The 144,179-nt window shown below is 37.6% G+C and overlaps 4 protein-coding genes across 14 annotated transcripts; 1 reads left to right on the top strand and 3 right to left on the bottom strand.

Annotated features, from left to right (window-relative positions):
- Positions 1 to 4,787: 4,787 nt before the first annotated feature.
- Positions 4,788 to 9,856, bottom strand: LOC138306195 (beta-1,3-galactosyltransferase 1-like). The gene is made up of 2 exons (XM_069246592.1): positions 9,709 to 9,856; positions 4,788 to 6,674 (listed from the first exon to the last, which is right to left on the bottom strand). Exon 2 carries the CDS (start codon positions 6,451 to 6,453, stop codon positions 5,362 to 5,364), a length of 1,092 nt encoding a protein of 363 aa, XP_069102693.1. The 5' UTR covers positions 6,454 to 6,674; positions 9,709 to 9,856; the 3' UTR covers positions 4,788 to 5,361.
- Positions 9,857 to 26,021: 16,165 nt separating this feature from the next.
- Positions 26,022 to 49,375, bottom strand: LOC138306683 (TBC1 domain family member 15-like). Of its 4 annotated transcripts, XR_011205893.1 has the most exons (13): positions 48,635 to 49,375; positions 47,600 to 47,847; positions 43,930 to 44,005; positions 42,597 to 42,691; positions 41,993 to 42,240; positions 41,169 to 41,272; positions 40,274 to 40,406; positions 39,071 to 39,152; positions 38,519 to 38,609; positions 31,382 to 31,530; positions 30,072 to 30,228; positions 28,756 to 29,806; positions 26,022 to 28,684 (listed from the first exon to the last, which is right to left on the bottom strand). XR_011205893.1 is itself a non-coding variant. In XM_069247125.1 (12 exons), exons 1-12 carry the CDS (start codon positions 48,652 to 48,654, stop codon positions 29,680 to 29,682), a joined length of 1,530 nt encoding a protein of 509 aa, XP_069103226.1. In that variant the 5' UTR covers positions 48,655 to 49,375; the 3' UTR covers positions 26,022 to 29,679. The 4 variants fall into 4 exon arrangements, 3 of the variants coding, with proteins under 3 accessions (XP_069103226.1, XP_069103228.1, XP_069103227.1); XM_069247125.1 differs by having other exon boundaries at positions 26,022 to 29,806; XM_069247127.1 differs by having other exon boundaries at positions 26,022 to 29,806; positions 49,088 to 49,375.
- Positions 49,376 to 49,546: 171 nt separating this feature from the next.
- Positions 49,547 to 76,523, top strand: LOC138306684 (uncharacterized). Of its 2 annotated transcripts, none has more exons than XM_069247128.1 (8): positions 49,547 to 49,662; positions 54,061 to 54,233; positions 57,102 to 57,255; positions 57,561 to 57,649; positions 58,933 to 59,176; positions 60,638 to 60,790; positions 68,811 to 68,900; positions 71,245 to 76,523. In XM_069247128.1, the coding sequence occupies exons 1-8, from the start codon at positions 49,617 to 49,619 to the stop codon at positions 71,394 to 71,396; spliced, it is 1,101 nt and encodes a 366-aa protein (XP_069103229.1). In that variant the 5' UTR covers positions 49,547 to 49,616; the 3' UTR covers positions 71,397 to 76,523. The 2 variants fall into 2 exon arrangements, with proteins under 2 accessions (XP_069103229.1, XP_069103230.1); XM_069247129.1 differs by having other exon boundaries at positions 68,811 to 68,938.
- A 7,880-nt stretch (positions 76,524 to 84,403) lies between these two features.
- On the bottom strand, positions 84,404 to 142,628 carry LOC138305891 (coronin-2B-like). 7 transcript variants are annotated; one of them, XM_069246159.1, is made up of 19 exons: positions 142,505 to 142,628; positions 128,635 to 128,697; positions 122,108 to 122,189; positions 113,346 to 113,443; positions 111,122 to 111,316; positions 109,785 to 109,901; positions 109,368 to 109,517; positions 108,533 to 108,697; positions 106,379 to 106,498; positions 105,044 to 105,148; positions 104,136 to 104,232; positions 102,523 to 102,635; positions 101,381 to 101,494; positions 97,970 to 98,026; positions 95,995 to 96,197; positions 94,372 to 94,540; positions 92,690 to 92,860; positions 87,761 to 87,856; positions 84,404 to 84,686 (listed from the first exon to the last, which is right to left on the bottom strand). In XM_069246159.1, exons 4-19 carry the CDS (start codon positions 113,370 to 113,372, stop codon positions 84,540 to 84,542), a joined length of 2,046 nt encoding a protein of 681 aa, XP_069102260.1. In that variant the 5' UTR covers positions 113,373 to 113,443; positions 122,108 to 122,189; positions 128,635 to 128,697; positions 142,505 to 142,628; the 3' UTR covers positions 84,404 to 84,539. The 7 variants fall into 7 exon arrangements, with proteins under 7 accessions (XP_069102260.1, XP_069102261.1, XP_069102264.1 ...); XM_069246160.1 differs by lacking the exon at positions 142,505 to 142,628 and adding an exon at positions 140,168 to 140,279; XM_069246163.1 differs by lacking the exon at positions 87,761 to 87,856.
- Positions 142,629 to 144,179: the final 1,551 nt, after the last annotated feature.

Below are 144,179 nucleotides of genomic sequence, written 5' to 3'. Positions count from 1 at the left end.
ACTTTTGTAACTAAAGAAAAATACTAATTCGTCTGCTCCTATTTTTGATAAAACAAAAATATCATTCGTCAGCAATGGAGCTTTAATAATAGTTATGCATGTAAAATCTACCAGTGTGAAGTCTATAGTACTTATTAATTAAAGAGTATAGCTTACAATGTCCAATGGGTTTGTCTAAGTGCATCCTAATTCCTAGTTATTCTAACCCCGAACTTTACCATTTTATTGACTATTTTGTTCTTCTTCGAGAGTACGCAATCAAAGAGGGATAACTCCTATGTTTTTAACATTGCTGGAAATTACTCCGAAATATTGCTATTGTCTTCAAAGAATACACGTTACCCTGTTTCACTGTAGCGAATGATGTTACCCTGTTTCACTGCAGTGAATGATGTTACCCTGTTTCACTGTAGTGAATGATGTTACCCTGTTTCACTGTAGTGAATGATGTTACCCTGTTTCACTGTAGTGAATGATGTTACCCTGTTTCACTGTAGTGAATGATGTTACCCTGTTTCACTGTAGTGAATGATGTTACCCTGTTTCACTGTAGTGAATGATGTTACCCTGTTTCACTGTAGCGAATGATGTTTCCCTGTAGCGATGATGTTCCCTGTAGTGAATGATGTTAGCGAATGATGTTACCCTGTTTCACTGTAGTGAATGATGTTACCCTGTTCACTGTAGTTAATGTGTTACCCTGTTTCACTGTAGTGAATGATGTTACCCTGTTTCACTGTAGTGAATGATGTTACCCTGTTTCACTGACCATATTAGCTAATTATGTTACCTGTTTCACTGTAGGAATGATGTACCCTGTTTCACTGTAGTTAATGATGTTACCTGTTTCACTGTAAATGTGTTACCTGTTTCACTGTAGCGAAGATGTTACCCTGTTTCACTGTAGTGAATGATGTTACCCTGTTTCACTGTAGCGAATGATGTTACCCTGTTTCACTGTATTGCAATGATGTTACCCTGTTTCACTGTAGTGAATGATGTTACCTGCCTGGTGAATGATGTTTCCCTGTTTCACTGTAGTGAATGATGTTACCCTGTTTCACTGAGTATGAATGTTGTACCCTGTTTCACTGTAGCGAATGATGTTACCTGTTTCACTGTAGGAATGATGATGTTACCCTGTTTCACTGTAGTGAATGATGTTACCCTGTTTCACTGTAGTGAATGATGTTACCCTGTTTCACTGTAGTGAATGATGTTACCCTGTTTCACTGTAGTGAATGATGTTACCCTGTTTCACTGTAGTGAATGATGTTACCCTGTTTCACTGTAGTGAATGATGTTACCCTGTTTCACTGTAGTGAATGATGTTACCCTGTTTCACTGTAGCGAATGATGTTACCCTGTTTCACTGTAGTGAATGATGTTACCCTGTTTCACTGTAGTGAATGATGTTACCCTGTTTCACTGTAGCGAATGATGTTACCCTGTTTCACTGTAGTGAATGATGTTACCCTGTTTCACTGTAGTGAATGATGTTACCCTGTTTCACTGTAGTGAATGATGTTACCCTGTTTCACTGTAGTGAATGATGTTACCCTGTTTCACTGTAGTGAATGATGTTACCCTGTTTCACTGTAGCGAATGATGTTTCCCTGTTTCACTGTAGTGAATGATGTTACCCTGTTTCACTGTAGTGAATGATGTTACCCTGTTTCACTGTAGTGAATGATGTTACCCTGTTTCACTGTAGTGAATGATGTTACCCTGTTTCACTGTAGTGAATGATGTTACCCTGTTTCACTGTAGCGAATGATGTTACCCTGTTTCACTGTAGTGAATGATGTTACCCTGTTTCACTGTAGTGAATGATGTTACCCTGTTTCACTGTAGTGAATGATGTTACCCTGTTTCACTGTAGTTGATGTTCACTGTAGCGAATGATGTTACCCTGTTTCACTGTAGTAGAATGATGTTACCCTGTTTCACTGTAGTGAATGATGTTACCCTGTTTCACTGTAGTGAATGATGTTTCCCTGTTTCACTGTAGTGAATGATGTTTCCCTGTTTCACTGTAGTGAATGATGTTACCCTGTTTCACTGTAGTGAATGATGTTACCCTGTTTCACTGTAGCGAATGATGTTACCCTGTTTCACTGTAGTGAATGATGTTACCCTGTTTCACTGTAGTGATATTAGCTTTAGTGAATGATGTTACCCTGTTTCACTGTAGTGAATGATGTTACCCTGTTTCACTGTAGTGAATGATGTTACCCTGTTTCACTGTAGTGAATGATGTTACCCTGTTTCACTGTAGTGAATGATGTTACCCTGTTTCACTGTAGCGAATGATGTTACCCTGTTTCACTGTAGTGAATGATGTTACCCTGTTTCACTGTAGCGAATGATGTTACCCTGTTTCACTGTAGTGAATGATGTTACCCTGTTTCACTGTAGTGAATGATGTTACCCTGTTTCACTGTAGTGAATGATGTTACCCTGTTTCACTGTAGTGAATGATGTTTCCCTGTTTCACTGTAGTGAATGATGTTACCCTGTTTCACTGTAGTGAATGATGTTACCCTGTTTCACTGTAGGAATGATGTTACCCTGTTTCACTGTAGGAATGATGTTACCCTGTTTCACTGTAGTGAAGTGACTATTAGCTGAATGATGTTACCCTGTTTCACTGTAGCGAATGATGTTACCCTGTTTCACTGTAGTGAATGATGTTACCCTGTTTCACTGTAGTAGAATGATGTTACCCTGTTTCACTGTAGTGAATGATGTTTCCCTGTTTCACTGTAGGGAATGATGTTACCCTGTTTCACTGACACTGTAGCGAATGATGTTACCCTGTTTCACTGTAGCGAATGATGTTACCCTGTTTCACTGTAGTGAATGATGTTACCCTGTTTCACTGTAGTGAATGATGTTACCCTGTTTCACTGTAGTGAATGATGTTACCCTGTTTCACTGTAGTGAATGATGTTACCCTGTTTCACTGTAGTGAATGATGTTACCCTGTTTTCACTGTAGTGAATGATGTTTACCCTGTTTCACTGTAGCTAATGATGTTATCCTGTTTCACTGTAGTGAATGATGTTACCCTGTTTCACTGACCATATTAGCTAATGATGTTATCCTGTTTCACTGTAGCGAATGATGTTACCCTGTTTCACTGTAGCGAATGATGTTACCCTGTTTCACTGTAGTGAATGATGTTACCCTGTTTCACTGTAGTGAATGATGTTACCCTGTTTCACTGTAGTGAATGATGTTACCCTGTTTCACTGTAGTGAATGATGTTACCCTGTTTCACTGTAGTGAATGATGTTACCCTGTTTCACTGTAGTGAATGATGTTACCCTGTTTCACTGTAGTGAATGATGTTACCCTGTTTCACTGTAGCGAATGATGTTACCCTGTTTCACTGTAGTGAATGATGTTACCCTGTTTCACTGACCATATTAGCTAATGATGTTACCCTGTTTCACTGTAGTGAATGATGTTACCCTGTTTCACTGTAGTGAATGATGTTACCCTGTTTCACTGTAGTGAATGATGTTACCCTGTTTCACTGTAGTGAATGATGTTACCCTGTTTCACTGTAGGAATGATGTTACTCTGTTTAATGATGTTACCTGTTTCACACTGTAGCGAATGATGTTACCCTGTTTCACTGTAGCGAATGATGTTACCCTGTTTCACTGTAGCGAATGATGTTACCCTGTTTCACTGTAGTGAATGATGTTACCCTGTTTCACTGTAGTGAATGATGTTACCCTGTTTCACTGTAGTGAATGATGTTACCCTGTTTCACTGTAGTGAATGATGTTACCCTGTTTCACTGTAGTGAATGATGTTTCCCTGTTTCACTGTAGCGAATGATGTTACCCTGTTTCACTGTAGTGAATGATGTTACCCTGTTTCACTGTAGTGAATGATGTTACCCTGTTTCACTGTAGTGAATGATGTTACCCTGTTTCACTGTAGTGAATGATGTTACCCTGTTTCACTGTAGTGAATGATGTTACCTTACACTGTACCTGTGTTCCTGTTTACTGTATGAATGCCTAATGATGTTACCCTGTTTCACTGTAGTGAATGATGTTACCCTGTTTCACTGTAGTGAATGATGTTACCCTGTTTCACTGTAGGAATGATGTTACCCTGTTTCACTGTAGCTAATGATGTTACCCTGTTTCACTGTAGTGAATGATGTTACCCTGTTTCACTGTAGTATTAGAATGATGTTACCCTGTTTCACTGTAGTGAATGATGTTACCCTGTTTCACTGTAGTGAATGATGTTACCCTGTTTCACTGTAGTGAATGATGTTACCCTGTTTCACTGTAGTGAATGATGTTTCCCTGTTTCACTGTAGTGAATGATGTTACCCTGTTTCACTGTAGTGAATGATGTTACCCTGTTTCACTGTAGTGAATGATGTTACCCTGTTTCACTGTAGTAGAATGATGTTACCCTGTTTCACTGTAGTGAATGATGTTACCCTGTTTCACTGAATTAGCGAATGATGTTTCCCTGTTTCACTGTAGCGAATGATGTTACCCTGTTTCACTGTAGTGAATGATGTTACCCTGTTTCACTGTAGTGAATGATGTTACCCTGTTTCACTGTAGTGAATGATGTTACCCTGTTTCACTGTAGTGAATGATGTTTCCCTGTTTCACTGTAGTGAATGATGTTTACCCTGTTTCACTGTTTCATGTAGTGAATGATGTTACCCTGTTTCACTGTAGTGAATGATGTTACCCTGTTTCACTGTAGTGAATGATGTATGTTTCACTGTAGTTTTACCCTGTTTCACTGTAGTGAATGATGTTACCCTGTTTCACTGTAGCGAATGATGTTACCCTGTTTCACTGTAGCGAATGATGTTACCCTGTTTCACTGTAGTGAATGATGTTACCCTGTTTCACTGACCATATTAGCTAATGATGTTACCCTGTTTCACTGTAGTGAATGATGTTACCCTGTTTCATTGTAGTGAATGATGTTTCCCTGTTTCACTGTAGCTAATGATGTTACCCTGTTTCACTGTAGTGAATGATGTTACCCTGTTTCACTGTAGTGAATGATGTTACCCTGTTTCACTTTAGCGAATGATGTTACCCTGTTTCACTGTAGTGAATGATGTTACCCTGTTTCACTGACCATATTAGCTAATGATGTTACCCTGTTTCACTGTAGTGAATGATGTTACCCTGTTTCACTGTAGTGAATGATGTTACCCTGTTTCACTGTAGTGAATGATGTTACCCTGTTTCACTGTAGCGAATGATGTTACCCTGTTTCACTGTAGTGAATGATGTTACCCTGTTTCACTGTAGCAAATGATGTTACCCTGTTTCCTTTAATACAATGTTATCCACACCGTTAACTAGTTATTGTTTTCCATCCTGCTCTTAAGTCTCTTGGCATCTTATAATCAAAGAAGGCAAAGTAATGTTTCTGAGTGGCGATCTGGCTTCTGTCCATCATGAAGCGTACGTCGTGTTGTGGCAGGATATGAAGTTTAAGTGACACAAGTCCTAAGTAACTATCGTCAACGTGTAGTAACCTGACGTACGGGAACGCTACCGAGAATTTCAGTGCGTTTTTGTTGGAGATGAGATAGGCCCCACCCCTGAGGTAGGGTGGCCAGTACTTGTGGGGATACACTTTCCGGGGGATCGCCCATTTGTCCCTACCACGACATACAACACCTTTGTTGATGCGATATCCGCTATACACATCGTCCAACTGATTAGGACTTAAAGAGTGCAAATAGGACATAATATTGCGCATGTGCGGTAAATGGTCGTCATCTATAAATAGAATCGCGTGAGCTGTCGGACAATCATTTACTGCCCAATAGAATCCCATTATTGACTTGAGAGTATTGTTAGAATATGCATCTATAAAATTCTGCATGATGATGTCATTATACGCTTTCGCTTCCATAGCAACCATGTCTTTGAACAAAGGGGAATAACCCAGCATAAACGCTATTTTGACATTATCGCCGAGATCGCTAGCCCATGTGTCTCTTATGGTGTTTCGCAAAAACACATTTCTGATACTGGATTTAACTAGGATGAGCAGGTTAAAGGGCTCCGTGGAATTAAACACACACACATGAGGTCGGTACAAGTATCGATAATTTACGGAGTTGATCGGGCGATGAGGAATCGATTTACCACTGTCCAACTTCTCCCGGACCGCCTTCTCCAAGTCGATATCCATAGGGAAATGAATATCCGGGATAACTATTGCTTCCTCCGTGGAATTATCAACAAATGGTATCTCCGTGGTCGTAAGCACCGGAAGTGACGTATTGGCGTCCTGGTCTCGTTTGCGCATTATGAACCGGATATCATGTTGCACATGGAAAGCGAGATAGACGAGGTTGGTAAGGACGAGGAGGGCTATGGTGCGATTGCTCCTGTTCAGGAACAGCTTCATGGTGTAATATCTGACTATTCTCATATTATTTTTGTCAGTCTAATTCACATAGAAATGAAATCTTGTGTCTATACCTTACTCCTCGAAATGAGTTACGTCCCCTAGATGTTTTCCATTATCTATATACTAATTCATGTTATACTGCCGTGATCCCTGGCTGATTTTTAGTTGTCCTTAACTGCTGGATGGAGCGGAGAATTATCTATTCAGATTAAGATATTTGTTGTCAAATCCCAGTAACAAATCTGAAATATAAAAAAAATGCGATGTACAAGCAAAACATCGGGCTATCAACTCTCACGCTTTTGGCAGGAGACTCGTACTTCCCACGATTAAACCAAAATCTCACGATCTTCCTCTCTCTCACGCAAACACTTTTAAATAATTAACTGTTGACAGAATTGATAACAAATATCGAAATCTACATTTAGCATTTGTTGTAGTATCTATTTTCTTGATAGAAAATTTGCTGAAATAAGTTGACTGTCTCCACACATTTACTACATACATAAAGCACATACTGTGTTGCCTGTGATAGTTTGTCCACACTCCGCTAGGCGTCGCTTCGAAAATACTTATGGCACAAATGCAACCTACCGAGAAGAGAGAATCAAATAGTACTAAAGAAAATAAACTAGTCTAAAACAAAAGGCCCAGTGGGCTTGTATAGCTCATCGGGTTAATTTCATAAAAATCACAAAAATCATCGGGCTTATATTTAATTCCCCTACCGTCCCTTAGGCACAAACGATATGTACAAAAACCTCATATACATGACAGCTAAATACTTATATTCTCACCAGAAGTCATTAATATAATTCAGACTATAATCTTTATCGACACCTTATGGCCACCAATTAACCCTGCCCCGCCCATAGGGAGTCAGGCCAACCATTTGTACAATTTTGAATCCCCACCCTGTACGGATTCTACCAATGCAATTTGAGTGATACGCATTGCTTAGTTTCAGAGATGAAGTAAATTATAAGGAAATAGTAAAATTGAACCCTTTTGACCTGTTGTTCAGACCCCTGGAGGAGGGGTTTTATAACAAATCAGACCCCCGGAGGAGGGGTTTTATAACAAATTAGTCCCCCGGAGGAGGGGTTTTATAACAAATCAGACCCCCGGAGGAGGGGTTTTATAACAAATCAGACCCCCGGAGGAGGGGTTTTATAACAAATCAGACCCCCGGAGGAGGGGTTTTATAACAAATCAGACCCCCGGAGGAGGGGTTTTATAACAAATCAGACCCCCGGAGGAGGGGTTTTATAACAAATCAGACCCCCGGAGGAGGGGTTTTATAACAAATCAGACCCCTGGAGGAGGGGTTTTATAACAAATCAGACCCCTGGAGGAGGGGTTTTATAACAAATCAGACCCCCGGAGGAGGGGTTTTATAACAAATCAGACCCCTGGAGGAGGGGTTTTATAACAAATCAGACCCCTGGAGGAGGGGTTTTATAACAAATCAGACCCCTGGAGGAGGGGTTTTATAACAAATCAGACCCCTGGAGGAGGGGTTTTATAACAAATCAGAGAATTTCATATAAAGTTCACGTGATCCCCCTATTTATCATTTGAATTGATTATTACTCCATGATGTCTATGTTATTAAGGTCTTCGTCCATTTCATCCGAATAACTAATAAAAATCATTTGAAAGTCTCCGTTTACAACTTGTTTGATTTCTTGAAGAAGAACAGAGAAAAGACGGATTTTAAATTGTCAGTAACAGTATGTATAACAGTTACATAAATAAGGAATAATAGAGGTCCCAAAATCGAGCCTTGGGGCACTCCTGCTTTTATAGTATCCAAATAAGAGTTGCTGATCACGACTTCCTGTTTACGGCTAACAAGATAATTTTCAAGCCATTTAAAAATAAAACACAACATGACATGTGTTACAAGAAAACCTCGACGTCATACACGATCAAAAAGTGTATAAATATCGCAGACAATTAAAGGCCCACTACCTTTCCGAAACGGCTTTTAATTTTTAAAATGGGAATGTAGAACGAGATTGATAATTGCGTAGAGTCTCAAAAGTTATTAACTTACCGTTAATACAACACTCATCATTATCTCCTGAACAAAATAATTAAAATAAATAAAATGTTAATTTTCATAACGCGGGTCGTCTTACGTATGTTTCCCGCCGACGTCCTAATTACCGCGCGGTAGTTGAATACTACTGCGCCAGACGGCAAAACAGCGAAATGAATCTCCACAGTTTTCATATGTTACGCAGGAAATCTTGCATTTGTTTGGTGTTGTAACCTCATCTTAGGCCATCGATATGTATTTTCTTATGTTATTAATGTCTTTAAGAAACCTATAAAATTTGCTCCGGAATGGTAGTGGGCCTTTAAGGAGGTGTAATTTCTTTCTTTAAAGGACATGCAGCTTTTATGGTAAGATGGTTTGAACATAAACAAAATGGCCTTTAAAAAAAGAAATGGCTGTCCCGTATTCCTAGGGTCGCCATTTCTTACCTTGTGATGTAAGTAGATATTCTAATATGTAATCTATTTTTAGTGAGAATAAGATTCTCGCTATGTAGATATTTTAATATGTAACATGACGCTACCCAAGTTGGAACGCTACCCAAAATGGAATACTTTAAAATATGTGATACAGAATTTCCAGTTTTTAATCTTAACCTAACTGTTTTGGACAAATATTAAAGTGCTGTGTAGTAACTGAGACAAATTTAAGATGTCATATTCTTTCCTATTATCTCTATCTAAACATGAAAATAATGAAATTGAGAAAAAAATCCGGGAAACGACGTCGTGCGACAACTCTAAAAACACCATATATTTTAAAACAAGAAAAACAATTGTTTAATGGGATATTTTTGACAGAAGTGTGACTTAAATAAACTTAAAATGTTTGAACTTTCCTTATATTAATTCATTTTTCTTTTCATGATATCTAGACATGTTTTTTTATCAAATCATATTTAGGAGGTTACTCGAACCTGCTGAAACACGGAGCTAGACCGAGCATGCTCCAATGCTCTCTATTTAACTAGTAAACACACTATGAAATTAAAGCTGAAGGCATCTATTTGTGGAAAGTTAAGGGGAAAATCTGGATTCAAGCACACGTTAGAAAATTTTCACAATTATCTTCAAATAGCGTTCCAATTTGGGGAGCGTCACGTTAGTTTATTTTTATTTGCAGTGAGAATAAGAATCTCGTTAGAAAAGACAAATAAAAATGATGTGAAAACTTATCATACTTATTGATTTAATTAACTAGATAACACTCACCTTAATTAGGCTAAAACTCCTTATACACATTGTTATTTCGAGATCTGTCTCAGCCAGGCTTACGTCAGTTAACTTCTAAAACACAGCCCTGCAGAACTAGAAAAACATTCTCTACATACAGGTCTGCAGGTTTACAGGTACACTTCCACTAAATATTGCTTCCGTGTGTAGTCAACCGTTAGCTGTGTGACGTCATCAACCCTCGTGATGTACCGACAGGTGACAGTGTCAAATAACATTAACGAGGATCTAGAGGTGTCGGGGAATTACGGAAAACAACGGAGATCTACAATTGTCGGGAAATAACGGAAAACGAAGAAGATCTAGAGTTGTCGGGAAAATACGGTACACAAAGAAAATCTGGGGATGTCGTGAAATAACGGAAAACGAAAAAGATCTATCTAGAGATTTCATGAAAACGGAAAACGAAGAAGATCTAGAGTTGTTGGGAAAATACGGAAAACAAAGAAAATCTAGGGATGTCGTGAAATTACCGAAAACGAAGATCTATCTAGAGATGCCGGGAAATTACGGAAAATAACGAAAATATAAAATTGTCGGGAAATTACGGAAAAGAAGATCTATATATAGATGTCGGGAAATTACGGAAAAGAAGATCTAGAGATGTCGGGAAATTACGGAAATCAACGAAGATATATGTAGAGATGTCGAGAAATTGCGGAAAATAACGAAGATTTATAGAGATATCTGGAAATTCGGGAAAATATCTTATTGTGAGTTTTTTTAGCATACAATATCATCCTACTGTGCATAGGCAATACATCTTACTTGTAAATTATGCACATTAAAACACAAATAGAAAATGTATCAATAGATTATTTCTGGGTAATTAAACTGGAAATGATTACGTGATGCACAATTTTTGCGAGGTCTATACGCTTGTGTAGAGCTTCCAGTCGCGTACTTACCTTTACAGTTGTCTGAGAAGAATTTTTCTCTAATAACATATTTAATTAGTGGTTCTCTGTATTTTTAACAGGTTTGGAAATACTTTCTCATAGACGTAAGGGAAGTTACAGTTACTATATAAAATTAAATTCGGTTTAAATCCAGAATTTCTTAATACTATTCTACCGCATGCAGGTGAACAAATTACTCAATATCCTCTTAGAAACAGAAATGACTTCGTAATTCCAATTTACAGACTTTCTTCTACAAATTCCTCCCTTTTACCTTCTCCTCTTCGATTATGGAATAATCTAGATACAAGATCTAGAAAAACACCTACTATTGAAGCTTTCAAATCATCTATTTCACCAGATTTAACCAAGTTGAAACCTCTGAAGTATTTTGGATTTGGTGATAGGAAAAGTAATATTATACACACAAAGCTACGCCACCAAAGCAGTTCTCTGAAATGTGATTTATTCCGATTTAATCTTGTAGAAACCCCTGAATGTTTATGTAGCTACCCTTGTGAAAATCCATTCCACTTTTTCTTTGACTGCCCTCGTTTTGATCTTGAGAAGCGTGTACTTATTAACCGCCTCAGTGATTTAGATTTTAACATTGATATTAATTTACTTCTTTTTGGAGATGAAAATCTGATTATAGATTTACATATTGTAATTTTCAGAAATGTGCATTATTTTATTAAGACCAGTAATAGATTTTGATATTCGTACTGAAAAAATTGTAAATATTGGTATTTTGACTCGGAGAACAATGCTGACACAGATAGGATGATATATATTGACCTTTACTTTTCTTTGCCATTAATTGTATATTGTTCTTGTTTTGGGAGAGTGCGTTAATTATGTTGTAATAATTTGTGCCTATTGTTATTGATTATGATAAGTATATTTGTTGTATGTTCATATCAGTAAAAGCCACGTGCGTGGCTATTTGTTGTTTTTATACACAGGCGTCCGGCTCGGGCATACTCAGATGTGCACAACAGGAACGTCAACAATATATCAATTACAATCGATAAAAATATCATGGAACATGTCAATTGTTTAATTTTGTATTAGTTTAACAAACGTCTTATGCAACACTTTGGTTTTTGGTTAAAGATGGATCGCCCTGTAAATGATTCCAGGACATAGAAAATAGAACTTTTATGATAATAAGGCCAGTACCTTACGAGGAAGTTTCTAGAGATATCACTTCAGGCGAAATTTGACAAACTACATGTGGTTGATAAATCTGCCTTGGTCAGCCCTCCCGGCCGACACTCGGACATTTCAACTGACCATAGCACTGCAGGACAGCTAGCTACATATAGTGATCGACTGGATATAGAGAGTGACCCCTGGCTAATTTGACCGACGGAAGTGACCGATCGCGTCTGGGTGGAAATTAAAAGTGACCCGCAGCTAAAAAGACATTGTATACGTGGTATGGCTCGTCCTTAACTGCCCGCCAGACCCGAAGTCGTTTATAAGACTTCCTCAGCAGATTTCTATACTAGATTATCTCCCCCTATGTTCAAACTATTATTATGAAGCCAAATTTGAGTGATGTTTTAATATTCTAGAGACTGGTGACAAGTCGAGGCCTGAATACTGTTATAGATTGTGTTGTTACTGCTGATGATATCATAGACACACACCCATATACATGTACAGATTGGTTTTAGAAAAAAAAAATAAAAAATAAAAAAATATATGAAAACGTACATAATACAGTTACTGTTGATGTTTTTCAATATAACTAGGCATTTTCGAACCCAATAAATAAATAAAAGAAAGATCTATTTCTAGTTGATGTTGACCAAACAGATTTTCATCTTTATGAACCTATAAATGTATGAAGTAATTCAGAAGAAATGAAGAATAGTTTTTGTTGCTGTTTTCCGATCCGATTTGATTGATTTTGTGCCCTAGTGTGATGTCCACTAGTACAATATTTTTAAGAAACCAGGTGGACAATATTCACGAAAAGTCCACTCGGAAACATACCGGTCACATTGAACTCTCGACAACAATGAACTGCATTCAGGATATGTTGGCAATCATGGGAGAACGAATGGCAACTGAACAGCGGCATTAATGCGCTAGCGCTTCAAGTTGAATCTAACACTGTGCAGTTGGCATTCATACTCCCGTGATTACCAACTGAATGCAGTTCAATGCTAACATTTATTTTTGATAACAATTTTAAGATAAATGCCCAAGAGATTTTGCATCTACATTACACACGTTTAATGAATAAACAATTAATTATCTACATTACACATGTATAATGAATAAACAATTAATTATCTACATTACACATGTATAATGAATAAACAATTAATTATCTACATTACACATGTATAATGAATAAACAATTAATTATCTACATTACATATTATAATGAATAAACAATTAATTATCTACATTACACATTATAATGAATAAACAATTAATTATCTACATTACATATTATAATGAAGACATAATTAATTATCTACATTACACATGTTTAATGAATAAACAATTATCTACATTACACATGTTTAATGAATAAACAATTATCTACATTACACATGTATAATGAATAAACAATTAATTATCTTCATTACATATTATAATGGATGAATAATTAATTATCTACATTACACATGTTTAATGAATAAACAATTATCTACATTACACATGTATAATGAATAAACAATTAATTATCTTCATTACATATTATAATGAATAAACAATTAATTATCTACATTACATATTATAATGAAGACATAATTAATTATCTACATTACACATGTTTAATGAATAAAAATTATCTACATTACACATGAATAAACAATTAATTATCTACATTACATATTATAATGAATAAACAATTAATTATCTACATTACACATTATAATGAATAAACAATTAATTATCTACATTACACATTATATAATAAATAAACTACATTACACATTATAATAAGAATCTACATTACACATTATAATGAATAAACAATTAATTATCTACATTACACATGTATAATGAATAAACAATTAATTATCTACATTACACATGTATAATGAATAAACAATTAATTATCTACATTACACATGTATAATGAATAAACAATTAATTATCTACATTACACATGTATAATGAATAAACAATTAATTATCTACATTACATATTATAATGAAGACATAATTAATTATCTACATTACATATTATAATGAATAAATAATTAATTATCTACATTACACATGTTTAATGAATAAACAATTAATTATCTACATTACATATTATAATGAAGACATAATTAATTATCTACATTACATATTATAATGGATGAATAATTAATTATCTACATTACACATGTTTAATGAATAAACAATTATCTACATTACACATGTATAATGAATAAACAATTAATTATCTTCATTACATATTATAATGAATAAACAATTAATTATCTTCATTCCATATTTTAATGAATAAATAATTAATTATCTACATTACACATGTTTAATGAATAAATAATTAATTATCTACAAGGACGGAACAGCCATTTTACTTAATCGCTTGCGCGGCAATTGTGACGTCACAACGATGACGTCGTAGAACTTCCAGAAATACTTACATTTCCGTTTCCTCTTTGCTATATAACCTTACCAACTGCGAAATCGTTTACACTTGCGTAAACGCAGTGGTTGCTACGCAAGAAAACACACACCGGAACACTGACTTCTGCAAGTAGTGTGAATGCGCATCAGGTTAAAGGCCTATTGTATCTGTATTGACTAATCTTCAATATTATGCATGTATGAATGTAATGTAAATCCTAAGTTATATATCAGAAAATAAAATATTCACCAATTATTGTATAAATGGGATGAAAAAAAGATATAGTTAATGTGGAACTATATTTTGTGTACTCTCTTAATTTGACAATATTTCCCGCTGTTCCGGGATTCCATCAAACGACCGGCTGCTGCAACAATTGTATAACATTGAAAAAACAGAGTTTTATTTTATTTGAACACTTAATTTAAATGAAATGGTTGGTCGAAATGTAAATATAAGGAATGCTTTTTATTTTTTGTTGTTTACTGGTGTGTAAACTGCATTTTGTGTATAGATATTTCAACATGACGCGCGTTAGCGCGTTATTTAAAATATCTGTACAAAAAATGCACTTTACACACCAGTAAACAACAAAAAATAAAAAGCATTCCTTAAGTAAACGTCGTCAGATTTCTGTGTCATAAACACTGTACATCTGTACAGGAGGTCCATTAACACTTCTAGACCTCTATTTCCGGTCAGTATGTACTTTTCCTTGTCAGGTGGAGGTCAGTTTGACCATTATGACCATCAGCTATGATCAGTTTGTGCTATTGAACTTTAGTGCACATTTCCTCTTAAAGGTCAATCAGTCGTATTCTTGACCAGTCTTGACCAGTCTCGACCAGTTAGCTATGTATTCGGAAATTGGAATGATGGTTAAAATAATAGTATAATAGTATATTTTTACAAAATTGGGTTGCAAAGAATTATACTATAAAAATAGCCGATAGAACATTTGGTATTCAATACATAGAAATATTGTAAACGTTATTGAGATGTTGATTATATACGAGGTAGAAAATATCAGCTATGACGAAAGGAAATAAAAAAAATATGATTACCGTATTCGCCGTAAATGAATGCCTAGAGCGCTTAAATAATCGCAACAAAGGGGCGCTTATTAGTGAACCGAAATGTGGACGATAAATATCAGTCCTATTTTAACTTCCTGTACTCGCGACACATTATCTATTACAACAGTAAACATGTATAGGCCTTGATACCTTTCAGACGTATTGATATGCTGTGAATATGAAAAGACTCACAAGTTCATGTAATATAGGATACAACGCTGATCGTTAAATCCATCGGATGGGGAGGAGGAGGGCAGTGACGGTCAACTCCAGACGGTATTTAGGATGACATTGGAGATGCCGGGCAGTGACGGTTCACTCCAGGCGGTGTTTAGGATGACATTAGAGATGCCGGGCAGTGACGGTCCATTCGAGGTGGTATTCAGAATGACATTGGAGTTACCGGGCAGTGACGGTTCACTCCAGGCGGTATTTAGGATGACATTGGAGTTGCCGGGCAGTGACGGTTCACTCCAGGCGGTATTAAGGATGACATTCGAGTTGCACGACGTCCACGACGAATTTTTCTATAGGTAACTTCTGGGGATTTTTCAATATCACAACTGGCAGTATGGCGTCCACTTTGAGCATCAAGTAAAGCTAGCAAATCTGGTGTAGAGCCACTTACGTATTAACCTTTAAAGGCCCACTGCCTTTCCGGAGCAAAATTTAAGGGTTTCTTAAAAACATTAATAACAAAAGAAAATATATATCGATGGCTTAAGATGAGGTTACAACACCAAACATATGCAAGATTTCCTGTGTAATGTACGATAACAGTGGATTCCTTTCGCTGTTTTGCCGTTTGGCGCAGTGATAGTCAACTACTGCGCGGCATTTAGGACGACGGCGGGAAACATAAAACGACCCGCGTTATGAAAATTAACATTTTATTTATTCTAATTAAACAGTTCTGAAGGTGATGATAAGTGTGCTAGTAAACGTATAGTTAATAACTTCTGCGACTCTACAAAATTATTGATCTCGTTTTACATTCCTATTTCAAAAATTAAAAGCCGTTTCGGAAAGGTAGTGGCCCTTTAAATCTTTATCTCAAACTCCTTTTTACCACAAACAATTTCTGGATTATGAAGGCTGTATTCAACCATTCACATTCAGTGCACCAATTCTAGGCATATTTATTTTTATTCATGCATTAATAAAAAGATTACTTCCTAAGACTGTACTATTGTGGGTTGTTACCACAGCTTCCTAGCCTAAACTATCACCTATACAATAGATTACATTTACTCTACACAACATTTGCAATTCTTCGTCTGTGTTCAATATCGGACAGGACAGATTCTTTTCAAGCCTGTAAAACAACTATTCTGAAATTTTCACAATATTTACTTCAGGTAATGAGCAAACTTTTTAGAAAATATTTTTGGTGCACTCAAACTGGAAGTGGGTGAATCACATTTGTTAATAATAGACATGGCCGAAAATAACACCCAAAATTGCGATATTTTCTGTCTTTCAAATGTAGCCAAAAGTTTATTTGTCACATTTTGCCTACATATTTGTGATCATAATATGTAATAATTTATATTCTTCAGAAAATAATACAGTTTTATGACACAAAACATCATTTTGATACCATTTTGGATCAAAAAGGGAACCCTGTCATACACCTCTACTGGGCAACATTAATTTGGCCATAGCACAGGCCCCTGGGACCTTTTGAATTTTTTAAACGTATTTCAAGGGTTTGTATTTTATGTTGCTACATATAACATTTAATTTCAATAAAATTGGTTCGTGGGCAAATTTCCATTGTTCGTGAAAGAGGTCCTTTGACATATTTTCAATTATATTTGACTTTGCTAACTCTATGTACTTTAAAAAAATGATATTCTAGCTTTGGATGATGGATTTATTGTATTTGGAAAACATTTTGTCATAGTTTTAAGTAGTGATTTAAAGGGCCGCTACCTTTCCGAAACGGATTTTAATTGTTAGAATGGGAATGTAAAACGAAATTGATAATTTTATAGGGTCACAGAAGTTATTTACTTACTGTTAATAAATAAATAAAATGTTAATTTTCATAACGCGGGTCGTTTTATTTTTCCCTCAGTCGTCCTATTTACCGCACGTCGGTGCGCCATCGATATATATTTTCTTTTGTTATTAATGTTTTTAAGAAACCCTTAAATTTTGCTCCGGAAAGGTAGTGGGCCTTTAAGAATAGTTGATATGCAAAATATACCTGTACGCTGTAAGATAGATAGTGTGGGTCAGAATGTTATCATATAGATGTAACTGTCATTTACCATGTATATTGGTTCTGTTGTTAAAGCAAGGATTTATAAGTGAGTCTCATATACGTCCTTGTATAGCCAATCGCTTGCCCGGACACAAAAGATCGACTTAATGTGAAACATAGCCCGCGCTATTTTAAATATATCATTCACATATTCATCATACAACGGTTTATCCTGGCCAGAACTCAAACACACATACTTTCAAATCTGCCACATATATCTATATCGATATGTGACCAAAAACCATTAAAAATAATCGGTTACACAAGCCGTGAAGAGAAACACGACAACGTTTATTTGTACATGTAATTGTGCGAGTTAATTTTAACTTTGATTTTGATCTTCTGCACTAAACCTGATTATACTCACCCACAACAGTTAATCTTATGTCACACCCATTTCCAACTACTTTGTATACCTTACCAGATACAAAACAAAAGTATACATGATCATGTTAAAACTATTTTGGTTAGAAATATTTGACGCCTGCATGAATGCTACGTGAATCAGTCTATGTAAAATGTGAAAAAGTTTAAGTAGTAACATAGTGTATTAGTTATGTATGTATTTTTGGTTAAAGTTATATTGCCATATTGGGTTGAGCAGGGTTACATAATGGTATGACGACATTCACAATTATCATTTCTAAATGCAGGTAAATTTAAATCGAAAAATTGCTATGTTAAGAATGCTTTAAAATCATCAAAATACATCGTAAAACTCATCTAAGCCATTTTTAATCGTTATATTTTTCCAGGGGAGACCCCCGGACCCCCAAACACCAATATCTTGCGCCTTTGGCGCTCGCAAATTCATCAAAATGCATCGTAAAACTCATCTCAGCCATTCTAAATCGTAATAGTTTTTCCCGGGGAAGACCCCGGGACCCCCTAAACACCAAAATCTCGCGCAATCGGCGCTCGCAAAATCATTAAACTACATTGTAAAACTCATCTCAGCCATTCTAAATCGTAATAGTTTTTTCCCGGAGGAGCGTCCGAAGGCCCGTCAGTCCGAAGGCCCATTAGTCCTAAGGCCCGTTAGTCCGAAGGCCCAATAGTCCGAAGGCCCGATAGTCCGAAAACAGATAATTTAATTGAGATTTATATGCGAACAGTACTTGAAATGAAACAAACGTTTATTACAGTTTTCGATGCAAAAGATTTGTTGTAAACTTGTTAAGGTATACTTACATGTATGTGACTATATGTAGAATTGATACGGAAAATGATATGAAACAACGAAATGTAGCGTATTTTCAAAAAGAGCATAATCTTGAAATACATAAACGTATCTGATATTAAAGAGTATAATTTTTTATATGTACAATGTAATCCTGTTTAATATTTCCCCCAAAAAATATCATTATGCGGACCATTTCCATCATTATGGGTAGAATAAACAATTCAAAGAATGGGGAAGCAAAAATAAGTCGTTAAATACATGTATATATTGTACAATATAACGACGTTTACAGGTATAATAAAAGTCAATTTTCGGTAAGATTTGATTATATACATAATTTATTCATGAAGCAATGTTAATCCTAATGCAATACAGTGTACAAAAGGCTAACAATCGGACATTTTAAAGTTTGCATGTTTGTAAGATAATCCATAGAATGTATGCTTGTGAGATATCCTATAAAATGTAAGATATTATTTTTTATTTTTTTTTTATTTTGATGTAACTTTGACCTGGCATTGCTCCATGAAGAAATGACAACTTGTTGTCCATAGAAATTGTCAGATCAGCTGTGCCGAAAAATGTTTTCGTCAAAATACGTTAATTATAACAACTCTATAACTTGCAATATTTACTAATTTTCGGACTAACAGGCCTTCGGACTATTGGGCCTTCGGATCAATTTTACTAATTTTCGGACTATTGGGCCTTCGGACTATTGGGCCTTCGGATCATTGGGCCTTCGGACTAACGGACCTTCGGGCCGTAGGGATATAAGGGTGTCACCGTTAGCGACGCCACTGTCTATAGATGTGTACAAGGATTATGTGTAAGGCCAAAAACAAAAAAATGTCTGTTTAGGGTTACATTGGCAAAAAAATAGGGTCAGTCGGTCGGAGTCTGAGATCGAAATCCCGACTTTTAATTTTTTGAAAAATTATTTAGAAATAGAGATATTCACTATAAAACAGACTTTTAGGTATATTCATTAGTCCATCCACCAAATACAAACATACAATTTTCATTGAACTGGCCCCCTGTGGTTCAAATGTATAAGATCGATCTTATATGGATGAGACAGAATTTCTGTGCGAGTTATTCCCCTTGTAGTCATGAACGTGATTTGTACGAGGATTGTTCAATGGAAAGTGTGATTGATGAATGGGATTTGTTTACTACACGCATAGCAACGCGTAGTATTTGCGTGACTACAAGGGGAATAACTCGCACAGGAATTTTGTCTCTTCCATGTGGTAATTCAGTCGACCTGTAATACATATGGATCCAATATTAAGGTCGACAAGCTTGGGAACCCAGCTACATGTAAATCACAATCATTTAAAATTCATCAGTTCTTATTTTACGTGAAGTTTATAACTGGAACATTAATATATCTAATAATCACAAGTTATATTTTACTATACTCAAATGACATAGAAACAGAACAGTTTCCTGTCGCCTGACCGATTACAGCAAGTCACTATACTGTAGAAGGTCCGTTATTCCGAAGGCCCAGTAGTCCGAATTCGAAGGTCCGTTAGTCCGAAAACAGAAAATGCAGTTTGAGTTTAAATGCAAAAATCAGGCATGGGTTTATTAGTTTTCGATACAAAAGAATGCTTTGTTTGATTCTTATACAGTCGTAAATGCAAATATTTAAAAAAAAAGTCGGACTGATTACTAAGCTATGGGTCTTACAGAGGATTTGACAACAATTAGGGGTCACGTTCTTATAGAAGAACTGACAACATTCCATTAGGGGTCACATTCTTATAGAGGATCTGACAACACCCCATTAGGGGTCACATTCTTATAGAGGATCTGACAACACCCCATTAGGGGTCACATTCTTATAGAGGATCTGACAACACCCCATTAGGGGTCATTTTCTTATAGAGGATCTGACAACATCCCATAAGGGGTCACGTTCTTATAGAGGGTCTGACAACATCCCATTAGGGGTCAAGTTCTTATAGAGGATCTGACAACATCCCATTAGGGGTCACGTTCTTATAGAGGATCTGACAACATCTCATTAGGGGTCAAGTTCTTATAGAGGATCTGACAACATCCCATTAGGGGCTCACGTTCTTATAGAGGATCTGACAACACCCCATTAGGGGTCAAGTTCTTATAGAGGATCTGACAACATCCCATTAGGGGTCACGTTCTTATAGAGGATCTGACAACATCTCATTAGGGGTCACGTTCTTATAGATGATCTGACAACATCCCATTAGGGGTCAAGTTCTTATAGAGGATCTGACAACATCCCATTAGGGGTCACGTTCTTATAGAGGATCTGACAACATCCCATTAGGGGTCACGTTCTTCTAGAGGATCTGACAACATCCCATTAGTGGTCAAGTTCTTATAGAGGATCTGACAACATCCCATTAGGGGTCACGTTCTTATAGAGGATCTGACAACATCTCATTAGGGGTCACGTTCTTATAGAGGATCTGACAACATCCCATTAGGGGTCACGTTCTTATAGAGGATCTTACAACATCCCATTAGGGGTCACGTTCTTCTAGAGGATCTGACAACATCCCATTAGTGGTCAAGTTCTTATAGAGGATCTGACAACATCCCACTAGAGGTCACGTTCATACAGAGGATCTGACAACATCCCACTAGGGGTCACGTTCTTATAGAGGATCTGACAACATCCCATTAGGGGTCACGTTCTTATAGAGGATCTGACAACATCCCATTAGGGGTCACGTTCTTATAGAGGATCTTACAACATCCCATTAGGGGTCACGTTCTTCTAGAGGATCTGACAACATCCCATTAGTGGTCAAGTTCTTATAGAGGATCTGACAACATCCCACTAGAGGTCACGTTCATACAGAGGATCTGACAACATCCCATAAGGGGTCACGTTCTTATAGAGGATCTGACAACATCCCATTATGGGTCACGTTCTTCTAGAGGATCTGACAATATCCCATTAGAGGTCACATTCTTATAGAGGGTCTGACAACATCCCATTAGTGGTCAAGTTCTTATAGAGGGTCTGACAACATCCCATTAGGTGTCACGTTCTTATAGAGGATCTGACAACATCCCATTAGTGGTACAAGTTCTTATAGAGGGTATGAAAACATCTCATTAGGGGGTCACGTTCTTATAGAGGGTCTGACAACATCCCATTAGGGGCTCACGTTCTTATAGAGGGTCTGACAACATCCCATTAGTGGTCACGTTCTTATAGAGGATCTGACAACATCCCACTAGGGGTCACGTTCTTATAGAGAATCTGACAATATCCCATTAGGGGCCACGTTTCTATCACCTATATACTCGAGTTCCTGGTACATGTACAAGTTTATATGTATTTTCTCTGCCAAGGTACATATCTATTGAAAACAAAATTTTGTCCAAATATGCATATGTACATGTAATGTATTCCTGTGATTCAGAGAATAGCGGGAATCATTTGTCTCATCGTTTTGTTAAAGAATTTACAGTGTGCTCTCGTCCATCCGTTCGGTCAGTTATGGAGTATGTCCAGTAATTCCCCTGTTGGGTCCTGTCCTCTGGTCCCAGGGGCATCAGTCCCCATTGATGCAAAATCGAATCCCCCCTCTGACCAAATTTGTTTAAAATCTACCAAATACTTTATGACTAGTAGCGATTTAAGGAAAGTGTTGAAACACGGACAATGAGCTGATAACAGATACATAAAATGGCTGACTTACCCGTCCTTTGGATCAGGTGAGCTAAAAACACCTAAGGTCTCTTTTCAGGAAAAAAAAAGTAGTTTCCAAAATCTATTATATCTTCTAATACATCCAGCGGCTGTAAATTTCGTATATCATGCAAACATGATATTATGTGGCCACCATTTCTGATGAAATCCTGTATTTTTAGCCCACCATCATCTTAGCCCACCATCTGATGATGGTGGGCTATTCAAATCGCTTTTCGTCTGTGGTATGTGGTCCGTCCGTTAATATTTACATTTCCGTTTTCACTTTCCTATATAACCTTACTAACCGGGCAATCGTTTACACTTGCGTAAACGCAGAGGGGCTGCTGTGCAAGAACACAAACGGAAACAATGACTTCCGCCCTTATATGAATGCGCATCCGGTTAGGCCAAAATATATGCCATGACAAAGGTTCCATATCAACATCAGTTTGAATGCAATGGAAAGCATTGTGTTAATATTAAAAAATAAAAAAATGAAACATATGGAGTAAATGGATTAAAAGCGATAAAGTTATTTTGGAACTATATTTCATTTACTCCCGGAACTTGACACATTTTCCCGCCAAACTGGAGTCAGCTGTATCGCGATTCCATCAATTACTCAGCTGTTCCATCAATCGTTTAACGTTGAAAAAACGAAGGTTTATTTCACCGGAACACTAAATTTAAATGAAATGGTCGGTCGAAATGTAAATATAAGGAATGTTTTTAATTTTTTGTTGTTTACTGGTGTGTAAACTGCATTTTTTGTACAGATATTTCAACATGACGCGCGTCATTTAAAATATCTGTACAAAAAATGCAGTTTACACACCAGTAAACAACAAAAAATAAAAATCATTCCTTAAATAATTGCCATTGCTATTTCTCAGACGGTACAGAAGGCCGATTGGTTTCAAATTTCATATGTAGGTTCCCCTAACTAGGACTCTATATAGTTGTGCATGTTGCATTTTGAGATCGATTGGTCAATAAGATGGCTGACCGGCCTCCATCTTTGATTTTGATAGTTGACGTTTGTTACCGCCATTTCTCAGAAAGTACCTATAGAATCTGGCCTGATGCCTTAGAAGGTTTGTGCAAAATTTCATGGAAATTGCTTCAGCAGTATTGGAGAAAAAGTCGAAGATGTAAATTGTTTACGGACATAGGACGCACGACGACGGAGAAAGGGCGATTAGAATAGGTCTGTCTCTAATTTCATATCATTTATGGAATTCGACTACATGTACACATTGTATACCATTTCCGTCAGTTACTTTAAATAGGCTTATTTTCGAATCAGGTTTATTTTCAAGGTGTTTTTCCCATAGGTAGTTACAGGCTTATTTTAGAGTACGGCTTATTTTCGAAGTCGGCTTATTATCAAGTTTTAGGGTATATAGGTTCCCCTGGGTCCCTTGTTGTACATATTTCCTTTTGGGACTAATCGGTCCACAAGATGGCCGACAGTCATCCATCTTGGATATTGATGGTTGAAATCTCTTTAGGTAATACTGCTATATCTCATAAAGTACTGAATTATGTCTCAAATTTGATATGTATAGGCTGCACATATAAGTCCTTGTTGTGCACATGGCAGCGCAGGCGTTATGGACCGATTCGTCAACAAGATGGCCGTCATCTTGGATTTTGATTGTTGAAGTTTATTACCGCTTTTTTCAAAATTACTGAAGAGATCTGTCGGAAAAAAAGGCTTCACATAGGTCCTAGGGTCGGACAAACAGTCATCTTGGATTTCGATAGATGAAGTTTGAAAAGCAGAGAAAGGTCCCTCTCTCCATTGCTAGACATAGATCATTCTCTGGTGCCGCCAAGATCCCTCTGGGATCTGCTAAAAATAGTTTACCCCACTTTCAGTTTTGGGAGAAGCATTTGTTTTAGAGTTAATACAACAAGAGGCTAAGAGGGCCTGAACCACTCCCCTGGTTTATTGACAAGAGGCCTAGAGAGCCTGTACCACTCCCCTAGTTTATTGACCAAGAGGGCCTGACAAAAACTCCCCTAGAGGCTAAGAGGGCCTGTACCACTCCCCTGGTTTATTGACAAGAGGCCTAGAGGGCCTGTACCACTCCCCTAGTTTATTGACAAGAGGCCTAGAGGGCCTGTACCACTCCCCTGGTTTATTGACAAGAGGCCTAGAGGGCCTGTACCACTCCCCTGGTTTATTGACAAGAGGCCTAGAGGGCCTGTACCACTCCCCTGGTTTATTGACAAAAAGCCTAGAGGGCCTGTACCACTCCCTAGTTTATTGACAAAGGCCTAGTGTACCACTCCCCTAGTTTATTGACAAGGGGCCTAGAGGGCCTGACCACTCCCTGGTTTATTGACAAAAAGCCTAGAGGGCCTGTACCACTCCCCTGGTTTATTGACAAGAGCCTAAAAGCCTAGAGGGCCTGTACCACTCCCCTAGTTTATTGACAAGAGGCCTAGAGGCCTGTACCACTCCCCTAGTTTATTGACAAGGGGCCTAGAGGGCCTGGACCACTCCCCTGGTTTATTGACAAAAAGCCTAGAGGGCCTGTACCACTCCCCTGGTTTATTGACAAGAGGCCTAGAGGGCCTGGACCACTCCCCTGGTTTATTGACAAAAAGCCTAGAGGGCCTGGACCACTCCCCTGGTTTATTGACAAAAAGCCTAGAGGGCCTGTACCACTCCCTCCCTAGAGGCCTGTACCACTCCATGTTTATTGACAAGAGCCTAGAGGGCCTGTACCACTCCCCTGGTTTATTGACAAAGCCTAGAGGGCCTGTACCACTCCCCTGGTTTATTGACAAAAAGCCTAGAGGGCCTGTACCACTCCCCTGGTTTATTGACAAAAAGCCTAGAGGGCCTGTACCACTCCCCTGGTTTATTGACAAGAGGCCTAGAGGGCCTGTACCACTCCCCTGGTTTATTGACAAGAGGCCTAGAGGGCCTGTACCACTCCCCTAGTTTATTGACAAGAGGCCTAGAGGGCCTGTACCACTCCCCTAGTTTATTGACAAGGGGCCTAGAGGGCCTGTACCACTCCCCTGGTTTATTGACAAAATGGCCTAGAGGGCCTGTACCACTCCCCATGGTCCACCCATTGACAAAAGGCCTAGAGGGCCTGTTCCACATCTCTTTTTCATTGACAAGAGGCTAAGAGGGCCTGTATCACATCCCTGGTTCAATGACAAGAGGCCTAAAGGGCCTGTACCACTCCATTTGTTAATTGACAAGAGGCCTAGAGGGCCTGTACCACTCCCCTGGTTTATTGACAAGAGGCCTAGAGGGCCTGTACCACTCCCCTGGTTTCTTGACAAGAGGCCTAGAGGGCCTGTACCACTCCCCTGGTTTATTGACAAGAGGCCTAGAGGGCCTGTACCACTCCCATGGTTCAATGACAAAAGGCCTAGAGGACATGCGCCACTCCCCTGGTTTATTGACAAGAAGCCTAGAGGGCCTGTACCACTCCCATGGTTCAATGACAAAAGGCCTAGAGGGCCTGTACCACTTCCCTGGTTCACTGAACATTAAATTGTATATATAATTAATCATACAAGTCTTACACAATACTTAATACATTTATTGTTAATAAGTGAGCATTTAAAACAAACATATAACAAGGATTGCACTTAATAACCTCACACCATATAAGGTAGTATCAACAGATAATACACCTCACACCATATAAGGTAGTATCAACAGATTGATACATCTCACACCATATAAGGTAGTATCAACAGTGATACACCTCACACCATATAAGGTAGTATCAACAGATTGATACATCTCACACCATATAAGGTAGTATCAACAGATTAATACACCTCACACCATATAAGGTAGTATCAACAGATAATACACCTCACACCATATAAGGTAGTACCAACATACTATACACCTCACACCATATAAGGTAGTACCAACAGATAGATACATCTAACACCATATCAGATAGTATCAACAGATTGATACATCTCACACCATATAAGGTAGTATCAACAGATAATACACCTCACACCATATAAGGTAGTATCAACAGATTGATACATCTCACACTATATAAGGTAGTATCAACAGATTAATGCACCTCACACCATATAAGGTAGTATCAACAGATTGATACATCTCACACCATATAAGGTAGTACCAACAGACTATACACCTCACGCCATATAAGGTAGTATCAACAGATTAATACACCTCACACAATATAAGGTAGTACCAACAGATTAATACACCTCACACCATATAAGGTACTACCAACAGATTGATACATCGCACACCATATATGGTAGTACCAACAGATTGATACACCTCACACCATATTAGGTAGTATCAATAGATAATACACCTCACACCATATAAGGTAGTACCAACAGATTAATACACCTCACACCATATAAGGTAGTATCAACAGATTGATACATCTCACACCATATAAGGTAGTACCAACAGATTGATACATCTCACACCATATAAGGTAGTACCAACAGATAAATACATCTAACACCATATCAGATAGTATCAACAGATTGATACATCTAACACCATATAAGGTAGTATCAACCGATTGATACATCTCACACCATATAAGGTAGTACCAACAGATAGATACATCTAACACCATATAAGGTAGTATCAACCGATTGATACATCTCACACCATATAAGGTAGTACCAACAGATAGATACATCTAACACCATATCAGATAGTATCAACAGATTGATACATCTCACACAATATAAGGTAGTATCAACAGATTAATACACCTCACACCATATAAGGTAGTATCAACAGATTGATACATCTCACACCATATAAGGTAGTACCAACAAACTATACACCTCACACCATATCAGGTAGTATCAACAGATTAATACACCTCACACCATATAAGGTAGTATCAACAGATTAATACACCTCACACCATATAAGGTAGTATCAACAGACTATACACCTCACACCATATAAGGTAGTATCAACAGACTATACACCTCACACCATATAAGGTAGTATCAACAGATTAATACACCTCACACCATATAAGGTAGTATCAACAGATTAATACACCTCACACCATATAAGGTAGTATCAACCGATTGATACATCTCACACCATATAAGGTAGTATCAACAGATTGATACATCTCACACCATATAAGGTAGTATCAACAGATTAATACACCTCACACCATATAAGGTAGTATCAACAGATTGATACATCTCACACCATATAAGGTAGTATCAACAGATTGATACATCTCACACCATATAAGGTAGTACCAACAGATTGATACATCTCACACCATATAGGGTAGTATCAACCGATTGATACATCTCACACCATATAAGGTAGTATCAACAGATTAATACACCTCACACCATATAAGGTAGTATCAACAGATAATACACCTCACACCATATAAGGTAGTATCAACAGACTAAATACATAGTTTTCACAAATATTTTAGAGATATGGAATTTGGAGATTTAGAGAAAAATTAAAAAATCAAGCATGTAATATTCCTTGCTTAATCAACTTTTTTATGCAGAGCTTACTGCCTATTGCTTTAATGTAAAAAAAAATTCCACTTACAAAACATTTCTAGCACACCTTTCGAGTCTATTCTTTGGTAAATCAATAACTGTTTATATTAGACATCTGTTTATTTGTTCATTGAGATTTAAATGTCTGATAATTGATATCTGACATGGGATATATTAGGTGATATCTGACATCGGATATCTTAGGCGATATCTGACATCAGATATCTTCTAAAGGTGATATCTGACAAAGGAAATCTAACCAGATATCTTACATTTTAGCTGATATCTGACATCAGAATATCTTATCTGACATTTGAAATCTTACCTAATATCTGAATTTGATATCTTACTTGATGTCTGACATCGGATATCTTACCTGATATCTGACATTGGATATCTTACCTGATATCTGACATCAGATATCTTACCTGATATATGACATCAGATACCTTACCTGATATTTGACATCGGACATCTTACCTGATATCTGACATTAGATATCTTACCTGATATCTGACATTGGATATCTCACCTGATATCTGACATCGGATATCTTACCTGATATCTGACATTGGATATCTTACCTGATATATGACATCTTACCTGATATCTGACATTTGATATCTTACCTGATATCTGACATTGGATATCTCACCTGGTATCTGACATCGGATATCTTACCTGATATCTGACATTGGATATCTCACCTGATATCTGACATCGGATATCTTAACTGATATTGGATATCTTACCTGATATCTGACATTGGATATCTTACCTGATATCTGACATCAGACATCTTAATTTTATCTATACACATCAGTATATCATTAAGTAAGTAGCAGGTACATATATTACAAGGCAAGTTCTTCCTTGTCCAGTCCCTGAGATCTATTCACGCCAGCGTTTCCAATCCTGATTCCACTGTTACATCAGTAGTTTGTATGGATTTTCTAGTGAATGTTACTGCCACTGGTGTGTCTCTCTGATCTTATGTGAAGTTTTTGGAGATTACAGTCATCATCATGAAGGACCCACACACAGTTTTCCTGCTTAATATTTTCCTTGAGCACACAACCTGTCCCACAGTCACTGGATATACCCTGTCTGGCCTAAATAAGATCTATACAATTTTATTACAATACATGGTGCAAAAATTTTAAATCTCAGCTATTTTTTGGACACAAAGCTGATTGATACATGAAGACAGTATACATGGGATATATTATCTGATGTAGTCATCTCTGTGTCGCATCCGCTCTGTGGGTTTGATTAAAAAACTTCTTGGCTTCAAAGCCAACTTCAACAAATCTCTCTTCTTGTCTTTGATATATCTTCACTCATAACTACTTATACATTGAAGTAATTTCTGTAGTCATTTTCCACACAAAACTTTCAAAAACATTTAAGTTTTTCATTAGACTTTCCCTTCATTTCACCAGCCACAAATTCATGACTATACATTTATGTCACATCCACGTGGCAGTATGGTCTCAACTGGCTACTTTCATTTGGTAAACTAGAAATTCTAGCGTACACGTTCTGAATATAATCTTGAATATAGAATTACTCTCTCAAAATGAATAACCTCCCTTGGCAATTCTCCAGTACAGAATATCATGGCCTCTTGAATGAGGAGTTATTTCCCTTTGCCAACTCTTCCTTATTTTCCTTTGTCACCTTTTGGAAGCAGCAATTTTCGGAGGGTCAATCATCAGAAAGCTCTCCTCAACCGTCTTTTTACAGTACTGGTAAAACAATTTGGCTGCCTTTGTTAACGTTTCCTCCAAATTGATCTTCAAGCTGAAATAAAGCAAAAAATTTATTTATTTTGAGGACAATAGAAAATATTGAAAATAGATAGAATGTATGTTGTATCAACCATAAGTAATAAAAGTAGACTCTTAAGTGTCTAAATCACCAAAATTAAATTGTTGTGAATAATAGACAGAAAAATGCTAAATTGATTATAAGTTGTTGTGAAAATGTGCTGGTTAAGCAGTACATTAACGGCCAATATTCTACCCTTGAGGGGAGATAACTGTGTAATGAGACAAATGTTACATACCCGTTAATGGTACAGAAAACCATGGCCGAATCCACACAGGTAAGGAGGTCTGGTTTACAATCCATCAGCAAGGCAAGACACATAAACAACTCAAACGTGTAGTCCAAACTGACCGTCAACTGTTCTGACCGCGTCCCTCCGCCTGGAAATATGTACGCTAAAACAGTTGTAGGATATTATTAGCAGTAATGCTGAAATATTGTAGATCATTAGCAGTAACTCTAAAACATTATTGATAGCAAAAACGCTAAAACACGCACAGATCATTAGCAGTAACGTTAAAACATTATTGATAGCAAAAACGCTAAAACACGGCAGATCATTAGCAGCAACGTTAAAACATTATTGATAGCAAAAACGCTAAAAAACGGCAGATCATTAGCAGTAACGTTAAAACATTATTGATAGCAAAATCACTAAAACACGGCAGATCATTAGCAGTAACGTTAAAACATTATTGATAGCAAAAACGCTAAAACACGGCAGATCATTTCTTCTTCAACAAATTTTATTGCAACTAATATGCAAATGGATTTGGCAACAGGCAAAGCCTATATTAGCCATCTCCAAACAAATCCGGTATAGTACAATTATCAACAAAATATTGAAATATTTAACATTACATTATAATGAATATTATTATTAGTGTATCTTCCCAACCTATCATAGTAGAAAAATCGAAAAAAATCTTTTAGTTTCAGATATATTTTCTGATATGCATTGCAATAAATATGTATTTTTTTTCTTCATCACAATTGTCACAGCCATTCAGTAAAGTTTTTGTGTTAAAATGTGAGTGGGGAATATTAGAGTATATGTATTTTGGTTCTGAGTGATGATCTTTGTTCATTAAATAAAGGACATATGAAAAGATAGTGTTCGGCAGTTTCATCACCAAGGTCACAAGAACAAATTGGAGAATCTCTCAAATGATCGCGAAATAGGTCAGAATTTAGATTGCTAGAGGAATTTCTGAGCTGGCACAGAGTAATATTTATAATTCGAGAACCTTTGTTTATAAAGGTATTTGTTGTATTAGGTTCCATTTTATTAATGTTAAAAAGGAGTGTTTTAAATTGTGCAACAGTATTAACATTCGATAAGTCAAAGTTTAAAGCGAAAGAATTAGCAGTAACGTTAAAACATTATTGATAGCAAAAACGCTAAAACACGGCAGATCATTAGCAGTAATGCTAGAACATTATAAATCATTAGCAGTAATACTAGAACATTGTAGATAATTGACAATAGATAAATCTATATCAATTGAAACAAGATTCTGGTGCAGTGTCAGTTTTCTTCAAACTTACCAAAATTTTCAAACTCTTTCATGACTTCCTTACGTCGTGCATTTTCAGCCTCCATTGAGGAGAGCTCCAAATGATGACTGCTGAGGATTTCAAAACAGCGTAGAGAGTCTACGAAACTGAACTCCCTCTTAAACCCAAGTAAAAGCCACCTAGAACAAAAAGAGGACAAATTTATAACTATAACTGTAACAACTTACCATAATACCCCTGTTACATGAGCCCCTTATCTGAGACCATGCCAACAAGATGTACTTCCATTTTGTTTCCATGGAAACTGTAATTGAAGCACAACTGAGTTTGAACAAAATTGATCCCAAAACGAACACGTTTTTGGCCATTTTAATATTACCAAATATTTTGGTAAAAAACCTACATAAACATCTACAGATGGTCCTAAACGTAGCTGCCAAGTTTCATTGAAATTGATCCAGTAGTTTAAGAGTGTTGTCAGGCAACCTTTATCTATGGAATACTTGTAGAGACCAGCTGATTAGAGTACACCCTCTCCTAACTTCATTGTGAGAGGGAATGTTTACATTCATAAAATATAATCTAAAATATTGTTCAAATTTAATTAACACACTCTACATGTACATTTATAGAGCAAATTATACTACAACAATGGTATGTGGCCTTTAATTTTGTGGCCCTAAAATTTAAAGCGATCAAAATATATAGTTTCAAATATTTAGACATCCTCATCTGATATCCTAGAGACACCCCACACCTGATATCCTACAGACATTCCACACCTGATATCCTACAGACATCCCACACCTGATATCCTACAGACATCCCACACCTGATATCCTACAGACATCCCACACCTGATATCCTACAGACATCCCACACCTGATATCCTACAGACATCCCACACCTGATATCCTACAGACATCCCACACCTGATATCCTACAGACATCCCACACCTGATATCCTACAGACATCCCACACCTGATATCCTACAGACACCCCACACCTGATATCCTACAGACATCCCACACCTGATATCCTACAGACATCCCACACCTGATATCCTACATACATCCCACACCTGACACCTGATATCCTACAGACATCCCACACCTGATATCCTACAAACACCCCACACCTGATATCCTGACATATCATCCCACACCTGATATCCTACATACATCCCACACCTGATATCCTACAGACACCCACACCTGATATCCTACACATCCAACACCTGATATCCAACAGACACCCCACACCTGATATCCTACTGACTTATCCTACAACATCCCACCTGATATCCTACAGACATCCCACACCTGATATCCTACATACACACCTCCCACACCTGATATCCTACAGACATCCCACACCTGATATCCTACAGACAGACATCCCAGACACCCAACCTGATATCCTACAGACATCCCACACCTGATATCCTACAGACATCCCACACCTGATATCCTACAGACATCCCACACTGATATCCTAGACTCCACACCTGATATCCTACAGACACCCCACACCTGATATCCTACAGACATCCCACACCTGATATCCTACAGACATCCCACACCTGATATCCTACAGACCCACACCTGATATCCTACAGACACCCCACACCTGATATCCTACAGACACCCCACACCTGATATCCTATAGACATCTCCACACCTGATATCCTACAGACACCCCACACCTGATATCCTACAGACATCCCCACACCTGATATCCTAAGAACCCACACCTGATATCCTACAGACACCTGATATCCTACAGACATCCCACACCTGATATCCTACAGACATCCCACACCTGATATCCTAAGACATCCCACACCTGATATCCTACAGACACCACACCTGATATCCTATAGACACCCCACACCTGATATCCTATAGACATCTCAGATATCCTAAGACATCCCCACACCTGATATCCTACAGACATCCCACACCTGATATCCTATAGACATCCCACACCTGATATCCTACAGACACCCCACACCTGATATCCTAGAGACACCCCACACCTGATATCCTACAGACATCCCACACCTGATATCCTACAGACATCCCACACCTGATATCCTACAGACATCCCACACCTGATATCCTACAGACATCCCACACCTGATATCCTATAGACATCCCACACCTGATATCCTAAGACATCCCACACCTGATATCCTACAGACATCCACACCTGATATCTAAGACACCCACACCTGATATCCTAACATCACACCTGATATCCTACAGACACCCACACCTGATATCCTAGAGACATCCCACACCTGATATCCTACAGACATCCCACACCTGATATCCTACAGACATCCCACACCTGATATCCTACAGACACCCCACACCTGATATCCTAGAGACATCCCACACCTGATATCCTACAGACATCCCACACCTGATATCCTACAGACATCCCACACCTGATATCCTAGAGACACCCCACACCTGATATCCTAGAGACATCCCACACTGATATCCTACAGACATCCCACACCTGATATCCTACAGACACCCCACACCTGATATCCTACAGACATCCCACACCTGATATCCTACAGACATCCCACACCTGATATCCTACAGACACCCCACACCTGATATCCTACAGACACCCCACACCTGATATCCTACAGACATCCCACACCTGATATCCTACAGACATCCCACACCTGATATCCTACAGACATCCCACACCTGATATCCTACAGACATCCCACACCTGATATCCTACAGACATCCCACACCCTGATATCCTACAGACACCCACACCTGATATCCTAAGACACCCACACTGATATCATACCTATAGACATCCCACACCTGATATCCTACAGACATCCCACACCTGATATCCTACAGACACCCCACACCTGATATCCTACAGACATCCCACACCTGATATCCTACAGACATCCCACACCTGATATCCTACAGACATCCCACACCTGATATCCTACAGACATCCCACACCTGATATCCTACAGACATCCCACACCTGATATCCTAAGACATCCACACTGATATCCTACACACCAACCTGATATCCTACAGACCACCCCACACCTGATATCCTAGAGACACCCCACACCTGATATCCTACAGACATCCCACACCTGATATCCTACAGACATCACACACCTGATATCCTACAGACATCCCACACCTGATATCCTACAGACATCCCACACCTGATATCCTACAGACACCCCACACCTGATATCCTACAGACATCCCCACACCTGATATCCTACAGACATCCCACACCTGATATCCTACAGACATCCCACACCTGATATCCTACAGACACCCCACACCTGATATCCTACAGACACCCCACACCTGATATCCTACGACATCCCACACCTGATATCCTACACATCCCACACCTGATATCCTACAGACATCCCACACCTGATATCCTACAGACATCCCACACCTGATATCCTACAGACATCCCACACCTGATATCCTACAGACATCCCACACCTGATATCCTACAGACATCCCACACCTGATATCCTAAGACATCCCACACCTGATATCCTACAGACATCCCACACCTGATATCCTACAGACATCCCACACCTGATATCCTACAGACATCCCACACCTGATATCCTACAGACATCCCACACCTGATATCCTACAGACACCCCACACCTGATATCCTACAGACATCCCACACCTGATATCCTACAGACATCCCACACCTGATATCCTACAGACACTCCACACCTGATATCCTAGAGACACCCCACACCTGATATCCTAGAGACATCCCCACACCTGATATCCTACAGACATCCCACACCTGATATCCTACAGACATCCCACACCTGATATCCTACAGACATCCCACACCTGATATCCTACAGACATCCCACACCTGATATCCTACAGACATCCCCACACCTGATATCCTACAGACACCCCACACCTGATATCCTAAGACATCCCACACCTGATATCCTACAGACATCCCACACCTGATATCCTACAGACATCCCACACCTGATATCCTACAGACATCCCACACCTGATATCCTACAGACACCCCACACCTGATATCCTACAGACATCCCACACCTGATATCCTACAGACATCCCACACCTGATATCCTACAGACACCCCACACCTGATATCCTAGAGACATCCCACACCTGATATCCTACAGACATCCCACACCTGATATCCTACAGACATCCCACACCTGATATCCTACAGACACCCCACACCTGATATCCTACAGACACCCCACACCTGATATCCTACAGACATCCCACACCTGATATCCTACAGACATCCCACACCTGATATCCTACAGACACCCCACACCTGATATCCTAGAGACATCCCACACCTGATATCCTACAGACATCCCACACCTGATATCCTACAGACATCCCACACCTGATATCCTACAGACATCCCACACCTGATATCCTACAGACATCCCACACCTGATATCCTAAGACATCCCACACCTGATATCCTAAGACATCCCACACCTGATATCCTACAGACATCCCACACCTGATATCCTAAGACACCCACACCTGATATCCTACAGACATCCCACCTGATATCCTACAGACATCCACACACTGATATCCTACAGACACCACACTGATATCCTACAGACATCCCACACCTGATATCCTACAGACATCCCCACACCTGATATCCTACAGACATCCCACACCTGATATCCTACAGACACCCCACACCTGATATCCTACAGACATCCCACACCTGATATCCTACAGACATCCCACACCTGATATCCTACAGACATCCCACACCTGATATCCTACAGACACCCACACCTGATATCCTAGAGACATCCCACACCCCACAGACATCCCACACCTGATATCCTACAGACACCCCACACCTGATATCCTACAGACATCCCACACCTGATATCCTAGAGACATCCATGATATCCTACATCCCACACCTGATATCCTACAGACATCCCACACCTGATATCCTACAGACATCCCACACCTGATATCCTACAGACATCCCACACCTGATATCCTACAGACATCCCACACACCTGATATCCTACAGACATCCCACACCTGATATCCTATAGACATCCACACCCTGATATCCTACATACACTCCCACACCTGATATCCTAGAGACACCCCACACCTGATATCCTAGAGACATCCCACACCTGATATCCTACAGACATCCCACACCTGATATCCTACAGACATCCCACACCTGATATCCTACAGACACCCCACACCTGATATCCTACAGACATCCCACACCTGATATCCTACAGACATCCCCACACCTGATATCCTACAGATATCCCACACCTGATATCCTATAGACATCCCACACCTGATATCCTACAGACATCCCACACCTGATATCCTACAGACATCCCACACCTGATATCCTACAGACATCCCACACCTGATATCCTACAGACACCCCACACCTGATATCCTACAGACATCTCACACCTGATATCATACAGACACCTCACACCTGATATCCTATAGACATCCCACACACTGATATCCTACAGACATCTCACACCTGATATCCTACAGACATCCCACACCTGATATCCTACAGACACCCACACCTGATATCCTACAGACATCCACACCTGATATCTAGAGACATCCCACACCTGATATCCTACAGACATCCCACACCTGATATCCTACAGACATCCCACACCTGATATCCTACAGACATCCCACACCTGATATCCTAGAGACATCCCACACCTGATATCCTACAGACATCCCACACCTGATATCCTACAGACACCCCACACCTGATATCCTACAGACATCCCACACCTGATATCCTACAGACACCCCACACCTGATATCCTACAGACATCCCACACCTGATATCCTACAGACATCCCACACCTGATATCTACAGACACCCCACACCTGATATCCTACAGACATCCCACACCTGATATCATACAGACATCCCACACCTGATATCCTACAGACATCCACACCTGATATCCTACAGACATCCCACACCTGATATCCTACAGACATCCCACACCTGATATCCTACAGACATCCCACACCTGATATCCTACAGACACCCCACACCTGATATCCTACAGACATCCCACACCTGATATCCTACAGACATCCCACACCTGATATCCTACAGACATCCCACACCTGATATCCTACAGACATCCCACACCTGATATCCTACAGACATCCCCACACCTGATATCCTACAGACATCCCACACCTGATATCCTACAGACATCCCCACACCTGATATCCTACAGACATCCCACACCTGATATCCTACAGACATCCCACACCTGATATCCTACAGACATCCCACACCTGATATCCTACAGACATCCCACACCTGATATCCTACAGACATCCCACACCTGATATCCTACAGACATCCCACAACACCTGATATCCTACAGACATCCCACACCTGATATCCTACAGACATCCCACACCTGATATCCTACAGACATCCCACACCTGATATCCTACAGACATCCCACACCTGATATCATACAGACATCTCCACACCTGATATCCTACAGACATCCCACACCTGATATCCTACAGACATCCCACACCTGATATCTATACCTATAGACATCCCACACCTGATATCCTATAGACATCTCACACCTGATATCCTACAGACATCCCACACCTGATATCCTAGAGACATCCCACACCTGATATCCTACAGACATCCCACACCTGATATCCTATAGACATCCCACACCTGATATCCTACAGACATCCCACACCTGATATCCTAGACATCCCACACATAATATCCTAAACATTTTTTTAACATTTGTCATTTTTCGGCTTTGTTTTTCTTAGAAATCATTGAACAAACTTCACATCTCCTCTAAAGATGTATTTTAATTGATTACATATTACCAGAAAATATTCCATTGGTAAGTCTCCTACTAAAATGTAACCAGAGATCCATTCAGTCATATGGCATTATGATCTACAATAGAGTGAACAAAGGGAAGGAACTCTGGTTGATCAGAATAGTGCTTTGATGATAAAGAAGTCGTCGGAAGTAAATAATCAAAGTACTGAAAGCACTGTAAGACAAATCCTTTATGTTACCTGTGGCAGAACATAAGGTCACCCAGGTCATTACTGTTAAGGTGATCTAAAAGCTCTGGGTCCATCTCTCGAAGTAACATCACCACAAGATCTGTAAGGCACAGATAAATATTTCAAGATAAAGTCAGCAAGTCTACTGGGTACAGATACAGTGTAACTTCCCAAAACCGAACCTTCTCAAAACCGATCACCTCTAGAAACCGAACATGGATGTCATGTACGGAATGAATTCCTCTTTATTAATAGTATATAAAACTTCCCTCCCAATTCCGAATACCGGACCGATTTTGAGATCGGAATAGTCAAATCTAACTAAAATACACTTCTGAAAACCGGTCTTACCTGAGCGACACAATGAGTATCACAATGAACAGGGACTGTAATTGTACAAAAATCTCTACTATTGTACAGAAATCTCTACTATTGTACAGAAATCTCTACTATTGTACAGAAATCTCTACTATTGTACAGAAATCTCTACTATTGTACAGAAATCTCTACTATTGTACAGAAATCTCTACTATTGTACAGAAATCTCTACTAGTCACTTACTGATCTTTTTCATCATGCCTTCCTCTGTGAATTCCTCCTGGATGCGGTCAAGGTAGTTACGGAAACACCAGTACGCTTCCACCTGTAACATAGCTCTGTGGACTGTACATTGTGGTGATCTGACATTGTAAAACTAGTCTCAATCTCTCATGATGGTCTGACTTTGTAAGACTAGTCTCAATCTCTCATGGTGGTCTGACATTGTAAGACTAGTCTCAATCTCTCATGGTGATCTGACATTGTAAAACTAGTCTCAATCTCTCATGGTGGTCTGACATTGTAAAACTAGTCTCAATCTCTCATGGTGGTCTGACATTGTAAAACTAGTCTCAATCTCTCATGGTGATCTGACATTGTAAAACTAGTCTCAATCTCTCATGGTGATCTGACATTGTAAAACTAGTCTCAATCTCTCATGGTGGTCTGACATTGTAAAACTAGTCTCAATCTCTCATGGTGGTCTGACATTGTAAAACTAGTCTCAATCTCACATTGTAAAACTAGTAAAACTAGTCTCAATCTCTCATGGTGATCTGACATTGTAAAACTAGTCTCAATCTCTCATGGTGGTCTGACATTGTAAAACTAGTCTCAATCTCTCATGGTGGTCTGACATTGTAAAACTAGTCTCAATCTCACATTGTAAAACTAGTCTCAATCTCTCATGGTGGTCTGACATTGTAAGACTTGTCTCAATCTCTCATGGTGGTCTGACATTGTAAGACTTGTCTCAATCTCTCATGGTGGTCTGACATTGTAAAACTAGTCTCAATCTCTCATGGTGATCTGACATTGTAAGACTAGTCTCAATCTCTCATGGTGATCTGACATTGTAAAACTAGTCTCAATCTCTCATGGTGATCTGACATTGTAAAACTAGTCTCAATCTCTCATGGTGATCTGACATTGTAAGACTAGTCTCAATCTCTCATGGTGATCTGACATTGTAAAACTAGTCTCAATCTCTCATGGTGGTCTGACATTGTAAAACTAGTCTCAATCTCTCATGGTGGTCTGACATTGTAAAACTAGTCTCAATCTCTCATGGTGGTCTGACATTGTAAAACTAGTCTCAATCTCTCATGGTGGTCTGACATTGTAAGACTTGTCTCAATCTCTCATGGCGATCTGACATTGTAAAACTTGTCTCAATCTTTCAGTCAATGTTGTTAAGTTGGAGGAGAAACATGAAAATTAACCTACCTCTGAGTCAAATACGACGAGAAATCTGGCCAATATATCGTTCATTCCCTGAGCGTAACCGATACCCGGATGAAATGCAGCAAAGGTTACTAGTATATCCCTGAGTACTGTTAGATGGGGGTTACAATTCCCACTGAAAAGAGAAGAGCACTTAAGTCAATGCTGTGATTAAACTGTTGACAGTACAATAATGGTTAAACTTAATTGTTGTAGGAGTAAAATATAAAGAGTTTGTTGAGAACAACTTACAGATGTCTCAACAAGACCTTCAGCAGTATTAGGTAACATAAGTAACCCCAAATATTATCAAACGAATATACGAACCCAGCAAAAAAACATTATCGAACGAATATACGAACCCGGCATACTTCTTTTGTTGGTTTCCAATTATTCTATGTGTATAAATGCATTAACATATTATTTTTGCCCAAAACAAACATAACGACCATTCCTAATATCTACTGTACCACTCACAAGACGTCAAGTTCACAATTTGTAGACTTGCTATTTACGTTCCCTTAAGAAAGATCTTTATAAATTATGTTTATGTCTCACTGAGATTTTGATATTTTGTACGGTCCAGTTTTATTGCCTAGCAAGTCGACAAAATGCATACAAATGTTTTAATAATGGTTTTCATAATCATGCATTAGTTTTCTCGGCAATCGCCATACTGATCTGAATAGATCGGAACAGTTCAGAGATTTCCGAGCTATTTTAAATGTGTACTATGGAAAATCAATATTTAGATTTAATTATTTAATAACTGTGCAAATTAAACACGGTAAATATGGGAAGTATACTTTTGATACTTTTTCTATTACAAAATGAGAGTTATATATAGACCATAGAGCTTTAACAAATTGTATATTTTTATTAAGAACACAAATTTTACCTAAAGTACTCCTGGTCTCTGTCGGTGCGGGGTACATCTTTGTCAATCACTCGTATATGAGTCCAGAGATTTTTCACATCAACCTTTTGTCTGTTTACAAACACCTGCTCAACCAAAATTACATTAAACAATTAGTAAAAATAGGATCTTCTCTCGAAAGATTACCTTTTATGTGCATTTGGAAGCAAAATTAAAACTTTAAAAGGAGTTTCATACAACCTCATTTGAAAGAACACAGATTTGAGACATTTTTGATGCACGAAAACAAATTAAATCAAAATGTGTTCGGCAGAAGTAGCGATTTTATTACACATTTACAAATCTGGGATTCTGATGTCAGTGGGTGGCGGATGAATATACGAAAAAATGGAAATTGAAATATAATAATGCATTTTTGTTACTAGCATTATTTGATTGAGATTTGCTGAAAGATGTTTTCATTGATCACAATAGATACAAGAATATTGAGCTGGAATTGTTTGAAAACCAAGTGACAATGAGCTTAACTTTCTAGTGACTTTTAGTCCCTTGTAACATTAATTTACCCATTTTCTGTTACCCCAAAGTGACATTTATCTCTAGTGACCTTTACCCTCCATTGACCCTTTACCCTCTGGTGACCTTTACCCCATAGTGACCTTTACCCTGTTACCTTTACCCCATAGTGACCATTACCCTCTAAAGACCTTTACCTTCCAGTGACCCTTTACCCCCTAACCCAGAAGGGATGGACATTCATGAAATCCTATAGTTATGAATCATTGAATATGTGAGAGATTGAGTTAAGCACGATTGAATATTTGAGAGTGAACCTATTACAATACCTGGGATTGTATTTTGATAAAATCTATTTTCTGTCGCATTTCTGGTGTTGTGACGTCGATATTGGAAAAGTTTTTTGATAGGATGCTGAAGTCCGGCTGATCCACAGACACACGAGCAGCGCTCTCGTTTTTGACGTGAAGTTCTATCGGAGACATGACCCCGTGAGGAGGTGTGGTTGGACTCTGGAGCTGATGGCTAGGGTCTTCCATCTGGTAACGGCCGATCAGTCCCTGCTCCAGGGGCGTGGCTATAAATAACGAATGTATGACACACGGACATTATATGTAGTAGTTATTTTGGTAGAGTGACCATTTCATATTCCTTTTTTATTTTGTAATACATTTATTTACTGGTGATTAAATGTGGAGAGCGAAATGGAAATATAAATCTCTTCCAAATATTATATTAAAAAAAACTAAAAATTAGAATTTCAATTTTTTTAAATTAAATTGAGTAATTTTATTTTTAAAAGTATTTGAGGCAGCTAATTGATAATTGTTGTAAAATAATTTTGAAACATTTTTTTATTCCAAATAAAAATTAATAACATTACAATTACTCACTGCTGTAGCCATTGTTAGTATTATAGGCCTAATACATTACCTCCAGGCTTCGAGTCCAACACCAACATTGTTTTCCAGCGCGTTTTCTGTTCGTGATACTTCATAATGTAATCCAACAGGATCTCCTCTCTTTCCCTGAAAATATTACAAAATTTAACATCTTTATAATAAAATCTCCTCTCTTTCCCTGAAAATATTACAAAATTTAACATCTTTATAATAAAATCTCTTCCCTTTCCCTGAAAATATTACAAAATTTAACATCTTTATAATAAAATCTCTTCCCTTTCCCTGAAAATATAACAATATTTAACACCTTCATAATAAAATCTCCTCTCTTTCTCTGAAAATATATAGAACACCTTTTAAAATTAAATCTCTTCTCTTTCCTTGAAAATATAACATCTTTATTATATAATAAAATTTCTTTCACTCAAAGTCCCGATCAAACTTGGTAAAGGCCATGAAACATTTAACCATCTTACCAAGTTTCGAAAAATCTGGTAATATTTGCCAGAGTGACTGAATGGAAACAGACGAAAATGGCATTTTTCGTTTATCAAAGGGCCAAAATTCAGCCAAATAGGGTCCAATGAAAGTCCCTATCAAAGTTGGCGAAGGCCCTGAGACATTTAACCATGTTACCAGTTTTGAGAAAATCAAAGGGCCATAACTCTGCCAAACGGACAGACAGGCAGACCCAAATTAAAAATCCCCGTTTTCGGTGAAAGTGGAGGGACATTCTTTTTTATCAACTCAAAAGATATTGGGAATAATACTAAAGTGAATAATTAAATCTCTCTTTCCCTGAAAAATATAACACTGTTATTACTTCAAAGTTACTGAAAAAACTTTGTGCAGGTACTTTTTGAGTCTGAAAATGCTAAAAAAAACAACTTATCGGTATATTTTGTGCATCAAAACTTTTTGGGAAAAACGTTGTCCAGGGAGCCACAAAATTGATGTATAAAGGTGTTAATTTCAATGCAAATAATTCCCAATAAATGCTTGATAACTTCCACAAAGAAGTATGTAATCACAAAACACATATTATTTCTAGACTTGAAAATATTTCGTTAATCCGTTAAAACTGCACTTACGCCTACTGATCCACGATTATCAAACAACCATCGAAGCCTTTAGAGTTCGTTTTTGCTAACCGATAGCGCCACCTTATGTGATTAACTTAATAGAAAAGACTTACGGGGGTTGGAGCTACGAGGGGAACGACTGATGTTTTTAACAATGGAGATGAACATTTCATTTATCAAAAGGTAATTAAGTATATATACCATATGTAGAGAGTAAAAGGGATTTTATAGCATGTCATTTTGGTTGCAAAAATTACATCTACGAACCAGAAAATAACTAACCTGGCTGTAGAGGTACAGGGGTAGAGACCAAACAGGAACTGCCACACCTCTCTCCTGACTGACACATCTACTCCACCTAAGTCAATACAAGGACAATATCGTAATTGATAATAAAAGTGTATGATAACACATTGTACAGGTAAAACATGGTTATAACGAACCTCTGAGGTAACGAACCTCTGAGGTAACCATGAACAGGTGTTGTTAGATCTTCTATATGATAACACATTGTACAGGTAAAACATGGTTATAACGAACGTCTGAGGTAACGAACCTCTGAGGTAACCATGAACAGGTGTTGTTAGATCTTCTATATGATAACACATTGTACAGGTAAAACATGGTTATAACGAACCTCTGAGGTAACGAACCTCTGAGGTAACCATGAACAGGTGTTGTTAGATCTTCTATATGATAACACATTGTACAGGTAAAACATGGTTATAACGAACCTCTGAGGTAACGAACCTCTGAGGTAACCATGAACAGGTGTTTGTTAGATCTTCTATATGATAACACATTGTACAGGTAAAACATGGTTATAAACGAAACGTCTGATAACACATTGTACAGTAAAACGAACCTCTGAGTGAACCTCTGAGGTAACCATGAACAGGTGTTGTTAGATCTTCTATATGATAACACATTGTACAGGTAAAACATGGTTATAACGAACGTCTGAGGTAACGAACCTCTGAGGTAACCATGAACAGGTGTTGTTAGATCTTCTATATGATAACACATTGTACAGGTAAAACATGGTTATAACGAACCTCTGAGGTAACCATGAACAGGTGTTGTTAGATCTTCTATATGATAACACATTGTACAGGTAAAACATGGTTATAACGAACCTCTGAGGTAACGAACCTCTGAGGTAACCATGAACAGGTGTTGTTAGATCTTCTATATGATAACACATTGTACAGGTAAAACATGGTTACAGGTAAAACATGGTTATAACGAACCTCTGAGGTAACGAACCTCTGAGGTAACCATGAACAGGTGTTGTTAGATCTTCTATATGATAACACATTGTACAGGTAAAACATGGTTATAACGGTTATAACGAACCTCTGAGGTAACCATGAACAGGTGTTGTTAGATCTTCTATATGATAACACATTGTACAGGTAAAACATGGTTATAACGAACCTCTGAGGTAACCTGAACAGTGTGAGATTCTTATGATAACACATTGTACAGGTAAACATGAAACGAACCTCTGAGGTAACCATGAACAGGTGTTGTTAGATCTTCTATATGATAACACATTGTACAGGTAAAACATGGTTATAACGAACCTCTGAGGTAACCATGAACAGGTGTTGTTAGATCTTCTATATGATAACACATTGTACAGGTAAAACATGGTTATAACGAACCTCTGAGGTAACGAACCTCTGAGGTAACCATGAACAGGTGTTGTTAGATCTTCTATATGATAACACATTGTACAGGTAAAACATGGTTATAACGAACCTCTGAGGTAACCATGAACAGGTGTTGTTAGATCTTCTATATGATAACACATTGTACAGGTAAAACATGGTTATAACGAACCTCTGAGGTAACGAACCTCTGAGGTAACCATGAACAGGTGTTGTTAGATCTTCTATATGATAACACATTGTACAGGTAAAACATGGTTATAACGAACCTCTGAGGTAACCATGAACAGGTGTTGTTAGATCTTCTATATGATAACACATTGTACAGGTAAAACATGGTGATAACGAACCAATGAGGTAACCATGAACAGGTGTTGTTAGATCTTCTATATGATAACACATTGTACAGGTGAAACATGGTTATAACGAACCTCTGAGGTAACCATGAACAGGTGTTGTTAGATCTTCTATATGATAACACATTGTACAGGTGAAACATGGTTATAACGAACGAACCTCTGAGGTAACCATGAACAGGTGTTGTTAGATCTTCTATATGATAACACATTGTACAGGTAAAACATGGTTATAACGAACCTCTGAGGTAACGAACCTCTGAGGTAACCATGAACAGGTGTTGTTAGATCTTCTATATGATAACACATTGTACAGGTAAAACATGGTTATAACGAACCTCTGAGGTAACCATGAACAGGTGTTGTTAGATCTTCTATATGATAACACATTGTACAGGTAAAACATGGTTATAACGAACCTCTGAGGTAACCATGAACAGGTGTTGTTAGATCTTCTATATGATAACACATTGTACAGGTAAAACATGGTTATAACGAACCTCTGAGGTAACGAACCTCTGGGTAACCTGAACAGGTGTTGTTAGATCTTCTATATGATAACACATTGTACAGGTAAAACATGGTTATAACGAACCTCTGAGGTAACCATGAACAGGTGTTGTTAGATCTTCTATATGATAACACATTGTACAGGTAAAACATGGTTATAACGAACCTCTGAGGTAACGAACCTCTGAGGTAACCATGAACAGGTGTTGTTAGATCTTCTATATGATAACACATTGTACAGGTAAAACATGGTTATAACGAACCTCTGAGGTAACCATGAACAGGTGTTGTTAGATCTTCTATATGATAACACATTGTACAGGTAAAACATGGTTATAACGAACCTCTGAGGTAACGAACCTCTGAGGTAACGAACCTCTGAGGTAACCATGAACAGGTGTTGTTAGATCTTCTATATGATAACACATTGTACAGGTAAAACATGGTTATAACGAACCTCTGAGGTAACGAACCTCTGAGGTAACCATGAACAGGTGTTGTTAGATCTTCTATATGATAACACATTGTACAGGTAAAACATGGTTATAACGAACCTCTGAGGTAACCATGAACAGGTGTTGTTAGATCTTCTATATGATAACACATTGTACAGGTAAAACATGGTTATAACGAACCTCTGAGGTAACCATGAACAGGTGTTGTTAGATCTTCTATATGATAACACATTGTACAGGTAAAACATGGTTATAACGAACGTCTGAGGTAACCATGAACAGGTGTTGTTAGATCTAGATCTTCTATATGAACATATTGTAAAGCTTTGTAGTGGAGTGAATTGAATTTTAATCAGATTGATGTACAATTAAAATATGCCACACTATTCACTTTAACTGATAACATTTTAATCATTATTTTGTAAATATCTAAATCCAATTTGCTTAGAAAATTTTGTTCAGCATGACCTGAGAGTATCAATGATATAGATTGTATGATCATTTTTTCAATCCATGCATCAGTTTATGAACATTTATCAAAATAAGGATATTCCTCAATTTAAAATTGTTCACAGAATAAAATCAGTTTTCCTTAGAAATAGTTTGTGTAGTTAATGCCTTCTTAATGGAAAATTTAAGTTAAGGACATTCCTTGTGTTAAAAAATCTTTGTGAACCTGTATGCCATGCATGCAGGTCCTTTGTCCAATTAATAAGTGCAACATCCGCCCCAAGATCACAAAATGGCCTTCAGTCTAAAACAGTCTTAAGTTTAGACTCAGCCAATCACAAAAGATGTTACAAGACATTACGTCATATTTGATTTGCTAAGTCAAAACTTAAATCATTAAGATTGTTTCATGATCCTGGAGCCACCCAGCAGTACTAAAACATAACAGGACAAAGGAAGGGAGTCAACTCTAAATTCTTACAGAGAAAGGGAGATAATTAACTCTTACCCATAAAGACAGCTTTACGTAGTGAGTGTTCATCTACAATTCGGCCATCCTCATCAAACATTTGCTGGAACATTTCCGCGGTAACCGCCGGTCCACGTGACGACTCTCCATCATTTAACCATCCATATTCAGAATTACGTGACGATGGTTTCGACCTTTGACCTCTTCCCTCTTGATATTTAGGACTGCCTGTCACATCATCATCTGGGTAATTGATAAACTCAAAAGATTCGTCCACACTTTCTGGTCTGCAAATCAATTAAAAAAATGTATAGGTGGGGTGTCAATACATTATTTACTGCAATTAACTAATTAAAACTTTGAATTTTTTTAAATCATGCATGCATTATCACATCACATTTATAAATCATCTGTCATTCAATCTTTTAAAATCACTGACAATTATTTAATTACAGCTTTCAGCATGGTGCTTTAACAGCGGTATGCATGTGTATGCGCTCCCTCTTCTAAAATCTGCACATGCAGACATCTGCAAATTTAACAAAATCTCTTGTACATGCAGTGTACCTTCTATACCTAAAACATATAATTACGACCTACTTCAATGTATTAATAAACATCATGTTGATAATGGAAAGGTGTAGCTTCTACATGTAAAAATTAAGTACAGTAAATATCATAAGAAAAACAAATTAATGGAAATCGATCGCGAGATACAATGCATTTGAGAAGGACATGATTTGAAGAAGACACAAGATTCTGATTATGAAAGATCTGGAGAAGTACATTCCTGTCTTGATCGAGTAGTCACAGAGAAAGAATGAGGGTTTGCTAGAGTCTGTTCTGAAGTGATAATTTGGTATGACTATAGATCTAGAAATGTTCTGAATATCATAAAACTATGGGGTAAAGTATTTTTACTTGTAACAGGAGAGGACAAAATGTAGCAGCAAGACCCGGATTCAAACCCAGGACCTCCGAACACTAATTGAATGCTCTACAACCAATGATCAACCCAATTCAATCCCCGCTATACTCCTCCCTCCTTTTTCAGTATAGCTAAAATGTACAAACCTTCCACCATTGTCTGCCATTTCAGTTTGCTTCAGTAACTAATCCACAACATTAAAGATGTTATATTTCTGACATTCATCTTTGTCCTTAAATCCATTCAAACAAAGGAGGTGTTCCATAGGCATTAGTTTGTTTTTATATTCACATCGCTTTAATAAAACTTATTTATCCACAATGCAGGAAGCCACATACACTGCTCTGGATTACCGGGCATTAATTTGTCGCGATAAGGGAACTCAAGATATATACAATCTAAACCAGCCGATAGCTATCAGACATTGCCCTCTCATTGTAAACCTAGGAAGCGCTTTCGTGAAGTGAAAGCATCATCAAAAACCGATATGCATGGTCGGCGAAACCCCGTAATGTAATAAACAATGATTTCACAGACTATCTACACAAAAGGTATTACAGCAGTCTGTTAGATTAGCCGTGATCGTCGACAAACCTTACACCATAACTGCAGACGAATGTTGGACACATTCGACTTAGTTGTTTCCGGAAGTGACCTAATCGGATGTTATTTGCGTATTTAGAAGGATACTGTACGTACAGTATACAATTTAGTGGATAACGAATAATACCAACATTTATGTCTAATCATATGCGATATGAAAGTGTTGGTCTGATGGCTCAAACTAAAATTGATAACCGTCAATGAGTCAACTGAAAACGAAAATGAAAACTGAGAGGAAAATCAATGTTTACAAATCCGTGTTTACATGGCTGATATATTTTACGACATATTTTTTAAGCGAAACAAACTACTATATCAATATCTACAGCCAATATAAACTTAAAAAACAAGTAAGATTTATTTTAAATTACAAGTATTGTGGTATCAGATGTATAATTGTGACTAAAATTATGTCTAATGTAAGACAATAATAATTTCTTTGTTTACATACCATCCCGCCTTTTTTCATTTTGGAAATTGTATTAACCATATCGCGGAGCCTGTTAAAGAGGAAGCCACTCGAGGATGGTACCGTCACAGCTTTTGTCTTGCCTTTCATTAGCGATTATAGGTAATTATACGTTTGACAGTGGACTATCAATCGTTGGATGATTATATTTTATTTTGTTCTTCAAGTTGTGTCCTTCGCATATTCACCATTTCTGTTAAATATATGACAATCGTCTGCCCCACGGTCACAGGTGAGCGAGCACAAACATCACATGACATAATCGAAAACGTTTTCTACATACGATGTTGTTATAATGAGGTCTAAAATTGGAGTATTTATATCGATCGGTACATGTGTACCTGTAGTCGACTTGCAAGTACAACTTTGACTACATTGTATATAAGACTAGAAATAAAATTTCACCATCAAACATTTACTTGTACAAATATAGATACAGTACTGTAACAGGAGAGGAGAAAATGTAGCGGCCAGACCGGGATTCGAACCCGGGACCCTCCAAACACTAGCCAAGTGCTCTACTGACTGAGCTACATTTGTACCTGGTGACCGATGATCGACCCAGTCCAATCCTGTACACTCCTCCCTCCTTCCTCGAAGTCTTCACCCCCGAAGACCTATGAGACCCTTCCAAACACCACCACTGTGGGTTATTTAGCTGGGCGCCAATTATGTAACAGGAGAGCAGAAAATGTAGCAGCCAGACTGGGATTCGAACCCGGGTCCCTCGGAATACTAGCTGAGTGCTCTACCGACTGAGCTACCTGCATGGTCACCGATGATCGACCCAGTCCAATCCCGCTACAGGAATCATAGACGTCTCGGCACTTGGAGACCTCGGCACTTTGATATTCGGCACTTGGTAATCTCGGCACTTTTATTTTCGGCATTTGGAATGTTCGGCACTTTTTGAAGAGAATTCGGCACTTAGTTTTTTTGAAATATTATAAAGTCTGTCGCTGTACGAGAAATATTTACTTTCCTTCCTATAATTTTCTCCGAATTTATGAAACTGTTTGTGTCAGATGCACAGCAGTGACGACCGATTAAAGTTGTGAAAAAGTTGTTATATTTATATTTCAGTCATGATACAATAATTGTGGAACAAACATATTTCTAATTTATTAGCATTTAAATGTTTTAATATATTATTGATATTTTACTTATATATAATATTTAATGCATTTTGACTATTTTTCGATCGAATTTCACGGTTCGTATACATTCAATTATTACGGAATCTGCTAATATTATTTCTACGATCACAAGTAATTTGGTTAAAAAACGAACTGGTGACAATCAACTAAAATATGTTAAAATGCATGAAATATAGTAAAATGTTGGGAAATTCGATATTACAATTAAAAGCAAATGTAAAGAATTGATTTCAACCGTGTTAAAGGCCCAATTTACGTAACTTTTCAGGTTTTGTTTTTGGTGTTTTTTTGTTATCACAAACATTTACAAGAAAATTACCACGCTCTCTCTGTATAAAATGTTGACTAAAGCCAGGTAAGTTGTTACTGAGACCAACTGTGAAGTTTTGGAAAAAAAACCAATTAAACGTCGATGATTGATTGATTTTACAACATCTTTTGACTAAGTTGTATCAAGACACGGTCTGAACAAGAAAACAGTGCAATGAATAAAGTACGTGTCAGATTTTTTTGTACTGTTTTCATTCTCGGCTATTTTGTGCTGATAGGTTTGTCTTGGAATAATTCAATGTTGCTTGTTACGAGCATTTCCATTGGCTTAAAAATTTACTTTATCAGCCCATAAAGGAAAAAATGGCGTCGCAGTTTGTAACGTCGCTTCTGATTGGCTGAGAAGACGGCGTAATAATTTCATAGACAAAAGAGTCCCAAAATGAATTTTAAATGTTGAAGAGATTGTCTTTAGTAAATTGAATTATAAGGATTAATTTGAATAGATTTTTTATGTTATGGAGATATAACACAAAAATCTGAGTGTACTCTCATCATAAACCGCTTCGCGGTTTATTTAGAGTACACTCAGATTTTTGTGTTATATCTCCATAACATAAAAAATCTATTCAAGTTAATCCTTAATTAAACTTGAATTTTACCTACAACTTTATAATTTATCGTTTGCTTACTCTTCTGATAATCATGCTTATTACTAGAGTCTGAGATTAAAATTTCTGCTAGAGTATAATTTTCCAGTGCCATATGCCGCATTTAATCGCTGTTCCAACGAGTGTTACATGTATTTTTAGTAATTTGGTCAATTCAACATCGTAATATATTACGGGTAATTCACATGTACAGTTACCTAATAATTCATTTATAACTGAAAATACTGGATACAACATATTGAAGATATAGACGGTTGTACAACCTTATTTAAATATGATTTTCTTTCCCTGTAACAAATTTTATTGTGAACTAATAATTGGAAATTTTGTAACGAAAAAATATACATCAAATTTAAGTAGATGGTATTTATTTCTGGTTACCGGTATGCCAAAATACAAGGACAGTCCAACGTAAATGGACATGATTGCAAAACATAACTAAAGATTTATTTATAGCAACATATTGCATATCATATGCTTCCTTTTGGTTACAGAAATAGATCTGAGCGTATTTCGTCTGGAGCACAGATTCAGTAACCAATATAAGGAACACGCCTCGTCAATCAGTTGGTAATAATTGACTGACACGTGAACATCGAGGCTAGTAGCCAATGATATGGTAGGGGCGGGGCCTCTGTAGTCGCGTGCTTGTCAATTATACCCGGTCACGGCGACCGTCTCGCAAAAGCCATACTTCAGTGAAAGATTTATTACATAAAATTGCATGTGTCCGTGTCAAATACACTGCGCTTTAATCTTGTTGTTGGTATAAGCATGATAATCTTATAGCGATACGATTTTCAGTATGCTGCAAATATTCCAGTTATGAATAGTCTACTCTATTTATTTTAAAAACGCTGAAATTAAGAAATTGAAGCATTTTGCATTCTCTTACGGGATCGCGATTTAGACAATATTTTTTTAGTTCCTACACGCTTCAAAAGTCTGTCGACAGCATAATACATTCCATGCATCTTTTACCATTAAACACTGGCAGCTAGTTTATAAAGATTTTATTGCCGTAATTATTGTATGATATGAGAGACAACTGACGATCTTTATATAAACATAAAACGCAGTGAATTATGAACAGAGAACCCTTAACTACATTATTATTGTACCAGTCTACGGTACGTATGTGTTTATGAAACAACGTTGCTTAGGATAAAAAATTAAGAATTATTCAATATTCTTGTACATGTATTTACATATATTTGTGTAACTCAAAATAAACAAGTGCCGCAAATTGTAATCAATCTTATTTTTTGTTCAATTTATGTTCGTATTCTGTCAACATGTATAACTACAGATACATAAGAAGGGATATTTTATATATCAAGGACTTATAAGTGAAACTTTATATACTGTTGACAAAATGTCAAACCGACAAGTGCCGAGATATCTGACAAAAGTGCCGAGGTTACCTCGGAAAAGTGCCGAAGTGACTCCAAGCCCAAGTGCCGAGGTCTCCAAGTGCCGAGATGTCCTGATACCCGCTACAGTATATTCATCTTAAATTTACTGGTATGGTACCGGTGTACACAGTATGACAGGGTGTCTGTTGTCTGGTGTACACGGTATGACAGGGTGTCTGTTGTCTGGTGTACACAGTATGACAGGGTGTCTGTTGTCTGGTGTACACAGTATGACAGGGTGTCTGTAATGTCTGGTGTACACAGTATGACAGGGTGTCTGTTGTCTGGTGTACACAGTATGACAGGGTGTCTGGTGTACACAGTATGACAGGGTGTCTGTTGTCTGGTGTACACGGTATGACAGGGTGTCTGTTGTCTGGTGTACACGGTATGACAGGGTGTCTGTTGTCTAGTGTACACAGTATGACAGGGTGTCTGTTGTCTGGTGTACACAGTATGACAGGGTGTCTGTTGTCTGGTGTACACAGTATGACAGGGTGTCTGGTGTACACAGTATGACAGGGTGTCTGTTGTCTGGTGTACACGGTATGACAGGGTGTCTGTTGTCTGGTGTACACGGTATGACAGGGTGTCTGTTGTCTAGTGTACACGGTCAAACTCCCCTCCAATGCTTCTTGTTATACCCCAATAAAATAGCTTCTATATAAACTCTATATTGACAAAAATATCAATAAATGAACTGTACGTTCTGCGAGCTGTCCAAAGTTAAAATCGACTGTCAAACTGTGCTTTTGGACTGGAGTGACGTCACACCTACAATTTGTGATGTCAATTAATGCAATATATTGCTTATCAGTTTTTAGTCAATGGGTATAACAAAACAGTTATCAACTGGGTTTTCGGGCAACAGATGATTTGTTGGACCCTTACACAAACTGTTGAAGACCTCGGGCCACAGTTTTTCTTCAGGTCCAACAAATCATCTGTTGCCCTCAACCCCAGTCAACAACTGTTATTGTATGACAGGATGTGTGGTGTATGGTGTACACGGTCAGTCCCCCCGAGAGTGTGCCCCTTGGACACGACTAGCTGGTGGGATCAATCAAAACCGACAGGGTAAAGGTGTACACATCGGCTGTAAGGACCACAGCGGTGACAAGTGTGAACAGCTGGACTGTGGAGGACGCTACGTAATGGATGTAAGTATAAACTCAACCTTCAAATCCCCAGTAAAATACTGTATCTCCCCTCCCGCAGGTCCCTGATGACAAGGAGTTTAAAGTGTACACGGAATGGAAAATGATATTTAGATATGTTATTCTGTTTGATCTCCTGACAAGAATGTTGAAAACCGCATCAAAATCGGCCGCTTCAGTACCGAGATACCGCCCTCCGAAGTACTCGATTTTTACCTGTATATCAACTGCTAATCAGGGAATCGGCTGCTCACGCCGATTTGGGGAATAACCGGATGTGACGTCACGAGGACAACGACAGTGAGGTGTTTGGTAGTGGGGTTATAGCGCAAAGGTGGACATATATGTATTCCTAAAATGGGGTTACGACGAGAATTTTACAGATATATATATACAGTATAAAGTTATGGTTACGATTTAATTATATATAAAATAGGAAATATTGCAACTGACATCATGCTAAATACATAAGTAGATTAGCGGAAATTATAAGTTATTCATGTTTCTGGTATAAACCAGTTGTACCTTGTGTAAAAACTTTTAAGTAGAGATTTTATCTCTGTTTTAAATTAACAGCTTACTAAATTATCAAACCTGGGGAATATTCAATTTCATAATGTCATATAAAAAGAGACGAATTCGAAAAATGATGGTCATATAATTATCCATTTGAATATGTTACTGTATAAATAAAAATTCACTTGGCCTATGAATTTCTAGAATCAGCATAACGAAAAGAAAAGGTGTTAAATGTATTTCATAGTTCAATACACGTAAATATCATAGACATAAATTGGGAGGGGGAGTAAATAAAAAAAATAAAATACTTGAGAAATTGAATTTAAAATACATAATTCATTTATAGCTGTAACGAGTCTATCTTCCTTTTATAGCTACATGTACATGTACATGTATGAGAACATGTGTTATTTTAACAATATTCAACAGTACATTTATTGGTCATATAGATTATCATTATTAGTATTATATAATGATCGATATTGACCAAAATTCACAAAGAATTGGATATCCAAAATCTAGCAACTACCAGAAATATCAAAATTCTGACATTGTGCATCATATTTGCATTGTTCTTTCTCGACATGCCATTTGTAAATAATTTTGTAGTTTCTGTTATAAAAATACATATACACATAACTAGAAATATATATACGAGACAAATGTATACCTTGGTCATTCTGAAATATACAATTATGTATACATCTAGTGATTTATACACTTGTTATATGTTATGTTCGAACGGTATATTTTACTGTAAACCAAGGATTTATAAGTGTAAACAAATATGACATTATACAACAATTAAATGATGGTCCATCGCTAACTTACCTGTGATCTTACTTTTGACACCTGACGTGAGCTAATCAACGAAGCGTGACAGGTCACTAAACACCTTTCTTACTTAATCTGATTATTAGCCCCCTCATTAGTCTCGGTTGACCACGCGTTTTAGTTACTGCAGTATACAGGTAAAGAGATAAACGCAGCACGACATTGGCTATTCGGAAGTACAGTTCTGATTTTGTTCTGTACTTGATATCTGCAACTTGGATTAGACATAGACATCTTCAGTCTTTTTTTCGTCTGACTCGCACATGATTTATTTTTTCAATTAAAGACACTAATAAATGAACTTGAGTGAACTATCAACAAGTTGTCGGATGTATTGATATATATGAAAGCTGAATATATTTCGTCAAAAAAAAAATGGATCGATTTCAGATATAACGCAATTAGTCGATGCATTACATATATGCAAAAAATTATGTTTAGAATCATAACTTAATTCGTATGGGTAGGTTATATGAAAAAGTCGGAAATTTGTAAAGCGGGTTTGACCAGTACAACGACCCGAGTCGGGTTTTGGATAACATAGTCAAGAATCCTTTACATAATATTCATATATATGTGGTTCCAAATACCGTAGATGTACAACGTACGTGGATTATTATACACATTATATTGTGTATAATTGTGCAGAAATCGCGCAGAAATGTTCATTTATCTACGACAGGTACATCAATATATGCATGGTATAAATCCCTATTTTCAAGCGTATTCCAAACTCATATCTGTGATTGAGGATAATATTAAATAGGTATCAGACATGTACACAGGTACTTGTGTCTGTAAAAATCGATATTTACAAACAGATAGTTTATATTAGATGGCAGACACAGAAAATCGCCACTCTATCGTATGCGAGTAGAGTAGGTCCCATTGTCCTCGTGACGTCACAGATCAGGAGTCCCGAATCGGGGTCAATGGCTTGGGGCTTCAGGTGTGTTCTAGAGAAAAGTCGCATTATCTCTAATACCGTATTCGCTATGAAACTCGTACTTTCTCCATTCTAAATTTTATACAATGACACATTTATCAAGCCTTATATACCAAACCATTCCGTGTACACTTTAAGTTAAATAAAAACTGTAAATATCCCAATGATTTAAAGATGCTTTACAATTAAATGTATGATACAGCGGCATTGTATCTCATTGACATATTGTATGCTGTCTTTTACATGGGAATCCTATAGTTATAATGTGTCTTAAATTTTTACAGGTTCTTTGTCCACAATTTACATTTGGTTCCCAAATTAGTGCGTCTCGTTAAAAAAATTTATGTGCCCTAGCTGGGCTCTAAATATGATGAATATGGTTTACATAAATTGGTGAATGTCAATCTTAACAGAAATTTTATAGAATCAATGACGTTTTAACCGAAGTTTACCAAGATAATTCAATTTAAAAACTATCTAGAAATAAGGGATAATGGGCTATAAGGTTGGGGTATTAGTTGGCATGCTGGCAATGTGCAGATAATTATGGTATATTGTTGCTTGTTTTTCAGTTTGTGAGCACAGAATTGGATTTTGATGTTTGCCTCGGTCTTATTTTTCACCACTGTAACAGTCCTCCCGCAATGGAAATCAAACTACAACTCCCGACACTTAATAGTACGGTCCACAAATTCGTGACCCACAATGACAGTATACCAGTACCAGGTAACGTTTTTGTTCGAAAAATTGTCTGATCTTAGTTTTTGTCTACAAATAAGTCACACTGGAATCTAGGCTGCACAGTCGATATCTAGGGGGAAAAGTAGTACCGTTTACTCTTGAAAATACGGTATTAAAATTGTAATTTGCTGATTATGATGCCTTTGCCACGCTTGAAATTCTATTATCACTTCCAAAAGTTTAAAAGGAATCATTTCCTTATCAATAAGTAGTCTTAGAGATAGAGGAGTAATTGTTTGAGAAATATTCTTGTTAGTGACATACAATGATAGGAATGTTTTTGTTTAAAGGTCTGCGTCGACAGTTTGGAAGAAATCTGGCTGAGGTCGTCATATTTGTAGAACTACAGAAACGAAATGAAACTAGTTTTTCCCTGCGGGTAAGCTGGTACTTGTAGATGTCTCTTAATTTATCATTTAGATGTGATGTCATCAGTATTAGTGTAATTATGTGTCACATGACTATAGATTTTGGTACCTGTGATGTCATCAGTATTTGTGTAATTATGTCATATGACTGGATTGTTGGTAACTGTGATGTCATCAGTATTTGTGTAATTATGTCACATGACTGGATTGTTGGTAGCTGTGATGTCATCACTATTGTATGCTGAACTATTAATTAACGCTATGTAACTGTCAAATTTCTCTTAAATTATTGATACTGACCTACTTCCAGATATATTCTCAATGATATGTAAGAAGCATAGTCAGGAATATTCAAAAAGCAATCATACAAAATGTTAATTTTAATTATACACTTATATTGGTTCAACATTCATTAGTCCATGCAGTGATATGTGTACATACATACTGTGTACTCATTATTGTGGTATACACAAGACAATCATTTTAATATTATAAAATGAAATACAAAAAATCTACTACCAATCCACCATATTATTTTTATTATGAGAGGAAATTTCATTAATCTTCATGGTGATGTAGTAGTCAAATTTAAAGAAAATCAATATCAGATATAAGAAAAATAATTGAAATACAAAGTGGTTATGCGTGGGTAGAGATGTGTTGTATTGATGATGGGCTGTAGTGCAATATGTCTGGCTGTCAGATCTCTAGAATGAATATACGTACCCGGCCTACGATACCTTTCGGCCGGGTACGAATTGGTCCCTATGTGTTGTAGTGGAGCACTGCCTCCCAAAATCACTCGGGCATAGTTTTCTATACTTTTTTGTAGGTTTCCAATTATTTTATGCATATACATGCATTTACATATTATTTTTGTCCAAAACCAACATAACTACCATTCTAAATATCTACCGTACCGCTCACAAGACGTCAAATTCACAATTTGTGGATTTACAGTATAAATTCCTTTCAGAAAGACTTCATATGTATTATGTAAAAAAATAATGCCTCGATGAGAATTTGATATTTTATTTGGTTCAGTTTTATTGCCTAGTAGGTAAGCGATATCAAACAAGTACGATAAAAATGCAAACAAACGTTTTATAATGGTTTGCATAATCATTACTTTGCTCCATTAGCAATAATAGGCACCAATTGTAGCTCTAAAGACGGCACCATTTTCTGTCAAAAAGTCTTTTGGGCTACAATATTGCAGCTATCAGATCTCAAGGAGAGTTTTGTCAGACTGTAGGATATGATTTTTGTAGCTGATGAAACCTTTTCGTTGTAGATGACAGGCCGAGTTCGTTTCACGACGACTGTGTTTGGCCGTCAGATCACCGAGTGGCCTGAAGATCTACAGCGTGACATCATCACCATCGATAACATCCCTGTGAGTCATTGTAGCGTACAAACCCACGAAACCTTGACCGGCCTGGCGAGTTGTGATATCACCAAGTATATCGGCACTACCTCCTCCTCCCCCACCACAGTCCAGCCTCCGACCACCGTTGTCCCCATCGTCATCAAATCAAGTATGTAAACCGTGTTGAAATAGACATTCTCTTGTCATTCTTTAAAGATGCTCCACCGCTGACAAATGGTATTTTTTTCACCATCACAAAAAGGAGCGGACGATTTAGTATTTTTTACAGTTACAAAAGTTACTTACTTTACACCATTACCACCATTGAAAAGTTTCAGCTTCTTATTTTACTTCAAGATAGAAATATTTAAACTAATTAATTGCCTCCTGAAAGAATTCCGTAGCACTATGTCCTATATGGAATGAAGTACTGATTGCGCTTGCACCAAAAACAAAATAAATTATTTTATATTATTTTTGTGTTACTTATAAACGTAAATATACACAATTAAACATCAATTATTGTTAAAATAATGAGTATCGTTTATTACGCTCTGTCGGCGGTGGAACATTTTTAAGGAGATGTAAAATTTGAAAATACAGATCACTAATCTTACTAAGCCCTATAGAAGCTTCTAGTAATGCATGTAATAAGTGAATGTAAATGCATTGATTGGACAATTCAAGGGTCGTCTCCACATAAGCCCTTATGGGATCAGACCCTTGTGAAATGGTGTGAGAAAAAGAATCAGTGAATTATTATATTACACGTAATAGGATATACCAGGCAGTCATTTTAAATTATGACTCTAAATTCCCATTATATATATGTATATATATATATATATATATATATATATATATATAGTTATTGCTGTGCTGATAGCCATCACTTTTTGATCCCAAATATGAAATACGCAAGATTTATTAGCTTATAAAATGTTTATTATTATCATGAAACAATAAAGTTGTAATGTACAATTGTCATGTGATATTGGCACAGATATTCTGATTCTGAAGAAAAATGCTTCTCAAAATTTACGATATTACATGTGCCGTTTTCAACCCAATAAACGCCCATGTCCCTATAAGCGACCACCCCCCTTTTTGAGGCCTCCATTTCAATTGGGGCCGCGGTGGCCGAGTGGTTAAGATGTCCCGACATATTACCACAAGCCCTCCACCTCTGGGATGCGGGTTCGAATCCCATGTGGGGCAGTTGCTAGGTACTGACCGCTGGTCGGTGGTTTTTCTCCGGGTACTCCGGCTTTCCTCCACCAACAAACCTGGCACGTCCTTACATGACCCTGGCTGTTAATAGGACGTAAAAATAAACAAACCATTTCAATTGCCCATGCATAAATAAAGACCAAAACTGTATATACTATGTATAAGGTTTGCAATTTTCGTCTTATCGAGCACCTTTTCATTTTTTTTCAATTTCATAAATGCCTTGGGCACTTATTGGGTCGTTAATACGATAATTTATTTCCTCTCAGTATTTCTCAAAATATTGCTTTAAAATTTTACTAAAATCATTCCATGAAATATTTTCCATAGACTCTGGGAATCAAAAACATTTGACTGTCAAGTCTGGTATGTTAATATTAAGTTATTTTGATTGGCACAGGAACCTACAACACCAGCTGTGTACAGGGCTCTATGAAGCAATCTCACTGTGGTTTGGGGGAAGCCTGTATCTACGGACGGTGTCTGTGTGCCTACGATTACAAACTATCCTATCGCGGAGTCTGTAATTTTACTGGGACAAAAAGGCCAGGACGTAAGTATATCCAACCCCATCCTTGATACTCCAGGGGTTACTATCACCGACGTTATATCCGACCCTGCACTGTCTCGTTGTAAAACTGAAGGCAACAGAACAGAGCAGGTAATTTAATTCACTGATCTACATAAAAAGAGCCGTATAATGGTACATGTGGTTGACAGTGCAGCTTTGAAGTTGGGCATCGCTATCTCTCTAGCCTTCAAAGGAAATCTTTGCAGGACTGTGATTGGTGCAGGTTTTTTCTCCTGAACTGTCTCCAGTTTTACTATGAGATAGTCCAGGGGGGATATAACATTAGGCCAAAAAAAAGGTGTCTGTTTAGGGTTACTTTGGCAAAAAAAATAGGGTCGGTCGGTTTGGAGGAGTTTTAGCTCACCTGGCCCGAAGGGCCGGTGAGCTTATGTCATGGCACGGCGTCCGTCCGTCCGTCTGTCCATCTGTCCGTCAACATTTCCTTTAAATCGCTACTAGTCATAGAGTTCTGCATGGATTGTAACCAAATTTGGCCACAAACATCCTTGGGGGAGGGGGAACAGAACTTGTATAAATTTTGGCTCTGATCCCCCGGGGGCAGGAGGGGCGGGGCCCAATAGAGGAAATAGAGGTAAATCCTTTAAATCGCTACTAGTCATAGAGTTCTGAATGGAATGTAACCAAATTTGGCCACAAACATTCTTGGGGGAAGGGGAACAGAACTCGTATAAATTTTGGCTCTGGTCCCCCGGGGGCAGGAGGGGCAGGGCCCAATAGGGGAAATAGAGGTAAATCCTTTAAATCGCTACTAGTCATAGAGTTCTGCATGGATTGTAACCAAATATGGCCACAAACATCCTTGGGGGAGGGGGAACAGAACTTGTATAAATTTTGGCTCTGGTCCCCCGGGGGCAGGAGGGGCGGGGCCCAATAGGGGAAATAGAGGTAAATCCTTTAAATCGCTACTAGTCATAGAGTTCTGCATGGAATGTAACCAAATTTGGCCACAAACATCCTTTTTGGAAGGGGAACAGAACTTGTATTTGGCCCAAGTACAAGTGGCTCTGACCCCCGGGGGCAGGACGGGTGGGGCCCAATAGGGGAAATAGAGGTAAATCCTATAAATCGCTACTTGTCCTAGAGTTTTGCTTGGATTGTGACCAAATTTGGCCATAAACACCCTTGAGGGAAGGGGAACAGAACTTGTATAAATTTTGGCTCTGACCCCCTGGGCGCAGGAGGGGTGGGGCCCAATAGGGGATTTAGAGGTTAATATTAAAATTTCTTCAGAAAAGAAACAATGAACCTGTATTCAGAACATTACTTGGCATTACAAACCAGGTGAGCGATACAGGCCCTCTGGGCCTCTTGTTTTTTTTAATGTGTCTTTCACTCTAAAATGATGGCCGAAACCGGAGTCTGAGATCGAAATCCTGACTTTAAAAAAAGAAAAAAATCGTAGAAAAGTGGAAAAAAAATTAGGGTCGGGGGTAAAAAATTAGGGTCTGTCGGGTAACCCTAAACAGACATATTTTTTTTTTGGCCTTAGCTGTAATATACCAAGACAAAATGTCAGGACGTAAGTATCTATAAAATGTCATGATTTTACTGGGACAAAATGGGCTGGTTGTCTAATGTTTTCTGTGTCATCTAATTGCTACGAGTTAGTGGACTATTCTTGGCATACGGAAAAACAGCAAAATGAATTGTCACGGTTAACTGAATATAGTTGCATTTGTTTGGTGTTGTAACTTCATCGTAGGCAATCAAAATATATTTTCTTTTATATGTTATTGTTTTTAAGAAACTTTTAAAATTTTGTTTGGGGATTTTTAATATTTCTATACATTATGTGTACAATATTTCTATATATTATGTGTATGATATTTCTATACATTACATGTACAATATTTCTATACATTACGTGTACAATATTTCTATATCTTATGTGTATGATATTTCTATACATTACATGTACAATATTTCTATACATTACATGTACAATATTTCTATACATTATGTGTACGATATATCTATACATTATGTGTACAATATTTCTATACATTATGTGTACGATATTACTATACATTATGTGTACGATATTACTATACATTATGTGTACGATATTACTATACATTATGTGTACGATATTTCTATACATTATGTGTACGATATATCTATACATTATGTGTACAATATTTCTATACATTATGTGTACAATATTTCTATACATTATGTGTACAATATTACTATACATTATGTGTACAATATATCTATACATTATGTGTAATATATCTATACATTATATACATTATGTGTACAATATATCTATACATTATGTGTACGATATTACTATACATTATGTGTACAATATTACTATACATTATGTGTACGATATTACTATACATTATGTGTACAATATTTCTATACATTATGTGTACAATATTTCTATACATTATGTGTACAATATTTCTATACATTATGTGTACAATATTACTATACATTATGTGTACAATATTTCTATACATTATGTGTACGATATTACTATACATTATGTGTACAATATATCTATACATTATGTGTACAATATTACTATACATTATGTGTACAATATTTCTATACATTATGTGTACAATATATCTATACATTATGTGTACAATATTACTATACATTATGTGTACAATATTACTATACATTATGTGTACAATATTTCTATACATTATGTGTACAATATATCTATACATTATGTGTACAATATTTCTATACATTATGTGTACAATATTACTATACATTATGTGTACAATATTTCTATACATTATGTGTACAATATTTCTATACATTACATGTACGATATTACTATACATTATGTGTACAATATTTCTATACATTATGTGTACAATATTTCTATACATTATGTGTACAATATTACTATACATTATGTGTACGATATTACTATACATTATGTGTACAATATTTCTATACATTATGTGTACAATATTTCTATACATTATGTGTACAATATTACTATACATTACATGTACAATATTTCTATACATTATGTGTACAATATTTCTATACATTATGTGTACAATATTACTATACATTATGTGTACAATATTTCTATACATTATGTGTACAATATTTCTATACATTACGTGTACAATATTTCTATACATTATGTGTACAATATATCTATACATTATGTGTACAATATTTCTATACATTATGTGTACGATATTTCTATACATTATGTGTACGATATTTCTATACATTATGTGTACAATATTTCTATACATTATGTGTACAATATTTCTATACATTATGTGTACGATATTACTATACATTATGTGTACAATATTTCTATACATTATGTGTACAATATTACTATACATTATGTGTACAATATTTCTATACATTATGTGTACGATATTACTATACATTATGTGTACAATATTTCTATACATTATGTGTACAATATTACTATACATTACGTGTACAATATTACTTTACATTATGTGTACAATATTTCTATACATTACATGTACGATTTTTCTATACATTATGTGTACAATATTACTATACATTATGTGTACGATATTACTATACATTACGTGTATAATATTACTATACATTATGTGTACGATATTACTATACATTATGTGTACGATATTACTATACATTATGTGTACAATATTACTATACATTATGTGTACAATATTTCTATACATTATGTGTACGATATTACTATACATTATGTGTACAATATATTTATACATTATGTGTACGATATTACTATACATTATGTGTACAATATATCTATACATTATGTGTACAATATTACTATACATTACGTGTACAATATTACTATACATTATGTGTACAATATTACTATACATATGTGTACAATATTTCTATGTGTACAATATTTCTATACATTATGTGTATATAATATACTATACATTATGTGTACAATATATCTATACATTATGTGTACAATATATCTATACATTATGTGTACAATATTTCTATACATTATGTGTACAATATTACTATACATTATGTGTACGATATTACTATACATTATGTGTACAATATTTCTATACATTATGTGTACAATATTACTATACATTATGTGTACAATATATCTATACATTATGTGTACAATATATCTATACATTATGTGTACAATATTACTATACATTATGTGTACAATATTACTATACATTATGTGTACGATATTACTATACATTATGTGTACAATATTACTATACATTATGTGTACGATATTACTATACATTATGTGTACAATATTTCTATACATTATGTGTACAATATTTCTATACATTATGTGTACAATATTTCTATACATTATGTGTACGATATTACTATACATTATGTGTACAATATTTCTATACATTATGTGTACAATATTTCTATACATTATGTGTACAATATTACTATACATTATGTGTACAATATTTCTATACATTATGTGTACGATATTACTATACATTATGTGTACAATATTTCTATACATTATGTGTACAATATTTCTATACATTATGTGTACAATATTTCTATACATTATGTGTACAATATTACTATACATTATGTGTACAATATTTCTATACATTATGTGTACGATATTACTATACATTATGTGTACAATATTTCTATACATTATGTGTACGATATTACTATACATTACGTGTACAATATTACTATACATTATGTGTACGATATTACTATACATTATGTGTACAATATATCTATACATTATGTGTACGATATTTCTATACATTATGTGTACAATATTTCTATACATTACGTGTACGATATTACTATACATTATGTGTACGATATTACTATACATTACGTGTACAATATTTCTATACATTATGTGTACAATATTTCTATACATTATGTGTACGATATTACTATACATTACGTGTACAATATTTCTATACATTATGTGTACAATATTTCTATACATTATGTGTACGATATTACTATACATTACGTGCACAATATTTCTATACATTACATGTACAATATTTCTATACATTATGTGTACAATATTTCTATACATTATGTGTACAATATTTCTATACATTATGTGTACAATATTTCTATACATTATGTGTACGTTATTACTATATGTACATTATACATAACGTATTACAATACTGTACAATATATCTATACATTACATGTACAATATATCTATACATTATGTGTACAATATTTCTATACATTACATGTACAATATTTCTATACATTATGTGTACAATATTTCTATACATTATGTGTACGATATTTCTATACATTATGTGTACAATATTTCTATACATTATGTGTACAATATTTCTATACATTATGTGTACAATATTTCTATACATTACGTGTACAATATATCTATACATTATGTGTACGATATTACTATACATTATGTGTACAATATTACTATACATTATGTGTACAATATTTCTATACATTACGTGTACAATATATCTATACATTATGTGTACAATATTACTATACATTATGTGTACAATATTACTATACATTATGTGTACAATATTTCTATACATTATGTGTACGATATTACTATACATTACGTGTACAATATTACTATACATTATGTGTACGATATTACTATACATTATGTGTACAATATATCTATACATTATGTGTACAATATTACTATACATTATGTGTACAATATTTCTATACATTATGTGTATGATATATCTATACATTATGTGTACAATATTACTATACATTATGTGTACAATATTTCTATACATTATGTGTACAATATTTCTATACATTATGTGTACAATATATCTATACATTATGTGTACAATATATCTATACATTACGTGTACAATATTACTATACATTATGTGTACAATATTTCTATACATTATGTGTACAATATATCTATACATTACGTGTACAATATTTCTATACATTATGTGTACAATATATCTATACATTACGTGTACAATATTTCTATACATTATGTGTACAATATTTCTATACATTATGTGTACAATATTACTATACATTATGTGTACAATATTTCTATACATTATGTGTACGATATTACTATACATTATGTGTACGATATTACTATACATTATGTGTACAATATTTCTATACATTATGTGTACAATATTTCTATACATTATGTGTACAATATTTCTATACATTACATGTACGATATTACTATACATTATGTGTACAATATTTCTATACATTATGTGTACAATATTTCTATACATTATGTGTACAATATTTCTATACATTACGTGTACAATATTACTATACATTATGTGTACAATATTACTATACATTATGTGTACAATATTACTTTACATTATGTGTACAATATTTCTATACATTATGTGTACAATATATCTATACATTATGTGTACAATATTTTTAAACATTATGTGTACAATATTTCTATACATTATGTGTACAATATATCTATACATTATGTGTACGATATTACTATACATTATGTGTACAATATATCTATACATTATGTGTACAATATTTCTATACATTATGTGTACAATATTACTATACATTATGTGTACGATATTACTATACATTATGTGTACAATATATCTATACATTATGTGTACAATATTTCTATACATTATGTGTACGATATTACTATACATTATGTGTACAATATTTCTATACATTATGTGTACAATATTTCTATACATTATGTGTACGATATTACTATACATTATGTGTACAATATTTCTATACATTATGTGTACGATATTACTATACATTATGTGTACAATATTACTATACATTATGTGTACGATATTACTATACATTATGTGTACAATATTTCTATACATTATGTGTACAATATTTCTATACATTATGTGTACAATATTTCTATACATTACATGTACGATATTACTATACATTATGTGTACAATATTTCTATACATTATGTGTACAATATTTCTATACATTATGTGTACAATATATCTATACATTATGTGTACAATATTACTATACATTATGTGTACAATATTTCTATACATTATGTGTACAATATATCTATACATTATGTGTACGATATTACTATACATTATGTGTACAATATTTCTATACATTATGTGTACAATATTTCTATACATTATGTGTACAATATTACTATACATTATGTGTACAATATTACTATACATTATGTGTACAATATTTCTATACATTATGTGTACAATATTTCTATACATTACATGTACGATATTACTATACATTATGTGTACAATATTTCTATACATTATGTGTACAATATTTCTATACATTATGTGTACAATATTACTATACATTATGTGTACAATATTTCTATACATTATGTGTACAATATTACTATACATTATGTGTACGATATTACTATACATTATGTGTACAATATATCTATACATTACTGTACAATATTTCTATACATTATGTACATATTTCTATACATTATGTGTACAATATATCTATACATTATGTGTACAATATTACTATACATTATGTGTACAATATTTCTATACATTATGTGTACAATATATCTATACATTAGATGTACGATATTACTCTACATTATGTGTACAATATTTCTATACATTATGTGTACAATATTTCTATACATTATGTGTACAATATTTCTATACATTATGTGTACAATATTTCTATACATTATGTGTACAATATATCTATACATTATGTGTACGATATATCTATACATTACATGTACGATATTACTATACATTATGTGTACAATATTTCTATACATTACGTGTACAATATTACTATACATTATGTGTACAATATTACTATACATTATGTGTACAATATTTCTATACATTATGTGTACAATATTTCTATACATTATGTGTACGATATATCTATACATTACATGTACAATATTTCTATACATTATGTGTACGTTATTACAATACATTATGTGTACAATATTACTATACATTAATTATGTGTATGATATTTTCTGTTTAAGCTATACTATACATCCCTAAAAGTGTGATAGGAAATCCAGATGGACCTTTACAGCCAGCCAGTCAGACTCAGCCAGCTCCCTCGGGACACAGTAAGTTCTATACCCCTCGCCAGCTCCCTCGGGACACAGTAAGTACTATATATAGCTCCAATCACCCCTCGCCAGCTCCCTCGGGACACAGTAGGTACTATATATAGCTCCAATCACTCCTCGCCAGCTCCCTCTGGACACAGTAAGTACTATATATAGCTCCAATCACTCCTCGCCAGCTATCTCGGGACACAGTAAGTACTATATATAGCTCCAATCACTCCTCGCCAGCTCCCTTGGGACACAGTAAGTACTATATATAGCTCCAATCACCCCTCGCCAGCTCCCTTGGGACACAGTAAGTACTATATATAGCTCCAATTACTCCTCGCCAGCTCCCTCGGGACACAGTAAGTACTATATATAGCTCCAATCACTCCTCGCCAGCTCCCTCGGGACACAGTAGGTACTATATATAGCTCCAATCACTCCTCGTCAGCTCCCTCGGGACACAGTAAGTACTATATATAGCTCCAATCACTCCTCACCAGCTCCCTCGGGACACAGGTAGTACTATATATAGTAGCTCCAATCACTCCTCGCCAGCTCCCTCGGGACACAGTAGGTACTATATATAGCTCCAATCACTCCTCGCCAGCTCCCTCGGGACACAGTAAGTACTATATATAGTAGCTCCAATCACCCCTCGCCAGCTCCCTCGGGACACAGTAAGTACTATATATAGCTCCAATCACTCCTCGCCAGCTCCCTCTGGACACAGTAGGTACTATATATAGCTCCAATCACTCCTCGCCAGCTCCCTCGGGACACAGTAAGTACTATATATAGCTCCAATCACTCCTCGCCAGCTCCCTCGGGACACAGTAAGTACTATATATAGCTCCAATCACTCCTCGCCAGCTCCCTTGGGACACAGTAAGTACTATATATAGCTCCAATCACCCCTCGCCAGCTCCCTCGGGACACAGTAAGTACTATATATAGCTCCAATCACCCCTCGCCAGCTCCCTCGGGACACAGTAAGTACTATATATAGCTCCAATCACCCCTCGCCAGCTCCCTCGGGACACAGTAAGTACTATATATAGCTCCAATCACTCCTCGCCAGCTCCCTTGGGACACAGTAAGTACTATATATAGCTCCAATCACCCCTCGCCAGCTCCCTCGGGACACAGTAAGTACTATATATAGCTCCAATCACTCCTCGCCAGCTCCCTCGGGACACAGTAGGTGCTATATAGCTACAATCACTCCTCGCCAGCTACCTCGGGACACATAAAGTACTATATATAGCTCCAATCACTCCTTGCCAGCTCCCTCGGGACACAGTAAGTACTATATATAGCTCCAATCACTCCTCGCCAGCTCCCTCGGGACACAGTAAGTACTATATATAGCTCCAATCACTCCTCGCCAGCTCCCTCGGGACACAGTAAGTACTATATATAGCTCCAATCACTCCTCGCCAGCTCCCTCGGGACACAGTAGGTGCTATATAGCTCCAATCACCCCTCGCCAGCTCCCTCGGGACACAGTAAGTACTATATATAGCTCCAATCACTCCTCGCCAGCTCCCTCGGGACACAGTAGGTACTATATATAGCTCCAATCACCCCTCGCCAGCTCCCTCGGGACACAGTAGGTACTATATATAGCTCCAATCACTCCTCGCCAGCTCCCTCGGGACACAGTAAGTACTATATATAGCTTCAATCACTCCTCGCCAGCTCCCTCGGGACACAGTAAGTACTATATATAGCTCCAATCACTCCTCGCCAGCTCCCTCGGGACACAGTAAGTACTATATATAGCTTCAATCACTCCTCGCCAGCTCCCTCGGGACACAGTAGGTACTATATATAGCTCCAATCACTCCTATCAGATGTACTGGTCAGTATGGCCTAAAGTCATCCCACTCCATCCGTCATCATCTGATGTCTTTCCAAATGTTATGTTAAATGTCCTATTGTAATAGCTTGTAATGGATTCATCTGAAACTTTACTGAAACTATAATAGCTTGTAATGGATTCATCTGAAACTTTACTGAAACTATCCTGAGATGTTAGTAATCAAGTGGTATTTTTTTTGCTGTCAGTCAGATACTCAAGATGGTGCCGTCTGAAAAAAAAAAAAATTTATGATGTCTTCCAGTTTCACAATCTTTCAAAGCGTGGATAATAATCATTAAATTGATCATTCGTAGATATTAGGTTATGAAAAGATTTTCTATTATTGATAAATTGGATGATATAATTGCAAAATTTATTGATAATTTAATAGATTAGTTTAGCCAGTATAAAAAGGGTTAGATTATAATAATAATTGATAATTCGTAGATTGTTTAATATCCTGATGTAACACCTCAAGCGTCTATTTGACAGAGACTGCCTACATCATCGGAGGTTCCGTCGGAGGAATAGTTCTGTTGGCGGCCATCATGATTGTGGTTGTCGTGGTGATACGTAAACGTGGATCACGATACCAAGGACGCGAGCTGCTGCTGACAGAGGATGATACTGACGGAGCGATGTGAAGCTCGGTACAATGTGACTTGTGTGTGGGGAGTCTACATTACTGCAGCTGAATGTCTTAAAACCTAGTATCTAGATTTGCTAATGGGAACATTTTAATTGTACTCAAACTTTAGTGAGAAATTGCATTAAAAGCATGTAGTAGTTGACCTGTGAATCTACACAAACGATCTGAAAATGTAGAACTGATCTGAAAATATGCAAATGATCTGAAAATGTGGAACTGATCTGAAAATATGCAAATGATCTGAAAATGTGGAACTGATGTGAAAATGTGGTGATTATCTTTAAGTAAATGTGATTTGTTGAAATGAAATGTACAATACTGTATTCGCTGCAATTAACACCCAGGGCACTTGAACATGATGACAAAGGGGGAACCAAAATCTAGGTTGTGTATAAAAAACCTCTCAAAAGTTAAAAATCAATCATATTTTAACTCTTTTTGTATGCATGGCACATTAATCTGTCACAGTAAACATGGAATGCCTTCTTTCTTTTGAGATGCATTATTACATAAGAATTCACATGTGAAAGACTCGTACGGGAAACAATGCTGATGTTGAAAATCTGAACAACACAAAAAAATCCATCGGAGGGTGAGATGGTGGGCATTCACATAACTTCTCAAGAAAAGGGGAGGGGAGATTATAGGGGGAAGGTGCTAATTACAGCGAATACAGTTATGTAATAATCTGTTAATTGATCTGCAAATTGATTGTTGATCTGAATATTATTTATTTAATATGAATCTTCTGGTTTATATGTTTCTTACGTCAATTCAATATGTGATATATCGGGGAATCTTCTAGTTAATACAGTCACTACATATCCTACCCGTGGTTATGGGAGCAACCTTGATGGTGAGATTAAGGGCATGAGGAAGCAGTGGAGAGGAAGAAAAACAGGAAAAAGAATGAGGGAGGGTGTAAAAGGGAAGAAGAAAGTCAATATATGGTGTTTAATGTGTATTTGTGTGTGAGAGAGAGAGGGAGAGAGAGAGAGTTAACGTGGAGAGAGAGAGAGAGAGAGAGAGAGAGAGAGAGAGAGAGAGAGAGAGAGAGAGAGAGGGAGAGAGGGAGTTAACGTTGGAGAGAGAGAGGGAGAGACAGTTGAAGAAAGATGAAAATTTGTCATAAATTTGTAGGGGTATAATTAATAGAAAGATTACTGTTGGAGAGCGGACAAGAACTGGTCCTGACACAAACACTTCAAATGTTTGTTTTTTGTGAAATATCTGGCAATAGTGTGTGCCATATGCTATATGTGATATTTGTATATAGATATGTGTTAAACAGAAGTTATTGTTCCTGTCATTGAATAATCTCTGAATATATTCCGTGATGTCATAAATAATCAATACATTTGTCCTTACCGTCATGGAATAATCTCTGAATATATTCCGTGATGTCATAAAATAATCAATAAATATGTCCTTACCGTCATTGAATAATCTCTTAATATGTTACGCAACATTTATAATCTCTGAATATGTTCTGTCCATCATTGAATAATCTCTGAATATGTTCTGTCCGTCATGGAACAATCTCTGAATATGTTACGCAACATTTATAATCTCTGAATATGTTCTGTCCGTCATGGAACAATCTCTGAATATGTTCAGTACTGTCATTGAATAATCTCTGAATATGTTCTGTACCGTCATTGAATAATCTTGAATATGTTCTGTACCGTCATTGAATAATCTCTGAATATGTTCTGTACCGTCATTGAATAATCTCTGAATATGTTCTGTACCGTCATTGAATAATCTCTGAATATGTTCTGTACCGTCATTGAATAATCTTGAATATATTCTGTACTGTCATTGAATAATCTCTGAATATGTTCTGTAACGTCATTGAATAATCTCTGAATATGTTCTGTACCGTCATTGAATAATCTCTGAATATGTTCTGTACTGCATTGAATAATCTTGAATATATTCTGTACTGTCATTGAATAATCTCTGAATATGTTCCGTAACGTCATTGAATAATCTCTGAATATGTTCTGTACCGTCATTGAATAATCTTGAATATATTCTGTACTGTCATTGAATAATCTCTGAATATGTTCTGTAACGTCATTGAATAATCTCTGAATATGTTCTGTACCGTCATTAAATAATCTCTGAATATGTTCTGTACCGTCATTGAATAATCTCTGAATATGTTCCGTAACGTCATTGAATAATCTCTGAATATGTTCCGTAACGTCATTGAATAATCTCTGAATATGTTCCGTAACGTCATTGAATAATCTCTGAATATGTTCCGTAACGTCATTGAATAATCTCTGAATATGTTCTGTACCGTCATTGAATAATCTCTGAATATGTTCTGTACCGTCATTGAATAATCTCTGAATATGTCCCTTACTGTCATTGTCCCTTTAGATAATTAGCTGTCATTGAAAAATCACTTTGTATGTAATATGCATTACATTTACTTCATATGACAATGTCCCTAATGACATCACACTGTGTAGTGTAGCGACTGGTTTGGTCTACACGGACGTTAACAATTGGCTCTTAAAGTCCTACATTGGACCTGTGACAACATAATCACAATACTTCATAATTGTCCAACATGACACTTGGCAAGAGATGAATTTCCATGACGGTTGTAATTTTGTTGTCTCATCTCCAACATGAGGAATAATTATTTTTCTCCCACATGAAAAAGAAAAAAGACGAGATATTGGTCTAATAGATATATTTGATATCGCGACATGATCATGGATGTGTCTGACTGTACATAAAATCACTAGTGAGGATCTTGTGAGTGCTTCATGACGTCATGATAGTTCCTTGCTAGTGATTGGCATTGAACAGGTGAGAGTGTGTAATCTGTCCTATATGTTTGGGGTTGATGGGAAATCTCTTACAGCACAATAGAATGATAAATCATAGTGGAAGAGAAACTTTTGATATCTTTATTATTTGATGATTTAATATTTATAGGCTTTACTTGTAACAGGATCAAACTTCATCCTACTCAACTACTGAGATTAACACTAACTTGAGATTTATTGGTTTTTTTTTTTTTATAGAATTGTTTTGTTATTATTCCATATATTGTCTGTATCCAGTGACTTAAGATACCAATGTAATATTTTTAGCCCACCACCACCATCATCAGATGGCTGGCTATTCGCATCACTTTTCGACGTGATTGTCTGCCCCTTAAGGCCCACTACCTTTCCGGAGCAAAATTTAAAGGTTTCTTTAAAACATTAATGACAGAAAAAATATATACCTATGGCCTAAAATTGGATAACAACACCAAACAAATGCAAGATTTCCTGCGTATTACATGATAACTGTAGAGATTTGTTTTGTTGTTTTGCTGTCTGGCGCAGTGATAGTCAACTAATGCATGATATTTAGGACGACGGCAGGAAACATAATACGACCCGCTTTATGAAAATCAACATTATATTTATTTTAGTTAAATTGTTCAGAAGGTGATGATAAGTGTAGTATTAACAGTAAGTTAATAACTTTTGAGACTCTACAAAATTATCAATATTGTTTTACATTCCCATTTTAAAAATTAAAAGCCTTTTCAGAAAGGTAGTGGGCCTTTAACATATTCTTGTTACCTCAGTGACTATTACTCAAAAAGTACAGAGGGGATCGATGTTTACTCAAAATTCCTAATACTGTGGGATTCCCTTTGCATTTTAGGACTGATTCGTCAACAAGATGACGTTTTCAAGGAATTGTTCAAGAGTTATAATCGTCAAAGCACTTTGGTCCAAAATTTAACATGTTACATACCCCAAAGAGGATTGGTGAAAATCTAGGCACTGGTGATGGGGTGACCTCTTTGTGTTAACATTATGAACTGTATGTGCAATTACATATAATAATGTGATATTTTTAGGGGTACACTCATTATATACTCATCGAAGAACAGGGCCCAGTTTCACCAACATTCCTTAACCTTAATTTGCCCATAGAAAAGCATTACAAATGTTAAGGAAAAATTCTTAAGTTAAGGAGCCTTACTTTAAATCTGTAATGCTTTCCTATGGAGAATTTTAAGTTAAGGGATTCCTAAAATTCGTGACACTGGGCGCTGAGGTTAGGGATCATTATACACGTATCCAAGATCTGATCCAAGTCTGATTTGTTGTACTCAGCTTTTGTAAATATTGTGTATCTACAAATTATCATTTACGATTATTCTATAGCTGTTATAATTTTCAATATTATAAGACTCTTTCATAAGTGGATATGAAGGATAGGGATATTCTACCCGAGGGTCACAAAATGTAGTAAAACCCGAGGCTTGCCGTGGGTTTTGCAACATTTTGTGATCCCGAGGGTAGAATATCCCTATCCTTCATATCCACTTATGAAAGAGTATTTTCTTTCATACCTTAACGTTTTATTGCAATTTTACAACTATAATATCCCGCCATTTTGAAATAAATTCAAAGAAATCCACGACTGGAAGTCAATTTTCCATACATGAAAAATTAGAATATATTTTCAACACAAATTCTGTGTTTCCATCTTTTATAGGAAAACCAGTCATATTTGTGAAAAAAATGTTAAAATTTTACCGAGGAAATACAGATTTTGTTGACGCTGTGACGTCATGAGGCTTTATTGCATGGGTAGCCATGCAATACAGCCTCAGGCGACATGAGTGTATTGCCCTAGACCAGCCAGTATTACACGTGTAGGTATGAAAGAAATCATGTATATATATCACATACATCAGTTTTCTATAATTGCTTTAATATTTACATGTCCTACTTTGTGACCTTGTTTATTTGGTTGTGATAGAACGATCTAAATTATGTGTCTATTTAGATCAAATGTAAAGCTTGTTAATTGGAACAGACACAGTATTTCAAGCTCCTTTGTTTGAAATGGTTTTTGAGTTGTGAAATGAAACTTCAAGATATTATTAGGATAATTATGTAATTTTATGAAAGATTCATGCAAGTGAAGTATTACGCCATCAGACTTCGCAAATTCAATCCAAACTGTTGCCACCACACATCTCCTTTTATCAGGGTAGAGCGACTTGGAGGTAAACACGTTTGAAATTTAACTCTATCTGTTTTTTTTATATTATTTTCTTGCAATAAATAAAAGATGTCTCAATGTGGTATGTTTTTTCTTTCTTTTTTAAACCATTTGATGGGTGAAATATCAGGTTCCATATCTATATATATATATCATGTACTTGTTAAGTATCATTGAAACCAGTAAGTCTTGTGTCGCCGGTCGGAGCCCGGCTAGAGGCACATTACACCAGTACACCAGTAAGTTTGGGGTCGCGGGTTCGAACCTGGCTGGCAGCACACATACTACACCAGTAAGTCTGGGGTCACAGGTTCGAATCTTGCTGGCGGCCTGCTACACCTGGTCCAGTATACTAGTCAGTCTAGGGTCACGGGTTTGAGCTCGGAGGGCGGCACATACACTACACCAGTAAGTCTGGGGTCGCTGGTTCGAGTCTGGCTGGCGGCACACTACATCAGTTTACTAGTCAGTCTAGGGTCACGGGTTTGAGCTCGGAGGGCGGCACATACACTACACCAGTGAGTCTGGGGTCGCTGGTTCGAGTCTGGCTGGCGGCACACTACATCAGTATACTAGTCAGTCTAGGGTCACAGGTTTGAGCTCGGCTGGCGGCACATACAATACACCAGTAAGTCTGGGGTCGCAGGTTCGAGTCTGGCTGGCGGCACACTACATCAGTATACTAGTCAGTCTAGGGTCACGGGTTTGAGCTCGGCTGGCGGCACATACACTACTCCAGTAAGTCTGGGGTCGCAGGTTCGAGTCTGGCTGGCGGCACACTACATCAGTATACTAGTCAGTCTAGGGTCATGGGTTTGAGCTCGGCTGGCGGCACATACACTACACCAGTAAGTCTGGGGTCGCAGGTTCGAGTCTGGCTGGCGGCACACTACATCAGTATACTAGTCAGTCTAGGGTCACGTGTTTGAGCTCGGCTGGCGGCACATACACTACACCAGTAAGTCTGGGGTCGCTGGTTCGAGTCTGGCTGGCGGCACACTACATCAGTATACTAGTCAGTCTAGGGTCACGGGTTTGAGCTCGGCTGGCGGCACATACACTACATCAGTAAGTCTGGGGTCGCTGGTTCGAGTCTGGCTGGCGGCATACTATACCAGTAAGTCTGGGTTCGAGTCTGGCTGGCAGTACACTACATCAGTATACCAGTAAGTCCAGTGTCGTGGGTTGGAGCCCGACCCGCAGCACACTTCACCAGTATACCAGTACTTCACATTGACAAGAATCCATTTGTAATTTAGATAAACACCATAAAAAAAACTCCAAAGAATTGGTTAGTAATGTATTCAGTTTTATTGATTAACTTAACATACATATTGTTGTCACAATTAAGTTAAGAAATACATGTACTCACAATATGAAGTGGTCCTAATCACCACCAAGATTGTTATTCAAAATTCTATTTGTGGAAACATTTATGACGACTTAAGTTTCAGAACCAATGAGGCTTGTACAAAAGTTAATTTGACAACACCAGTGAAGACCTGACTGTTTCAAGGTAGATAACTCCTCATTTTAACCTCCAATTTTATGTAGTTGAACATATGGATGACATGAAGTGTTGGTTGAATATTGAAAGATTATCGACTTGTGTTTATAAAAAGATACTCTCTTACTGTTACTATTGACAAATTATTGGACCTGGTCTGTCGCAAATATTAAACACTGAGATGGTATCTTTACTAACAAATTAAGGAAATGGTCAGTGAAATTGCCAGTGAAATGGTCAGCAAGACCGAACATACAGTTACTTGCGCATTGTAGCACCTAAAATATTAACTTAAAATAAAAATCACAATTAAAATACTCAATAAAATAGTTACAATTAGGTAAATTAACCATAATTATAATAAATAAAAATATATTTGAAAATGAGGATGGACGCAAACTTAAATTGGACTAAAAACAAATTAAATAATACTTATTCAGATATAAAATATTAAATACTTGGTCCCTACATAAAACCTACAATTACAAGAATATACCATACAAATGGATCACATTTCATCATATATCGTACAAATGGATCACATTTCATCATATATCGTACAAATGGATCACATTTCATCATATATCGTACAAATGGATCACATTTCATCATATATCGTACAAATGGATCACATTTCATCATGTATCGTACAAATGGATCACATTTCATCATATATCGTACAAATGGATCACATTTCATCATATATCGTACAAATGGATCACATTTCATCATATATCGTACAAATGGATCACATTTCATCATATATCGTACAAATGGATCACATTTCATCATATATCGTACAAATGGATCACATTTCATCATATATCGTACAAATGGATCACATTTCATCATATATCGTACAAATGGATCACATTTCATCACATACTGTACAAATGGATCACATTTCATCATATACTGTACAAATGGATCACATTTCATCATATATTGTGCAAATGGATCACATTTCATCATATATCGTACAAATGGATCACATTTCATCACATACTGTACAAATGGATCACATTTCATCATATACTGTACAAATGGATCATATTTATTTGTATTTTTTTCAAGGATCAAAATTTCAACGTCACATACTGAAGGTGTTGTGGATTAAAGGTGAGCAGTTAAAAGATAATTAATTGGACAACACTGCTAAACACGATTCTTACCAAACACACACGTGTCACATACACACACGTATTACATACACAATGTCACATATACACATAATTTGCATAAAGTAATTCATAAAACTAATTTCAAAATATGTTAATAACACATAATCGTGAAACGTAACTAAAGCACTCATAATACACATACACACATACCATATACACACATATGGCCCCAAAACAGGGTACATTTCATAGGAGATGTTATAAACAAATTGTCAAAAGGTTTCATATGATTTCTAGAGTGTCGGATTATGTGATAGATCTGAACATACCATTTTGTACGAGAAATACAGTATAACCCCTCTAAAGTCAAACTTACCTTCCTTGAATACCCCCCCACCCCCACCCCTCGAATGCCTCCCATTCATTGAACAGATTGCATGGTCACGACTGTTCACCTGTATGTTTCATGTAACAACTCCCAAGATAGCTCGAACCCTCGCCGAATACCCCTTATTCCTTGAACTGAAAGATATCCCATTTCCTTCAAATACATTTAGTCTAATAATGTATTCATCGAACAGGTGGTTGGCCGTTTAGATTATTTTATCTACGGTGTTTTTAATTTGTTTATAATCACTTCTATAAATATCTAAAAGCTGTAAAGAATTAAAAATCATTTTATTATAAGTTGTGATCGCAATTTTTGATGGGATGACCATAATTAACTCGGATGACTGGAAAGGTTTTACTGTATACAAAATGTTGTGCATAGCATTAGATATTATATTATGTATGTTAGATACAAGGTAAAGGAAACATCCACACACAACCGTAAATACAACATCATAAACAGCACTATTAAACTGATCACAGCATAATAAGCACACATTTTATATATAATTATTGTTAAATTATTTAAATATCAATTATTGAATAGATTACACAATCGCGTTATTTCGTAGAATTGTAATACACAACCTGACTATGTATATACTGTACATGTAAACAAACTGATTTTCGTGTACAACTGAATTTTATTTCAAATTAAGGTTATTACCATATTCGACCCAATAACTACCCAGGGTGAAAAAAAAATGAAAAAAAAATAAAATAAGGTGGTACTTAATAAAATGAAAATCTTTTATAAAATAATTGCACAAAGTCAGCTGTAAATCTATTTGAAGAAGAAAGTAAAGAAACCTATAGATCACATTTTCAATCTGCATTTAAGTCAAAGAAAGTAAAATTGATATCGCAAAAAGGAGGGGCGCTTATAGAGATGGGGGGCACTTATTGGGTCGATTACGGTATGTAGAACCAGAAGTCTCAATCGTGAAAATGTTGTTACAGCTGGTATGTGTGGTTACATGAAATTAATTAGCTGTGAACATTAAGTTGTATATGGATTAACATTAATAGGCGTGGCAAGAGATTCATCTCACAGAAGAAAGAGATTAAAACTAAAATACAGATAGTCAATAAAATCATCATATATAGTAAAGTATCATGAAAACTTGATAGATATACAATGTTTTATGGCAATAAATGAAAGATACATATGCAATAAAAAATGTTTATAATGAACCTAAACAAATCATGATCATAAAATAGTAATTTTAAGATTCATTTCCTGTCAAAGTTCCTATATAAATGTTTACAACATGATTCTGTGTACATTTCCTGTCAAAGTTCCTATTGAAATGTTTACACTATGATTCTGTGTACATTTCCTGTCAAAGTTCCTATTGAAATGTTTACACTATGATTCTGTATACATTTCCTGTCAAAGTTCCTATAAGGTGTTTTACACTATGATTCTGTATACATTTCCTGTCAAAGTTCCTATAAGGTGTTTTACACTATGATTCTGTATACATTTCCTGTCAAAGTTCCTATAGGATGTTTTACACTATGATTCTGTATACATTTCCTGCCAAAGTTCCTATAAGGTGTTTTACACTATGATTCTGTGTACATTTCCTGTCAAAGTTCCTATTGAAATGTTTACACTATGATTCTGTGTACATTTCCTGTCAAAGTTCCTATAAGGTGTTTTACACTATGATTCTGTACACATTTCCTGCCAAAGTTCCTATAAGGTGTTTTACACTATGATTCTGTATACATTTCCTGTCAAAGTTCCTATAGGATGTTTTACACTATGATTCTGTATACATTTCCTGCCAAAGTTCCTATAAGGTGTTTTACACTATGATTCTGTATACATTTCCTGCCAAAGTTCCTATAAGATGTTTTACACTATGATTCTGTATACATTTCCTGCCAAAATTCCTATAATATGTTTTACACTATGATTCTGTGTACATTTCCTTTCAAAGTTCCTATAAGGTGTTTTACAACATGATTCTGTGTACATTTCCTGTCAAAGTTCCTATAAGGTGTTTTACACTATGATTCTGTATACATTTCCTGTTAAACTTCCTATAAAATGTTAACACTATGATTCTGTATACATTTCCTGTCAAAGTTCCAATGAGATGTTTACAAAAATAACTTATAGTGAACTTTAAAAAAAAAATGAAATGATTGTTGAAGTAATTCTGATGGTCCCCAGATGTTCCTTGAAACCCCGGTTTTCCTGTATATATATAACTGATATTTGTGGGCTTTAATAATCATTCAGGAAAACAAACAAAACATTACTGTTTAGGTGAACACAGGGAAATTCTTTTGGTGCAAAACTCCAATGATAACAGTTTTAAATAAATGTAAAAAACAAAATGTTCCCAGCACAGAATGCTGTACAGATCTATGATGGTCAGAATTCATCGTCAGTAAATTATTAAAATCACAACGCTATACTGCAACATATCATCATATCATCGTCATATTACTGTATATGGATAATATGTTTCTGTTATATACATATTGTTTAAAAACAAAAATTAATTAGAAGGAATATTGTTATCATCAAAAACATTCCCAAATATATTGTAAGAATCTGAAGACACTGAGATTCTGTAATATATATATATAGATTAGATAAACATTTTAAAACTTGCATGCTGAAATTGTCCGTTTTGATTTGTTATCCGATAAGTTTGATAGGTAAAAGCACTGATTAATGCTACAATAGACATTTATATAGCATTTCACAATACATCAGTACATCAACACATAATACAACCGCTTTACTTGGCATTTATCAGTACATCAACACATAAAACAACTGCTTTACTTGGCATTCATACATAATTTATACAGATCTGTAATGAGGATCTTAGCAATGATTTAGTTATCAACATTGAACAGTTGGAAGTAAGCATGGCTTGGTCTAAATGCCATCAGTTAAGGGGAGACAAGCCTTGCTTGGTCTGTACGTCAGTTAAGGGGAGACAACCCTTTGTGCGGATTTGAAATTTCAAAGAGGAGATAATACATGTCTTTTGCACATTTTCTGGACAACAAGTTAGGTTGTCAAATTTAATAACAGGGGAGACAACCTTTAATTTGTACATGCAAAGTCTTTTGTACATATTCTGCTAAATGTAAGGTTGTCATATTTTTATTGAAAGGGGAGACAACCTATTGTGCAGATGTAGTACATGCTAAATCTTTTGTACCTTTTCAGGGCCACAAAGGGATTCAAACTGACAACCTTTTAGTATCAATTTGTCACATTTTTACATTGAAATATGCTAAAGTCATGCAAGGTTTTCATACATCTATTTAGCCCGGAATACTGAGTTATGTCCCCTAGACTCTGCGTTAGTCAAAACTAGTGTTCGACCGGAATATTGAGTTATGTCCCCTTGGCTAAGTGTTAGCCCCCGGACTACTGTGAGCTTTGATTGGGTATTGCTCATGACTGCAGTGAATTACCTCCCTTGGAATATGTGTTAACAATCACTTTCCTCTGGTCCACAGCGGGGTGTGTTTAGAGTAGCAGTAGACAGCAGTGAGTTATCTCCCTTGGAATATGTGTTAAAAATCACTCTCCCCTGGGCCACAGCGGGGTGTTTTTAGCATGGTCTGGTCATGATGCAGTGAGTTATCTCCCTTGGAATATGTGTTAACAATCACTCCCCCTGGTCCACAGCGGGGTGTTTTTAGAGTAGCAGTAGACAGCAGTGAGTTATCTCCCTTGGAATATGTGTTAAAAATCACTCTCCCCTGGGCCACAGCGGGGTGTTTTTAGCATGGTCTGGTCATGATTGCAGTGAGTTATCTCCCTTGGAATATGTGTTAAAAATCACTCTCCCCTGGGCCACAGCGGGGTGTTTTTAGAATGGTCTGGTCATGATTGCAGTGAGTTATCTCCCTTGGAATATGTGTTAACAATCACTCTCCCCTGGGCCACAGCGGGGTGTTTTTAGCATGGTCTGGTCATGATTGCAGTGAGTTATCTCCCTTGGAATATGTGTTAACAATCACTCTCCCCTGGGCCACAGCGGGGTGTTTTTAGCATGGTCTGGTCATGATTGCAGTGAGTTATCTCCCTTGGAATATGTGTTAACAATCACTCTCCCCTGGGCCACAGCGGGGTGTTTTTAGCATGGTCTAGTCATGATTGCAGTGAGTTATCTCCCTTGGAATATATTAACAATCACTCTCCCCTGGGCCACAGCGGGGTGTTTTTAGCATGGTCTGGTCATGATTGCAGTGAGTTATCTCCCTTGGAATATGTGTTAACAATCACTCTCCCCTGGGCCACAGCGGGGTGTTTTTTAGCATGGTCTGGTCATGAGTCATGATTGCAGTGAGTTATCTCCGTGAGTTATCTCCCTTGGAATATGTGTTAACAATCACTCTCCCCTGGGCCACAGCGGGGTTTTTTAGCATGGTCTGGTCATGACTGCAGTGAGTTATCTCCCTTGGAATATGTGTTAACAATCACTCTCCCCTGGGCCACAGCGGGGTGTTTTTAGCATGGTCTGGTCATGATTGCAGTGAGTTATCTCCCTTGGAATATGCGTTAACAATCACTCTCCCCTGGGCCACAGCGGGGTGTTTTTAGCATGGTCTGGTCATGATTGCAGTGAGTTATCTCCCTTGGAATATGTGTTAACAATCACTCTCCCCTGGGCCACAGCGAGGTGTTTTTAGCATGGTCTAGTCATGATTGCAGTGAGTTATCTCCCTTGGAATATGTGTTAACAATCACTCTCCCCTGGGCCACAGCGGGGTGTTTTTAGCATGGTCTGGTCATGATTGCAGTGAGTTATCTCCCTTGGAATATGCGTTAACAATCACTCTCCCCTGGGCCACAGCGGGGTGTTTTTAGCATGGTCTAGTCATGATTGCAGTGAGTTATCTCCCTTGGAATATGTGTTAACAATCACTCTCCCCTGGGCCACAGCGAGGTGTTTTTAGCATGGTCTGGTCATGATTGCAGTGAGTTATCTCCCTTGGAATATGTGTTAACAATCACTCTCCCCTGGGCCACAGCGAGGTGTTTTTAGCATGGTCTGGTCATGATTGCAGTGAGTTATCTCCCTTGGAATATGTGTTAACAATCACTCTCCCCTGGGCCACAGCGGGGTGTTTTTAGCGTGGCCATCTCCTCCTCTAATAGTCGGATCCGTTTGTCCTTTAGACTGATCTGCTCCTTCAGACTTTTGATTTCTTCCATCTGATTGAAGTAGGCTTTACGTAACTGAAAGAAATATTACTGAGATATTAAAGTCATGCACATTTACAATTCTATTTATAGCCACAGTGACCTATTTAAGACTGGATATTACGGTAGGTAAATTCAGTTCCAGAACTATTCTGTATTTGCATATATCACAGAGTTATCTGCCCTTGCGGGTAGGTATTGATTGTGATGTCATGTGTTTGTGAGCAAAATGTTATACTTTTCAGAGAAATCGATGTGAATTTCACTCACAAAATAAAAACATCCCAATGGATACCTACCAGCAAGGGAGCTAACTTTGTAATCTGCAAAGATGGATTAGGTCCACACCTGGATATTTGACCATAACAGTTTTGTAATTGATATTACACACCTGATCAACATCTACAACCAATGTACTTAGTCTTTTATATTAACTTATTTACCCCTGAAGACACGTTTAGACTCTTCTTTATCAAAGACTAGACTAGTCCATTATGAAATTTCAGGGGTGAATGTGTTAAAATATTGTGGATCTCCCAACATTATCTACATTTTTTTAGCTTCTATCAATGTATAAACACTTACAGAACATACCAATCATTATCATACTTAATGGAGCTTTTGTTGACAATATTTTAGACGAGAGATATATCTCCGTACCACTGCAAAGAAATTACATCTAGCCCTTCTATCTAAAAACATCAAGCACAAAATCTGCCATTCAAACTTTTTCCTTTTTCTTTATCTCTATAATTCTTTTTCAAGAATGTGCTATATACCACACTATTAAGTCACAAATTTACAAAAAACAAAGGTATTAAACGAGACTTTAAACAGTGGAATATTAAATTATTTAACAAGTTTGATAAATTTCATATTATGTAGCCATGAGTGCAAGATTCTATTTATCACATCACTTAAAATGTATGTATGGAAATCTAGACAAAACTTTCAATTTTGTTCCATCAAATGACAAAATCAGACATGGATTGAGTTTCTGTCTACGGAAACAAACATGTGATGTCATATCTTGATCATGACGTCATTTTTATCTGTGATATGTCACAAAAATGTTATTGCATGTGTCTTACGATATTTATGACATATTACTGAACGGACCAGTGATTAATATGTGATAAATGTCTGTATGACATGTGCACTCCAAACGGAATTGAACGGCGACATGACACAATGGGACATTTCGACAGGACAGGAAAGTTCAGCAAACAAGGTACATGTACATCTACCTGGTTTTATTGAAATTAATGAAGTGTTTAAGGAGGAGTTTTGTGGACAAATTATTTTTACCGGAAAAACGAACAAGCTGATTCCACTATACGCCCTTCATTACGGGGAGTATAATTTGATTCCAGTATACGCCCTTCGTTACGGGGAGTATAATTTGATTCCAGTATACGCCCTTCGTTACGGGGAGTATAATTTGATTCCAGTATACGCCCTTCGTTACGGGGAGTATAATTTGATTCCAGTATATGCCCTTCGTTACGGGGAGTATAATTTGATTCCAGTATACGCCCTTCGTTACGGGGAGTATAATTTGATTCCAGTATACGCCCTTCGTTACTGGGAGTATAATTTGATTCCAGTATACGCTCTTCGTTACGGGGGGTATAATTTGATTCCAGTATACGCCCTTCGTTACGGGGAGTATAATTTGATTCAGGTATACGCCCTTCGTTACTGGGAGTATAATTTGATTCCAGTATACGCCCTTCGTTACGGGGGGTATAATTTGATTCCAGTATACGCCCTTCATTACGGGGAGTATAATTTGATTCCAGTATACTCCCTTCGTTACGGGGAGTATAATTTGATTCTAGCATACGCCCTTCGTTACGGGGAGTATAATTTGATTCCAGTATACGCCCTTCGTTACGGGGAGTATAATTTGATTCCAGTATACGCCCTTCGTTACGGGGAGTATAATTTGATTCTAGCATACGCCCTTCGTTACGGGGAGTATAATTTGATTCCAGTATACGCCCTTCGTTACGGGGAGTATAATTTGATTCCAGTATACGCCCTTCGTTACGGGGAGTATAATTTGATTCCAGTATACGCCCTTCGTTACGGGGAGTATAATTTGATTCCAGTATACGCCCTTCGTTACGGGGAGTATAATTTGATTCCAGTATATGCCCTTCGTTACGTGGGGTATAATTTGATTCCAGTATACTCCCTTCGTTACGGGGAGTATAATTTGATTCCAGTATACGCCCTTCGTTACGGGGAGTTTGATTTCATTCCAGTATACGCCCTTCGTTACAGGGAGTATAATTTGATTCTAGCATACGCCCTTCGTTACGGGGAGTATAATTTGATTCCAGTATACGCCCTTTGTACGGGGAGTATAATTTGATTCCAGTATACGCCCTTCGTTACGGGGAGTATAATTTGATTCAAGTATACGCCCTTCGTTACGGGGAGTATAATTTGATTCCAGTATACGCCCTTCGTTACGGGGAGTATAATTTGATTCCAGTATACGCCCTTCGTTACGGGGAGTATAATTTGATTCCAGTATACGCCCTTCGTTACGGGGAGTATAATTTGATTCCAATATACGCCCTTCGTTACGTGGGGTATAATTTGATTCCAGTATACTCCCTTCGTTACGGGGAGTATAATTTGATTCTAGCATACGCCCTTCGTTACGGGGAGTATAATTTGATTCCAGTATACGCCCTTTGTACGGGGAGTATAATTTGATTCCAGTATACGCCCTTCGTTACGGGGAGTATAATTTGATTCCAGTATACGCCCTTCGTTACGGGGAGTATAATTTGATTCCAGAATACGCCCTTCATTACGGGGAGTATAATTAACATATTCAAAAACTATTGAAATTGATATGATTAGAAACACAACTTATATTGATGTTTCAGGATGGGACTCACTTCTGTAACATGTTGTACACATCCCCCACCCTTTGTCATGTCGAGGCATAAAAATCAAGTTCAAATTAAAAGAAAAACATTTCTATTTTCTACAGAAGAAATAATCACGTGCGTAATATCTGCTATGTAACTCAAAGTCTACATTTCCAGACTAGTCTCACACTAACACTTCAATCCCAGCACACCACCTACCTCCGATTCATTCAAAGACACTTCCTGCCACAGGTGCATTGTGGGTAAAGTGTTAGGGCTGGGAGAGGAAGCCCATACCTTCTTGATGTGAACTTTCTACAAGAATAAGATCGCCATGGCGACAGGAATATATACAAAAGCAAGAACTGAGTACATGTAGAATAAATATAAGCTAATTTCACTAAAGCAGTTCTACAGATAACATAAGATATTGAGTAGGGGATTCAGAGCCTGACAAAAACACTTGCTCACTTAGCAAACCAAAAGTAAAGTAAAGTGCCTCAATCAGGAATCTAGCTTGGGTCTCTGGTGTGATAATCGACCACCCAGTCAGCTAAATATAATTGACAGTATACAGAGGCCAGTAAATAGACCTGCTGGCTATGTACTGAACGATTCTAAACATGTATCAGTAGGCTTAAAAGATTGGAAAAGTTTTATTCAACTAATCATTAGACAAGTGTGCATGTTCAAAGTTTTTGCCAGGCTCTGGGAGGTCAAACGGAAAGGTCAAACAGAAAGATCAAATAGAAAGGTCAAACAGAAACTCTGTTCCTGATGATTTACTTTTCATCTATTTAGTAATATGTTTTTTTTTTTTAATTCAACACACTTTTCTTAAGACACACCAGAACTAGGGTTTGAACCCAAGATCTATGAGTCCATGCAAACTCTTGATGTGGAAACAATGAAGAAAAATCTCCAAAGTTTGAAGCCAATTAAAGGCCTTCCTAAATCTCGACAGATGTTTAAACATTGTGTTATCATCTCACACGAACAACGAGTTTCCATTTCACATGACAGCACAGTAAAAGAAAATAATATTGATAGTAAAATTAAACCTGCTCTATGTGATGTTTCCTAAAATTTTCTATCAAGATCACTACACAATTTATACAATTTCATGTATTTTTAATCATACATAGATAAATAATCTTACTCATGCACAATAATGAAAATTCTCCTAAAATACTAAGTTCACCTAAAATTTAGTCATTGCATGTAGTTAAAGATTACATACCATATTCGACCAAATAAGCGCCCATGTCCCTATAAATGCCCCTCCCCTTTTTGAGGCCTCATTTCAAAAATCTAGGCATAAGACCAAAACTATACAAAAATGTATATCAGGTTTGCAATAATTTCATCTAATATTAAGCAACTTTTTAGTTTTTTTTTTCTCAATTTTTTAAATGCCCTGCATGGGTGCCTATTGGGTTGAACATGGTAAATCATTTGAGTATCCTTTTCTATAGGTAAGAACTCACTACAGTAGGGAGCGGTCTAGGATGGTCTATAACTACGTACCATATTCTATAATAAATCCTGGTAAAAACATGGTAAATCATTTGAGTATCCTCTTCTATAGGTAAGAACTCACTACAGTAGGGAGCGGTCTAGGATGGTCTTTAACTACGTACCATATTCTATAATAAATCCTCGATTAGCATTAAATGAATGAACATTCTAATTACAAAATATTTGACATATTTATTTTGGCACACAACGCATGTATCATTTTTAGGATTTTCACAATTTTGAAGGGGCTACTTAAAAAGACTATCGAAATATCCTGAATCATTATTATCAAAAGGTCATTTTTGAAATGTACCCAAGGACCAATGGGCAAATGATCGCTACAGACAATTAATCAAGGATGCATCAATTTTCTGGGACGTATTCTCAATAAATGATAAATTTTAAATACTGAAAATAACTGAAATTAACCTTGTAGAGATCTTACTGAAGATATAGATTTATAACTGAAATTAAACTTGTAGAGAACCCTAATGCTAACCTTAGGAAATATAGATTTGCAATTACAGTGGAACTCGGTTAATACGAACTCGAAGGGACCGAGATAAAACTTCGAGTTATCCGAGCGTTCGAATTAAGCGAGTTCTCGTGTCTACTGACGATCTCTTTACTTGGTACTATATAGACTAGTTTCATGTCGTAAAACGATGTGAACAAGAGATATGTCAAATTCGCCGATGGTAGTTGCAAAATTATGACAATAAAACCGAGATATATATTTTGAAATGCCGTTCTACGGCAGATTTATGAAAAAGAAATCGGCATTTTCGGCGATCTCGTTGTCCAAAAAATCTCATTTCGAGTTATAAGAACGTTTTATGTATGATTTTTGTCATTCGGACCCAAAATGTACTTCGTATTATCCGAGTTCTTCGAGTTTTCCAAATTCGAATTATCCGAGTTCTTTAAACAAAGATAAAGAGGGAATTCGGCCGGGACCGGCAAAGTACTTCGTATTAAGCCGGGTTTTCGAATTATCCGAGTTCGTATCAAACAAGTTCCACTGTATTCAAAATTATGAAACAAAATCTTACTTGGACATAATCATACAAGTATAATAACTGGAATTTAATTCACAGCATGAATATTTTGACATTCATTAAATCTTCGTGAATAATTTCTTACACATATCCCATATAACCCTGGCTGTTATAGAAAGTTAAACTAGCAAAACCAAATATACATATTACGTAAAATACTATCAGTACACAATACCAAAGATGAAAGCTGTTAAAATAGGCATGTTTACAGTCTAAGCAACAGGATGTTAACAAAGGAAAATAAAATGTAAATATAGACAAGTTTAAAACTGCTCGATACATAAATAAAATGGAGTAATGTAAGCAGAAATCATATTAACGTTAAATGATTATTAATAAATCAATGTACAACCAAACCTGCCTTTAACCGACCACCTCTGTATAAAGACCACCTCTGTATAAAGACCACCTGTTCAATAAGACCACCTCTGTATAAAGACCAACACCTCTGTATAAAGACCACCTGTTCAATAAGACCACCTCTGTATAAAGACCACCTCTGTATGAAGACCACCTCTGTATAAAGACCACCTGCTCAATCAGACCACCTCTGTATAAAGACCACCTCTGTATAAAGACCATCTCTGTATAAAGACCATCTGCTTAATAAGACCAACTCTGTATAAAGACCATCTCTGTATGAAGACCATCTGCTTAATAAGACCACCTCTGTATAAAGACTACCTCTGTATAAAGACTTTCTCTGTATAAAGACCACCTGTTCAATAAGACCACCTCTGTATAAAGACCACCTGTTTAACAAGACTACCTCTGTATAAAGACCACCTGTTTAATAAGACCACCTCTGTATAAAGACCACCTCTGTATATAGACCACCTTTTAATAAGACCACCTCTGTATAAAGACCACCTCTGTATAAAGACCACCTGCTCAATCAGACCACCTCTGTATAAAGACCACCTGTTCAATAAGACCATCTCTGTATAAAGACCACCTGCTCAATCAGACCACCTCTGTATAAAGACCATCTCTGTATAAAGACCACCTGCTCAATCAGACCACCTCTGTATAAAGACCACCTCTGTATAAAGACCATCTCTGTATAAAAACCACCTGTTTAATAATACCACTCTCACAAATGGTCAATTTCAACACAATTTGTTCTCTGGAAGACCACTTGGCTATTAAGACCATTTGTTCTTGGTCCCTGTGTGGTCTATACATAGATACAATGTAGACAGGTTTGACTGTAATGCTAAACTAGCTCTAATGTTATAATACAGGGAGTAAGGACCACAGGCATCTGGCATAAATTTCTAACCAACAATATTGATATACAATACAAATATATATAATATATTATGTTGGTTCGAAATTCGTGCCAAGTCCCTGTGGTAAGGACGATAAACAGGGGTTTCATTATCTTGCAGGGGAGGCAGTACAATTTCAGGGGTACTGCTATTCTATACTATCTGTATGTTATCTAATGTGATTAAGTGCAAAATACTCTGTACCTCAGCCAGGTTTAACCAGTAAAAATATGGGGTACCGACACCAGATACCGCCTGATAATGATCTAATGTGATAAAGTCCAAATGACTCGGTACCATAGCCAGAATCTACAAACAGTCACATGTCTCTGCAACACACATACATCTTCGCAACTTATGCTTCAAAACAAGTTCTTGAAGATTAAAATTCGCAGATTTCAAAATTGACTTTAAAATTCCTATCAGTGTCAATGATGAAGATGCTAATTCGCAGAAATAAACTTTCATGAATGTAACTGGATCGCAAAATTTGCTGAAGTAAATTGTATGTGAAAGAAAGTTGGTAAATTACAGTACATTTAACATCTCCATGATGTCAGGATTCATTCTTTTAAGCTGTATTTATTCCTGGGTTCAAATAAATACCAATATAGAACTGGAGCAGAAACTGAACAAACCATTAATCAGTTTCGGTGTGATAATTTCTACAGATTCTTCGATACAATTAGCTAACACTTTATAATTAACGAAATCAGTAATAGGTTATAATAATGAAAACTAATATGGCTTCCCATATATTACTGGTCCAGGAGGTCTAAACTGGTTATTAATTCAGTGGGAGATCTGTTATTGGTTAGTTCACAATTCTCCAAATATGATTGGTTAATAATTTCAGATATCTTAAATTTGATTGGTTAATAGTTTTCTAAGAACTCTTATATTCTTATATGATTGGTTAATATCTACAGTCCCTTTGATTGCCATTGTTATTAATTGCACAAATCTTCAAATATGATTAGTTAGTAGTTCACAGAGGTCTCAAATATGATTGGTTAATTGTTCACTGAGATCTCTAATATGATTGGCTAATAGTTCACTGAGATCTCTAATATGATTGGTTAATAGTTCACTGAGATCTCTAATATGATTGGTTAATAGTTCACTGAGATCTCTAATATGATTGGTTAATAGTTCACTGAGATCTCTAATATGATTGGTTAGTAGTTCAACAAGATCTCCAAATATGATTGGTGAATAGCTAGCAGCTACTGTGGATATATTACTGAGAGCTCTAATTTGATTGGATGTTTGGTTAGTGACCATGCCATCACATGACTTACATGGTTTTGTTCCTCAGGCAGCTGTGGGGTGTACCCCAGTAACAGCTCCACAGACTGTGTACTGGGGGAGGGCTTGGTATTCATAGGTTTTGATAAAGGGAGATTACTCCCATAATGAGGGTTAGGGTTAATGAACGGTCCCTGCTCTTGTTTTGAGGAATGGGTTGATATCTAAAATAACAAAATTAATCAATTTTTTTTTTAATAATCTTGTATCATGATAAGGATATTTATAACCTTTCTATGAAATTTGACAATTAAACGTGCGAGCCATTTTAAGTTTTCTGTCGTCAAAAGGAAAACATTTCTACTTTAAGGAATGTAGAAAATGTCAAAAGGACTAGCGGTTATGTGGTTCGGGCCCTTTTTTGGCCCCCAAATCTGTCAAATTTTCAAAAGCTGTTATTCAGTGATTTGAAATTATTGAATTTCAATTATCGAGTACATCCCTGATAAAGTTTGTATGATAGTTGTGTATAATTGCAGATGATGTTGCCATGGTAACCATCCGAAATATGCATAAATTAAGCTAATTTAAAAATTGGATTATCGTTTGGCTTTTTGATTTTTTTCTTCTAGAAATTACAGAAAACAATAAACTATATATTTCTCCTAAAGATGCATCTAAGTGACTGCATATATTCAAAATAAAATGTTGAGTTTGTTCAAGACTACATTTTTGCTTTCAGAAAAACCCATCAAAAATGACAATATTTCCAAATTTGCTTAATTTTTGCAATGTTTTTTCACCCTTGACACTTGTAGACAGCAGACGTCAGCTTGAAATGTTCTTAAGGATCCACAGAATGTTCGATAACGCAATGAAGACCCTAGATTTATTCAAATGTTGAACTTTACAATGAAGACTCTAGATTTGTTCAAAATGTTGAACTTTGCAATGAAGACTCTAGATTTGTTCAAAATGTTGAACTTTACAATGAAGACTCTAGATTTGTTCAAAATGTTGAACTTTACAATGAAGACTCTAGGATTTGTGCAGAACGTTGAACTTTTACAATAAAGGCTCCAGAATTGTTTGCAATGTTGGAATTTACAATGAAGATTTTAGATTTGTTCAAAATATTGAACTTTACAATGAAGAGTCTAGAATTGTTTGGAATGTTGGACATTACAATGAAGACTCTAGATTTGTTCAGAATGTTGAACTTTACAATGAAGGCTCTACAATTGTTCAGAATGTTGGACAATGCAATGAAAACTCTAGATTTGTTCAAAATATTGGACTTTACAATGAAGACTCTAGATTTGTTCAGAATGTAATCCTTCCTGATAAAACATTTTCATTGATTTTTTTTATCATAATTTACCTTTTTCATTGGGTTTGCCAATGATTTTTTCATACTTTTTAATAGTCTTATTCATGGCATTTTCATGGACTATATTCCAGTAGTGCTACAAACTGGTCCAATGAAAATACCATATAAAATGTCATTCACATGACATAACAGATGAACTGTCTTAAAAGTGACATGTAACGATAGTTTGAATTTTTTAATTTCTAGGCTAGAAGAACACTATTTTGGTAGTAACACATACTGAAATAATTTCAATTATAATTTTCACTCCATTCTGTATGTCTGAATACTACTGTTGGTACTGGCCATCACTGAATATTTTGCTTCATTTTTTTTTTTTTTTCTTCAAACATTCACTATACTTACATCACTGTTACTATCGGGGCCAGAAAACCCATTTGTAGGTTGATCTTTCCCGCTCGGAGAGGTCGGAGTCCACACTTTCCGGACGGCTGTCCTGGACGCTGCACTCTGGTCTTCGGAATGTGACTTTTTCAGATCTAATGGCTTAATTTTCTTATCTAAACTCGCATCACTGTAGACAGAATGACCAAGTCAGATTGGATTCTAGTTTAACATCTGATTAACATTACTGACATGTCAAGTTTCAATGGTGGAGAAAAGACAAAAGCAGAGAAAAACTACCAACCTGTGATCAGCACCTGACAATGCCCCACATGATATTTGAACTGGTCAGTACCTGAAAATGCCCCACATGATATTTGAACTGGTCAGTACCTGAAAATGCCCCACATGATATTTGAACTGGTCAGTACCTAACAATGCCCCACATGATATTTGAACTGGTCAGTACCTAACAATGCCCCACATGATATTTGAATTGGTCAGTACCTGAAAATTCCCCACATGATATTTGAACTGGTCAGTACCTAACAATGCCCCACATGATATTTGAACTGGTCAGTACCTGAAAATGCCTCACATGATATTTGAACTGGTCAGTACCTAACAATGCCCCACATGATATTTGAACTGGTCAGTACCTAACAATGCCCCACATGATATTTGAACTGGTCAGTACCTAACAATGCCCCACATGATATTTGAACTGGTCAGTACCTAACAATGCCCCACATGATATTTGAACTGGTCAGTACCTAACAATGCCCCACATGATATTTGAACTGGTCAGTACCTGAAAATTCCCCACATGATATTTGAACTGGTCAGTACCTAACAATGCCCCACATGATATTTGAACTGGTCAGTACCTAACAATGCCCCACATGATATTTGAACTGGTCAGTACCTGAAAATGCCTCACATGATATTTGAACTGGTCAGTACCTAACAATGCCCCACATGATATTTGAACTGGTCAGTACCTAACAATGCCCCACATGATATTTGAACTGGTCAGTACCTGAAAATGCCCCACATGATATTTGAACTGGTCAGTACCTAACAATGCCCCACATGATATTTGAACTGGTCAGTACCTGAAAATTCCCCACATGATATTTGAACTGGTCAGTACCTAACAAAGCCCCACATGATATTTGAACTGGTCAGTACCTAACAATGCCCCACATGATATTTGAACTGGTCAGTACCTGAAAATGCCTCACATGATATTTGAACTGGTCAGTACCTAACAATGCCCCACATGATATTTGAACTGGTCAGTACCTAACAATGCCCCACATGATATTTGAACTGGTCAGTACCTGAAAATACCTCACATGATATTTGAACTGATCATTACCTAACAATGCCCCACATGATATTTGAACTGGTCAGTACTTAACAATGCCCCACATGATATTTGAACTTGTGACTAAAGAAGTGAATCCAGGACTTGTGGTAAAATGACGGGGACCTTAACCACTACACCATCACAGTCCAATACAGGGAACATACAGAGAGAAAATTTCAGTAAGTCAGCAGAAGGCTTGCCGAGTAATTAGCAGGCAAATTTTTCACTCAGCTAGAGGCCTTCACTACTTATAATATAACACATCCACTCACCTTAACGACACAAAGTCCTCGTTAGAACTGAGACGTTTGATGTTTTTGAGAGAAGCTGGTTCAGCACGCTGTTGTCGGGGTTGTCCCGTCTGTCTCCCAGTCTGACCAGTAGCCGTCGGTCCGAAGGGGACTGGGCGGTCAAGGTGAGGTGGACTCATGGCCTTGTAAGTGGTGATGGTCGGGGTCTGGGCCAGGGATCCGTCCTGTAACAAATCAACAAGGTATTGTGTAGCTCAGTTTACACACCTTTGTCTATAATACACACAGGTGGTAAATTAAATGTCTATTGCTGAAAAACCATTTTGTCATAAATTTTGACACAATGCTTCTCGACAAATGAAATTCTATCTTTTTATATTTGTTAAAATATGGAAGAAAATAAATAAAACATTGGGTCTGTCAGGAATATCCAATAAAACATTGGGTCTGTCAGGAATATCCAATAAAACATTGGGTCTGTCAGAAATATCCAATAAAACATTGGGTCCGTCAGGGATATCCAATAAAACATTGGGTCCGTCAGGGATATCCAATAAAACATTGGGTCTGTCAGGGATATCCAATAAAACATTGGGTCCGTCAGGGATATCCAATAAAACATTGGGTCCGTCAGGGATATCCAATAAAACATTGGGTCTGTCAGGGATATCCAATAAAACATTGGGTCCGTCAGGGATATCCAATAAAACATTGGGACTGTCAGGGATATCCAATAAAACATTGGGACTGTCAGGGATATCCAATAAAACATTGGGTCCGTCAGGGATATCCAATAAAACATTGGGTCCGTCAGGAATATCCAATAAAACATTGGGTCCGTCAGGAATATCCAATAAAACATTGGGTCCGTCAGGGATATCCAATAAAACATTGGGTCCGTCAGGGATATCCAATAAAACATTGGGTCCGTCAGGGATATCCAATAAAACATTGGGTCCGTCAGGGATATCCAATAAAAACATTGGGTCCGTCAGGGATATCCAATAAAACATTGGGTCCGTCAGGGATATCCAATAAAACATTGGGTCCGTCAGGGATATCCAATAAAACATTGGGTCTGTCAGGGATATCCAATAAAACATTGGGTCCGTCAGGGATATCCAATAAAACATTGGGTCCGTCAGGGATATCCAATAAAACATTGGGTCTGTCAGGGATATCCAATAAAACATTGGGTCCGTCAGGGATATCCAATAAAACATTGGGACTGTCAGGGATATCCAATAAAACATTGGGACTGTCAGGGATATCCAATAAAACATTGGGTCCGTCAGGGATATCCAATAAAACATTGGGTCCGTCAGGGATATCCAATAAAACATTGGGACTGTCAGGGATATCTCTGGAGAAAGAGATTTTGGTTAGTCAGTACTCGGCAGGCATCCTGCTGACAAGCCAAACTCTTACTTTACGGTTGAAATAGCCCTGTCCACTAATTGACAGATAGCCAGCTGCCAATCAAACCGTCAGGGTACTGCACATGACATAGCATTTTGTATATTGTGTATTTTACGACATTTGCTATGACATTGAATAGGTACACCTGTGTTTGCGAGCATAAGGTGTGGCTACATGCCACCTGGCGATTGGTCAATGACTGGTCCATGTAAAATTCTATACATTCCATTACAGTTGGCTACCAACATCAAACCATTAATGAAAGACACATTTTAAAAAAGACATGTGTTAAATTTCAAACAATCACAATAACTTCTACAAAATACTCAAACAACTAATTATAAAATGAATGTTCAGTATCAATTTCAACAAATTTTATTGCAAACAAGTTGCAATTGGATTTGGCATCAGGCTAAACCTACATTAGAATGTTAAGTATCTACTTAATTGTGAAATAAACAAGAGGAAATTAATCACATGTGAGTAGATACTTAAATTGGTGTTAGTAAAATAAGCATTCAAGAAAATGCAATTATATGAGTTCCAAAGATTTTAAAGACATGTTTTGCAGTATTACCTGTTTCTGCACGGCTCTAGCTGAGGTACTCTTTGGGGAGTTGGTAACACTACCATCCTGTCGACATGCAAGACAAAATCAGCGCACAATGTCATACTCATCTACTTAAAACACACCTACAAAATCTACCAAATGAATATAATCTTCAGTAATTATACCATTTTAACCTCAAATACAGCCCTTACTCTAAGCCTTATGAACATTGTCCCAAAAAGTCGCCCCTTCCCCCAAAGTTCCCTCTCCATGTAAGTCTATCCCCTATAAGTTCCCTCTCCATGTAAGTCTATCCCCTATAAGTTCCCTCTCCATGTAAGTCTATCCCCTATAAGTTCCCTCTCCATGTAAGTCTATCCCCTATAAGTTCCCTCTCCATGTAAGTCTATACCCCCTATAAGTTCCCTCTCCATGTAAGTGTCCTACCCCCTAAAGTTCCCTCTCCATGTAAGTCTATCCCCTATAAGTTCCCTCTCCATGTAAGTGTCCTACCCCCTATAAGTTCCCTCTCCACATAAGTATCCTACCCCCTATAAGTTCCCTCTCCACGTAAGTATCCTACCCCCTATAAGTTCCCTCTCCATGTAAGTGTCCTACCCCCTATAAGTTCCCTCTCCATGTAAGTGTCCTACCCCCTATAAGTTCTCTCTCCACATAAGTATCCTACCCCCTATAAGTTCCCTCTCCACGTAAGTGTCCTATCCCCTATTAGTTCCCTCTCCACGTAAGTATCCTACCCCCTATAAGTTCCCTCTCCACGTAAGTATCCTACCCCCTATAAGTTCTCTCTCCATGTAAGTATCCTACCCCAGATAAGTTCCCTCTCCATGTAAGTATCCTACCCCTATATGTTCTCTCTCCATGTAAGTGTCCTACCCCCTATAAGTTCCCTCTCCATGTAAGTATCCTACCCCCTGTAAGTTCCCTCTCCATGTAAGTGTCCTACCCCCTATAAGTTCCCTCTCCATGTAAGTGTCCTACCCCCTATAAGTTCCCTCTCCATGTAAGTGTCCTACCCCCTATAGGTTCCCTCTCCATGTAAGTGTCCTACCCCCTATAAGTTCCCTCTCCATGTAAGTGTCCTACCCCCTATAGGTTCCCTCTCCACGTAAGTGTCCTACCCCCTATAAGTTACCTCTCCATGTAAGTGTCCTACCCCCTATAAGTTACCTCTCCATGTAAGTGTCCTACCCCTATAGGTTCCCTCTCCATGTAAGTATCCTACCCCCTATAAGTTCCCTCTCCATGTAAGTGTCCTACCCCCTATAAGTTCCCTCTCCATGTAAGTGTCCTACCCCCTATAAGTTCTCTCTCCATGTAAGTATTCTACCCCCTATAAGTTCCCTCTCCATTTAAGTATCCTACCCCCTATAAGTTCCCTCTCTATGTAAGTATCCTACCCCCTATAAGTTCCCTCTCCATGTAAGTGTCCTACCCCCTATAAGTTACCTCTCCATGTAAGTGTCCTACCCCCTATAGGTTCCCTCTCCATGTAAGTATCCTACCCCCAAAGTTCCCTCTCCATGTAAGTCTATCCCCTATAAGTTCCCGTTCCATGTAAGTGTCCTACCCCCTATAAGTTACCTCTCCATGTAAGTGTCCTACCCCCTATAAGTTCCCTCTCCCTGTAAGTGTCCTACCCCCTATAGGTTCCCTCTCCATGTAAGTATCCTACCCCCTATAAGTTCCCTCTCCACGTAAGTGTCCTACCCCCTATAAGTTCTCTTTCCATGTAAGTGTCCTACCCCTATAGGTTCCCTCTCCATGTAAGTGTCCTACCCTCTATAGGTTCCCTCTCCATGTAAGTATCCTACCCCCTATAAGTTACCTCTCCATGTAAGTGTCCTACCCTCTATAGGTTCCCTCTCCATGTAAGTATCCTACCCCCTATAAGTTCCCTCTCCACGTAAGTGTCCTACCCCCTATAAGTTCCCTCTCCATGTCAGTGTCCTACCCCCTATAGGTTCCCTCTCCACGTAAGTGTCCTACCCCCTATAAGTTCTCTCTCCATGTAAGTGTCCTACCCCTATAGGTTCCCTCTCCATGTAAGTGTCCTACCCCCTATAGGTTCCCTCTCCATGTAAGTATCCTACCCCCTATAAGTTACCTCTCCATGTAAGTGTCCTACCCTCTATATGTTCCCTCTCCATGTAAGTATCCTACCCCCTATAAGTTCCCTCTCCACGTAAGTGTCCTACCCCCTATAAGTTCCCTCTCCATGTAAGTGTCCTACCCCCTATAGGTTCCCTCTCCATGTAAGTGTCCTACCCCCTATAAGTTCTCTCTCCATGTAAGTGTCCTACCCCTATAGGTTCCCTCTCCATGTAAGTGTCCTACCCCCTATAAGTTCCCTCTCCATGTAAGTGTCCTACCCCCTATAAGTTCCCTCTCCATGTAAGTGTCCTACCCCCTATAAGTTCTCTCTCCATGTAAGTGTCCTACCTCCTATAAGTTACCTCTCCATGTAAGTATCCTACCCCCTATAAGTTACCTCTCCATGTAAGTGTCCTACCCCTTATAAGTTCCCTCTCCATGTAAGTGTCCTACCCCTATAGGTTCCCTCTCCATGTAAGTGTCCTACCCCCTATAAGTTCCCTCTCCATGTAAGTGTCCTACCCCCTATAAGTTCTCTCTCCATGTAAGTGTCCTACCCCCTATAAGTTCCCTCTCCATGTAAGTGTCCTACCCCCTATAAGTTCCCTCTCCATGTCAGTGTCCTACCCCCTATAAGTTACCTCTCCATGTAAGTATCCTACCCCCTATAAGTTCCCTCTCCAGGTAAGTGTCCTACCCCCTGTAGGTTCCCTCTCCATGTAAGTGTCCTAACCCCTATAAGTTCCCTCTCCATGTAAGTGTTCTACCCCCTATAAGTTACCTCTCCATGTAAGTATCCTACCCCCTATAAGTTACCTCTCCATGTAAGTATCCTACCCCCTATAAGTTCCCTCTCCATGTAAGTGTCTTACCCCAGATAAGTTCCCTCTCCATGTAAGTGACCTTTGTCAGTGACCTTTGTCCGATGACACCTATGGCCTTTGTCAATGACTTTGTCCGATGACACCTATGACCTTTGTCAATGACCTTTGTCCGATGACACCTATGACCTTTGTTAATGACCTTTGTCAAGCCAAAATTATTGGAGACTCTACTCTACTACATGCATAAGATACATAAAACATTCCAAAGTTCCAACAGAAGTGTGTTATGGCAGTTTATAGAAAGAAATCCTAAACTCATGCTTCAATAGGTCATGCTCAGAACACCACAATGCCCTGTGAAATGTCCTGTTTAAACTCATAAATCAACTTCATATTCACTAAAACATTTTCTCTGAATTTGCAGTAAATTACAACATTTTACAAGATCCTAGAAAATCCTACTGCCAAAAACAAAGGAAATCCTACAAAGTCCATTTACCAAAAGAGATACGAGGATTGGCTCACGATTCTGGCCAGAAATCCACTCATCTGCCGACAAGGAAGGAATCATACTTGCTGTTGGTGGGAAAATGTCTTCATGGAATTTGTCGGACTGCAAAAATGGAAAAATGTATATCTATCATAAAAGAAAGAAAAAACAAAACGCTTAAAGTACCCTTTAAATTACTTAAAAACAATTTCCATTTTCATACACTTCTTAGATCTTGTAGTCATTGTGTTCACAACATCGATCAAAATTACCAAGGGCAATAACTCTGTATGTTACTATCAGACAATTTCCATGTCAAAACTCATCAAAAATATTTGCGAAGATGGCATACAGATTGTACAGATCAGGGACTAATTACTCAATGACAAGAAGTTAGTCTTCATATGGCATTATAATGATATTGTGACAAAGGGCAATAACTTTGTTTGCTATTGTCCATTTATCAATCTCATGTGATATTTTACTAAATGTCACTTAATGCTGCCTACAAATTGATTTACAGAAGTTACCGGATTCAAAAGTCCAATAGTGATTATTACAACTGTTTCGAGATCCAAAAATGACATGGGTAAAGTACAATTTACCGTCGATAAGTCCCACCTTCCCGTGATTATGACATCATCAATTGATGTGAATTTTGTGACGATATAGTCTTCGGAAGGTTGGACTAATCAACGGTAACTTGTACTTTACTCAAGTCATTTTGGGATCTTGAAATACCCGCAAATGTAAATGGCATTTTAACTTGCGATAACTGTGATTTTTAAACTTGACTGTAATCAGATATATGGCTGCATGTACAATATTTTATGAAGTCCAGTAAACAAAAGACAATAATTCACCATGATCATGCAGGTGACCTTTTTAAAAAGATTGAATTTTGTTTTTGTAACTTCAAAGAAATCAAGTCAAAACATGGATTTCTAAATCAACAGAAATCACTGGTTATTAACTTCACCATCGACATATTGATATTGCTTTTTTTTTTTTTTTTTTTTTTTTATGAGAGCCATTAGAAAAGTGCTACAGGAATATAGGAGCTCAGAAGCCTTTAAAAAGACTAGTGTTCATATCTCATCTACTGTGTATCAATCAATGAAGAAAGCTCAAAACTTTCCTGAGTTGTTTACCTTTCTTGGTACTATCATGGAGATAGGCTCTACAACGTCCTTGGCAGCCAATAATTTGTAAAACCGCATCACTTCACATTTAGTCGTATCACAGCCTCGCTTTGGCATCACACCTACACAGGAAATGACAGTTAGTGCCCAGTCACAAAAAACAATGGTCATAGCCTCACTTTGGCAACACACCTACACAGGAAATGACAGTTAGTGCCAAGTCACAAAAAACAATGGTCATCGCCTCACTTTGGCATCATACCTACACAGGAAATGACAGTTAGTGCCCAGTCACAAAAAACAATGGTCATAGCCTCACTTTGGCAACACACCTACACAGGAAATGACAGTTAGTGCCAAGTCACAAAAAACAATGGTCATCGCCTCACTTTGGCATCACACCTACACAGGAAATGACAGTTAGTGCCCAGTCACAAAAAAACAATGGTCATAGCCTCACTTTGGCATCACATCTACACAGGAAATGACAGTTAGTGTCCAGTCACAGAAAACAATGGCTTCACACTTATTGTTGTAATGGTCAATTAAATCTGGAAATGGGGACTGGTAACAATGACTACATACCGAGTCCTCTCTGTGGGAGTGGGGACTGATAACCATGACTACTTACCGAGTCCTCTCTGTGGGAGTGGGGACTGGTAACCATGACTACTTACCGAGTCCTCTCTGTGGGAGTGGGGACTGGTAACCATGACTACTTACCGAGTCCTCTCTGTGGGAGTGGGGACTGGTAACCATGACTACTTACCGAGTCCTCTCTGTGGGAGTGGGAACTGGTAACCATGACTACTTACCGAGTCCTCTCTGTGAGAGTGGGGACTGGTAACCATGACTACTTACCGAGTCCTCTCTGTGGGAGTGGGGACTGGTAACCATAACTACTTACCAAGTCCTCTCTGTGGGTGTGGGGACTGGTAACCATGACTACTTACCGAGCCCTCTCTGTGGGAGTGGGGACTGGTAGCCATGACTACTTACAGACCACTTTCTATGGGAGTGGGGACTGGTAACCATGACTACTTACCGAGCCCTCTCTGTGGGAGTTGGGAATGGCAACCATGACTACTTACAGACCCCTCTCTTTGGGAGTGGGGACTGGTAACCATGACTACTCACTGGGGACTGGTAACCATAATTACTCATTGACCCCTCTCTGTGGGAGTGGGGACTGGTAACCATGACTACTTAATGACCCCTCTCTGTGGGAGTGGGGACTGGTAACCATGACTACTCACTGAACCCTCTCTGTGGGAGTGGGGACTTGTAACCATGACTACTCACAGAGCCCTCTCTGTGGGAGTGGGTTCTGGTAACCATGACTACTCACTGACCCCTCTCTGTGGGAGTGGGGACTTGTAACCATGACTACTCACCGAGTCCTCTCTGTGGGAGTGGGGACTGGTAACTATGACTACTCACTGAGCTCTCTGTGGGAGTGGGGACTGGTAACCATGACTACTCACTGAGCTCTCTCTGTGGGAGTGGGGACTGGTAACCATGACTACTCACCGACCCCTCTCTTTGGGAGTGGGGACTGGTAACCATGACTACTCACCGACCCCTCTCTTTGGGAGTGGGAACTGGTAACCATGACTACTCACCGAGTCCTCTCTGAGGGAATGGCGACTGGAACTGGTTTAGATAGTGTATCGCTGCTGAGTCATCCGTTACCTCAAAATATCGAATGTTTCCATCACCCTAAAATAGCAAATTACAAAGTGTCAATTTTGAGAATCTCATTGAAATAACAAATAATATTTTTTAAGGAGACTGAAAACTCGTCACGTTTAAGAAACGATGCTGTGACAAGTATCCTCATGAAGATAATTTTCACTAAAAAGGGCCTATAAAGGGAGATAACTATTATTGATGTTGTAGGGACTATAAAGGGAGATAACCTATCCCTGATGTTGTAGAGACTATAAGGGGAGATAACTATCCCTGATGTTGTAGGGACTATAAAGGGAGATAACTATCCCTGATGTTGTAGGGACTATAAGGGAGATAACTATCCCTGATGTTGTAGGGACTATAAACGGAAATAACTATCCCTGATGTTGAAGAGACTATAAAGGGAGATAACTATTCCTGAAGTTGTAGAGACTATAAAGGGAGATAACTATTCCTGATGTTGTAGAGACTATAAAGGGAGATAACTATTCCTGATGTTGTAGGGACTATAAAGGGAGATAACTATCCCTGATGTTGTAGGGACTATAAAGGGAGATAACTATCCCTGATGTTGTAGAGACTATAAAGGGAGATAACTATTCCTGATGTTGTAGGGACTATAAAGGGAGATATCTATCCCTGATGTTGTAGGGACTATAAAGAGATTAACTATCCCTAATGTTGTAGGGACTATAAAGGGAGATAACTATCCCTGATGTTGTAGAGACTATAAAGGGAGATAACTATCCCTAATGTTTTAGGGACTATAAAGGAAGATAACTATCCCTAATGTTGTAGGGACTGTAAAGGGAGATAACCTATTCTTAGTGTTACTTACCTTACCAGCTACGTAGACAACCCTAGAATCATGGTCGTAGTAAGGTAAGACAATGCCACTCGAGCTATCTATCTCAATCATATTGAGCGGCGTCCGGAAATTTTTCTACAACGATTCAATTCATCAAAATATGTTACCAACTGACACATCATACCTTGTCTGGAGAACACTTTATGATCAATACATATACTGTAAATCTCTGTGCAGACAAAATCACACAATTATTTTACTGTCAATATCCCCAAGTTTTGTTCCAACAAAATCTTGTTGCATGCTTCACTGGACAGATACAAAGTCTGGTAAAACTTTAATTACAGTGTTTTTATTACAAGTATGAGCGATGTGTTCATGAAAATTTTGGAAAAGGTATAAAGTAGAAATAAACAATGACGCTTCATTAAGACCCAGTCTAAGAATGTACTTACTTAATATGACTGGGGATTTCCAGATTTTTTTGTTTTGTAAAACAAAATGTGCATCAGAGTTACAGATTTGGGAAATTTAGACATAGATTTGGGAAAAAATAACAAGAAATACAATTAGGATAGGGGCCATAGATATATAGGCATGAAAAACACTGAATTAGTATTGAAAGAACGAGGCTTATTGAGATTCTGGTAAAGAATACAGTCTTTTCAATATTGTTGCAATCTTTTAGCTTTTGTTGCTATATGTTTCAACTTTTCCTTTGAATGTGTTGGATGACATAATTTTAATTAAATGATGTAAATGAAAGTAGAACAACGCCATCTAGTGGTTATGATTTGAACCTATACTTTTGTCTAGAATCAACCATCCGAAGGAACTACAGTGTAACACTTTATCCCAAGTGGGCCAAGACAGTTCATACCTGCACACATTAGATGTAAACAAACATGTAGACGAACATATTGTGATAGTGTTATATTGGACTGAAGAAGCCCCTAAAGTGGCTGAATATATTCCATAAAAATGATTTTTGATTTTACTTTGAATTTATTTTAGCCTTTTATTTTAGATTATTAATATACTAGCTTAATACAGTGTTTATCTCATTATGATTCCCTTGCTTACAATATCCCACAATTCAATATTACACTTACAATGCTTTTATACTTACAATATCCCACAATTCAATATTACACTTACAATGCTTTTATACTTACAATATCCCACAATTCAATATTACACTTACAATGCTTTTATACTTACAATATCCCATAATGCCTTGTAATTCCCACAATGCCCTCCCTTACTTACGAAATCCCACAATGCCTTGTAATTCCCACAATGCCCTCCCTTACTTACGGAATCCCACAATGCCTTGTAATTCCCATAATGCTCTCCCTTACTTACGATATCCCACAATGCTAGTTGCCTGGTGGACATCCTGTCAAATCCAGTGGTGATGAGTTTGTTCTGGTTGCTGGCGAATACTATTTTAGATGCTTTGTTTCCCACATGTCCCTGTGTCTCCTATAACAGACAGTAAAGGGGAGACAATTCAATCATGTCCCTGTGTCTCCTGGTAAAATAGGTAAGGTGTAAATACCAGGATGCAAAGGGAAGACAATTCAATCATGTCCCTGTGTCTCCTATAACAGACAGTAAAGGGGAGACAATTCAATCATGTCCCTGTGTCTCCTATAACAGACAGTAAAGGGGAGACAATTCAATCATGTCCCTGTGTCTCCTATAACAGACACTAAAGGGGAGACAATTCAATCATGTCCCTGTGTCTCCTATAACAGACAGTAAAGAAGAGACAATTCATTCATGTCCCTGTGTCTCCTATAACAGACACTAAAGGGGAGACAATTCAATCATGTCCCTGTGTCTCCTATAACAGACAGTAAAGGGGAGACAATTCATTCATGTCCCTGTGTCTCCTATAACAGACAGTAAAGGGGAGACAATTCAATCATGTCCCTGTGTCTCCTATAACAGACAGTAAAGGGGAGACAATTCATTCATGTCCCTGTGTCTCCTATAACAGACAGTAAAGGGGAGACAATTCAATCATGTCCCTGTGTCTCCTATAACAGACAGTAAAGGGGAGACAATTCAATCATGTCCCTGTGTCTCCTATAACAGACAGTAAAGGGGAGACAATTCAATCATGTCCCTGTGTCTCCTATAACAGACAGTAAAGGGGAGACAATTCAATCATGTCCCTGTGTCTCCTAAAACAGACAGTAAAGGGGAGACAATTCAATCATGTCCCTGTGTCTCCTATAACAGGCAGTAAAGGGGAAAAAACTCAACATGTCCCTGTGTCTCCTGGTAAAATAGGTAAGGTGTAAATACCAGGATGCAAAGGGAAGACAATTCAATCATGTCCCCGTGTCTCCTATAACAGACAGTAAAGGGGAGACAATTCAATCATGTCCCTGTGTCTCCTATAACAGGCAGTAAAGGGGAGATAATTCAATCATGTCCCTGTGTCTTCTATAACAGACAATAAAGGGGAGACAATTCAATCATGTCCCTGTGTCTCCTATAACAGGCAGTAAAGGGGAGATAATTCAATCATGTCCCTGTGTCTCCTATAACAGACAATAAAGGGGAAACAATTCAATCATGTCACTGTGTCTCCTATAACAGACAGTAAAGGGGAGACAATTCAATCATGTAACTGTGTCTCCTATAACAGACAGTAAAGGGGAGACAATTCAATGATCATGTCCCTGTGTCTCCTATAACAGACAGTAAAGGGAGACAATTCAATCATGTCCCTGTGTCTTCTATAACAGACAATAAAGGGGAGACAATTCAATCATGTCCCTGTGTCTCCTATAACAGACAGTAAAGGGGAGACAATTCAATCATGTCCCTGTGTCTCCTATAACAGACAGTAAAGGGGAGACAATTCAATCATGTCCCTGTGTCTCCTATAACAGGCAGTAAAGGGGAGACAATTCAATCATGTCCCTGTGTCTCCTATAACAGACAATAAAGGGGAGACAATTCAATCATGTCCCTGTGTCTCCTATAACAGACAATAAAGGGGAGACAATTCAATCATGTCCCTGTGTCTCCTATAACAGGCAGTAAAGGGGAGATAATTCAATCATGTCCCTGTGTCTCCTATAACAGACAGTAAAGGGGAGACAATTAAATCATGTCCCTGTGTCTCCTATAACAGACAGTAAAGGGGAGACAATTCAATCATGTCCCTGTGTCTCCTATAACAGACAGTAAAGGGGAGACAATTCAATCATGTCCCTGTGTCTCCTATAACAGACAGTAAAGGGGAGACAATTCAATCATGTCCCTGTGTCTCCTATAACAGACAGTAAAGGGGAGACAATTCAATCATGTCCCTGTGTCTCCTATAACAGGCAGTAAAGGGGAGATAATTCAATCATGTCCCTGTGTCTCCTATAACAGACAGTAAAGGGGAGACAACTTAACATGTCCCTGTGTCTCCTGGTAAAATAGGTGAACTGTAAATAAAAGTTATCCAGTTAAATCATTTGCATTTAGTAACTGTTATCTGTTCCAACTCACCATGGCGACGGAACAAAGCCTAGGATCTATGATACGGAGCTTTCGATCTTTACATGTGGAGGCAAAAAGGCTTCCCTCACGATTCCAGGAGGTCGAAAAGATGGTGTCAGTGTGACAGTCTACAATGTTGATAGGCTCGGCCTGCTCGATGTTCCACAAAATACTCTACAACAAAACATGAATATTTAATAGGTAAGCACAGAACAATACATTTTGTCATTTTACCACAGACCACTTTGTCCTATGGAAACATAAACTAATTGTAAACCATTGGTAGTGGATCTGATGAGCTTGGTCAATAAAGGGTAACTAAATCTATCATGCAAAAATCTCAATCTGTACAGAACTTAAAGTCAATTTAAGTACTCACTTATTCAATCCCAAAGACACATTTACACAGGCATAATGTCTTCAGGTAAATTTCAGGTAAATTTCAGGCCAAATTTACCTTAAAAAAGCTAAAAGGTCATTTCAGGTCATATGAAATTAACCTGAATTTCACCTGAAGATGTTTTCAGGTCAAAAAATTGACCTGAATTCAGGTGAAATTTTTGACCTGAATTCACATGAAGATTTTCTCAGGTCAATTTCAGGTGAAATTGACCTGAAAAGGTGAAATTGACCTGAAATTGGCCTGAAGTATTCTCCATATGAAATTGACCTCAATTTCAGGTACAGATTTTTTCAGGTCAAATTAACCTGTGTAGACTCTTCTACATCAAAGACAAGAGCAGTCCATAATAGAATTTCAGGGGTGAATGAGTTTAACATTTTCTAGGCAGTTTTATGTAAAAGTCTTTAACATAGACAGCCATTGAAGGATGCAGCCAATCACCTTGAAGTCCATTCCAGTACTAAGTAAGATATTCTCTGCCGTCGGATGCCAGTCGATGTAGGTTGTCCGGCGACTGTGGCCATGGAGATCCACTAACCACTCTGTGAGGTTTCCACTTAGTCCTTTCTCTGGCACCTGCCAGACCTTCACCTGTTTACAAAATGGTCATTAATTATCTATCCCAATCATCAAACATCCCATAACACGCAACCCAAAAACGCCCCAAAAACATCCCTCTGTGATAATATTGCTTACAAAGGTCCTCAAAACACCACCATCACATGTGATAATATTTCTTACCCTAAAACACCACCATCCCCTGTGATAATATTTCTTACCCCAAAACACCACCATTCCCTGTGATGATATTGCTTACAAAGGTCCCCAAACCACCATGAGACTGTGTAAAATACTTACGGTATTATCATCGGAGCAGGAGGCTATCATGTAATCGCTGAACGGACTCCATTTAATGTCCAGTATCTTCCCAGCATGCCCGGAGATCCGTGGGGCGTTAACATCGACTCTTCCTGTCTAAACAAAAATTATAACTGTGAGGCTAATGAACACCCCCATGCTACCCCTCATTTAAGACAATGGCAACTATTTGAAGATAGAACCAAACATAATAGCAAATACATATGCAAATTCCTTTTACGTTCATTTTGACAGGTTATGTGTCCATGGTAACCATTACTGATACATGTGAGAAATAATATATAGGCATCTAAATGTCAACATCAATTGATCTAAAAACCAATAAATTACTGTTTATAGTTTTACATTTTTTCAGAATTCTGTTTATAGTAACCTAAGTTATCATGGCAACCAAATATTTTTGGAATGCAAGAGGCCCAAGGGCCTTAACGGTCATTTAACTACCTCGGCAACAGTCAAATTAATCATATATGGTGTCATGGTAGCCATCTTCGATTTGGGATCAAACAGAGATCATATCAGGATCATTTCATGCAAGTTTCAGCTAAATCGCACCGGTAGAACTTCAAAAGAAGTTCAAAATGTGTTTTCAAGATGGCGGCTGTTGCTGCCATCTTAGATTTCGGATTGACCCAAAAAATAACAACACTTTGTCAGGACCATGTCAGGATCATTTCATGCAAGTTTCAGCTAAATCGCACAGGTAGAACTTGAGAAGAAGTTCAAAATGTGTTTTCAAGATGGTGGCTGTGGCGGCCATCTTGGATTTCGGATTGACCTAAAAGACAACAACACTTTGTCAGGACCATGTCAGGACCATTTCATGCAAGTTTCAGCTAAACCACACTGGTAGAACTTGAAAAGAAGTTCAAAATGTGTTTTCAAGATGGTGGCTGTGCCGGCCATCTTGAATTTCAGTTCGACCCGAAAAACAACAACACTTTGTCGGGACCATGTCGGGATCATTTCATGCAAGTTTCAGCCTAATCACACCGGTAGTACTTGAGAAGAATTTCAAAATGTGAAAAGTTAACGCACGGCGCACGGTGGACGACGACGGACGAAACATGATGACTATAGGTCATCCTGACCCTTCAGGTCAGACGACCTAATAAAGCCTTCTGAAACATTTACGCATGATCATCAAAATTTTCTATTAAGTTTCATTGAAACTGATCCAAAAGTATAGGAGAAGTTGTTTGGATAATATTTGAGTACAACAGAGAGTGATTCATTGTATGACCTCCCCCACCCTCTCCATCCCGGCCCCACCCCCTCACCCACCAAATTTGTCTAAGTCGGTATAAGTGAATTACCTGTTGTAAAGGAAGACACAAGAAAGATCCACCTCCTGAAGATTCCACAACAACAGCCAGAAATTTTGGATTCACGGCACAGAAATTACTGTCATGTGCATTCCTGGTGATTTTAATGTTCTCATAACAAAGTTCCTTACGATGTCCCCGCCCAAACACATGTCGGAATTTCGAGCTCCGCACTTGGAATGGCATCTGTAACATAGAACAGTTATAACATTAGACAATGTTATAGACCTATAATTTAACTGGACTACATTGTTCATCTTATATCAAGTGAGTGTTCCTATATATACATATCTACAATTAGAAACTTTATTTCAGTCGGTTTAGTTCATAGCGTCCTATGAAGTTATTTTTTAATTTCAGTTGCTTTAGTTCGCAGCCATTTAAGTTGTTTAAGGTGTCATACCACCTAGTGCAGTAAGGACAAGTTATTGCCAAGGGAGATAATTAGGTCTGACTTTAGGCCCACCACAGAAGAACCCTGTCACTGCCAGCATGCAGCTTCAGAACTATGTTATATGAAAGCATTTATGAAGCAAAGTGTCTATGAAAAAGACTATTTGTCTGTTTTTTGTCTATGCCTTGATAAACCGTAAAGATATTGAAAATTAAATGCTTATGATTGAATTTGAACAACTCAGTGAATCATTGATTTGGCATTGTTTTCATGTTTTCACTTTTTTTTTACAATAGAACAAATGCAGTTATGGTGTAAAAGTCCCTGCATATCATCGTGTATGACATTCAATTCTTCCAAGCTATGCAAAAACAACCAAAAACTTCTTACCAATAGAAATGAGTGTAACATAAGAAATTGAAATATAATCAAATTTCCTAAATGAAAATAAAATAAAATATCACAGTAAAACGATCATGAATTTGGAGAGAAAGCATATTTATCTCAGTTTTGCATCATTTGAAAATGTCTTGAGAGAAGGAGGTTGAGAAAGACAGTTTTTAGGGATAAATTAAAGCATGTGGATTATCAGCCAATATGACAAACCGGCATAGTGGAAAATCAGCCAATGACAAACCGGCATAGTGGAAAATCAGCCAATGACAAACAGGCATTGTGGAAAATCAGCCAATGACAAACAGGCATTGTGGAAAATCAGCCAATGACAAACAGGCAAAGTGGAAAATCAGCCAATGACAAACAGGCATGGAAAATCAGCCAATGACAAACAGGCAAGGAAAATCAGCCAATGACAAACAGGCAAAGTGGAAAATCAGCCAATGACAAATAGGCATAGTATAAAATCAAACGATGAATGCAGTATTCGACCAAATACGTACACAGTGCACATTAAACAATTAAAACAAAGAAGGGAGTGTTTAATATAACCAAATATGGACAAACCTTTCATAAAATTACTGCACAAAGTAAGTTATAAATCAATATATATACCTACACAGTTTTCATATTATCAATCCTCATTAATTCAATGTACAAAGTGAAATTGAGGCTGAAAAAGGCGGGAGGGACTCTTATAGAGATTGCGGCACTTACTGGGTCGAATACGGTAGGTAAACAATGACAAGCTTCAAACAAACAACTTTACCAACACAAATACACTGTAAACATGCATTATAAACATTGCTGAAGCAATACATGTCCCTGATGCTCCCTGGAGACTACATGTCCCTGATGCTCCCTGGAGACTACATGTCCCTGATGCTCCCTGGAGACTACATGTCCCTGATGCTCCCTGGAGACTACATGTCCCTGATGCTCCCTGGAGACTACATGTCCCTGATGCTCCCTGGAGGCTACATTTCGTAGCTGTTACTGAGTGATCTTATACTAAAATAGTGACCTTAATGACCTTTGTAGTTGACCTATTGACCCTACATTCATTCCCAGGCAGTGTTATGTCTCATAAGCTACCATTGTAAATGAATTCAGTTTCAACAAAATAATGATGTTATTGTCTAGAAACCAAAATCCAGACAGACAGACTAAATTAGTATAAAAGTGCCCTCACGTTTCACTGATAGGCGGAATAAATCATGGGCTACAGGACAGGTTAGCTAGAAACTGATCTCAATTGAGTATAAATACTGAAAATAAAGCACAGGTATACAAATAGATATTCTGACATGACATTACGAGGCTGTTAATACAAACATCTTAAATGGATACAGAAATACGATCATGATTAGTCACAAACAATGAATGAATCTGACAGGCAGCTGACAAATAAACACCAAATCCTACTTGTATGGTCTGAGTGTCGGCCATCATCAGGATATCAGGGTTGAGAGATAGAATGGAGCAGACTCAGGTCAGAAGGAGAGAGAAGGATGGACAGATGGCTGAAAGAATAAATATGAAATGATATAGAAATGAATGATTAATGAATGATGATAGCACATGTCTCTGTTAGTCAATACCTGTGTAGAGATCAGTCAGTGTATCACCACTACCAGTAACGGGTAAATCTAGCCTTTAATAATATTTTCATTTATTTTCCCCTGAGATTCCTGATGAATTGAGGTGAAAATTTAGCTTTCTTTATATTTTACATGGAAATATGAAAACACCATTTTTTTGAAGTCTATAATCATCTTCATAAATAATATATAAATAAAAGTTCTCCATTCAGGGCATTTGGAAAACAATAGGGTATCTAAATATTAATATTTCAATCTCATAATTCCCAGGTTTCCAATATGCTCTGAATTAGCATATTCCAGAGTTGTCTGCCCTTGCAGATAGGTATTGATTGTCTATAGCTCCTTTAACACTCAGAATGATATCACAATCAATACATTTAAGCATTTCTCTCACTTAGCATGATATTAGAGAAAGAATTCTCTCCTTCCTTACCTCCAAGCAGGAAAAGGGTTTTCCCCTCTTCCCTCAAATCAGAAAAAGGGTTTTTCCCTCTTCTCTCAAATGAGTAAAAGGGTTTTTCCCTCTTCCCTCAAATGAGGAAAAGGGTTTTTCCCTTTTCTCTCAAATGAGGAAAAGAGTTTTTTCCTCTTCCCTCAAATGAGGAAAAGTGTTTTCCCCTCTTCTCTCAAATGAGGAAAAGGGGTCTTCCCTAAAATGAAGAAAAGGGTTTTTCCCTCTTCCATCAAATGAGGAAAGGGTTTTTCCCCCTCTTCTCTCATATGAGGAAAAGGGTTTTTCCCTCTTTCCTCAAATGAGGAAAAATGTTTTCCCTCTTCTCTCAAATGAGGAAAAGGGGTTTTCCCTCTTCCCTAAAATGAAAAAAAAAGCTTTTTTTCTCTCTTCTCTCAAATGAGGAAAAAGTGTTTTTCCCTCTTCTCTCAATGAGGAAAAGTGTTTTTTTCCCTCTTCTCTCAAATGAGGAAAGGGGTTTTTCCCTCTTCCCTAAAGTGAAGAAAAGGGTTATCCTTCTTCTCTCAAATGAGGAAAAGGGTTTTTCCCTCTTCTCTCAAATGAGAAAAAGGGTTTTTCCCTCTTCTCTCAAATAAGAAAAAGGGTTTTTTCCCTCTTCCCTCAAATGAGTAAAAGAATTTTTTTCCCTCTTCCCTCAAATGAGAAAAAGGGGTTTTCCCTCTTCTCTCAAATAAGGAAAAGATTTTTCTCTCTTCTCTCAAATGAGGAAAAGGTTTTTTTCCCTCTTCTCTGAAATAAGGTAAAGGTTTTTTTCCCTCTTCCCTCAAATGAAAAAAAATGGTTTTTCCCTCTACTCTCATATGAGGAAAGGTTTTTTTTCCCCTCTTCTCTCAAATGAGTAAAAGGATTTTTCCCTCTTCCCTCAAATGAGGAAAAGGGTTTTTCCCTCTTCCCCAAATGAGGAAATGGGTTTTCCCTCTTCCATCAAATCACTAAAACGATTTTTCCCTCCATCAAATCTGAAAAAATAATTCCCTCCACTGTCAACGGGAGATAACTCTGTAATATTTCGTTATCATTAGTCTGATGTAAAACAAATAAGGTTTGGTAAAAGACACATCCTACACACATGTATTAAATTCAATGATACCTGGAATGTGTGATATTATCAGTATCTCTCAGCAGACCCTTGAAACTGTGATAAGGTACACAAGTGTATTTTATATACAACTCAACTGGACAGGAATGTGTTAACGTTATATCAGTTACAGATATGTACACTCTTATTCTCAGCATATATTGTTTGATATTTCATATATGTACAATGGATTCAGACACAAGTTATTGTAATTTTGTTGTTTTCTCCTTCCCTTCCTCAAACAAATAATTCTCTCTCCCCGACTCTACCTACCCTCCCTTTGTATTACACATATACACTCCTCATCATTGTTAAGTGTCACACAATTATAAACAATTTATCTCTCCCCTCCTCTACGTATATATGTCCTCCCTATATCCACTCACTCTTCCTAATCTCACCATTGTTGATTATATATAAGTGTCACACAATTATAAACACTTTATCTCTCCCCATTAAAACCTAACAGTTTGTAAAATGTATCTCTCCTCCACTCATCTGTGAAACAAGCCCATCACTAATCTAATCCTCTCACAACTGACCCTGCTCCCCTATAAATTAAATTGAACTCTCCCATTCCCCTTCTTTGCCTTTACATAGAAAATATCCCATCTGTGTCTGTGAGGGGTGTGACTAGCACAGGTGTATTAGTTTCACCAGCTGTCAACATGGTTCATCAGTAATCGTTACACCAGCTGTCGACACGGTTCATTGGTAATTGTATTTATTTACACTTTGCGGCCTAAACAGCTGGCCATTTACCAGTAGATCTATTCTAGATCTGTCTATATCAAGTTCTGATATATCTACACATCCAGTACCAGTTTCACTATATCAGTATGTAGGTAGTTATGGCATGAGGATCACTTACCTGAAAACTCTGGCAAAACAAGGAAATCATTTTCCTAATTTGGTGAAGAGTTGGGGGTGGGGGAGGGGGGGGGGGAGAGAAATCAATTCCTAATTTGGTGAAGGGGTGGGGGGAATCATTTTCCTAATTTGGTGAAGAGGAAGAGGGGTGGGTGGGTTGGGGAGAAATCATTTTTCTAATTTGGTGAGGAGGAAGAGGGGTGGGTGGGTTGGGGAGAAATCATTTTTCTAATTTGGTGAGGAGGAAGAGGGGTGGGTGGGTTGGGGAGAAATCATTTTTCTAATTTGGTGAGGAGTGGGTTGTGTGAAGAAATCAAGGTTGTTATTTTGTTGTCACACCCTCATAGGAAGGGAATGATTCTTTTCCTTTTCTCCCATTTACAAAAGAAAAAGCTGACATAATAACCACAACAAGAACATGGTTCTGTCGACTGCACATCAACATTGATACCGTCATTGACATCATACTCTATGGTTCTGTCGACTGCACATCAACATTGATACCGTCATTGACATCATACTCTATGGTTCTGTCGACTGCACATCAACATTGATACCGTCATTGACATCATACTCTATGGTTCTGTCGACTGCACATCAACATTGATACCGTATTGACATCATACTCTATGGTTCTGTCGACTGCACATCAACATTGATACCGTCATTGACATCATACTCTATGGTTCTGTCGACTGCACATCAACATTGATACCGTCATTGACATCATACTCTATGGTTCTGTCGACTGCACATCAACATTGATACCGTCATTGACATCATACTCTATGGTTCTGTCGACTGCACATCAACATTGATACCGTCATTGACATCATACTCTATGGTTCTGTCGACTGCACATCAACATTGATACCGTCATTGACATCATACTCTATGGTTCTGTCGACTGCACATCAACATTGATACCGTATTGACATCATACTCTATGGTTCTGTCGACTGCACATCAACATTGATACCGTCATTGACATCATACTTTATGGTTCTGTCGACTGCACATCAACATTGATACCGTCATTGACATTCAAATACTCTATGGTTCTGTCGACTGCACATCAACATTGATACCGTCATTGACATCATACTCTATGGTTCTGTCGACTGCACATCAACATTGATACCGTCATTGACATCATACTCTATGGTTCTGTCGACTGCACATCAACATTGATACCGTCATTGACATCATACTCTATGGTTCTGTCGACTGCACATCAACATTGATACCGTCATTGACATCATACTCTATGGTTCTGTCGACTGCACATCAACATTGATACCGTCATTGACATCATACTCTATGGTTCTGTCGACTGCACATCAACATTGATACCGTCATTGACATCATACTCTATGGTTCTGTCGACTGCACATCAACATTGATACCGTCATTGACATCATACTCTATGGTTCTGTCGACTGCACATCAACATTGATACCGTCATTGACATCATACTCTATGGTTCTGTCGACTGCACATCAACATTGATACCGTCATTGACATCATACTCTATGGTTCTGTCGACTGCACATCAACATTGATACCGTCATTGACATCATACTCTATGGTTCTGTCGACTGCACATCAACATTGATACCGTCATTGACATCATACTCTATGGTTCTGTCGACTGCACATCAACATTGATACCGTCATTGACATCATACTCTATGGTTCTGTCGACTGCACATCAACATTGATACCGTCATTGACATCATACTCTATGGTTCTGTCGACTGCACATCAACATTGATACCGTCATTGACATCATACTCTATGGTTCTGTCGACTGCACATCAACATTGATACCGTCATTGACATCATACTCTATGGTTCTGTCGACTGCACATCAACATTGATACCGTCATTGACATCATACTCTATGGTTCTGTCGACTGCACATCAACATTGATACCGTCATTGACATCATACTCTATGGTTCTGTCGACTGCACATCAACATTGATACCGTCATTGACATCATACTCTATGGTTCTGTCGACTGCACATCAACATTGATACCGTCATTGACATCATACTCTATGGTTCTGTCGACTGCACATCAACATTGATACCGTCATTGACATCATACTCTATGGTTCTGTCGACTGCACATCAACATTGATACCGTCATTGACATCATACTCTATGGTTCTGTCGACTGCACATCAACATTGATACCGTCATTGACATCATACTCTATGGTTCTGTCGACTGCACATCAACATTGATACCGTCATTGACATCATACTCTATGGTTCTGTCGACTGCACATCAACATTGATACCGTCATTGACATCATACTCTATGGTTCTGTCGACTGCACATCAACATTGATACCGTCATTGACATCATACTCTATGGTTCTGTCGACTGCACATCAACATTGATACCGTCATTGACATCATACTCTATGGTTCTGTCGACTGCACATCAACATTGATACCGTCATTGACATCATACTCTATGGTTCTGTCGACTGCACATCAACATTGATACCGTCATTGACATCATACTCTATGGTTCTGTCGACTGCACATCAACATTGATACCGTCATTGACATCATACTCTATGGTTCTGTCGACTGCACATCAACATTGATACCGTCATTGACATCATACTCTATGGTTCTGTCGACTGCACATCAACATTGATACCGTCATTGACATCATACTCTATGGTTCTGTCGACTGCACATCAACATTGATACCGTCATTGACATCATACTCTATGGTTCTGTCGACTGCACATCAACATTGATACCGTCATTGACATCATACTCTATGGTTCTGTCGACTGCACATCAACATTGATACCGTCATTGACATCATACTCTATGGTTCTGTCGACTGCACATCAACATTGATACCGTCATTGACATCATACTCTATGGTTCTGTCGACTGCACATCAACATTGATACCGTCATTGACATCATACTCTATGGTTCTGTCGACTGCACATCAACATTGATACCGTCATTGACATCATACTCTATGGTTCTGTCGACTGCACATCAACATTGATACCGTCATTGACATCATACTCTATGGTTCTGTCGACTGCACATCAACATTGATACCGTCATTGACATCATACTCTATGGTTCTGTCGACTGCACATCAACATTGATACCGTCATTGACATCATACTCTATGGTTCTGTCGACATGACACATCATTGACATCATACTCTATTGATGCACATCGTCATTGACATCATACTCTATGGTTCTGTCGACTGCACATCAACATTGATACCGTCATTGACATCATACTCTATGGTTCTGTCGACTGCACATCAACATTGATACCGTCATTGACATCATACTCTATGGTTCTGTCGACTGCACATCAACATTGATACAGTCATTGACATCATACTCTATGGTTCTGTCGACTGCACATCAACATTGATACCGTCATTGACATCATACTCTATGGTTCTGTCGACTGCACATCAACATTGATACCGTCATTGACATCATACTCTATGGTTCTGTCGACTGCACATCAACATTGATACCGTCATTGACATCATACTCTATGGTTCTGTCGACTGCACATCAACATTGATACAGTCATTGACATCATACTCTATGGTTCTGTCGACTGCACATCAACATTGATACCGTCATTGACATCATACTCTATGGTTCTGTCGACTGCACATCAACATTGATACAGTCATTGACATCATACTCTATGGTTCTGTCGACTGCACATCAACATTGATACCGTCATTGACATCATACTCTATGGTTCTGTCGACTGCACATCAACATTGATACCGTCATTGACATCATACTCTATGGTTGACGTCGTGTAATTTTTCTTACCAGAACTTCCAGGTTCAAAAAATTAGCGTGCCTAATCTGTCATAACCTACAGGGGTTGACAGAGAAATCTCTCACAGCTGAAACCAAACCAGCGACAAATCAGTGAAAAAGGGATAATTTATCATTTTTCTTATCTGGGTGAGGGGGGGTTGGTTGGTTGGGGGAGAAATCCTTTTCATAAAATGGAGATAAAGATGGAAAATGGAGAAATTCTTTTTCCAATTTTGGAGGAGGGGAATTCTTTTTTCTTATCAGTAGAGACAAGGATTATGTTTTTGAAGGATCTATGGTTACTTTAATTACAAACAGAAAATAAGAAAATAGCCAGTGCCATTAACAGTATGCCTGTATTACTTATGTATCTACACACCAGGATCAATAGTATGACACATCATGTCCTTGCTGAATTTATACATTTAACAGTATCTCATGATGTAACTCCAACATTTTGTTCTTTTATAAAATTTCATTTAGAGAATGATTTTTAATAGTCAGATATATTAATCAATCGCGATCGAGTGACTGATAGGAAACTTATAGTGTCTATTACAATGAATCATTGCCTGTCCACTGAAAACCTGACTACATCACAAAAATCAATCGCAGTACCTGGTGACAGAGTTGGTTGTTTTTAGGAGTTAGTCACCTCAGAGAAAATGATTAACAGTCGAGAGTCGATAACCAGTGATTATATCATTACACAAAATGTTAGTAACAGTCACTATAGAGGGGAATATCACAAAATGTGTGTAACAGTCACTATAGAGGGGAATATCACAAAATGTTCGTAACAGAATTAGATATACATGTATGTGATTCAAATCAACCTTGTTCAGTCGTGTTAAAATCAAAGTATATATTCACATTGATTGAAATACCAAACTAAATGTTAACAGAACTGACAAAGACAAGTTTATGGTACTGTTTGGTTTGTTTTAACGTCCAATCAAAAGCCAGGGTCAATACAGGTCGCACCAGGACGTATGGTGGAGGAAACCAAGATTAAAGTAATAGACAGAGTAAATTGTAACAACTAACTATAATTAGCTCTCCCCCTAAAAAGTCTAGACTAGGATAATGAGGTACTTATATTAATGCAATTACAAGGTATTCTGTAGTAAGATACCTGACATCAGTTTTTTACAAGGTGTTCAGGAGTTATATCTAAAGCCATTTTCAATTTCGAATACAGTTTGACTGGTTGGACCAAGTTGTTAGTTTATGAATTAAAGACAGACCTGGTGATTTTATATAGTTTTCAGACAAGCCCTCACAGGCCTGTATCAAAAACTGCAGGTCTGTCAGGATTTATTAATGACATAATGGCTTTAACCAATAGTTGAACTGGTTGCTCGGAATCTGCTGATCTGACCCCTCACACTATCTGTTGACACAGCAGGCCTCCGACTGACATACTGATATATGGTCTATATTACTCATACATTATCATCTCTACATAACTTTAATATCACAAACAACACTGACCATAATACCATGGCCACAGGGGCATGTCACATCAAACACAGGGACATGTCACATCAAACACAGGGACATGTCACATCAAACACAGGGGTATGTCACATCAAACACAGGGACATGTCACATTAAACACAGGGGTAGGTCACATCAAACACACAGGGGTATGTCACATCAAACACACAGGGGTATGTCACATCAAACACAGGGCCATGTCACATCAAACACAAGGGTATGCCATATCAAACACAGGGACATGTCACATCAAACACACAGGGGTATGTCACATCAAACACAGGGACATGTCACATAAAACACAGGGGCATGTCACATCAAACACACAGGGGCATGTCATATCAAACACACAGGGGCATGTCACATCAAACACACAGGGATATGTCACATCAAACACACAGGGGTATGTCACATCAAACACACAAGGGGTATGTCACATCAAACACACAGGGACATGTCACATCAAACACACAGGGGCATGTCACATCAAACACACAGGGGCATGTCACATCAAACACACAAGGGGCATGTCACATCAAACACACAAGGATATGTTACATCAAACACACAGGGGCATGTCAAATCAAACACACAGGGGTATGTCACATCAAACACACAGGGACATGTCACACAAAAACAAGAAACAGTCTTCAGACCCACACAATCCTAAGCTGAGAATTAACCAATCAAAGATGATGTTATAAATAGTTATGTCATATTTAATTGGCTAATTTTGTTTAAACTTAAGTCTTAGACTGATCCTGCCACCTTATTCATTAATTACTAGTATGTACTTAAAAGTTCATTAACTTACAGGCATTTTGATTGGTCCAGTTATTACTTCCTGTTCATGACCTTCCTCCTATACACCGATTCAAAAACAGGTCACATGACATCTGAAAAAGAATAAAGGTTTAAATCAACATAATGACCATTTCAATGAGGTTTAAATCAGCATACTGACCATTTCCATGAGGTTTAATTCAACATACTGACCATTTCCATGAGGTTTAATTCAACATACTGACCATTTCCATGAGGTTTAAATCAACATCTTGACCATTTCCATGAGGTTTAATTCAACATACTGACCATTTCCATGAGGTTAAATCAGCATACTGACCATTTCCATGAGGTTTAAATCAGCATACTGACCATTTCCATGAGGTTTAATTCAACATACTGACCATTTCCATGAGGTTTAATTCAACATACTGACCATTTCCATGAGGTTTAAATCAGCATACTGACCATTTCCATGAGGTTTAATTCAACATACTGACCATTTCCATGAGGTTTAATTCAACATACTGACCATTTCCATGAGGTTTAATTCAACATACTGACCATTTCCATGAGGTTTAAATCAACATCTTGACCATTTCCATGAGGTTTAATTCAACATACTGACCATTTCCATGAGGTTTAATTCAACATACTGACCATTTCCATGAGGTTTAATTCAACATACTGACCATTTCCATGAGGTTAAATCAGCATACTGACCATTTCCATGAGGTTTAAATCAGCATACTGACCATTTCCATGAGGTTTAAATCAGCATACTGACCATTTCCATGAGGTTTAATTCAACATACTGACCATTTCCATGAGGTTTAATTCAACATACTGACCATTTCCATGAGGTTTAATTCAATATACTGACCATTTCCATGAGGTTTAATTCAACATACTGACCATTTCCATGAGGTTTAAATCAGCATACTGACCATTTCCATAAGGTTTAAATCAGCATACTGACCATTTCCATGAGGTTTAAATCAGCATACTGACCATTTCCATGAGGTTTAATTCAACATACTGACCATTTCCATGAGGTTTAATTCAACATACTGACCATTTCCATGAGGTTAAATCAACATACTGACCATTTCCATGAGGTTAAATCAGCATACTGACCATTTCCATGAGGTTTAATTCAACATACTGACCATTTCCATGGATTTAAATCAGCATACTGACCATTTCCATGAGGTTTAATTCAACATACTGACCATTTCCATGAGGTTAAATCAACATACTGACCATTTCCATGAGGTTAAATCAACATACTGACCATTTCCATGAGGTTTAAATCAGCATACTGACCATTTTCCATGAGGTTTAAATCAACATACAACCATTTCCATGAGGTTAAATCAGCATACTGACCATTTCCATGAGGTTTTAATCAGCATACTGACCATTTCCATGAGGTTTAATCAGCATACTGACCATTTCCATGAGGTTTAAATCACATACTGACCATTTCTCACATGAGAGGTTTAAATCACATTTTCAAGGTTACTGACCATTTTCCATGAGGTTTAAATCACATACTGACCATTTCCATGGACCATTTTCCATGAGGTTTAATCAACATACTGACCATTTCCATGAGGTTTAATCAACATACTGACCATTTCCATGAGGTTTAAATTCAACATACTGACCATTTCCATGAGGTTTAATTCAACATACTGACCATTTTCCATGAGGTTTAAATCAGCATACTGACCATTTCCATGAGGTTTAAATCAGCATACTGACCATTTCCATGAGGTTTAAATCAGCATACTGACCATTTCCATGAGGTTAAATCAACATACTGACCATTTCCATGAGGTTTAATTCAACATACTGACCATTTCCATGAGGTTTAATTCAACATACTGACCATTTCCATGAGGTTTAAATCAACATACTGACCATTTCCATGAGGTTTAAATCAACATACTGACCATTTCCATGAGGTTTAAATCAACATACTGACCATTTCCATGAGGTTTAAATCAGCATACTGACCATTTCCATGAGGTTTAAATCAGCATACTGACCATTTCCATGAGGTTTAAATCAACATACTGACCATTTCCATGAGGTTTAAATCAACATACTGACCATTTCCATGAGGTTTAATTCAACATACTGACCATTTCCATGAGGTTTAAATCAACATACTGACCATTTCCATGAGGTTAAATCAACATACTGACCATTTCCATGAGGTTTAAATCAACATACTGACCATTTCCATGAGGTTTAAATCAACATACTGACCATTTCCATGAGGTTTAATCAACATACTGACCATTTCCATGAGGTTTAATCAACATGACCATTTCCATGAGTTTAATTCTCAACATAGGTTTATAACTACTGACCATTTCCATGAGGTTTAATTCAACATACTGACCATTTCCATGAGGTTTAATTCAACATACTGACCATTTCCATGAGGTTTAATTCAACATCTTGACCATTTCCATGAGGTTTAATTCAACATCTTGACCATTTCCATGAGGTTTAAATCAACATCTTGACCATTTCCATGAGGTTTAATTCAACATACTGACCATTTCCATGAGGTTTAATTCAACATACTGACCATTTCCATGAGGTTTAAATCAACATACAGACCATTTCCATGAGGTTTAAATCAGCATACTGACCATTTCCATGAGGTTTAATTCAACATACTGACCATTTCCATGAGGTTTATTTCAACATACTGACCATTTCCATGAGGTTTAATTCAACATACTGACCATTTCCATGAGGTTTAATTCAATATCTTGACCATTTCCATGAGGTTTAATTCAACATCTTGACCATTTCCATGAGGTTTAAATCAACATCTTGACCATTTCCATGAGGTTTAATTCAACATACTGACCATTTCCATGAGGTTTAATTCAACATCTGACCATTTCCATGAGGTTTACCACTTTCCATGAGGTTTAATTCAACATACTGACCATTTCCATGAGGTTTAAATCAACATACTGACCATTTCCATGAGGTTTAAATCAACATACTGACCATTTCCATGAGGTTTAATTCAACATACTGACCATTTCCATGAGGTTTAAATCAACATACTGACCATTTCCATGAGGTTTAATTCAACATACTGACCATTTCCATGAGGTTTAATTCAACATACTGACCATTTCCATGAGGTTTAATTCAACATACTGACCATTTCCATGAGGTTTAATTCAACATACTGACCATTTCCATGAGGTTTAATTCAACATACTGACCATTTCCATGAGGTTTAATTCAACATACTGACCATTTCCATGAGGTTTAATTCAACATACTGACCATTTCCATGAGGTTTAAATCAGCATACAACATACTGACCATTTCCATGAGGTTTAAATCAACATACTGACCATTTCCATGAGGTTTAATTCAACATACTGACCATTTCCATGAGGTTTAATTCAACATACTGACCATTTCCATGAGGTTTAATTCAACATACTGACCATTTCCATGAGGTTTAATTCAACATACTGACCATTTCCATGAGGTTTAAATCAACATCTGACCATTTCCATGAGGTTTAATTCAACATACTGACCATTTCCATGAGGTTTAATTCAACATACTGACCATTTCCATGAGGTTTAATTCAACATACTGACCATTTCCATGAGGTTTAATTCAACATACTGACCATTTCCATGAGGTTTAATTCAACATACTGACCATTTCCATGAGGTTTAAATCAACATCTTGACCATTTCCATGAGGTTTAATTCAACATACTGACCATTTCCATGAGGTTTAATTCAACATACTGACCATTTCCATGAGGTTTAATTCAACATACTGACCATTTCCATGAGGTTTAATTCAACATCTTGACCATTTCCATGAGGTTTAAATCAACATCTTGACCATTTCAATGAGGTTTAATTCAACATACTGACCATTTCCATGAGGTTTAAATCAACATACAGACCATTTCCATGAGGTTTAATTCAACATACTGACCATTTCCATGAGGTTTAATTCAACATACTGACCATTTCCATGAGGTTTAATTCAACATACTGACCATTTCCATGAGTAATTCACCTGACCATTTCCATGAGGTTTAATTCAACATCTTGACCATTTCCATGAGGTTTAAATCAACATCTTGACCATTTCCATGAGGTTTAATTCAACATACTGACCATTTCCATGAGGTTTAATTCAACATACTGACCATTTCCATGAGGTTTAATTCAACATACTGACCATTTCCATGAGGTTTAATTCAACATACTGACCATTTCCATGAGGTTTAATTCAACATACTGACCATTTCCATGAGGTTTAATTCAACATACTGACCATTTCCATGAGGTTTAATTCAACATACTGACCATTTCCATGAGGTTTAATTCAACATACTGACCATTTCCATGAGGTTTAAATCAACATACTGACCATTTCCATGAGGTTTAATTCAACATACTGACCATTTCCATGAGGTTTAATTCAACATACTGACCATTTCCATGAGGTTTAATTCAACATACTGACCATTTCCATGAGGTTTAAATCAACATACTGACCATTTCCATGAGGTTTAATTCAATCAACATACTGACCATTTCCATGAGGTTTAATTCAACATACTGACCATTTCCATGAGGTTTAATTCAACATACTGACCATTTCCATGAGGTTTAAATCAACATACTGACCATTTCCATGAGGTTTAAATCAACATACTGACCATTTCCATGAGGTTAAATCAACATACTGACCATTTCCATGAGGTTTAATTCAACATACTGACCATTTCCATGAGGTTTAATTCAACATACTGACCATTTCCATGAGGTTTCCACTTAATTAACAATACTGACCATTTCCATGAGGTTTAATTCAACATACTGACCATTTCCATGAGGTTTAAATTCAACATACTGACCATTTCCATGAGGTTTAATTCAACATACTGACCATTTCCATGAGGTTTAAATCAACATACTGACCATTTCCATGAGGTTTAATTCAACATACTGACCATTTCCATGAGGTTTAAATTCAACATACTGACCATTTCCATGAGGTTTAATTCAACATACTGACCATTTCCATGAGGTTTATCAATTCAACATACTGACCATTTCCATGAGGTTTAATCAACATACTGACCATTTCCATGAGGTTTAATTCAACATACTGACCATTTCCATGAGGTTTAAATCAACATACTGACCATTTCCATGAGGTTTAATTCAACATACTGACCATTTCCATGAGGTTTAATTCAACATACTGACCATTTCCATGAGGTTATCAACATTGACCATTTCCATGAGTTAATCAACATACTGACCATTTCCATGAGGTTTAATTCAACATACTGACCATTTCCATGAGGTTTAATTCAACATACTGACCATTTCCATGAGGTTTAAATCAACATACTGACCATTGCCATGAGGTTTAATTCAACATACTGACCATTTCCATGAGGTTTAATTCAACATTGACATTCTGACAACATTTACCATGAGGTTTAAATCAACATACTGACCATTTCCATGAGGTTTAATTCAACATACTGACCATTTCCATGAGGTTTAATTCAACATACTGACCATTTCCATGAGGTTTAATTCAACATACTGACCATTTCCATGAGGTTTAATTCAACATACTGACCATTTCCATGAGGTTTAATTCAACATTCTAACATTTCCATGAGGTTTAATTCAACATACTGACCATTTCCATGAGGTTTAATCAATTCACCATTTCATGAGGTTATCAACATACTGACATTTCCATGAGGTTTAATTCAACATACTGACCATTTCCATGAGGTTTAAATCAACATACTGACCATTTCCATGAGGTTTAATGCAACATACTGACCATTTCCATGAGGTTTAATTTAACATACTGCCCCATTTCCATGAGGTTTTAATTCAACATACTGACCATTTCCATTAGGTTAAATCAACATACTGCCCATTTCCATGAGGTTTTAATAGCATACATACTCAGCATACTGACCATATGAGATGGGGTTGTTTGGTCACTTGATTGATAACACCACATTAACACCTAGGCTTATGTGTAACTTTGTGTGTAAATGTTTATATTGGAGGCTGTAGTGTAATTGTACAATTTCCTGATAACATTCAAAGGTTTTGCAGTGGGATTAAATACAGCAGACATCGCGAAAATTGCCTGTCCGACAGACATGTCCGGCAAAATTTGACTTGGACCGCCTATCTTAAAATCTTGTCCGGACCGACCGTCAGGCAATTATTGAGTACCAGAAGTCAGTAGAAATGGCGTCTGAAGTATTACGCAGGTGCCGAATCTGGCAAAAATATAAACTGCGTAAGATAATCATGAAAACAGCTGCCTGGATACTAATAGAAGGAATTTATGTTTACTTCAAAAATTTACATTAATGTTCGATCTGGCAAAATCTTGTTCAGTCCGGCTTACTCTCAGTCCTTGCCGGTCCGAATGTCCGGCCATTTTTTTCAACTTTCGCGATGTCTGTACAGTGACATACGGTACTAGACTTACCGGCTATAGTATGTAACATTTGTCTGTGTAGTCTGTGACTATACAAATCCTGGATGGAATGATCTGTAAAATATAAAAGATGTAATTATGATTAAAATGCAACTTATAATAAACAAGCTTACAGTAAGTGTCGCAAGCAACACACTTCCCCTGCCATCAATGAATTTTCTAATCTATGGCAAGTTATTATTGCTTATTGTATGAAGTTTGAAGAAATTCCATTGATTAAGTTACCATCCGAAAACTAAAATTTGTGAAACAATCTATTTTTAGTAACAGTGACCTTTGTAGTTGATCTTTTAACCCAAAATTCTATCCAAAGCTGTATTTTCTCATATGGCAACATTGTGTGAAGTTTGATCAAAATCCATCAATTGGCCCAACGGAACTATAATAACCAAGTGGTCAGTATAGACGCAGATCAATTATTGACAGGTGGTCAGAATAGACAGAGGTCAATTATTGACAAGTGGTCAGTATAGACAGATCTCAATTATTGACAGGCGGACAGTATGGACAGATCTCAATTATTGACAGGTGGTCAGTATAGACAGATCTCAATTATTGACAGGTGGTCAGAATAGACAGAGGTCAATTATTGACAGGTGGTCAGTATGGACAGAGGTCAATTGTTGACAGGTGGTCAGTATGGACAGATCTCAATTATTGACAGGTGGTCAGTATAGACAGAGGTCAATTATTGACAGGTGGTCAGTATAGAATGATCTCAATTATTGACAGGTGGTCAGAATAGACAAAGGTCAATTATTGACAGGTGGTCAGTATGGACAGAGGTCAATTATTGACAGGTGGTCAGTATGGACAGATCTCAATTACTAACAGATGGTCAGTATGGACAGATCTCAACTATTGACAGGTGGTCAGTATGGACAGATCTCAACTATTGACAGGTGGTCAGTATGGACAGAGGTCAAATATTAACAGGTGGTCAGTATAGACAGAGGTCAATTATTGACAGGTTGTCAGTATAGACAGAGGTCAATTATTGACAGGTGGTCAGTATAGACAGATCTCATCTCAATTATTGACAGGTGGTCAGAATAGACAGAGGTCAATTATTGACAGGTGGTGAGTATGGACAGAGGTCAATTATTGACAGGTGGTCAGTATGGACAGATCTCAATTATTGACAGGTGGTCAGTATAGACAGAGGTCAATTATTGACAGGTGGTCAGTATAGACAGAGGTCAATTATTGACAGGTGGTCAGTATGGACAGATCTCAACTATTGACAGGCGGTCAGTATGGACAGATCTCAATTATTGACAGGTGGTCAGTATAGACAGAGGTCAATTATTGACAGGTGGTCAGTATAGACAGAGGTCAATTATTGACAGGTGGTCAGTATAGACAGATCTCAATTATTGACAGGTGGTTAGTATGGACAGATCTCAACTATTGACAGGCGGTCAGTATGGACAGATCTCAATTATTGACAGGTGGTCAGTATAGACAGAGGTCAATTATTGACAGGTGGTCAGTATAGACAGAGGTCAATTATTGACAGGTGGTCAGTATAGACAGATCTCAATTATTGACAGGTGGTCAGTATGGACAGATCTCAATTATTGACAGGTGGTCAGTATGGACAGGTCAACTATTGACAGTGGTCAGACATATTGGATAGATGATGGTCATACTGGACAGGTGACGATCATACTGGACAGCGACAGTTATATATTGACCAGTAATGAGGGAATCAGACCAGTACCCTATAAAGCTTATATCAGTGACACACTCCACACACCATGTATATAGTACCACACAGTAAACAGCTGATATATTATGTAAGATTTATGACTCGTCACCGATAGGAAACCATGTAACAAGGATAAATCACTTTACACTAATGTTTTAGTATAGTTCTGATACTCCATACAGTCACTCTCTAAGCCTCACCCCAGGGATCTGACTTCTAGCTATATAGACCCTCACTCCCTTCTCAGTCTCACCCCAGAGATCTGACCCCTAGCTATATATACCCTCACTCCCTTCTCAGTCTCACCCCAGAGATCTGACCCCTAGCTATATATACCCTCACTCCCTTCTCAGTCTCACCCCAGAGATCTGACCCCTAGTTATATATACCCTCACTCCCTTCTCAGTCTCACCCCAGAGATCTGACCCCTAGCTATATATACCCTCACTCCCTTCTCAGTCTCACCCCAGAGATCTGACCCCTAGCTATATATACCCTCACTCCCTTCTCAGTCTCACCCCAGAGATCTGACCCCTAGCTATATATACCCTCACTCCCTTCTCAGTCTCACCCCAGAGATCTGACCCCTAGCTATATATACCCTCACTCCCTTCTCAGTCTCACCCTAGAGATCTCACCCCTAGCTATATATACCCTCACTCCCTTCTCAGTCTCACCCTAGAGATCTCATCCCTAGTTATATATACCCTCACTCCCTTCTCAGTCTCACCCTAGAGATCTCACCCCTAGCTATATATACCCTCACTCCCTTCTCAGTCTCACCCCAGAGATCTGACCCCTAGCTATATATACCCTCACTCCCTTCTCAGTCTCACCCCAGAGATCTGACCCCTAGCTATATATACCCTCACTCCCTTCTCAGTCTCACCCCAGAGATCTGACCCCTAGCTATATATACCCTCACTCCCTTCTCAGTCTCACCCCAGAGATCTGACCCCTAGCTATATATACCCTCACTCCCTTCTCAGTCTCACCCTAGAGATCTGACCCCTAGCTATATATACCCTCACTCCCTTCTCAGTCTCACCCTAGAGATCTGACCCCTAGCTATATATACCCTCACTCCCTTCTCAGTCTCACCCCAGAGATCTGACCCCTAGCTATATATACCCTCACTCCCTTCTCAGTCTCACCCCAGAGATCTCACCCCTAGCTATATATATACCCTCACTCCCTTCTCAGTCTCACCCCAGAGATCTGACCCCTAGCTATATATACCCTCACTCCCTTCTCAGTCTCACCCCAGAGATCTGACCCCTAGCTATATATACCCTCACTCCCTTCTCAGTCTCACCCCAGAGATCTGACCCCTAGCTATATATACCCCTCACTCCCTTCTCAGTCTCACCCCAGAGATCTGACCCCTAGCTATATATATACCCTCACTCCCTTCTCAGTCTCACCCCAGAGATCTGACCCCTAGCTATATATACCCTCACTCCCTTCTCAGTCTCACCCCAGAGATCTGACCCCTAGCTATATATACCCTCACTCCCTTCTCAGTCTCACCCCAGAGATCTGACCCCTAGCTATATATACCCTCACTCCCTTCTCAGTCTCACCCCAGAGATCTGACCCCTAGCTATATATACCCTCACTCCCTTCTCAGTCTCACCCCAGAGATCTGACCCCTAGCTATATATACCCTCACTCCCTTCTCAGTCTCACCCCAGAGATCTGACCCCTAGCTATATATACCCTCACTCCCTTCTCAGTCTCACCCCAGAGATCTGACCCCTAGCTATATATACCCTCACTCCCTTCTCAGTCTCACCCCAGAGATCTGACCCCTAGCTATATATACCCTCACTCCCTTCTCAGTCTCACCCCAGAGATCTGACCCCTAGCTATATATACCCTCACTCCCTTCTCAGTCTCACCCTAGAGATCTGACCCCTAGCTATATATACCCTCACTCCCTTCTCAGTCTCACCCCAGAGATCTGACCCCTAGCTATATATACCCTCACTCCCTTCTCAGTCTCACCCAGAGATCTGACCCCTAGCTATATATACCCTCACTCCCTTCTCAGTCTCACCCCAGAGATCTGACCCCTAGCTATATATACCCTCACTCCCTTCTCAGTCTCACCCTAGAGATCTGACCCCTAGCTATATATACCCTCACTCCCTTCTCAGTCTCACCCCAGAGATCTGACCCCTAGCTATATATACCCTCACTCCCTTCTCAGTCTCACCCCAGAGATCTGACCCCTAGCTATATATACCCTCACTCCCTTCTCAGTCTCACCCCAGAGATCTCACCCCTAGCTATATATACCCTCACTCCCTTCTCAGTCTCACCCTAGAGATCTCATCCCTAGCTATATATACCCTCACTCCCTTCTCAGTCTCACCCCAGAGATCTGACCCCTAGCTATATATACCCTCACTCCCTTCTCAGTCTCACCCTAGAGATCTGACCCCTAGTTATATATACCCTCACTCCCTTCTCAGTCTCACCCCAGAGATCTGACCCCTAGCTATATATACCCTCACTCCCTTCTCAGTCTCACCCCAGAGATCTGACCCCTAGCTATATATACCCTCACTCCCTTCTCAGTCTCACCCCAGAGATCTGACCCCTAGCTATATATACCCTCACTCCCTTCTCAGTCTCACCCCAGAGATCTGACCCCTAGCTATATATACCCTCACTCCCTTCTCAGTCTCACCCCAGAGATCTGACCCCTAGTTATATATACCCTCACTCCCTTCTCAGTCTCACCCAAGAGATCTGACCCCTAGCTATATATACCCTCACTCCCTTCTCAGTCTCACCCCAGAGATCTGACCCCTAGCTATATATACCCTCACTCCCTTCTCAGTCTCACCCCAGAGATCTGACCCCTAGCTATATATACCCTCACTCCCTTCTCAGTCTCACCCCAGAGATCTGACCCCTAGCTATATATACCCTCACTCCCTTCTCAGTCTCACCCCAGAGATCTGACCCCTAGCTATATATACCCTCACTCCCTTCTCAGTCTCACCCCAGAGATCTGACCCCTAGCTATATATACCCTCACTCCCTTCTCAGTCTCACCCTAGAGATCTGACCCCTAGCTATATATACCCTCACTCCCTTCTCAGTCTCACCCCAGAGATCTGACCCCTAGCTATATATACCCTCACTCCCTTCTCAGTCTCACCCCAGAGATCTGACCCCTAGCTATATATACCCTCACTCCCTTCTCAGTCTCACCCCAGAGATCTGACCCCTAGCTATATATACCCTCACTCCCTTCTCAGTCTCACCCCAGAGATCTGACCCCTAGTTATATATACCCTCACTCCCTTCTCAGTCTCACCCCAGAGATCTGACCCCTAGTTATATATACCCTCACTCCCTTCTCAGTCTCACCCCAGAGATCTGACCCCTAGCTATATATACCCTCACTCCCTTCTCAGTCTCACCCCAGAGATCTGACCCCTAGCTATATATACCCTCACTCCCTTCTCAGTCTCACCCCAGAGATCTGACCCCTAGCTATATATACCCTCACTCCCTTCTCAGTCTCACCCCAGAGATCTGACCCCTAGCTATATATACCCTCACTCCCCTTCTCAGTCTCACCCCAGAGATCTCACCCCTAGCTATATATACCCTCACTCCCTTCTCAGTCTCACCCCAGAGATCTGACCCCTAGCTATATATACCCTCACTCCCTTCTCAGTCTCACCCAGAGATCTGACCCCTAGCTATATATACCCTCACTCCCTTCTCAGTCTCACCCAGAGATCTGACCCCTAGCTATATATATACCCTCACTCCCTTCTCAGTCTCACCCAGAGATCTGACCCCTAGCTATATATACCCTCACTCCCTTCTCAGTCTCACCCCAGAGATCTGACCCCTAGCTATATATACCCTCACTCCCTTCTCAGTCTCACCCTAGAGATCTGACCCCTAGCTATATATACCCTCACTCCCTTCTCAGTCTCACCCCAGAGATCTGACCCCTAGCTATATATACCCTCACTCCCTTCTCAGTCTCACCCCAGAGATCTGACCCCTAGCTATATATACCCTCACTCCCTTCTCAGTCTCACCCCAGAGATCTGACCCCTAGCTATATATACCCTCACTCCCTTCTCAGTCTCACCCCAGAGATCTGACCCCTAGCTATATATACCCTCACTCCCTTCTCAGTCTCACCCCAGAGATCTGACCCCTAGCTATATATACCCTCACTCCCCTTCTCAGTCTCACCCCAGAGATCTGACCCCTAGCTATATATACCCTCACTCCCTTCTCAGTCTCACCCCAGAGATCTGACCCCTAGCTATATATACCCTCACTCCCTTCTCAGTCTCACCCCAGAGATCTGACCCCTAGCTATATATACCCTCACTCCCTTCTCAGTCTCACCCCAGAGATCTGACCCCTAGCTATATATACCCTCACTCCCTTCTCAGTCTCACCCAAGAGATCTGCTACCCTAGACCTAGTAATATACCCTCACTCCCTTCTCAGTCTCACCCCAGAGATCTGACCCCTAGCTATATATACCCTCACTCCCTTCTCAGTCTCACCCCAGAGATCTGACCCCTAGCTATATATACCCTCACTCCCTTCTCAGTCTCACCCCAGAGATCTGACCCCTAGCTATATATACCCTCACTCCCTTCTCAGTCTCACCCCAGAGATCTGACCCCTAGCTATATATATACCCTCACTCCCTTCTCAGTCTCACCCGAGATCTGACAGCTATATAACCTCACTCCTTGTCAGATCTGACCCCTAGCTATATAGACCCTCACTCCCTTCTCAGTCTCACCCTAGAGATCTGACCCCTAGCTATATAGACCCTCACTCCCTTCTCAGTCTCACCCCAGAGATCTGACCCCTAGCTATATATACCCTCACTCCCTTCTCAGTCTCACCCCAGAGATCTGACCCCTAGCTATATATACCCTCACTCCCTTCTCAGTCTCACCCCAGAGATCTGACCCCTAGCTATATATACCCTCACTCCCTTCTCAGTCTCACCCTAGAGATCTGACCCCTAGCTATATATACCCTCACTCCCTTCTCAGTCTCACCCCAGAGATCTGACCCCTACCTATATAGACCTCATTCCCAAAGCCTCACCCCAGGGATCTGACCCTTAGCTATATATACCTCACTCCCATAGCCTCACCCCACGGATGTGACCCCTATCTCTATAGACACTCATTCCCTAAGCCTCAACCCCGGGATCTGACCCCTACCGATATAGACACTCACTCCCTAAGTCTTACCCCATCGATCTGACCCCTTGCTATATAGACTCTCACTCCCTTAGCCTCACCCAATGGATCTGACCCCTATATCTATAGATATATATATATATTCATTCCCTTAGACAGACTCTAAGGAGTTGACCCCTAGCTCTATATATAGATCCTTACTCCCTAATAGCTTTAATTTGCCTCTAGCTATAGAGACACTCACTCCTTTAGCCTCACCCCAGGGATCTGACCCCTACCTATATATAGACCATTACTCTCTAATAGCTTTGCCTCTAGCTATAGAGACACTCACTCCTTTAGCCTCACCCCAGGGATCTGACCCCTAGCTATATATAGACCCTTACTCCCTAATAGCTTTGCCTCTAGCTGTAGAGACCCTCACTCCCTTAGCCTCGCCCCAGGGATCTGACCCCTAGCTATATATAGACCCTCACTCCCCTAGCCTCAATTTTTTAAAGGATCTGACCCCTTGCTATACTCTCACTTCCCTAGCCTCACCCCAGCGATCTGACCCCTTGCTATACTCTCACTTCCCTAGCCTCACCCCAGCGATCTGACCCCTAGCTATATATATATATACTCTCACTTCCCTAGCCTCACCCCAGCGATCTGACCCTTAGCTTTAAATATATACCATGTCTCGTTACTCCTAGCTGTCCCAACCCTTCTTCAGTCTTTCTATAACAAACAATAAACCCCCTTTACTACCAGTGTGGTATGTGAAGTACACCATTATATGACTATAAATTTAACAAACGATTAATTCCACGACAACAGCAGACAGACATGTAAAGAGCATATATACAAAGTGTAGAGATATATACCTAGGCACAGTATTATACTGTTTGTTAAACAACTAGAGACATGTATCAATACTTTATAGTTATGTAACAGAATTAGCCTCACAGAATTGTCCCTTTAAGGCTATATAGATAAAAGGATATTAGAACTTATCTTCTGTATTTTTGGTGACAGAATTAGCCTTACTGAATTGTGCTTTTAAGACTATAGAGGAATGGGAAACATACCATTTGTTTTGTTTTGGTGACAGAATTAGCCTTACTGAATTGTGCTTTTAAGACTGTAGAGGAATGGGAAACATACCATTTGTTTTGTTTTGGTGACAAAATTAGCCTTACTGAATTGTGCTTTTAAGACTGTAGAGGAATGGGAAACATACCATTTGTTTTGTTTTGGTGACAGAATTAGCCTTACTGAATTGTGCTATTAAGACTATAGAGGAATGGGAAACATACCATTTGTTTTGTTTTGGTGACAGAATTAGCCTTACTGAATTGTGCTTTTAAGACTGTAGAGGAATGGGAAACATACCATTTGTTTTGTTTTGGTGACAGAATTAGCCTTACTGAATTGTGCTTTTAAGACTGTAGAGGAATGGGAAACATACCATTTGTTTTGTTTTGGTGACAGAATTAGCCTTACTGAATTGTGCTTTTAAGACTGTAGAGGAATGGGAAACATACCATTTGTTTTGTTTTGGTGACAAAATTAGCCTTACTGAATTGTGCTTTTAAGACTGTAGAGGAATGGGAAACATACCATTTGTTTTGTTTTGGTGACAGAATTAGCCTTACTGAATTGTGCTTTTAAGACTGTAGAGGAATGGGAAACATACCATTTGTTTTGTTTTGGTGACAGAATTAGCCTTACTGAATTGTGCTTTTAAGACTGTAGAGGAATGGGAAACATACCATTTGTTTTGTTTTGGTGACAAAATTAGCCTTACTGAATTGTGCTTTTAAGACTGTAGAGGAATGGGAAACATACCATTTGTTTTGTTTTGGTGACAAAATTAGCCTTACTGAATTGTGCTATTAAGACTATAGAGGAATGGGAAACATACCATTTGTTTTGTTTTGGTGACAGAATTAGCCTTACTGAATTGTGCTATTAAGACTATAGAGGAATGGAATACATACCATTTGTTTTGTTTTGGTGACAGAATTAGCCTTACTGAATTGTGCTATTAAGACTATAGAGGAATGGGAAACATACCATTTGTTTTGTTTTGGTGACAAAATTAGCCTTACTGAATTGTGCTTTTAAGACTGTAGAGGAATGGGAAACATACCATTTGTTTTGTTTTGGTGACAGAATTAGCCTTACTGAATTGTGCTATTAAGACTATAGAGGAATGGAATACATACCATTTGTTTTGTTTTGGTGACAGAATTAGCCTTACTGAATTGTGCTATTAAGACTATAGAGGAATGGGAAACATACCATTTGTTTTGTTTTGGTGACAAAATTAGCCTTACTGAATTGTGCTATTAAGACTATAGAGGAATGGGAAACATACCATTTGTTTTGTTTTGGTGACAGAATTAGCCTTACTGAATTGTGCTTTTAAGACTGTAGAGGAATGGGAAACATACCATTTGTTTTGTTTTGGTGACAGAATTAGCCTTACTGAATTGTGCTATTAAGACTATAGAGGAATGGGAAACATACCATTTGTTTTGTTTTGGTGACAGAATTAGCCTTACTGAATTGTGCTATTAAGACTATAGAGGAATGGGAAACATACCATTTGTTTTGTTTTGGTGACAGAATTAGCCTTACTGAATTGTGCTTTTAAGACTGTAGAGGAATGGGAAACATACCATTTGTTTTGTTTTGGTGACAGAATTAGCCTTACTGAATTGTGCTATTAAGACTATAGAGGAATGGGAAACATACCATTTGTTTTGTTTTGGTGACAGAATTAGCCTTACTGAATTGTGCTATTAAGACTGTAGAGGAATGGGAAACATACCATTTGTTTTGTTTTGGTGACAGAATTAGCCTTACTGAATTGTGCTTTTAAGACTGTAGAGGAATGGGAAACATACCATTTGTTTTGTTTTGGTGACAGAATTAGCCTTACTGAATTGTGCTATTAAGACTGTAGAGGAATAGGAAACATACCATTTGTTTTGTTTTGGTGACAGAATTAGCCTTACTGAATTGTGCTATTAAGACTGTAGAGGAATAGGAAACATACCATTTGTTTTGTTTTGGTGACAGAATTAGCCTTACTGAATTGTGCTTTTAAGACTGTAGAGGAATGGGAAACATACCATTTGTTTTGTTTTGGTGACAGAATTAGCCTTACTGAATTGTGCTATTAAGACTATAGAGGAATGGAATACATACCATTTGTTTTGTTTTGGTGACAGAATTAGCCTTACTGAATTGTGCTATTAAGACTATAGAGGAATGGGAAACATACCATTTGTTTTGTTTTGGCGACAGAATTAGCCTTACTGAATTGTGCTATTAAGACTATAGAGGAATGGGAAACATACCATTTGTTTTGTTTTGGTGACAGAATTAGCCTTACTGAATTGTGCTATTAAGACTATAGAGGAATGGGAAACATACCATTTGTTTTGTTTTGGTGACAGAATTAGCCTTACTGAATTGTGCTATTAAGACTATAGAGGAATGGGAAACATACCATTTGTTTTGTTTTGGTAACAGAATTAGCCTTACTGAATTGTGCTATTAAGACTATAGAGGAATGGGAAACATACCATTTGTTTTGTTTTGGTGACAGAATTAGCCTTACTGAATTGTGCTATTAAGACTACTATAGAGGAATGGGAAACATACCATTTGTTTTGTTTTGGTGACAGAATTAGCCTTACTGAATTGTGCTATTAAGACTACTATAGAGGAATGGAATACATACCATTTGTTTTGTTTTGGTGACAGAATTAGCCTTACTGAATTGTGCTATTAAGACTATAGAGGAATGGGAAACATACCATTTGTTTTGTTTTGGTGACAGAATTAGCCTTACTGAATTGTGCTATTAAGACTGTAGAGGAATGGGAAACGTACCATTTTTTTTGTTTTGGTGACAGAATTAGCCTTACTGAATTGTGCTATTAAGACTATAGAGGAATGGGAAACATACCATTTGTTTCGTTTTGGTGACAAAATTAGCCTTACTGAATTGTGCTATTAAGACTATAGAGGAATGGGAAACATACCATTTGTATTTGTTTTGTTTTGGTGTTGAGAGTGGCATTTATTGTTAGTATGTGGATCTATACACCTATACAAAAAGTTTACTATGAAATATCAAAAATGTGAAAATATTTGGGTTCAATGTCATGATCTTCATTTATCAGGATTAGTAGTAACTTATATCGTTTACATGAGATATATAAATTTTGTTGTTTTAATGGCTGTTTATATACTGTTGTTTATAATCTCTAGTAACGGTAGTAACATTTTAGCACTTCTCATGACAGGCGCTATATATATCACCACACTAGAGTCTATTGCAAATGGGTTTTTTTTTTTTATCAAAGCTGAGCAGGTCAAAATAAGTCTGAATTTCCATAAACAAAACTTTATATAAATAATGATTTACATACATGTACGTGAAGATTTTATACACATGTTAATGTATTTACAGAATATACAATATATAATCCCTCTAACTCTGAAACTCACATTCCCTGATCACCCCCACCCTCACCCATGATTAACGGAGTCCCCTGCTGTTGAGTTTAATGTATATATATATATATATATATAGACTCACCATAGAAATCTGTAAGGTCACCAAATGTAATGATAGTTCCATAGAGGTATACATATCACATACAAAAACCGAAAACCGAGGAGAAGATTCTCCCCCACACACTACCATGGTACTAACAGTAGCTCAGGCCAAACTTAGTCTCTCTCCCAGCAAATGTTGACCCCATCAAGATAAGCCTACAGTTTTGGACTTTTTTTACAGAAATTTAACATCCTACTTGTCATTGTTATCTAAGTATAAAACATAAAACATGTGTAGCTCGTCTGTAATACCTCAGATCTGTATACACGTAGAGGTAACAACACTAAGAATAAAACTCCAGTTAAGTTTTAAAGTCAGAAAGAATGGAATATATAAGTGACGTCAGAAACAATGGAATACAGTGAAAATATAATGGATATATAAGTCAGTAAATAATGGATACACAAGTCAGTAAATAATGGATACACAAGTCAGTAAACAATGGATGCACAAGTCATCACAGATATTGACAGCAATAGCATACATACTTTTACATCCTTTTGGTATTTCATAAGCAATGTATTCCAAAATTATCACTTTAAGTATGTATAATGTACAAACCACATCACAGAGGCCAGCTGTTCTACATGTATGCACCACAGGGGTCTGTACATCTCGTTTTAATCAAGGGAGATAATAAAATAAGGCAGTTCTATAACAAAACAAGGCAGATAACAAAAAAAAACTTTATCAATTAAAGGACTAGATGAGGAGGATAAGTCACTCAGGTTTTGGATGAATATGTTAATTGCGAGCGCTTTTGGGTTTGTGCACTGACCATGACGTTTGGCGACGACTGATTTTTCTTTGATATCCGCCAGCGCAACCTTTGATGATGCTTGCGAGTGCGAGAGTTAGCGTACCGCGTCTTACTTTCTATAGTGGACTTTCATTTCATGAGATGTCATATTTTTTATTGATGATCGATTGTGCAATAACAAACGGTCAAATAAAGAAGAGGATGTTAAGTATCAGCGATTGTACAGTGATATTCTAACATGTTTTCATATAATGAACAAGCATGTATCAGAAGCAAATAATAAGGGCGCAGGAAGTGCGAACACATACACGAAAATATAAGAAAAAACACAATCTTCAAAATTCTATCCTACACAACGACAGCTCCAGTACTGCTCTCCCCAGTAAATATATATTTAACTAATGCAAATGCATAACAGGAGTAATTAAACATTTTTTATTATTTTTTAGATAATTATAATAACACTTTAAAAATTAAAAGCTATTGAAAGCAGTAAAAATATCCACGAAGCGAAGATGAGCACAAGAAATCATGATGTCACAAAACGTCAACAAATGGCGCGAAATCATAGGATTCGCAAACGCGGCACTCCAGACCTTGAATATGGACACAGAGAAATCCGAATCTTTGGGTACATTTCTTTGAGTTTATGCTAGACAATTATTACATCATATATAGTTTAAAGTGCGTCCTTTTATTTCTAAATTATGTCTTCTACATGAAATAGAAAATAAAATAAACATGTAGAGCTTCGCTCTTCCTATGCCGTGCATGATTCATATCAAAATATCTGGCTGCGCCCTTTAAGGCCTTGCCTTCAGTCATATTATGTTTAAACAAATTGTATAAAATAATGTTTACTTGGTTTTTTTTTAAACTGACTTCTATGTGTAGCTTCAGTAATAACAAACTTTGTGCTATATGCAATACTTTTCTGAAATGATAACTACATTTATTTGACCACCATTCCAATGTCATGTAACTTTAACAGACGCCGATGCTATAGGCCTAGTTGCAATTCCATTGAAACACATTTAATGCAATAGTGTATGATATACATGTAAGAGGATTTTATTACAGTGTAAATACCATGCATAATAACGTTGAGGGTCATTTGTGACCATAGCATATAGTTGCAAATATTGATCCAAAGAAATTATCCTAAGTTGGGGAAACAAACGTAGAACAGTCTCATCCACACTCAGTAGAGTACAGGTAAATTTTATCCGGGCACTGCAGTTCCGGTTGACTGACCCGGTGACACTAAACTGTAAACATACCGTTAACTTTCCGTATATGGTGATATTGTTCACGTCAATAAAAACTTCGCTGTGAATCAGACTTACACAAAAAATACGCTATATATACCACCACATACGCATACTGCCGGGACAAAAAAATCGATAAACTTAGGCGCAACAGCGTCCCAACATTGGAATCTGCCGTCATGACTTGTTGCGCTTACGCCTCGACTTAAATACCGGCCTTTTAATCATGTTTTTTCTATTATCTTTGGTGTTTCTATCAATAATAAATGCATAAATCAAGAAACTTACCAGATATCTATCTCCGAAGCAGACAATCTCGGTGCGATGTCAGAAGGCTTCCGTCAGCCATGTGTAATATCACTCCAGACAAATCACGTGACTTTGTATTTATTCTTGGATACACTTGTAACCTGAGGGTAAATCCAAATGGACTCCGAAAATTCAGAACTCTTTAGAATGGAGATAAAATAAGAGTAATATGACCGCGGGAAACATAAATTACGTCTTCAGCAGTTCGAACGGTTTCTGTTTTATTTTTTGCTAGGCCTATCGCCCTGACAACCACTGACTTGCCATGGGATAACGTATAAGCATACAAACCGTTTACAGTTTGAAGACAGCATTTGTATATTAAGGCCACAGGGACCTGGCAAGATTTTTTAACCAACAGTATACATACATGTACAGTTGGTAGAAGACTAAAGGTTACACATTGTGCACACGGTGTGAACTACGAGTGGACACGGAGTGCACGAGGTTTAGACTACAGGTAGACACGGAGTGCACGAGGTTTAGACTACAGGTAGACACGGAGTGCACGAGGTTTAGACTACAGGTAGACACGGAGTGCACTACGTGTGAACACGGTGTCCACTACAGGTGGACATCGTGTCCAGGTAAAATGTCCACTACATCCAGACCACAGACAGACTAGATGATGTGCCAGAGAAATATGAGAAAATATGTATTGATTCTGCAGTCTATATGGACTTTGACAGATAGAAATAGTTATTGCAATCAGAAACATAATATTTATTGCAACATAAAAATTGCCGTTAATTACTGGAAATCATTCGTACTGTAATGTTTATTTGAATAGATACATATAAAGTAAAATGTATCAATATATATTATCATACAATTTAATTTATAAATAAGGACGTTAATTATAGAATTTATAAAAGCAAATTAACTGCGTACGGTAAACCACATACTGGTTATGTCTCATCAATGGATAGTTCCCAGTAAAAACTATTTTTCTTAGCTAGTGATAAGTAGTTTAAAGATGAAATTCTTTTTCGTACGCATAAAGTGATGAACCTTGCGTGGAGTAAGATTTTTAGTATAAGCAAATCGTCGTCAAAGAGATATTTTGATCGGCAAATTATTTTGATCAAAAAAATATATTGATGGGCATAATAAAAGCAAGGACATATAAACATAAACAAATTAAATTCTTCATAAAATGTTTAACTATGTATGGAATATAGTTTTCTAAACGGCAAGGTGCGCGAAATAGTTTGTATAATACGTATACATTTGCTATATGGAACCTGGCGCGTTGCAAAGAATTGGAAAAATGAGAAATCGTCTATAGACGTTAAAAATCGGCATTAGAAATTACACTTTATTACACTCAACCGATTGAGGAACCTGTAAGCACTGGCTTAAGAAAGCAAAAATTTATTATCGGGCATGTGGCTGCTCGTGAGCATCAACACTGTTCAAAGGACCGATCGCTAAACTGTAGGTCACATGTCTGATAACGAATCAAACAGACAGAATCAAAATAAATCCAACTTCTACCCATTTAAACTGTAGATTCATAGTTGTTGATTAGATTCTGAATTTGTCATAATTATTTTAATTCTAGAAACCTTGATAATTTGACAATATCCTATTCTGACCTTCTTTTACAAACCGCGTGAGTTCTATGATAACAATATATATATTAATGTATGAT

The sequence above is a fragment of the Argopecten irradians genome, chromosome 13 (genome assembly GCF_041381155.1).
Source record: "Argopecten irradians isolate NY chromosome 13, Ai_NY, whole genome shotgun sequence".
NCBI lineage: Eukaryota > Metazoa > Mollusca > Bivalvia > Pectinida > Pectinidae > Argopecten > Argopecten irradians.
The sequence above is the reverse complement of the archived record's forward strand: the minus strand, read 5'-3'. Positions and strand labels throughout refer to the sequence as shown.

Bases quoted from the DNA above. Each gene is read 5' to 3' on its own strand.
- LOC138306195 (XM_069246592.1), bottom strand. From the start codon at position 6,453: ATGAGAATAGTCAGATATTACACCATGAAGCTGTTCCTGAACAGGAGC.
- LOC138306683 (XM_069247125.1), bottom strand. From the start codon at position 48,654: ATGGCAGACAATGGTGGAAG. The intron at 44,006-47,599 runs GTAAGAGTTAAT...GTATTGACTTAG, and splicing joins ACGTAAAGCTGTCTTTATGG to GTGGAGTAGATGTGTCAGTC. The intron at 31,531-38,518 runs GTAACATAAAGG...TTTTTGTTCTAG, and splicing joins GACCTTATGTTCTGCCACAG to GTGGCTTTTACTTGGGTTTA.
- LOC138306684 (XM_069247128.1), top strand. From the start codon at position 49,617: ATGGTACCGTCACAGCTTTTGTCTTGCCTTTCATTAGCGATTATAG. The intron at 49,663-54,060 runs GTAATTATACGT...ATTGTATGACAG, and splicing joins CCTTTCATTAGCGATTATAG to GATGTGTGGTGTATGGTGTA. The intron at 59,177-60,637 runs GTATGTAAACCG...TGATTGGCACAG, and splicing joins CCCCATCGTCATCAAATCAA to GAACCTACAACACCAGCTGT.
- LOC138305891 (XM_069246159.1), bottom strand. From the start codon at position 113,372: ATGATGGCCGACACTCAGACCATACAA. The intron at 105,149-106,378 runs GTAAGTAAGGGA...GAATCGTTGTAG, and splicing joins AACTAGCATTGTGGGATATC to AAAAATTTCCGGACGCCGCT. The intron at 84,687-87,760 runs GTAGGTGGTGTG...TATTTCTTTCAG, and splicing joins TGTCTTTGAATGAATCGGAG to TTACGTAAAGCCTACTTCAA.